Raw genomic sequence first — 111,022 nt, forward strand, 5'->3', positions numbered from 1 at the left:
AATAATAATAACAACAACAATATGGTCATTAACCATGTTGCAAGAATATATGCCACTACACCATTTAAAGTCTTAACATATTTTTGCTATTATTATATTGAAGTGGAAAGAACTGTCATACAGATTCTTCCTACACTATCCCTCAGATAAGTTTATTCAATTTGAAATGATCTATAATGACACTGGGTGGCGCTGTAATTCTTTGATGGGCTTGATTGCCATTGGCCTTGATTGCCAGATATTCCCTCTGGATGCTTTTCCTGTAACGAATCATGAAAATATATCAGAATATGACTAAACTGTTGTCTTTCTTAAACTTTGATGTGAACTTTGGTATAAAATGTCTGTACATACCCTATCTGTCAGTTCCACTAATCCGCTTTCCATACCCGCTTGTCCTATGCAGGATTGTGGGAGCCAAAGCCTATCCTGAAAGCTACGGGTGTAAGGTAGGGAACAATGCAGGATGGGTCACCAACCCATTGCAGCCACTTATCCAGCTCAAGGTCATTTTCCTGAACATATTTAGAGTACCAGGTTTCACAAAAGGTTTTTTTCCTATAAAATATCATTCTTTTCAGACTTCAGTATGCTTAAACATTCTGGATACATCTCCTGCCTATATCTCATTGCAACTGTGTCAGGATTGGTCTTGCCTTGCTGAGTCATCTTCCCATTTGGCCAGCAGCTGTCGCCGGACTGTTCTGTCTCTAGTGTGTCCCCTGCTCCCTGGGACGCCATTTGACTGAATGGGCTAAGCGGACCTCCTATTAGAGCACATCATTGGGTTTGAAGAGATTTTGCATTTTGGTTTTTCCCATGTTTTTCCATTCATTGTTTTTGTACCTGTTTCTGGTTATCTTTGTTATGCGCCTAGTTTTGCAATTATTTCACCTATTTTCCCTGTATTGACCTAGTCCCCAGTGTTTTAGATTTCCCTCAGCTGTTTTTTGTTGCCCCTAATCTCTTGTTTTATGATTGATTATTTATAGCTCGCACCTGTTCCTTGTTGAATCCCTTGTTAGATGTATTTAAGTGCCTGTCCTTACTCTATTGCCCGGTCCGTCATTATGATTGACCCTGTACTCCTGTGTCGTTCAGTCCTGTGTCGTTCAGTCCTGTGTCGTTCATATGTGTTGCTCTGTGTTTGCTCTGGTTTGCTGTATTTGCTCTTTGCTCCTTTTCTGCTCCTGGCTTCTTCTGGTTCTTGTGTTCTACTTACCTCCCTTCATTGGATCCCTACAAAACCCAGCTGCAGGTAGATCGTTGGCTGGCTGTGAGGTTAGGGATCTGTGCCAGCAAGTGGAAGGTTGCTGGTTCAAATCCTGCGAATGCTCAGTTATTATACTCCATTGGGTCCTAGAGCAAGGCCCTTAACCTGCAATTGCTTTGTCCTGGGTATGACATTAATGTACATTCAGCCCTATAAGGAATTCTTCCATCTTGGAAGTAAAAACTTGGGGGTTGGTGGCAGGATTGGCACTGGAAAAAAACTCATACTGGTCCATTTGGACTACTGTGGTGCTGAGGCATTACCTGCCACATGGCTGCACTCAGGTTCTCAGCCCTGAGGTGATTTGTCATGTGGTGGGTGTGGCAAAGCTCTGTAATCAGTGCATGCTCCCTACCTGCCATTTCGTCCTTCAGCATGCCAGCCTGTAACAGGCTGTGAATAATGCCATGCCTGTGATGATCTTTTTATGCCCTTTTGCAGATACATCTTTGACAACATTGGATAGATGCTGCATATTTGTCATTTATATTTCCTTTCATCGAGTTGCCATGAAAACGTGCCCAGGGCCTACGGAAAATAAGACGCATGGTACTTGCTCTTGTCGAGATGCAGCACCAATTTGTTCAGCTTTTAACTCCTGCCAATCAGCAACTCATTTTGTAACACTACCAGAAAAGGTATCCACAAATCTTCGGGTTCAGGCTGTTTGCACAAAGATTTTTTTTAAGCCCCTGAGCAATGCAGTTTAGGTGCTTTCAACATTCACACAGACATTTGTTTATTCCTGACATGAAAAATACTAATAGTAGTTTCTTATGGCCAAAAAAAAAGATACGTGGTTGAAATAGAAGACTTAACTAAACAAAGTATTTGAATTCCAGATTCTGACAGGAAGCATTATCTGAACATCCCTTGGTTGGTTTCTGTGTTAAGTATAGTATAGTTATACTTTGAATCTTTAGCGCAACGTGCTAGAAAACACACACTTGTCTGAAATTGTAATGAAGAGTACAGCTGAATACAATTCACTGTATTCTGCTCTCCACAATTTCCATAAATCCATCCATCCATCCATCTTCCAACTGTTTGTCCTGGACACGGCAATGGGGCTCTCCAAAATTTGAGTTTATTTAATATTTGCATAAATTCTCCTAAATTTGAGCCAATAGAAAATCATGACAATCAGTTGTACAAACATTTTACAGACAGAGCTTTCAGGAAGTGCATTATTCACCCCGAATGATTATTTCCAATTTTGCTTTGTGGTTGAGTCAAATAAAAGTATACACTTCATAGTCAAAGTAAAAATGAGTTTTACTAATTCCAAACAATTATATCCATTTTCATGCTGCCTCTCACTTAAATGTAAATGAGGTCCACCATGTACTTTGAATTAAGAATAAATATTACTGATCTTGTGAAGTTTCCCAACTGAAGCAGCAACTCACATTAGTCAAGGAATGAATATCAAAGTACACCCTATGGAGCGTAAAGCTTAATTGTTAGGAGCTGAAAACTTGGAGGACAATTAAAACTTTCCAGTAGTACAATAATATATCCCATGTCACAAAATGGGGAAAAATATAGAAGATCCCAGACAATCAAAATCAGCTTAGAGGTCACCAGAAACCCTGTCATGGATCCTGAGATCTTCTAGAACCGCCCGGGGCAGTTGTTTTCTGTGGAGAGCCAAATCCAAGCTTCACAGAGGGCATTTTTAAGAGTGTAATAGTGAAATTAAATTTGTTCCCATGAGGAAATTGTATATTTCACCTGTTCCATCTTGCTCAATGAGACACACATACAGCTGAGAGCAAGCTTGGACGTCACAACACAGGGTCAGCCAGCAATTGGCGGTTAAGACCCTTGGTCATGGACCCAGTGGTTTCGGCATCAGCCTGCCTACCATGGGGTGTAAGCCAGCAGCCTTCTGATCACAGGCACTGAACCAACCCATTACCAGTTGTGTTCCATGAACGCTACAATAGAAGATGGTCTTCTTATGGAAAGGTTCATTTTTTGCACCAGTAAAGAAACAGCGATTATATTTGTGATTATGCATGAGAATATTTTAATGATTGTGCAGGCTAGGAATTTTACTTGCTTGGGGCTGAGGTGGACGCAGGCCAGCTTTCTCCAAGGTCTGTTCTGGAGGACACTTTGTGGCATTAAAGAGAAAATGAACCATTATGTTTTGGCACGAACTTGTTTATCACTATCACCCAGGGAATACCATCCCTGTCATTAAGCATGGCGATGACAACATAATGCTATGGGTTTACTTGCCAGTAGGAGGGACTAGCGAGCTTGTTACCATCAGGTAAATATTGGCAGGTGTGAAATACGGACTAATTTGCCAGCTTTCGTGTTCCAACAGGGAAATGGCTCAAATACACGTAAATCATACATACAAAGAAATGAGTTTAAAACGGGATCTGCATTCTGGAATGGACCATCTGAAGGCTGGGCTTCTACTTTCCAGTTTGCTGTTTGACATGAAGGAGCTTTGCATAGAAGGCGGGGAGCCATCCCTAAAACCTGAACTTTACATACATAACTCGTTGCGTTAGTTAATCTGACAAATATGGGGCAGTGGTCACTTAATGGCTATGGAAGCACACCTGTAATCGAAAGACTGCTGGTTTGAATCCCTGACCAGCAAACTACCACTGAGGCACCCTAAGCAAGGTCCCGCCCCCAAGCACTGCTCCGTGGGCGCTGAATTAGCTGCCCCCTGCTATGTGACTTATGGGTTAAATGCAGAGGATACATGTCGTTGTTGTGCGCTGTGTGCCGTGTTGTGCCAACAATAACAACTAATCACTAATCACTGCTTGTTGAAAAACACTTCTGAATCCTTAATGCACTAAATTTATTGCGTAGCCAAAAACAGGGGAAAATGCCATTTATTCAAAATTTTAACTGAAAAAGTGAGTACTTTTTGCAGAGATTGTAATTTGGTGGCAAAGTCATGTGTGTCGAAACACTGTATTTGAATTGCATCAGTTTTGTTTCAGTGAGTGTTACTACAGAACTCTATTACTTAACAGTGATATTTTGGTTTCTTAAGGGGCTGAGGGTACATGTATCAATTTGGTCCAATCACCCACTCGCACCCAGAGTAATGGGCTTTGGTTAGTAAACCTGTCTTCAAACACAGTAGCCTATATTTGTAGTTTTAATCTCTAACAATTGTATATTTATCTTAGAAGTGCAAAATGGTTAGCAAGTTAACATTTCATGGATGGATTGTAAGCATAAGCACATGCTCAATGTGTAAAAATAAATAATTCGAGCACAGAAGGGCTGTTTGTCCCAGCCAGAATTCCCATTTCCTGTGGGGAACGGAAAAGTGATTGAAACTGTTTTTGAAGCATATTTCCATTCTGCTGCATACAAAATGTCTCTAGAGGGCACCATTGCTGTCAAGTGGTCCTGCGGAAACCTGGAGACAACCCAGAACTATGACAATATTTTTATAAGCCTCAAAAAATGTTGGGTGCCTATGTTATGAATCTTAACACATGAGGTCACAGTTAGCAGGTTATTATAGTTTCTGAAATAGATGATCGATCACCATATTTGAGTAAAAACAACAGACATATGCGGGCTGGATCAACTTCTCCGGGGTCCCGGGTAGGAGGCCTCCCAAGTGGGTCACTTGGTCAATTTTTGGGGTATAAAAGGAAATGAGAGAGAGCTAAAAATTATGTAAGTCAATAATCTGTTAATGAGCATGGGGGGGTTAGTGGTACAAGCTGCCAAGTGAATGTGGGGTGCCGATGGATTGATCAATCAGATAGCCAAGTTGATTTTACTGAGGTCCTAAGCTATAGCTTAAGATAGCTAATGCATGAATCCAGCTCTGGACATCTGACCACGGGAACTATACTCAGAAACTGCAAGCAAAGCTTAATGGCATCATGAAGGATAAAGCCAAATCGCCACTGTCAACAGTAAAACAAGTTTCAGAATTGACAATGGGAAAACTTTCAAGCTTGAAGCTAATGAACATCTCTATCTTTGTGGATTCAGGTCTCATTTTAAGCGTCAGAATGATGTGACCAAGTCCTGTCCTGTCACGTATGGCTGCAAGCTGAAGATGCACTCCCGTCACCTTTCTTGACACGAGAGCACAAGGTTTCCAGTGAACTACATCCCTCTCAAATGCTTATTAGGCAATCCAGATCTCCACCAGAAAAAGCTGTTATCCAACACCACAAACGCTCCACAGGCACACAATTGTCCTCTATACTCTTCAGCATGCCGCTGTTTTTCTTGGATACGCCTGTCTCAGAATGGGAGGGAGACGTCTTTGATCGAACCTCCGATTCATACGGTGACTGACTTATTTTGCATGACCTCTTGCTCGGTGGCCCCTTCTGAGCTTGGACCTGACAAAGGAACATCCAGTGCTGGTTTTAAGTTTCCTCTCTGGCACGGCATATGTACTGTGCACAAATAAAATATCGGTGAAAAAATAAAACACAGGAGACTTTAAATGAAATGAATCCGAGCAAAAGGGAGCAAAGAAAAAGATTTCTGTAATTGAATGCATCTACTTATATCACCTTAATAACTGCCTTCTTCTGTAAATGCTCCTGGATATTACAGTTCTGGAGAGGAGGGCTGTTATCCTAGCTGATTCCGGAAAACAGCTGCTGGTTTTATCATGGATTCGGGTTTTACGGAGCTTTAAAACGCGAATGGCCTTCTGGTCTGTGACTCTCGGGAGAAAAGGAGGTCAGGCAGTTTGGCGCGTTGGCAAATGCAGGCAGCTCCTAGTGAATTAAATAAACCGTCAGGAGTCAGAGATAATTAATGTTTGTTTTCACCTGAGCTGTAAAAGGTGATTAGCGATGTGCACCCGTGCGAACAGCGCTGCTTCTGCTGACATGGCTCGTTATCGCACTTGGTTACAACATACAGATCCCGTTTTAAAATCATTTCGTTCATCGCTGTCAGTCTTCTTCATCAGACCAGACTGAGGTTTTGCTTAAACCTGAATTTTTCCATCACACAGACCGTGCTACTTTATAGTTTGACATCCCTTCACATTATGTAACAAAAGGACTATATAAGCTTTACCCATTATTGTTGTTACTTAGCAGTTTCTATCCAAAGTAACCATGTCATTTTACCCATCTCCCCCAGTTATTTATTTATTTGAGCAATTCAAGTTAAGTGCCTCACTATAGGTTAGCACACCTGAAGCTAATCTGTAACGATAAAGGACAACATTTAACTTACGAATGCTGGTCTTTAAGCATTATACTGTCTGTTTGCAGTGATCCTCTCTGTGCATCCCAGATATCTTAATAATTTCCTCCCCCTTATGCCAAGGCTGCCAAAATACCACCAGTTTCCCTGCTGCGGGATGTTGGATGTGTCCAACTGGATGGGAGGAGAAGAATGAACCTCTGTCCATGACTTATAAAGCTTTATTAAAAATAAATCCAAGTTAATCTTGCCTTAGACTTCTCTAGGTCGCCTGTTCTGTGAGCTGTATGTGTTGACCTGAAATCATTGAAATTTATTTTCATGTTTCATGTTATTTTCATGTATTTTTAATTTCTTCATAATACTTTTGCAGATTGCCTTTGACCGCCTTCGTTCCACATTTTTAACCAAGCTCGAAGTGAATTTATCGATAAAGTCATGTCTGGTAAAACAGATAAGATTTTTTTAGTCTTATAAGGGGCAATGGCACTCATAGGCTTCTGTTTTGGGTCCCCAGGCACTCTGCGAACTAAATTCCTGAGGATCTTGGTGAGATTCTTCAGGCCAGCTTGGTGTTTACTGCTTACTCACATTCTTTGGGGGGGAGGAAGGGGCAAAGTTGATTTAGTTCAAGGATTTAATCTCATTTGGCAGTACCCACAGCACCAGCTGCCATTATGAGCACCGAACATCTCTACCAAGAGAGGAGCTTCTGGTGTAACATGGGAAGCCCAGCGGCCCACATTGCTATCAGTTTGAACCTCATGCTCAGACCCCCATTAAATAAGAGCGCTAGGCTAATGGTGCTTCCGGGGCTTTAAGAATCTAAGGCATGCGCCGCACGTGTATGATCTTGTGCAAGTCGGTCAGTATCTGTGTCTTTTCCTGCCTCACTGTTTTCCAATTCAAACAAATAGACCTCGACTGTCAGCTCCCAACACGTCTGTTTTGTACCTCTTACACTGTCATGCTCCCTTTCCTCCCCATGGGATGGAGCCTTGCAGCTGATGACAGTGGGTGCAAGGTCTCAAAGGAACGAGCTCCCTCAGCATGTGATGTTCCAAAGTTTGTCCAGCAGGGGGCATAGGAGGGATCTCAACTTTGTCTTCTACACCAAATCTGCTTCAGAAGCAGCAAAAGAAGGAAAATGCTAGAAATGCACTAGATGACTGTACAGTCATAAATCATAAGGACCACTAATAATTGATGTAGTTTAGCCTCATTTGGCTCTGTGGTGTTGGGTAAATATTATTGAATGTGCAGTGAGCATAAATTATATATTATGGTGTGTGGTTAAGTCTAAAGGACATTTATATTCAGATTCAGAGTACGTTTATTATCCCGGCAGATATTGTATAGTCATCAACAGTAGCAGCTAGTACTCAACACCTAACAACAGTGCAATATCAGTCTAGATTTGGTAAATCATTTAGTTCAAGAACCTAAACTAAAGTCTAGGCAGATTAATAAAGGATTACTTTTAAAAAAGATTTCAGAGACCCAAACAAATAATTCAGCTCTTTCCTATCAAGTTTTAACACTAAAATTTAGACAACGACCCAAAAATGTAGTCTTTCAGCTATATATGTCCTTAACTGATCCGCTCACCTATGGGGTAGAGAGAAATTAAAGGTCAATGAACTGTTTTACTGACAGGAATGGGTTCTGTACTGACCTGGAGTTACTCATGACTCATGAAATAGTCAAAGACTAGACATTCATGGTGTTTATTTCCCTAAATTTGAGGAATAAAAGGAAATGCAAAAGGATTGACAAGGGATGCTGAAATTTATATGATCCACTAGCATCTTGTCAGTCTAAACCGTTCCTTTAAAAATGTCTTCTATGGTCGCGGTGACAATTCGTCCCTGTAATCACCAGCACTGATCTCCCGTTCTTTATTTCCTCCCATTCTGTACAGCAGAGTGGTAAGACATGATTTAGCATGCATTAGGATTAAGGTGCATTTATTCAGCTGTTTCCATGACTTTTATTATTTCTCCAACCGAGCAGTGTGCATTTTCCAAAACACTCCCCTCAGCTAGGCCCTGACTGAGCGTGTTTATTTACAGCTGGACTTCAGAGTCACTCAGAAGGCAAAAGCAGCTTCCAATCAATGTGTCTTCGTGACAAATAGCAATGCATAAAATACTAGATTTGAACCTGTCAATACATCTCTCCTTATGATATAAATGAATGTTTTCCTGAAAGGCCCCTTTCATTACCAGTACTGAGATACTGACGACGTTACATTGGTTCAAATAAGGCTATATGTTTTGTTTGATGGTGCAAAAACATCATCCCAGCTGGGATGCAGGCCTGTGACCACTGAGGAGTACAATTCAGTACTTCAACCACATGCTATCTTTCCTGGATTTTGTTATGGACTGAAAAATAGTTCAATTTTTGCACAGAAGTCCTCTTGCTTGATTGAGAGCAATGAAAACAATGGATTCAGTTGTCACTGATAAGGAAATGAAAGGATATTTGTAGGCAAATTCTAACAATGGCTTAAGCTTAAGAAACATTAAAAACTTAAGAAACATTACTTGTCTGTATTCCAACAATTTATTTAGAATTAAACAAAAGGATATGACAAAGGGATTTCTTATGTAACTTTCTCGATTTCTTTTTATTCACTCTAGGGTCCTTGTGTGCGAGTTTCCTGCTCCAATGACAATGGCTAGTGCAGGCTTGTCTTCAAAATCTCAGAATGTCACCCTGAGAGAGAAAAGGGGATGACTGATACAGCACCTGATACAGCCAGAAGTGAACATTCAGCTCGTGGGACAAGCGCATCAAAGCTGACGGGCACTTGTGTCATTTAATCAGCTTGTGCCTTTAAATCTGTTTATTCTCCAAGACTGGTGGGAAGATTAAGAAGAGCATTCCACTAAAACGGAAGTGTTCCGAATCACTCTGCAGCCAGAGATGCATCACTGTCGATTGAATTTGATGCAAAAAACGTGAGGATTCCATCATTTCTGTTTTGGCCAGAAGATAATTCCCTTTAAAACATCCTCCTCTGCAGGTTTTCCAAAGAGAGAGAAAAGCTCAATTGGAAAAGCAGTAAATGTGCCTTTTGCTTTAGCAACAAAAGGTTCTTAATATGTTATTTTGAATTAAGAGCTCTGTTACACTTGAGCAAGTTATCTCAAGCTTTAGATAAAGTACAGGCAATACGAGAAGGTTGGTTTGAGGTTTCTTCCTCTTTCATGTTACGATGAATTGCTTTGTTTGTGAAGTTTCAAAGTGAGTTTCAAGTGGAGCTGTGAAGATGTGAATTTGCGTCATATAAAATGGAGATGGCGTGTCCTCGCTGTATAGGACATTTTTAATATTTCTATCCAGTGGGTGGATATTATAATCAAGGGCATAGGGGAATGGGGAGGGGGGAAATATGTACCCCCTAATATTTTTCATTTGGCTTCATTTATACCCCAAAAAAAGAGCCTTTTGTATTTCGATTATTAAGTTATGCCCCCCAAACATTACAGGTGGCAGGTATTCTCTAGATTTAATTGTATTTCTTAAACACATCTTGAGTAACTGGAAAAAATACATCTAATTATCACTTGATTATATTATATAACAAAAAAGATTTATGCACAAAATTCTTGACTGGCACAATTAGCAAGCTATGTGTTTGATTAAACACAGTGAGCGCATTAGGCGTGAATCCACTGGTCATTAATTAAAAACTATACTTGTTACAAGAACTGCCTGTTACCTGCCAAGATATTTCAATAGTATGCCTATCAGGACATCTGCCTTGAAACCACACTTGTGAACCAAGAGAAGGTTGTGTATTTGTCCATTCTTCTCTCATTTCCAGACTGTTTATTTACTATGTTGATTTCTAAAACATAAAGTATCTCAAGGGATTTAATACCCAAACTGCCTCAAACTATGTCTACATACTTACATGCTATTTACAATATAACCAATACAGTGATTCATATTAAAGAAGCCTGTCAGAACAACAGAAGTCAAATCCACGCAGATCTCATTGATATTATGTTAACATAATGAGTTTTAAACACACCACTCTAAGTTCACATGCTGTGATTCACATGGCTGACAAGTTAATCTCCACCCATATTAATTTATTATAGTTTTTGTTCCCATGCTTGTCAGACAGGCATCCACTGATCTGGTATTATCAGATATTATTAAACCAGATTATCTCACATCTTCCCTTGCTGTTTCCAGCCAGGTAGCATGCAGTAGTTTGAAAGGCCTCCCAACATCCAATTAAATTCCTTTGGTGGGAGCGTAACTTACAAAACTCAACAATGATAATTAAACCCAAATGGAACGTATTATTTCAGTAAGTGGCACGATGTTCTGGTGTGACTCGTCATGTTTTGATTGACCCCGTTGTTGAAATATTAGTAAATTCCCCCAGCCCGTATCTAGTTGCAAAGTATACGGCAAGCAGCTGAGATTCTGTCCACCCTGTGATGCCGGGTGGGTAGCGTCTCTGATACACCTCAACCGCTGCTGTGATTTTTCTGCCTGAGCAATGCTGTACATATTTTACTAGCCTGAACAAGAAGATATGTTTAATTTTGCCCTGCTATTTATTGGACTCTTTAATGTATCCTTCGATTTGTGAAAGATAACAGGGTCTAATCAGAGAGAACATTCTGTTCCTTGCACTACAGTGTCGGTACACTTCATTTCTGCAGTGAAATGCTATGAATCATTACCGTTGCTAGAACTGATCATTTAAATGCTGCTTCCATTGTTTATTACTTTTATTTTTAAGAAAAATACCCCCAGGGATTGGGCAGAGAATGATCACCCCCTACAGATGGATTTCCCAGCACTGAATATGGGCAACAGACTATCGACGATGGAGCAACCTGTTTTCGCAATAAAATCTGCAAGAACCTAAGAGGTCTGAGGATCAAATAAAGATGGGCTGCACAAGGAGGTGTGATGGAGGAGGAACTTCAGAGCTCCACATGCTGTACCTAGTGAGACGGAGGAGGAGTAGGGCCTGGAGTCACCCCACAGTGTTCAGAACCTTCAAGTTCCACATACTACATCTAGCAGATGATCAGAACATCGCCAGGTCGTGTGGCCTACTGCACACAAGGAGACTGAGTGGCAGCAGTTTGATGAGGATGTTGATGCTGCCCTTGAAGCTTCATCGAGGGGGGAATTGGATTAGTGACTCCATTTGATAATCAGTGTCGGCACAGAGATTTGCCATCAAACAACCAAAAGCTAATCACAACACAGCCAGGTCCAGGTCACTCAGCTCAGGAAAGTCTCGAAAGCATCTGAAGTCTCGAAAACATCAGTACAGGAAGGCAAGAGAGGAGGACAAACCAGCCTTCACAGAGCTGTGGATCATCCTAAGACTCATATCAATCTGACATGCTGTGGGGCACAGGAGAAGGGAAGGGAGAGGGCCCACAAGTGCACGCTTTAAACTCACTAAAGAGCTGTTCTGACAAAAGCAAAGCAGGACCCTTGTATGCCTGGAAGAAGACATTAACAATCATCTGAGTGAGACTTACAGCAATAGTAGGAGAAAGGAAGACCTGGCCCCCTGCAAAGAGCTAATCGTACCATCTGAACCCTTTAACATCAAGGAGCCCACCCAGGTAAAAGTCAGGAGTACAGTCAGAATAGCACAGACTAGCTCAGCTCCAGGGCCATGTGTATAAGCATTGCCCGATTCTCATGGAGAGACTGTGGAGGTCCATCAGGGTAATGCCATAGAGAGGGAAGGTAGCCAAGTATGCAGTAGGCTTCCTTCATAAGTGGCTGAGCCTACCAAGGAGCTTAAGCGGAATTGCCCTTTTTGAGCATAGCAATGAGCTGCAACTTCATCTCACTGGCCTGAAAGAGTTTACGGTCACCAGTGCCAGAGAGGTGTTACTTTTAGAGACTCAACCAACACCCAAGTCTCCTCTCTAAGCATCACAGTTGGAACTGGGAGGAAGAGGCAAACGCTGGAGGTAATCAAACTGGCAGAAGCTGAGGCACAGTTTCCTGGTAGGCTCTGTGGCAGCCAGATGAGCCCGGCAGGCAGGGACGGATTATGGACCAGGCCAGCGGGGCCGCTGCCCAGGGTCCCTTGGGGTGCAGGGGGCCCGTGGGGCCCCTAGCCCAAAACAATTTGCAACGCTTATCAACAATGTATTTTCGTTTGTCTATTTTAGAGGGCCTACATTCTTTGATCCTCTGCCTACAAGGGCCCCTGACCCTATAGGGAGGGCGTTTGGCTGCCAAGGGCCCTTGAATTGTGGTGGTTGTGGTGGTGGTGCTGGTGGTGGTGGGGGGGGGGGGGGGGGGCTCGCAAACGTTTTGCCCAGGGGCCCACACAACCCATAATCCGTCCCTTCCGGCAGGGTAGCTACAGAAGATCACGCTATGACAAAGCCCGGAAGAGAGACCTCAGGTCCAGGAAGAGATTCATGCAGAGCTGGAAGAGGAACACTGTAGTAGGACAGTGGCTATGTGCAAACAGGGAGCTCGGACTAACTGGAACCATTCAACTGCCCATCAGATCGGCTGGGTATAATTCTGGAAGTCAGAACCAGGTAGACTCAAGTTTCTGATCCAGTCAGTGTATGATGGTCATTCCAAGTTCATCCAACCTGCACTGGGGTTTAGCCAATACCCTTCCATGCCCACTGTGCTAGGCAAGAGGCTCCTTGGAGCACATCTTGAGCTGCTGCCCAAAAGCCTTGGGAGAGGGGAGGTACAGGTGGTGCCATGACCAAGTGCTGAAGACAATAGCTGACACCATCTGCACCAGAATCCAAAAGAGCAAACATCAGCTCCCAACAAGGCATAAGATTGGCTTTATTTGGGCGGGATAAAAATCTTAGGAGCTCAGGGCCTCAACTGGGCTGCTAGCCTCAGCTCATGACCGGCAGCTGAAGCATAGCCTATGAAAGCAGCTGAGGTTTTCGGAACACACCGCAAGGATGACACTCAGGCCAGATTTGATCTCAACATTTGACTGTTCTAAGGAAGTGGTCAGGTTGAAACATGCTGTGCCCTGGGATGACCAGATAGAGGAGGCCCACGGGCATAAAAAGGCTAAATATCTTGAACTGGTTGAGGAATGTAGAAGGTATGGGTGGAAAGGCCATTGTGAGTATATAGAGGTGGGCTCCAGGGGCTCTGTTAGGCAGTCTCTACACCAGGCACCTGTTGGCATTAGAGGGCTGCAGGAAAGAAAAGCCACGAAAAACAACACTGAAGCTGCAGAAAGAGCATTAGGGTGGATGTAGGGTTAACCATGGCGTAGCTACTTGGACACACAATGGGGACTGATTACCCCCAACTGGGTCACGCAGGTGAGGGTGTTTGATCCAAGACCCTAAACACCCTACGACTCTGGGTTCATCACTGACGATATGTCCAAGTCGCACCAACTAGTATTTGAAGAAACTTTGTTCAGTCCAGTCTATTATATTTGCAAAGTCTTTCCATCATGTCAACATTTGCACCTGTTTTGATAAGTGACAAAGCTAATGATTTTGACTGGCCAGGTTTCATTGGTTCTGTGATGTCAGCTGCAGAATACAGTCTTCCCAAACCCACGTATGTCACGCGACTATAATTTACTATTACTATTATTTAGTGTACTGATTCCTCCTAATATTTTATTTACTTAGCAAATGCTTTATCGAAAGCAACATAAAGTTGAGAAAGTAGGATCGGCCAGTTTCTGGAGCAATAAGGATTAAGGGCCCAACAGTGAAATCAGTCAGCCAATCACAGGAGTTGAACCAGCAACCTGTATTGAGTCATAATCCCCAGAACCACACGCTGCCTCAAAAGACTGTTGTGTAATTTTTAGTTTTTTTCTGACAATACAGGAACTGCAAGTGTTTTTTCCAGGAAACTCACTCTAGTTACACTAACCCCCGTATACATGACTAGTTATTTGCATGCCAGCTGGTTTATGGAGCACAATGAGTAGAACAGTGGGTTTAATTCCTCTATGTTGGGTAGGCTTGTTCCTCCCATGTTTGTAATTTGAAGTTAAGTTTCTTTGTAGCCCATGGGCAGAGAGCATGTAGGAGAAACACAAATTGTGTTCAAGTCTCATGATAAACTGGCATCTTGTCTAAGGCATATCCTGTCTTTTCCTAAAATCCAGGTCCATCTAACCTAGAAGCGAATGAGCAGTTAAGAAAAATATATGGCTGGGTAAGAAGCATTGCTACTCATTCAAACTATTAAAAAAAGAATTAATGACATGATTATAAATATTTCCTGCTCTATAACATTCACAATAATGTCAGTGTTGAAACCCTCAGACGATTGTGCAATGGGTAAGGCAAGTCTAGCTTTGCCTAACATCTTTTTCCTTAGAGAGGATGACTCTTGGATTTACCCAACCAATCTTGAGATGTATTTTTCATCATTTTGCTTCTTTTTTTACAGTTACACCCTCTGTCTGTTTTATATTTCTTCTTCATGCTAAAATGTTTACACACCTCATATTCACACACTTATCCCTCCAGAATGAACTTATCCAAACATATTTTCACACACAACTGCTGACTCAAACTCAACAAACACTGACTAGTAATGTTTACACATACTTACTACACCAACACGCATTTGTCCACACAGATACAATAATTTTTTCCATACATAATGTATGTATCCACTATGTTTTGAATATTTACATGGTTATCAGTTCATTCTTGTTGGTCTTGGTTTTAAACTTTTTTCACAGGAAGAGTACAGAACCTCACCACAAGGTTTAAGAGGCAAGGAAATCCAAATTAGTCACAGTTTCAGTAGTTCCAATTCACTGGAGCAGCAGCTTCTCTCACTATAGGCAAATGTTCTTGTCATAACCCTTGTTATCGAAGGAATGTAGATAATTATGGGAGTGAATATGGTCTTGTTCATAGTACTCTGCAAATACGAGGACAGAAAGGTTATTTCTAAGTAAACCGCACGGCTCATTATGAGAGGGAGGTAGTAGCGGACCTCTTCACTGCACTCATGGGCTCAAGGCTTTCTGCTCCTCCGGACCCAGGGCACTCTCACATTCAGGTAAGCATCTCTCAGGTACAGCAGGCATTTTCGCATTGTACCCAAAAGCTAGTTGAACATGTTCTGTCATGTCTGGCCACCCCGGTGGAGAGATTGTCATCGACAAAATTTACTGCCCCACAAGTTTAACTGCTTTTCGATGAGGTTTTTGAGGCTTTTAACTATAAACGGTGAGTTTATCTCAGATTCAAATTCCAGTCTACTTTAATATCACTGTACCATTTATTGAACAGATTTCACAAGCAGGGGAAACACTTTTTTCCTCTCTGGAGATTTTTTGTATTTTATCGATGCTATTCTTTTTTGCATATAAAGGTTACAATAGTCAATAGAAACATCAATGACTAAGTATGAGCCAGTTTTTCTTGTAATTTATCTGAAGGAGCTGTTCCCGGAAAAAGAGGGGAAATTGGGGAAGGAAAGTTAAACTGTCTGTTCCAGCTTTTTAGTAATACATTGAAGCCATGTTCTTTTACCAGCCACTGGCTGAATCAGGGACCCAATTGCATCTATTCACAAATTACCCAGTAATATTGTCTATTCAGGTGCCAGAGCCTTAACTCACAACATTATTGCATAACTATTCGCATGTGTGTTTTTTTTTTCCTGTTATTGTCTCTAGACATGAACTTTGTGTTCTCTGTAGTTCTAAAGCAAAACATGGGCACCTTTTATCTCTGGCACTCCTACATGAGTGGGCTAGAATTAACATCAGTTACATCACTACAGACCGCCTCAAATCAACGTAGCAGATCATTGCAAAGATTTTTGGCATGGAAAGATTCTGAATCATTGGGAATTAGTACATGCAGCACACGAACAAATTTGTGTGGGATCCAAGTATTTCCCGACACATATCTGTGATTCATTCATCCAAGGCTGTTACATAGGAGAAGCGATTTTACGTTTTTCTTATTTAGTTTAGGCAATATCCAGGTTATGTTCCCAAATCAATCTTATCGGTTGTGTGATCTCTAAAGGAAAAGCTTTAGTTACTTTTATCTCCTACCATACATTAATTTATTAAAATGATGACATATGGAAATTAATTTGAATATTCTTCGACTTTTTTGTAATGAAAGCAAGATATAATTAAAGTAATGGAATTCTGTTGGCATTCCTTCACACACCTTTCACTTCTGTCACTCTCATTGTGGCAGAAGTTCTCAACTGTAACCCTTAATTCTTTAAAAAAAGAAATAAAGGCTTTGAGAATCAAGCCACAACAAAAGGATTCCGAATGTGTTCTCTCCAAAGATCTTCAAAAATTTGCTTATTCTTCAGAATAAGGGGAGAGGTGGTCCAGGGGTGGCTGTCAAATTGAGTTCTTTTGAATGGTTGAAACATTTGCTTTAACTGTTGATTGTCTTATTTTAGGTAAAGTGGCACTGTTGATAACTGTTGGACGAAAAAGAACAAAGTGATTAAAGGGTTATTTCAAGCCTTACATACACTGCAACTATTTATTATGTGACAAAAGATGGATTTACCAATGTTTGCAATTTGAAAGAACAGCTGTTATAATATTTGCATCTATGAAGGACCGGTGGGTAATTTTAGCAAAACAAAACAATTTTTCAAACCATAGCTTTGCCAAATACATAACAGATGCTGACCAACTAGCAGACTGTTATATGCGTTATGTTTGACAGGCCCAGCAACCTGGGCTGAAAAGTGAGGTTCTAGAACGAAGTGGAAACTCGTACCGTGGTGTTCGGTTCGGCTGCTGGTTTGAATCCTCTGTTCAGCAGAAAAGTCACATCTCCATTGGGCCCTTAAGCAAGGTCCTTCACAATCCCCCCGTAAAAAAAAATGTTTCAGAGGTCCCGCTGGTCAGCTGGGCCTGTTGTCAGACCCAAAGCTTAGCTCTCACTTCCATATGTGTGTGCGTGCCTTCAGAAGGACAGCGAGATGTGATATGTGGAAAAAAGACGCATTCCAATATACTTGTAAAAATGGCAAAAACTATTTGTTCCGAATAGTTTTGAATATGACGTTAAAAGTTCTGCATGGGCACTGTCACCTGATTTGGTTATGCAGTCATACTTTTGCTGCAGGAACAGGCAGTAATGATTTTATTTTATTTAAGATCGCATGTTTGTATCTCTGCCCAGGATCCCTGTCACTCACTCCTGACTGGCAAGGTTGCAACATAAACATTGGTATTTAACAGACGCATAACTGGCTTGGAGGTGATACAATCTCAAATTCACAGAGACTCGTTGATCTTCTACGTACAGACTGTTGCATCTAAGACATGTTAGAAAAGGGAGGAAGGAGTTTGATCCAAATAAGTCTAGTGAAAATAAACAACAGACCACCTTCCTGAGCCAGGCTCGCGACTGACCCAGTGGGAGTGGAAAATTTAGAATGTGATTGTGGATATAGCACTTAAGGAGTGATCTTCTTTCATACAGGACATGCTGTATAGCTTTACAGACATTTTTGTTGGTTTATCTTTGCAAGTCTAGAGCGAAAGAGCAATCTGCTTATTTCCAATTACTTTCAATGAAGGCTTTTTTGACTGCTTATTTTCATAGCTTGATGGTATCCATAGGGATGCTTGTTCTCTGTGTGGTTACTTATATAGTCCTATAGTGACATAAACCTTTACAAGGTTTAACAATGAAGATTAAGAAATCACAACAGACAAATTGAAGTCTGTTTTAAATTAATGAAGCCAGCAAATATTTCGCTTGTACAGTTTCCTTTTGATGCCCTTTGCCTGACACCATAATCTGAAATCTGATCAATTTCTTAAATCTGGAATACTAAGAAATGGGTTAAATAGGATGCAGATTCTGCATGCTGTGTTCTGTTTTGTTGCTCTTGTTGCTGAAGTTAGAGGTGTGGATGTATGAAGGATATGGTGATTTAGATGTGATATGATTCAGCACATTACAATACCAAATTTATCTTTGTAAAATTGTGGCATGCATATATATAACCCAACACATGACACGTGCCTTAAGTTCCAAGACATATGTTGTCATTTATATAATAGATTGAGAATCACAGAAATTTCAATGAGTCTGCCGTCATTGTTTCTGGTCACGCTGTCCCTTCAGATAAAATGTGATTGTCATTGAAGCTGCATGAATGTGCATCTGTTATAACCCCCCATGAGAACTGCAGTCTAGGGGATGCAAAGACTGTTGGTTAAAATTCCAAAAATCACACCTAAATATTGGACCCTGACTGACTCTTTACAAAGTAAGTTGAAAAGCAGAAGAATCAGAACAGTCACAAACAAATATCAAGACATAAAAACAGTCAACATCATCTCACAACCATATAACAAATGGAGCTGATTAGCTGAACAGTAACAAAGTCAACAAGGCACAGATCCTAGGCTGTTATTCCACAACATTTCACACCAGTCTTGACGCCAAGATGGGGCAGGTACCTCAAACAGTGGGGTAGCTAGAGAATGCTGAAGCTGGGTGGAAAGAGATGAGAAGTAAAACAATGACATAAGCAATGACAAAGATGGACATACACCAGTGTCCATGACAGCATGAAGCTTTACCTATAAACAAAGAAGCAAATCAATAGATTGAATTCATTTGCCGGCGTATCCTCTTAACAGTACAACTGAAATTGAATAAAGATAAGACGAGATAAGATAGCCGTTTAGCCCCACGGGTAGGAAATTTGCATTTAAAACACTTTTAAAATAAATCCCAAATCAAAATAAGTAAATAAAAAGAAATCTTCAAATAAATAAACTAAGGCCTGCTTGTGCAGCTTTTTAGCATAGTTTCCCCTTTTAATAATTTCCTTTTAACAAGTGGTGAATTGAGCTCACTGTGGTGCCGGTGGACATGCTGAAGCATGTTTATTGTGCTACTTGTGTATGTTATCAGTTTTTACAATGTCTGCAGGCAGTTTGTGTCTTGTCTGTGCTGTTCTCCCCGTTTTCGTTTGTGATTACCGGAAAGCTAAAACGTTGCCACATATAAGACGATATAAGATCGGGCGGTGCGTCCATCCATCCACTTCCTGAAACCGCTTAATCGCAACTGGGGTGGCAGGGGGGACCGGAGACTATCACTGGAACAATGGGCGCAGACGAGAACCAATCCCGGGCAGTCGCCAACACCCCGCAGGACGCACACACTCAGACAGCTACAGGGCCAATTTAGACACACCAATCAACCTATCCTGCACGCTTTTGGACCGTGGGAGGAAACCGGAGCCCCCGGCAAAAACGGGCAGAGCGTGCGAGCTCCACACAGAAAGGAACTGAGGCAGAAAGCAGGACCTTCTTGCTGTAAGACAGCAGCGCTAACCACTGCGGCACGCGCCGCCCGGCCGCGCGTCCACAATTTCAAATTCGCCCGCCATCTCGTATTCGGTCAAAACCAAAAGCCGACGTATGACGTCGACGTGAATACGCAGTCACATCTGACGTCGAGCTGACGTGAAATCAAATGTAATATTACACCAGTTTTTTGTTAAAGTACAGGGGAAGTACTCATTAAATAGCAATTCATTTTCCACATCAGCCGGTTTAAATCGTCATACAGGTACATCGATTTTTAACCGATTCGCGATTCATCGTTACATGCCTAATAGATAGATAGATTTCCTGATATATTTGTATTTTACTTAGTGTGACATTGCTTGTCATAGAAAAAGGAAAGACTTGAGGTATTTTAGTAAAAGAAATAGGTATGTTAAAATCCCATTTTCTTTGAATGAATTACGATAATTGTCAGAGGTATAACAAGATATACGCTGATACAGTTACATACATATCACTTTCATGTGTACTTTCTCAGGTTATGTTTACCTTTCCCCCATCCTTTGGAGGAAATAGTTGCATTTCGATTTTCTGTCCATCTTCCAATGTTTGGGTGTCTCAGTATGCCACACAACATCACTTCCTCTCTTGCACAAGGGCCAGAATATACACACAAGCTTTTCAAAGCAAGACCTCCGGAATTCAAATCCCTGTTGTTGACCATACCTTCTGACCCTGACAGCTATCTTCCCTACATCTTCATCCAAAGTCCTGCTGCCTTGGCTATAGTAATAAACAAATTCCCTGACAATGATTAATCTATCTCAATCACTTCTCTCAAGCTACAGCTTGAGATGAGTGGTGGAATTCCTGGAGCTTTCTGTTGTTCTGATACACCCACTAGCTGTGCCCCAGCCAAACCAGAGAGACATCTGGCATCCCAGTAAAACTATGCACATTGATTGAGTATAATGTACCCTGAGTGTTTTTTGCTGTTTTCATGGTGTAAATTGGCTGTTTAATTACATGTTAATTGGTGGCATAATTAAGATAAGATAAGATAAGATAGGACTTTATTGATCCCACAGTGGGGAAATTTGCGTGTTAACGCAGCTCCAGACAGATAGCAAGAAAGACAAGAGTAAAGAATATAAAAAATATAAGAATAAGAATACAAAATAAAAATAATATAAAAAAGATAGAGCAAGATAGAGATACAGTAGTAGTAATAATGCCTATGTGCACCCATACACCGTATGAAATATGGGTGGTGGGTTGTGGAAAGTGCAAGTAGTAATAAATATTATAAAACTATTTAACTACTATATCTACAATTAACTACTGAGGTAGTGCTGGGTATTGGCATGTACATATATACACCCGTTCTATGCACCTACATCCATACATACATACATCCATACATTATATACAGATATGCCTCTACATATACGCAATTTATAATATTATAAATATAAAAAACATATAAAATACACAAGTGACAGACAGTTAACATTTAATTTGGTTCAGAAAATTCCCCAGAATGCCTTTAATTAAAGGTGATTTTGATAAACTGTGCTTCTCTTTCAGTAAGACCATATCTAATGTCTGCTCCTGGAAGTCATAGATGATGCTGGTAAGTGGAAAAATGCACTATGAAAGTATCATATTGATAATATAGCTTTGGCTTTAATTTTACCCCCCTGAGAAAACAGTATTTGAAACCTGAACCTGAGTATTTTTTTTTCACCTTGGGACAGCAGTTACATTTAAAGTGAATTACTATATAAATGTGAACAATTTTGGCAATTAAATAAGGAATTAAAACTAAAATTCTCATAAGTGAACTGATTTCTCTAAAAAGACATGTAATTTTCTTTTTGAAGACCTCAAGTTGTACGTCTAGTAAAATGGGGTTTGCGTGTTAAAGCCAGACAATGCTCCGACACTTTGTCTCGGTAATGAAACTTTAGAGGTTTTTAAAATTGTCCAAAAGTCTGGGAATATACAGAAGAATGAAGCCTGTTTGCTCCAATGTCTTGGAAACATGTTGTAAAACTGAAACGGTGAGAAGAAAAAAGTGTAAGACCGGTAATCTTTATAAATACAGAAATGCTCTGTCACTTGTCTATTCATCATGACAATGGTTATGAGGTTTAATAAAGGGGGGAAAAATGTTGCCGGGATTTACAGAAATGCAAATGAATGTACTAAAGTTACATGTGTATAAACAAAGTGTCAGTAGATACTTGGTGTGTTCCGCTAGCGTACACTAGCAGGATGGCTGCTTAAAAATCTAGGTAATTAAATACTACTATCAAAATGAAAAAAGTAGGGAACGCCAAAAAAGTATGCATTCAATGTATTTCTTGCAGCCAACCCATGTGTAGGAGCTATGATACGTTTGATGATTGTGTGCGCCATTGAATGATGGGATGGATCCATCTATAGCCTTACTTCTAGGCATATATCCATTTATTTATTTTTTTTAATAGGAAGCACCGACACTGTAAACCAGCCTAACTGCACCACATGGACAAATGCCAGGATGGGATCTTTCATTGCCTGCCATTTTTAAAAGAACGTAGCTGCGAGCCATAAGATTGCATGGGTCCCAAAATGTGAAACGTGTTTGCTCTGTCCCTGGCTTCCTAATTGCTGCTTAGAGGTTAATCAGAGGTTGCTAACCACCACTGTGTGAAATACATTTTATGACTGTTAATGATACGACTGCAGACCTCTCACACCCAAAAGTGGCGCTGAGGATAATTGGGCTGAGTTAGAATACATGTTGAAAGACAAAATACAAGCTAACAAATCTTTTTCAGTGAGCCATGGTTTAAACGTATATTGTTTGACAGTTGCAGACAGATGTCAGTTAAAATGTATTTAATGAGCACTTTTTTGAAATCCCAGATCTTAAGAGATGTATACTTCTCTTGTATAAGACTGAATAAACCTTTTATCAGCTTATTCCATTTCTGGTTTGAGGGTTTATTCATGATATATACACTGTAGTAATGTTTCATATGTTGAATCAACCTGCATGCCTATGTTCCATAGCCCAATAAAGCTCAATCTGAAACGTGAAGTTTCACAACAGTCCAGCAGTTTCACTGAATGTCAGTAAATTCCACCTGAAGATCCTTCCTGTGGTTCTCAGCTGGAGTTTTGAAATAAGCCATGACCAGGTCCACTAAGTGTCCAGGATGCAGTGCGTTCAATAAATGATGAATATTACTAACCTCAGTTCCCAGCAATTCTGCTGCTCATCATCTGATATTTAACTTTTTTTATTATTATTATTTCTGCCTTGAAGTCCTTTAGAAAATAATCTCCACATGATTTTTATTTAGCTGTTATAAGGATTGCTGAAGGAGAGATAACTTAGCAAAGATCCACAGTCTGATGGGGCAAAATGCATGGTAAGAAATGAAACATCCAATCAGCCATAGAGTCACCGCTCAGGAGCATATTTGTGTTGGCTTTGTCTATCTGCTGCCCTCTGACCCTTAGAGAAGGAATATCCTGTTTTCTGAGACTGACACTGAATCTGTACAAGGTTCATCTTTTTCTATTGCAGTGAAATTATTGTATGAGTAGAAATTTTGTAAAGCAGTAAATTCTTTTACACACTGAATGTTCATCCGTACCACTGACTCAATATTGTTTTATTAATTTAGAATGGTGTGTGAGTGTCCACTGCGATGGGTCGGCACCCCATCCTGGGCTGTTCTCTGCCTTGTGCCAGTAGTCTTCAGGATAGGCTCCAGACCCCCCCCCCCCCCCCCCTATTGAAAAGGTCATGCTCTAACTTTACAGACATCCCAATCTGTGGTAAAAACAGTGGCAACAGGCACAGCACTTTAACATTGAATAGCAACATGATTGTTTAAGCTATCATTACGAAAATAAGTGAAAAACAATTTATAATAAAAAGCATGACATTAATTCTTGTACTTACCTGTGAATACACCAAAATACTTTATTCCCACTTTCCCCTCTGCTGTTCTTGTACCCCGTCAATAAAATACTAACACCTGCAGACTTTCAGTTACCTTCATTGGCCTTCATGCTTGGAGTACTCCATAACCATGGCTGACAATGCACCAACATGACGGCATGAGGCAATTGTGCAACCCTCTTATAGACGAGAGAGAAAATGGCACTACCTATACGGTAAGAGGACTGATACAAGGAAAATATAGTGAAAATATTCCCAAAGTCACGCGGAAAAGGCATTAATCACCTAAAACGTCTTTAGGATTTTTTGAATCAATATTGAATCATCAAAACCAGGATCATGATTAATCATAAAATTTATATATTTTTTCCAGCCCATAACTGTTACTATGATTTATGTTTAGCAAATAGTAAAACGGCAAAGAACCAGGTAGCCCACAAGCATACTGAGGAACTGATCTAGTGAGTAGGCTGTGTTATTTCTGACAATTTCCTCTGCCGATATCCAGCAGGATGTCTTTGTCATGACAAAATCTCTGGTCTGATTCGAAGGGTTGGTGGAGAATAAGAACAACAGCAAGCCACTCAATCAAGTCATACTTAGGGATATTATGAAAGTCCATTATAGTCCATAATTCTGAGAAGTAAGTATAATTTTTCCCAGCTCTGTTAAGCGAGGAGGTTTTCAAATTGTATAGAGAGGAAATAGTCTTCTTTAAGTTTTCAACTGCAGAACCTCAGAAATCATTCTTCTTGGGAACTATGACGCATGATTTCTGGAAATCCTACTTTGCCCAAGATGTGCTCATTCGGTTGGCTTTAATCACGTAAGGCTATTGGTTAAAAAAATAATAATTCCAATGAAACGACTGCATCATGTTGTGTTCTGTTGCCAGTAAATAGTCTCCAGGGACATCATGGGGTGAGCATGAAGTGAATACCTGTGTAAATGTCAGAGAACAAAGAAAAACATTCACTAGTTTTGACTCATACAGGTATGAGACATCAAAACAAACGCCTTCGAATTCAAGTCAGACATCCCTACGACGTATTTTCAGGTGTTTGCTCAAACAATGTCTGTAAAGCATGAGTCCTTATAGTGCCAAAATCAGAACCACAAAGACGGGTATGGAGGGCGAAGAATGCTAAAAATGTTATAGTTTGAATTTTGCTCCATAGCTTTGCTTCTCAAGTCACTTAATAATTACACTTAAACTTCAGTGAGTAGTAATCTTACATTACATTAACTTTATTTATAATTGTGTTTAGCATTCAACTGCGCATTTGTGAAAGACTTGTTAAATTTGTAAAAGAAATAGCAATTACATAATTATATTTTGATTGTAAATATACCGTGTACAAATCATACTGCACCCCATACATAAGGCCAAACAAAATACGTTAAATGATGTCATAAATAATTGAACACAATAAATTTGTGAGACACATTTCAGGTCACGTGCATTTTAATGTTTTTTCCCCTGCGTCTCACTCCATCTCGCTGCAAAAACTGCAGCTATGCTTTAATAGAACTCCATTTATCACTCATATTGTAGCTAAACAAGTACAGTGTTGTGCAAGAGTTAGCAAGCTTGTGGGATCAAAACCCATGAAGTCTCTGTAAATTGTGATCCTTCCCTTTTTTTTTTGCATATTCTTTATTTGCATTAGATTGCACACATCCATCCATCCATCCATTTTCTGTAACCACTTATGCGATTCAGAGGCTACGGGTGCAAGGCACCCACACACACAGAAAATCATAGTTCTGTACACGATTTATATGTACATTCATCGCATTGTATTGTGTTGTTCATGTTACGCGTATATATTTATTTATTGTATTTGCATTTATGTGTAGCACCATCGGGGGCCAAAGGGGAATGGTATATCAATGCGCTGTGAACTTGTACACAGATGTGTTGACAATAAAGAACATTTGGGTCTTGAGTCTACTATTGCTTTGAAGAAAAACATAAAAGAGATGGGAAGACAACTGGTGACTGAATAGCTTACCCACATTAGGAAGTTTGTTGGTGGATAAGATGGTTAGCTGGAGGATGCTGATAAGGCACAACTTCTTCGCTAGTCTTCTGCTCAGGTTGACATAGAAGCTGGATCTGCAGGAGAAGCAGCGTCTACTACTTTATTATGAGTTCTTGAGTTGGGCTCAAACCCGTACCTTCTCCTGGACGTTCTATGGCTTGTGTTTGTCCGTGTAAACAGCTCTGTGGTGAGGCCTTTCACAGGGGAGGGCGGTTACTAAGAACCCATGCTGTGCTTTCTTTCATAAGGACTACCTGGTGGGCTGGGGGTGGGGGTGGGGGGCTTCGGTGCCTAGACTGGCTGTAAAAGCATTTAGATCCTGCTGGGCAATTCACACATTCTCCTGGCCCAATGGAGTTCTATTTTCCAACCCATACTTTTTCCGAAAGCATTTTAAGCAGCGCTTTCAGATAATATTCTGTACTCGCCAAATTCAGTTATTCAACTAAAGTTCAAAACTAAGAAGCTATAATTGAATAATTTCATTATATGCTTTCTTTCCATGCTATGTGTACTTGGATTATTCAAGCCAATAAGAATACGTAGTTGAGTAAGATTTTTAAAGAAATACATTTTCAGGAAGCTGACTTTCAAAGTTTTACAATTAGTCCTATTTTACTAGTTAGTCCACTAACTGGCCAGACAGATACGACACACCTCTGACCATCTGCTCAGCAAACGCAGGGAGGGCACATGGAAAGCTGTCTGTTTCCATGGCTCCATGACTACTCTCACTGCCATACACTGGGGAGGAAGTGGACGGGGGAGGGAGAGTAACTGGATATTCATTACTACCCCTTTTTCTATAGACTCCACTAAAATTCCACCCCTCCCCTATCTTTTACCCCTCCCCCCACATGTGCACTCAAAAATGCCATTACGGTCCCCTTGGAGTTACTAAACCTGCAGAAATTCAATTATTTCCTAATTAATACATTAAAGGATTAAGGATATTGCATTTTGATGTCTCTTAATCACCTGTAGGACGCAAAAATAAGACAGGAACAAACCAAGAAAATAAATGCAAAAACCAGCTTGATTTCTGAAAGCTTTAAGCATTAAGCACATAATACCTAAATTTGCAGTTTAAATCAAAAGCTTGGTATTACGTTTTGTTGATGGTGGCTGAACATAAAGCTCTAATTTGTATTAGAGTCGTCGGGTTTATTTTTCTATAACTTCTTGTCTGTCAGCTTGTGTCTAACTTTTATCCCAAACTAAGTAGCTTAAACAGGACAGATTCGGTGTGTCCGCGGGTGTGTTTGTGGGCCGCTCTGTTAAACCAAATCACACTCGCAGCCGCTGGATAACATGCCATGGGGAGTCACCACATCTCCAGCATGCCCCATTGGTTGTCTTTCATTTTATGTTCCCATTCTGAGGCAATTAACAAATGAATGCTTGTAAGTTGTTTTTCAGATGAAGGGGGATGCAGTGCCAAAATCAGAACTTGTGGCTACAGATGGCAAAAATTACTGCCCCTGGCAGCTGACTCCGCTTCCCTCCAGAACTTGGAATTATAACCACTAAACAATGGAGGATGTTTGCTGCCCAGCGTAATTGGAATAGGATGTAGCTAAAATATGTAGCCAAAATCCGCAGGTGCGTCCCCATAAGGTTACCAATGAAGAGTACCTGCCTCGCAGAAATTCCAATGGACTGCTAACTCAGTGTGATTTGTGATGTGGGATAGCAAATTTGTTGCTAATTGTTAAGAATTTACTGTGATTCCACCAATGGGCTGTAAATAAGTTAGCTGACCTGAATATGTAAGGCTGTGTGCCTGAGGAACGTCAATGGAATGTTTTATACAGCCAGATGGAAGGCGAAGCTCTGTTGCCTGAATACGGTTGAACACAATGCACATAATTGGTTACAAATTGCTTTGAACTGATATTCCCTCCTTGTTAGCAGAATGAATGCATGCTCTGCACTTCTGTTTGTGCCTTTTCTAAATTCACGGCATTCTTGTCACTCATAAGGCATGCTCTTAATAATGACTTTAACAATTAAGATTCTGTCAAGATTATCAATACATTTATACAAATAATATAACAACTTACATAAACATTTCACAAAATGCCTTCATATCACTGCATCGTTACACGTGTGTCTACTAAATTAACTAATGGAAAAAAACCCAAGAGTACTACTAAGAAACAAAAATGGTTGGTTTGAATATGCAGTCTATCCATTTATCGATCCATCCACCTTCCTACCACTTTTCCAGCATAGAGAGCCTCCAGTCTGCACCAAACAGCCCAGGGAACAACGCAGGGCTACACGCCGTATGGTGAGTCAGTCCACCACAGATGTAAATATTATGCAGTTTATTATTTCATTTCTGAAAACTTGTTGCTGTCATCTGGAATTATTTAAGTGCCACATACCTGAAATAATCAAATGTAAGACATTGTGTTATCTTTTACATTGTGACGAAAATGTATTGCACAGTTACATATGAAGACTGGAGATTTAAAAAAATATATATGCAAGTACAAAGTACTAGGATGCTGGGAGTACGCACGCTACGCTGCTGCGTGGCGGGAGTAGCGGCCGGAAGTCGTACTGGGCGGAATTGGCGAACAGAAAAAAAATTGATGTTACAGACAGGAAACGGGAGCCCAATGAATACAATTTGGACTTACAGTCTGAAAGTTCGTAAGTTGAAAGTTCGTAAGTAGAGGAGCGTCTGTATAATGTATTAAGTACAATGAAAGTCTTCGCTGCCTACCCTCCTTGCAGACTAAAAATAAGGCAAGTGCATAGCAGTAGAGCAAAATAAAAACAATAAATATATATTAAAAGTGAATTAAATACAATGAATAAAATAAGATGAATGATGGTATGTTCTGTTAAGAAATTAAATAGCAATATAAAGTGTCATAGTGACTCAGTGCAATTGAAATGACCATTATAGTCACTTCAACTGTGCTGAGTCACTGAGTCACTTTCTATCTCTATTCAACATACCAGCCCTAGTATGATAAGGTCTTGGTATGACAGGTCTGTATTTACAGCATGGCAGAATACTTCTGACGGTCACTGGCTCTTGCTGGTCATCCATCTTCTAAACCACAAATCCTGAGCAGTGTCACAGCATAAGCCTGGATCCTCTCCTAGGAAACACGGGTCACAAAGGCAGGGGACACCCTAGATAGGATGACAGGCCATCAAAGGACCCACACACAGCAGGCATTTTAGAGACAACCATCAATTTAACATCAGGGGGGAACCCAGAGTAAAGTCATGTGAATATAGGGAGGACAGGCAGGCAGCATGTGGCACCGTGAGTTAGGATGCAACACCTGTGATCAGAAGGTCACCAGTTCATACATCTGGATTGGCGGGGCCGCTAACCCCCGATTACTCCAGGGACTGTCTGACCCTGATTTCTCAAAAAATAAATAATGCTATTTCCGATAAAGCATCTGCAAAATTAAAAAAGAGGATGTGAACACATCACAGTGCCTGAGCCAGGATTCCAGTGGTAGGAGTTTGCGACCCATCCAAACCTTTTAATTACAACCACCCCCATTCCACTGTAATAATTAACAAATTCTCTTTTTCATGTCATTCCTCTTGAAGACTATGGCATGCTGCTTAGCCCTTAACAAAGCCTATAAATCCTCAATGACTGCAGGAAACAGTGCGGGTCAACCAATTAGGCCACATAGGCAGTTGGCCAGTGCATCTTCTGAGGGGCTGCCAACTTAGCCTGTTGATTACACTCTGTCTCTTCAATAGACAGTTTCATTTCATCTCTGCGTGGTCCTCGCGGTGATGGGGGGGGCAGTAACATTTGCCTAGGGTTTCAAATGGGCTTCAACTTGCTCCGTGTCTTTGCTCAGCGTGTCGCGCCCATGGCGGATTCACGCCTCCTTCAGCCGGGGCAAATGGATGCGATGTGGCCACAAGTCAAACCACAGCCTGGTGCAAAACCCACAAAACAAAAGCGCGTCCCCACCCCCCTCCGGGAGAAAGTGCAGGAAAACTCTCGGATAATGACTTCCGAATGCCTGCACGTGAGGAAGACAGAGAATGGCAGAGTGGTCTGCAAGCCATTCGCTGTGTGGCTTATAAAAACAGCATGTGTTACAGACGGCAGCTCTTTTTATAAAGTGCTTTTTTTTTTTAAACCTGGGGTGTAAAGTCTATTAAGGTCTACTTATAATTTGAATTTCTCAAATAAAACAGCCAAATATTTGTTTTCAAATATTTCCTTGGGGCACAATTTTTTTTTTCTTGTAGCATTTTCTGTAGACATCCCGACTATTTGACTGACAGTTTTTTGCATTTCAGCTGTCTGTTGAACATGGCTTAACTCCATATAGGCAAATAATTCCATTAGAATAGACTGCTGAGTCATATACTACTGACGTGATACAGGCATGTTTCTTTTCTTGCTTGACATGCAATTTGTTTTTCTGAATGAGTCTTAACATAATTAATAGATGTAAAGCCCTAGTTGTCTTACTTTGGATATATTGTATGAAAATAGAACAATTGTGTCCGCTGGTTCTGGAATCTGCCTGACAGCAATAAATTCGCAGAACTGGTGTTGTCGGTTGAGCTGTGGTACCATGCGAGTGGAGGAGTGAGAATTATCAAATCTGGTCACCACTTGTTACATAATCAGTAATTACCAACAGGGGCGTAGTTAGAGAATTTGGGCCCCTTAACACAATGTCACCCCTCAATTTTACCTGGTTCTTCTGCATCTATCAGACAGAACTTAAAGTAAAATAACAGTTGCGCATTTGTACCGTTTAGCATTATTGAGAACCGAAGTCAAGAAAGGCTTTTTTTTGCACGAATGTCCATATGAAATTATCCGGACAGAAATCCAACTTGTACAGTCACTGGGCTTTTGATAAATACAGCACTGAAAAATTACTGAATTCCTTCGGCAAAAGCAGTGAAGAGGTTGTATTAAATTGTACCGCAAAATGTTTCGTTTATTCTGGCTGATATACTGTCATATGCTATACCGACTACTGCAATTTATTGTGAAATTTGTTTCTTTGAAATTCCCTTAAGGTACTTTTAATAATAATTGCAACTGAGCTAGGTTTTTATTATGTTACAAATATTTCCAACTATAGACTAAGAAGAAAAAAGTACAATTATATCAATTAAAATGCATGGTACTGTAACCCAGCACTACTGAATAGCTTCATGATATTTATGAAATTAGTAACTTAACATCTAAATAAAAAAGATCTAAAATCTAAAACAGCAGTGACCCTCATAAAAATAAACTGTAGGACAGGATTGTAATATAAATTCTTTCTCGTTTAAGCAAAAGCAAGCATATGATGCTATCAAAGATCTTTTGTATTACGCTTACCCTCCAACACCTTTACTTCTGTCAGCGCTGCCGTATGCAGTATTTTTGCGTGTGATGAACTTTGCCGCCAGACAGATTTTTCTTAGGCTGGGGAGAAAGGGCAAGAAAAATGACTGGGCGCAAAACGGGGAGATCACTATCTCAGGTTTCACATGTGGGCCCCTTAAAACGGGGTGGGTACCTAGAGAGATAGGGGAGGAGGAAAGGGGATTTTGGGATATTTCTTTGTCTGCCCACTATTTAGGACCCCGACGTGTGGCGGATCACATGGCTGCGACGCGCCGAATGGGTTAATAAAGAAGCTGCCTTTTGTTTTATGGAGCAAAAAAGAGGGAAAACCGCAGCAGCGATTCATTAGGGAGACTCCGGAGCATCTCTCCCTTTCTTAAACTTTAACGTGTCCTTATTCTTAAGTAAGTAACACTCTGGGCGTGCTTTCGGGGTAAGACTTTGTTTTAATCGCGGTAGAAGAACAGTGCAGTAAATCCGACACCGGCATTATTATTTAATGTCCAGCTTACTGATTATTCTTAACTCGCTAAAACATTCAGTATAAGTAACTAAAACGGTGTAAAACTAAGACGTATTTTCTAAATAAACGTCAATAACGTGTAAACAAACGGGACGTCCGAAGTCACTTAGGTAGTTTTACAGCAAATTGTTTCAACATCAGGTATAATAATATTATCGGCAGTGTGTATTGCAAATGTGAGACGAGCGCATTTATTCCAATCAATTTACAGTTTTTTTTCCTCTTTGTGGTAATGTGCGTTTATATATTTACATATTTGGATTGTATTGTCTTGCCTGATGCCCGGTAAATCTTTTTGTCGGTGCAACTAAATTGTATACATTTATTCCGTTATTTACATTAGGCTATAATTTACAGTTAATGTGTCCTTTTTCATCTAAAGCCTATATAGCCCGGCGCTAAGGTAAAGTTATGTTAATTTTACTCCAATTGGGATTTCCTGGCTGAAACAGGGGTAGGCTGTACCGCAATTCGCAATTTTGGAACAAACTGCTTTGTTTGCGTCAACCTGAATAAATAAAATACAAAGGTGTATTACTGATTACACCCAGTGTGGTTTACAGTCTTTTAAAATTAATTGTCTGGTTTACAATAACTTGATTTCATATGGTTACCGAAATTACCCGTAACCAGTTGACAACAAAGAGTAAAGGAACTGGCGGTAAGTAGACGATGCTGGCCTGCGCTGCTCAGCACCTCTTTAATGCTCTGGTTTTAGTTAGCCTGGAATTTTAACTACTTCTGACTGAACCATACCGGATAGACTTAACTTATTCTTCCAAGATTTCCTGTTCTCTGCCAGGTGTGTTACTTGTACAACCCGGTTAGGAAAAAGTCTCCTATTGGACCGTGTGCCGATGGACATTGATAGACACCGTTTGTGATCTTGCGTATTGTCTGGGTATTTAAATGTATAATACATAATTTACATATACTCTTCCCAGTCTATGTCCCCAAGTTATTTTTCTTATTTTCACCTTTATAAGGTAATTCACAGCTGTTAGTCAGTGTAACATAGTAAATCTGTAACTGTAATTGTACTTGCCGAATTACAATTGCCTAATATGTAGCCTGTTTCATGTACGGGAATGCTTGTTTTTTTGCAACATATTACTATTAAGTGGTTGGAAGAATTAAACTCTGGAAGCTCCAGTGATATCCCAAGCTATGACTTGTTTTACTTGAACATGTGGGTTTGTCTAATGTTATGTGAGTGGTGTAACTGAATAAATATCTCGGACCACAGTGCAGGTTTTCAATGAATAGGTTTGAGTGCACAAGTCTGTAACAGTGAGGGTATTGTTTCCTGGCTTGATACCTGTAGCCAGACAAAGATGACTCTTTGCTCCCTTATACTGGGCTCTCGATAGCTGATGCCGCTACGTTACTTTGTGACCATTGTGACCAGGTGTGAGGAACTTTGACTTTACTCTTTTCAGACTTGTAAGGATGTTTTTGTTTCTTTCCTTACTAGACATTTAATAGTCCCTGGCTGCCCCCCCCCCCCTCACCAAGTCCTGCTCATATTGCCTAGGCAAGTGTAAGGCTTGCTTATCGCTGTATACTCCAATTTAACAAAGTATGTATGATGACTGATGTTCACTTTGAAGTTGGCGTCAGCTGAAATGTCATGTACTCTGCCTTAGAAATGAGAACACTGCACCTGAGTTACACAAGTATTGTTTCAAGTACTTTTTCCCCCCATTATTGTTCCAAGTAGGGATGCGTGTCTAAAAACCTGTAGTCTTAAGCACATCTTGACACCAGCCAATGGTTCATTAGCCGTAACTTTTCTCCTAGGTTTTGCAGAGTTTTCAGTGCCATTAAATCGGATGGAAGCAGCTCTTGTTCTGTTATTAGAGCACTATCATTTATCTTTTGATTTATTTAGGCTGTATTACTGTGACCCTGTCTTAAGACAGGTAGTATGAAAAGTGGGATATAACAGGATAGGGTAGGTTGTAGGGCATTTGTGGGAATGCTAAGGGAAATTTAAGTTCACCTCTACGGTCTGTCTAGCATGTGATCAGGGATATCTCCTGTAAACACACTCTGGACACACTTTGTACACAGCCGATTTAAAAATTTAAGACTGCAGCCTTAAATGTGTGTCATAAAGAGTGCTTTTTAGGGAAGTGTACATATGGCCGTTTATTTGCCTTAACGTGCGTCCATTGCAGTTCTTGCTCTTAACAAAGCTTTCAGGAATTGCGCCTCATCCCCAGAGCCACAGTATTATGGCTTAACAAGTTCTTGTTTGTTCCTCAAACTTGTGTGTGCCTACTGTGTGGTTTGAGCCCCCCAAAGAACAAGCCTTGCTTGCACTACATAACCACAGAGGCCTGTAATTATCAGTGTGGTGGCCACCACCTGGGCCCCACCTGTGAGAGGAAAGCCTCTCGTGGGTGGATGGCTTCCACAAGCCGCTCCACATATGTTTGGGTTTTTTCGGGCGGCACATCTGAATGAGGTCCTTCTGAGAGCTGCCCTGGAGTGTTGTGGGGGAGGGGTGAGGACTGCTAAACTTTAATCGCCTCCCTCCACCTGGTCCTTCTTCAATGAGCTGTGTTTCTCCTTCCTCTTTGGCTTGGTTGGATGGCTGAAACTATTACACTTCCTTATTTTGTCATTCTTTTGTCAAAATTTGTCACTCTTTGTAACTTTATCTTTACGCCTGCTTGTTATGATCTTGTTGGGTAATCCTAGGAGTAATGGGCTCTTCTGCTTCCTGTTAGCAATTTGGTGTGAGTGTCAGGCATGCTGATGCAGATCTCCTCGTCGTTTCGTCTCCGGCACCAGACGATTGACTAATTACACCGACACAAATGCACACCCTTTTACAGCTTTAGGCAGAAAGAACAGGTGGCAACATTGGGCACTAGTTTGAAAGATTATGAAGTTGTTACCAGTTTCCCCCTCTAAATGTCTCTCACTTGACCATTATTCTGTGAAAGGTGGCTACTTGCTGAGGCCTCCACTCGTACCAGGTCAACAGAGGTGGAAATTTCAGGTCCAGAGAATAAAAATCCAGACCAAGATTTTGTTTCAACTAACGATTTGAGTACTATAGTTGTGACTATACTCAACTGCTTGGTTGAAACAAAATCTTGGCCTGGGACTTGTCGGTGGGGTGGGGATTCAACAGTTTTATCGTCTTGAGACATCAAATATACCAGCACACTTTCTCTCATGGTTGTTTTTCTTAACTGTAAAATCGCGAACCTTTGTGGTTTTTATTTTATGGTGGAGGTTGCGGTTACATTTAGTTATTAACCACAAGCTGTCAGGTTAAGCCTTATTTCTAGCGAAGTGAACCTGAAGTCTTTCACACATTTACAGTTTGCTGCCGAAACCACCTGAACCGCATGCAAAGTAGTTAAATTTCAGTACTTGGTGAATATTGCCACCGTGTGGAATTTTTTTTTTTTTATTATTTTTTTAATTTATTTTTTTAAATCATCATCATCATCAAGATCATTTACCAGTGAATCGGTGTTAGTGTTAAGAGATTAGCCTTAGTCCTTGGGAATAATGGTCTTGTTGATATTGCGTGTTTCTGGCTTTGGTCATCCCACTAAGAGAAATTGCTGGCGTGCTCCTGTAGACTTCTGCTAGACTGATATGAACTGGCCAAATTTGTGGGCAAATTGTACAAGTCAGTCGAACCTTCAAAGCCTGCAACTTTCTGCTATGTAATACAAAAGCAGCACTTGTGGTGTTCAGAGCCCATGCCCATGGAGATGTCCCTCCTCCTTTTGTTTCCATTGGCAGCCCAGCAAATGAACAGTCTCATCCAGCAACCCTGTGCCGCTCATCTCTGCCCTATCTGCTCTCCCAGGCCTTCCTATTCCTGTTGCTTTCCTCTCCTTGAGAGGAGCACTAAGGGTCAATTATTTGTCTCGTGCCTTTGACTCATGTTTTGCATAGTTTCTGCTGATTGGTCAGTGATGGATTTTGCGACGGATCAGCATTTTTCCGCCCCCGCTTAAATCTCAAATAATGCTTATTGTGTGCTTGGTGTACTTATGAACCCCTCTCTCACTAAAATCTTCTCTCTGTTACAGCTGTAAGAGGGTCACAGTGAAAGAAGCACCATGAGTTGGAGCTTCCTGACTCGCTTGCTGGATGAGATCTCCAACCACTCCACCTTCGTGGGGAAGATCTGGCTGACGCTGCTCGTCGTCTTCCGCATCGTGCTCACGGTCGTGGGGGGAGAGTCCATATACTATGATGAGCAGAGCAAATTTGTCTGCAACACTGGGCAGCCCGGTTGCGATAACGTCTGCTATGACGCCTTTGCTCCGCTCTCCCACGTCAGGTTCTGGGTCTTCCAGATAATCCTGGTCACAACCCCCACCGTCATGTACCTCGGCTTTGCCCTGCACAAGATTGCCAGGATGGACGACAACGAGTACCGCGCCGGGGGGAGGAAGAAGCTGACCATTGACCATAACTCTCTCCGTGAATATGAGGAGATGGAGAATAATGGTGAGGAGGACCCCATGATTTCAGAGAACAATGCAAACAAGGAGGAGAAGAAGGATGAGAACTCGACAAAGAAGCATGATGGCAGGCGGAGGATCCAGAGGGACGGATTGATGAAGGTGTATGTGTTCCAGCTAGTGTCCCGTGTGGCCTTTGAGGTAGGGTTCCTTTTTGGCCAGTATCTCCTTTATGGCTTTGAGGTAGCACCCTCCTACGTATGCACCCGCAGTCCCTGTCCCCACACAGTAGATTGTTTTGTCTCCCGGCCCACGGAGAAGACCATCTTCCTTCTCATCATGTACGCCGTCAGCGGGCTCTGCCTCCTCCTAACTGTCCTGGAGATGCTGCACCTGGGTATCGGAGGCATCCGTGACACCTTCCGCTCCCGCTCGTCCAATCGCAACGCTCTGGCCAGTTCCCGGCCCTCGTTATGCCGCCAGTTGGCCTCAGCCCCACCGGGCTACAACACGGCCGTGAAGAAGGATCCGCAGGGCCGGCTTCCCGGCGGTCTCAAGCCCAAGTTCAGGGACAACCTGGGCGACGCTGGACGCGAGACGTTCGGGAGCGAAGTGACCCGCCTGCGCCAGCACCTGAAGATGGCTCAGCAGCACCTGGACTTGGCCTATCAGAACGACGGAAACCCATCACGCAGCAGCAGCCCGGAGTCTAACAGCACTGCGGTGGAGCAGAACAGACTGAACTTTGCCCAGGAGAAGCAAGACGCAGCCTGTGAAAGGTAAGTCATTCATCGGTGAAGAATGTGCATGCAAATAAAAAAAAAATTTGACTGTGGACCTCACTTTATATAGTGTGATCTTGAAAAGTTTTTCAAATTCTATTGAAATCCGTTTCCTTTCAGGGATCCTGGCCTGAATGTCACACAATGCATTTCCACTCGATCCTTCGATCTACAGAACTCTCACTCCATGGATCGGGAGACGTGCTAAGACGACGTCGTCGGACTGCCTACACTGAGTATTGTGTGTCTGTCAAGAGTGTGATGCAGGGATTTCTATATTTGAATGTGCCTTACAGTATTAAGGCCAGTGAATGCCGAGAGGAAATACACACAAGCTTGACAGCTATACCTCTCGCAGACAATGCTGGAGAGCATCTCATCCTGGCTGGATGCACGGTGACTATAGATCACCTGCCCATACCAGTCTTAAACCTGAGGGAATTCTGTTGCCATAATTTGTGCAGGACTCAAAGGCTGGCAACCCACATGCACCAGAATTATTAGTAGTGCAATGGGGTATCCCAGTGAAGTCTTGTTTGTGGTGTTTACAATTTTTAGTCATTCCAAAAAGGCTAACCTTTTGTTTTTGCCTTCTCCCCTCCTGGATTTTGTGATGACTGAATAAGCAACAAACTGTCATCGTTACTTTAATTGAGGGGATTGAAACTGCAAATTGCTTAGGGCTTCTTGTTCTGTGGGGGAGTGGGACACCCCGTTAATTATGCAATACCCCTTCCCGCGGAAAATTGTAGCAGGATTTTTTTTCTCTCTTGCCTAGGTTAGCACTGCAGGATATCTCCTTTTTGCCTAGTTTTAGGAATGCAGTCTACTGCACAGTATGAGTTATAAGAAGCAGGTACGTTTTTGTAACATGGATAGTAGCTTTTGTCTGTGGTGTATGTTAAAGGTTAGCTATGTTTTCTTTAATCCAAAAGTGTGCAAAAAACAAACCTGGGAAATGCTTGAATATTATAGTCACAACATTCTGTTGCATTCTGGTACACATTTTTCCCTTTCGTTAGTGAATTGTGTATGTAGATTTGGAAAGTGGATCCTTTTCTTTGACATAGATATGTGACTTAGTGGAACTGGTGTGGGTTGTAGCAGGGGAGGAAAAACTACAAACAAGAAATGCACACACTTCATGCAAATATACCGCTGATTATGCACAGTTTACATTTCAAAATGTTCTTGAATATTTCATACCTGAAAGTTGCACAGTTAAAACATTGTTTTTGGCTGTCTGTTAAATGTCCTGAAGGGAATTTTTTTTGTTTTCCTCGTATGTTGCTTTAAAAGTAGCTGCATTTTAATTTGAGGTTAAATTTGATCTATATTTGTATGCAGCGTTTCCTTGTAACCCATTTATTAAAAACTTGATTTACACTTCAGTGCTAGTAGCTAGATAATGCACAGACTTCATGACTTAATGTTCTGAGCTGTTGAATTTCATCTGTGTTTGTACTTGGTCCTGAATGCTCATTTGGTGATTCACCTAGAACTGGATGGAGGTCTTAGTACGATTGTTAGTCCATTGTCATTAGTAGTTCTCAAATTTAACAGCATTGAAATATTTCTGTATCCACTTGTATACTTATTTTTAAAACTTTGTAGGAAAAAAATAAAGATTAAACTTGAACTGGCTTCTCTGTGCTGTTTCTCCTTACTTTCTCGTGCTGCTTATAGAACCTGCAGGTTTAATTATAATTGTCGGCAGTCCCATGAAAACGAAGCCTGGAGGCACTTTGAAATTGCACAGAACATGGTGAGATTTTGTGCTTGGGTTGCCTTTCAATTACCCAACCCTGCTTAATACCCTAGTCTGCAGCTAGTATGGAAATATGAATAATCATATTTGGTGGGAGTCAGAAACACCTTATCAGAGTCATAGGTCCCCCTTACTGGTGTAGTCTGCACCTGAAAATTCAGGACTAATTGTGATTGTATCACGTATTGGTTTAAAAAGGGGCTTAGTATGTTATTTCTCAATATTGGATGATCCTGTGAAATACAGGATGAGTAGCAACTCTAAATAATTTATAAATAAGGTTAGTTGTGGCCCCTTTTATAGCAGGGACCCCGGGGCCTCAGCCAGGGAAAGTGCCTGGTGAGAGTAGTTTTATACAAAGTTTGCATATTCAATAACCATGCGAAAGATCTTTATTATGTAGAAGCAAGTTTCATAAAAAAAAGGGAATAGTTTTGTATAAAATGCTAAAGCTTGACAGTTGTTTTACTGGTGTGTTTTTTAAAACTATGACGAACTTAATTCTGAGGCAATGTAACTCAATATTGCCCTCTAGAGGAATATACAAAACATCTTATTTCGGTGAGGTATCCTTTAATGAAACGGCCCGGATTAAGGTACTTTTACACTTTATTAATGACTTCTTTCATCCACGTGTAGTGATTTTATGGAGAAAACCGGGATTTTAGGTAAAGCTATCATAGTTCAAAATTGCACAAAAGACGGCAACTGATGAGTTATTCGTACCTATGAATAGTTCTATTAATTCAAGTGACAAAATTCTTCTGTAAGTAAAATCTACTTTGCTTGAGTGCAATAAAAAAAACATTAAAAACAATTGGCTGCTACTACATTGAGATTTTGTTCAGATCAGCATTTGACCTTTCTAGCCACAATGGCGTCAAGCTATAAGCTAAATGCAAGTGCAGTCTTCGGCAATAATGTTTGGCAGCGTTTCATATTTGAAAGAGTAGCCCCCGTCGGAGGTGGTCCGGAAGCGGAGAGACTTCATGGTGCCGGGAAGGGGGGCGCAGCACTGTTTAATCCCCAGCAGGGTGGTCATGCGGTTCCAGCTGGAGCAGTTGCCATGGCAATAGTAGAAGGTGAAGACCTGGGGGTGCACGATCCAGTTCTCCCACCCCAGGTCAGCGAAGGAGATGTTGAGTTCCTCGCGGTGGCAGTCATTATAGTCCGGTCTCTCCTCTGGGGGTCTCTGGAGCAGCTCGATGGAGGACGGTGACCAAGGAATCAAGGCCCGTCGAGAGCGGTCGCTACCCCTGGAGCGGGTGTGTAGATGTAGGAAGGGGGTCTTGCTGGCATCCGCATAGCAGCCGCAAGACGGACAGCGCACCTGGATGACAAAGGGGCCTTCGGTCATGGCGGGACTGATGTGGCGCTCTACGTGGTAGGTGACCCAGCCGTCATCCCCCAGCTTTGTGGGTCCCTCGGCGACGTGGATGAGCTCCTGATTGGCAGTGAGGATGTAGAGGGGTGCTGAAGTGTTGCTCCTCAAAGCTCCATCACCAGCGTAGAACCAGAAGTGGGCAGATGTGATCACTGTCTCTTGGCTGTGACCAGAGGGCTGGAAGTAGTAGGTGAAATGACTAAAGGCTTCTTGTAGGGGAAGATCTTCGTCATGAGCGCAGGTGGAATCTGGAAAAACAGCGTGATTGATATTAATATTAAGGAAATATATAAATGGATATCTTTACGTATAACTTTGGAGAATCATTTACTTCCATAGTATTAACTATCATAAATGCTGCAGGCTGCATTCTGTATAAAACCCAATTTCCATGCTATAAAAATGACGTTATGGAATTGTGAAAAACATCCTGAATTTACTGTGGTTTTCTATAGACAATTCAAGCACCCTGTTCATAAAAATAAAACAATAGGAATTCCCCTTTTTCTGAGCAGCAAGTTTGCTATGGATTATTTCATAGCTGCACACTGAGATGATTTTCGTTGGAAAATAAATAAATAAATATGTGGCCCACTGTCACAGCAGGACGACGCAGCTACCCTGAGATCCTCATTGATTTAGATGAGTGACTGACCTGAGCTGGGGAAGAGGATGACTTGTGACGTCTCCTGATGGGACCTTCTCCGCTCAACCTGGGCTGCTCTCCCCACTCGGGATGCCCACCCGCTGGCCAGTGGCTGCTGAACCAAAGGAACAGGTGCTTGCTTCAGGCCCAGTCCCTCCAGCACTCGGCGCTTGAACCAGTCCAGAACCTCGCTCTGGGGCACGCCCTCTCCTTGGCATGCTTGAGTCCACGTCGGGCCCCAGAGTGCCAAAGACGCAAGGAACATGATGAACAAGTCTAACCATCTACCCCTCATTTTCATACCTCCCAAGGAAGGACAAAACAAAAAGGAAGGAAAGTATTAAGCATATAAGCACCTAGATCTAATTCCATTAATCCCTTAATACCTAAATTGCTCAAAAGCCCTTAATATAGTTCTATTGAATGTTCACTTTATATTTTAAAGTTCAGAATATACAAATTTACCCCACTGCACGTCCCGCTGACTGTTAGTCTCTCCAGTGTCCAGTGCTGTCTCCTCTACGATATCCCCGTCCAGTTTGGTCTTGCACTCTTTTCCATAAAAATCTAACTCTGAAATGCATGTGCCCCAGCCGGTGCTGCCCACACTGCAATTGTGACACAACTGTCTGGGTCACATGAATCCTATCTCTTCATACTGTAGCCGTGAGAGAGGAAGCAAAGATAAGTGGACCGCAGCAGTGACCTCAGCCGAGACTTTCAGCTAAATGTAACAATAAGTACCATAACCTTCTTTGTTCTCCAGACTTACAATCAGTGTTTTTTTTTCTTGCTGCTTTTCAGCTTCTAACTGCAGTCCCAAGTCTGCTAGTTGTTATGATTGTGTTTTATTGAACAGACAACTGGCAAGAGCTATTTCACTATGATAGGAAGTGTATTAGATGGCAATATCAAAACTACACCATTTCACAAAAGGTAAAATTTTTTAAATGACATTGAACACTATGTGCTGGACATTGAAGCTGATACTTAGATTACTAGATATGATAAATGAGTTAGTTAAAAACTATTTACTTTGCAGAGAGTAGTGAAAATTCTGGTCTCGTTACGGATACAATTTTCTGCAATTGCTGCGCAGACACATGGAAACAGAAAATAAATTGTTTTCAGACGTCCCAAGGTTTGTTTTCGTGCCACACAGCCTCGCAGACTTATGTTTTTTATTACAATATCTGCAGAGTCTTTCCATGTTGAACTGAATGTTTACAAAGTTTGGGTGAAGTGAGATTAAAATCGTGCTGGGGCAGCTAGCAGGTGTTTGAAAAAGCATGAGGAATTCCATTGGTTTCGCTGCTGCCAGTGGTTTTGAACGATCTGAGAGGATTTCCACGCTTCCCATACACCTTCTTTCCCAGAAGAACACCGTCCTCCTCCAAGGTGCCTAGAAAAAGCTCCGTCCATAATTTCCAAAACAACGGAGCCTGTGTTACGGGAAGCTTGACCTTGACGAGAGACGAACCTCTCCACATGAGTGTGTCTGGTGTCTGGCTGTGTGAGTGCTGGACATGTGGTGACCTGAGCGCGATCAGAGTCGCAGGAGAGTATCGCTCATTCTCTGGGTCAGGGGTGTTAGAGCAGAGCGGTCTCAACAGGGGGCCCCAGTGGGAAGAAACAGAGGTGGGTCTGTGGGGGGGCAAAAGCACATGAGACAACTACAAAAAACACAAGCATATATTGGAGATTTTATAACAGCGGATATAAGTTTTCGAACACCTTGTGCTTCCCTACAGTTTAAGCACTAAACAAAAGAAATCACTTATGTGGTTAAAAAGACGGGCTAAATCTTTAACTCAAAACAGGCATCTTTTACTGTGATTACAGCTGAACAAACTGTTACACATTCAGTTAATTCTGCACTGTTGGAGGACTGCTCACAAATGGCCCATTGGCTGTGTGGCACTATTTGGCTGTGTGGCTTTGTCCTTTCTATCCATTTCATCCCAAGTCAGCTCAATGGGATTAGGGTCAGGTGACTGTGCAGGCCAATGACGTTACTTTCTGCATTCCTCCAACAAGGAATTTACAGGATAAAGAAGTCAGATCAAAATTTCAAAAGCATAGGGTGCACAAAAACAGTGCGTACTATTAATTATTGCAAGTGTGTGTAACATTTGGTTGGTTCTGAGTAAGGTCGAGAATATCAGGGTGATGTTCCTTACGGTAACCTATGATTGTTAGACATTCCTTTTGTCTGGATCTATGTAAAATAAGGCTTAAATGAACAATGTAAATATTTTACTAAACAGAACAAAGAAAAACCCACACATTCTAAAACCATCGGTAGACGTTGCTCAGTCCACTCAGAACTACAATAACAGGAACAATATATTTAAGCTATATATTTAAGCTAACAGCTGAGTTTTATTGACCGGCTACCTGAAAGTGTAGTGCTGGTAATTACTCACTATAGCTACCCTAAGGCTTCTTCATACTCTGCATATTATTTCTCCCATGTCCATAAGCTTTCGCTAAGTCAAGAAAATTTGGAAATCCCAGCACCATAAGAATTCACAGCAGTGCCATTCTGCGTAGATAATTTAGCATGGCGAGCATAGAGAGGCTCCATCTGTGTCAGTTCCATCGATTTCCAGTCCTGCTAGGCCTGTCTGGAGAAGAGGCACTCAAGGAAAATGAATACCTTTGCACATCACTCCACTCTGAAGCGAGCTTAAAATGCTGGGAGAGACTGCTTTTTGTGCTCCATTTTAAAGCCGATTCTATGAGTACGCTCATGTCGGGAAAATTAAACTTCATTTTTAAATAGCCGGTATGTAATATGAAGCTTAAGAGCCTAGCCTTGTGGCTTAGGGGGCCCAGCAGTTAATGAAAGCTCGTCTCGGGCTGTTGCCTTGCACCTCTGGCGTAGGGGGGTTGGGTCTCCCTACGTCTTTGTGTGTGAGGCTTGCCTATTCTCCCCATTTTCTGGTTTCCTCTCATAGTCCAAAGAGATGTAGGTGCGTGGACTGGGGACTCACAGTATGTGACTGTGTGTACTGTGAAGGGCAGGCGTTCTCTCCAGAGTGTAGCCCTGCCTTCTGTCCCTCGCTGTGGTCTCCGGTAACTTGTACTGCATAAGTGGCTTAATTATGTTTATGGTCTTTGTATTTAATTTAATTTTATTATATTTTAATTTACTGGTACTGAAACTTCAAGGTACTGGCGCGCTCCAGATGTTTTAATTTCCTCGTAAAAGCTCACCACAGAAACATCTGTGCACATTGTCTTTCATCTACTCTCATATTTCCATCCATTTTCTTATCATTCTCACACCGATCAAAGGAAACACAAACGATAATTCAATGGAATTGATTTTGGTGGCAAAGATAACAATCAGAGGGACTGGCTCATAGAACATGAAGGAGCCCAGCATGCAAATCACGTTAACAAATGAGCATAAGGCTTACTTGATAGCGAGATCTGGTTCTCCAATGAGCCTTTGAATTGCTAAAACGACGATGCAGATATGCTAATATGGTTCAGAAGGGGTGGCAGAAGGCAGTGTTGTAGCCTAATTGAGACGGCTCTTCATGATTTTACTGCTGCATAGTGGTTACAGTCCCTGGGATAGAAATAAATGCTTGATAATAATAACCAGCAATGCCCTTGTTAAACCAGGAGGGGCCGCTACTAACAAGACCCACAGCTTAGTCAATGCCAGCCTGTACTACTGCTGAAGATTGTAATAAATGCAGAACATACTCTATAACTTTGGTTGATTTACTGCTTCTGTTATTTCTGGATGCTAACCTTGGTTGTTCATATTTTGATTTACTGGAAATGGACACACTTCTCCTTCTTGTAAGGAATACTCCATCAGCCCTAGTTCATAGTTAATGCTATGATGTTGTTGCCATGACAACCAGGCCCATACCATGCATTGTGAGCAGAATCTTGCCTCGGAAGGATAAAACAAAATGTAGGCATGTAGCTGAGACTGATTTTATATAAAAAGCTTTGATCCTTGCTGTAACAAATAAGATTTATCACTAAATACATCATATAATGATTCTGCATAGTAAAATATAATGAGAAAACGAGACCATGATTCATTATCTGGATGCATGAATGTATTGTAACAAATATGGGGACATAATTTTATTTATTCATGGTTAATTAATAATTTACTTATTATTTATTTGAAAAGATTTTTTGTAGTTTAATGTTATTAATTAAAGCTGAGGAAAATGATCAGGGGTGAAACAAAAATTTGTTGGAACAACAAATTTGTTTGTATGGTGCTGGTAGTTGTTTTGTGACCCATAGGGGCAGATGTTTCTTTTCTTGTCCTATTTGTCCGCGCTCACGAAACAAATCAGAATTTTAAGGTTACATTTTAAACATCTGTACAGAATAATGAAGTACACATTAAAGAAGATGTCTGCATGCCTACATTTTTTGTAAAATTTAAACTCGGCCTTTCAGTGGAGGAAGACAAATTGCATCATTCGCTTTATTTCCAGTGTTTAGTTAGCCAGAAGCTTGCTGCATTTTGAAGAAGTTCCTCTTCAGATAGCATGAAGATAGAGGAATAATGGGACATGGGGGTTTTTTTTTTAGCGTCAACTTGCTGGCAGCCTGTACTGCACATGGATTGTGCTGGAAAGAGTCTAGGGTCCTTATTGGTTTCTATCTTTGACTCATGAATCAGGACCCCCAGCTCCTCCCTACAGTCCGTACGCACGTACAGCGACACTCTGCCGCTTCTGATTGGCTACGTTTTCTGGATGGAGGGAGGGGGCTAAAGCGTCTAGGCTTCTCCAAAAAGTGTGACAGGACACAGCTGTCACTTCCAGGGCCCGGGACCTTGTCTGCTACATCCCCTGGGGGGTTGAGCTGATGAAGGGGCGGCAACACATGAGCAAAAGACCTTAAAAATAAAATAAAATAAAAAAAAAAACAAAAAAAGAAGTGGCCACCATAGTCACAGCTGAACGGCCTCCAGAGTGCAGAAGATCCAAGCCCTGGTGAAGGGACAGCCGTCCAAGGTAATACTCGAGAAACCAAAACCACTCTCTTGTCATCGCTGAAGACTTCAAAGCCTTTTGAAGTTCTGTGCTGAATGGTGAAAAGCAGATAGCAATACTTTATAAAAGGCCATACTGGAGCTACTAATGCAACTTGATCAAGGGAATCTCAATCTAAAAATATCATCTGCATGAACATGAAGATCTCTGACAGACTCTACCCGACACACTGGCTGAAGATTTTCTTGTAGTTTTGTAAGTAATCTTGGGCTATGATTTGGCATCGCTATACTTTCCAAAACAATTCTGAACAAAGCCTTGATGCTGTGTCAAGCAGGCATAACCAAAGATTATGTACATTGTAATGTTGATTATCCTGCAGAACAACATTTAAATAACCTTGATTTAGTAGCTACTATTCTAATTTTCATTAATGTCTTTATGATTTGCTGAAGACAATTGAAATCATTAGGGAAATAAAAAGCAAGGTCATTTTGCATTGTGCAGAATAATTGCTAATCGTGTTTATGGCATAAACACAAGCACCAAAAAGTGACAAAGGTAATTGTTAGCAAGAGGCAAGCAGTGCTTCCAGAAATGAGAAAGGCGGAGGTCCAAATGATGCTGAAGAAGGGGTCTGATGATGAGACTCATGGAGTTGCACCCCCAAGTCCCCAAATCCCACCCAAGCGGGCCAGAGTAAACCCGGATCAGGTAGTTCCCAGCCAGGATGACTCCCTTTACCCCAGTCCAACTCCACCTGTATTCATCCGGAAGATGCGGAACGCGGCCGTCGGGACAGGATGTGACATCCGTCTGAAGGTAGCGGTGGCGGGGGACCCGCAGCCCTCCTTGTTTTGGTACCATAATGACATCCTGCTCGACACGGATAACCAGGAGTATGGAGGCCTGTGGATTCGGGACTGTCAGCCTAGCCACGCTGGCCTCTACACCTGCATTGCTAGCAACTACTTGGGGGAAGCCAGCAGCAGTTCAGTCCTTGCTGTCCTGGACCTGGGAGAAGGTAAATATGGCAAATCAAATACTGTAGTTTTTCTGGTCAGATGATGTTAAGTCCTAAGGTATATTACCATAAAGTTGCATGACTTTTATAAGGGTGAAGTCCAGAATCTGGTCACACTCAACACTCGTCTTCTCTTGGAATTTCCCACATTGTTGTTTATCAGAACGCAGGTCAGTGCTATTCAGAAGTTAAATGCTTGCAATTTTTTACTTGATACTCTACAGCGTCACTTTAAAACTTCATGCTGGTCAGTGTGACCAAAGTCCATGAATTGTACAGTTAATTTTGCAATGCGTGGAGAAGCCACAGATTGCAAAAGACAAGTTATCGTAATTCTAGTGTCACTTCAGCCTGAATGGGGGTTAATGTAACAAATTTCATAGCAAATGTTTTTAATGAGAGTCGTAATTGATTCGTAATTCTTCTAACACACTAGGTAAGGCCAACTGTATGTAAATTTTTGAAAATGGCATTTAACAGCAGAAGAATATCCAGGATCCACTTATTCATGCCTGCTATAGAATACCATTACAGTATCGGGGAAAGGTCCTGAATTGGAACAGGGAACCTTAGAACTCTATGGTTCTGTAACACAAGGATTTGGTGATCAGTTTCTCAAATAGCAGTTATTATCAGGACTCAGGGGGTAAAACCATACCTATGGAAACAGCACTTCATCCACAAGTCTTGCCTTGGCAGGCAAGAGCTCTGTGTCAGCGGTGTCAATGACACCCCCAACTGCCTCCATCAGCCTGTCAGCAATATGGGGTGCTTTACCACGACCCCTAGGTTCCGGTGTCTCTGCTGGAGTTAACGCGCTGTGTTGTGTAGGTCATTTATTGCTGTTACAACATCAGATTTACTATCTCAGGTCTTGCAAGTATAAGACGCTAATGTTTTAATCACATTTAGGATATGCACTTTTTTTTTACATTTCCATTACAGCAAAAAATCTGAAAATGTAGAATGAAATATGATCTGTTTGCATGCTTGAAAATTTGTTTGGTATGGTAGAAAGATGGGGGAATATTTATTGTTAGTAACTTCAATATTGGATTTTTTTTAGGGTTGTTTTTAGCCGTGTCCTGAGTCAAACATCCTCCCCTCCTCTAAGTGTCACTACTCAGCCAAGTGTGTCTCTCCAAGCCCCCTCTGATCCTCCCCCCGAGTGATGGCACGTCTGCGTTTCAGCCCCCTGACCTAGCTGTTCCTGCCGCAGCTGTCCTGTCACTCAGTCCATTTGCCTTTGCCCTCCCCACCCCCCCCCCCCCCCCCCCCCCCCCCGGCCACTCTGTCCCTCCCTGGATTGGCCAGCTCCCCCCAGTTATTTATACAGAAGAATGTGCCAGGCCTCAGATTTTTGCGATGTTAATCAGCTGCCGCCTCTCCCCTTACACCGAAAGACATCATGTGTAATTATAGCCCAAACATAGAGAGTATTTTTGTTTGTACAAACGTAGTTTATGAGCGATATTTTTATGAGATTTTTATGAGAGCAGTTGTTGATTTAGATTGTTGTATTAAGTGCTCCTTTTTTCCTCTTGAAGTGTTAGACAATGAATTTACACATTTACGAAGTAGCTGCTTCTCAGAAAGAGAAGACATTTAGAGTCTGAGTAGTGGCTGAATGGGGCATTTGTTGGTTTTTTACATGTTCAGCGTCTTTTTAATGTGTGAATATAAAAATATTGATCTTTTGCCCACATTCTCTTCATCATTCTTTATTCATATTACCTTGTGCGTCTGACCTTATTATTTTTGGAATTTTTGGACTCAAATGCATGGTATTTTACAATATGTTTAGTGCCCGGTGTGGTATGCAGTCACAGTGCTGTAATCTAAGCACCATTTCAGAAGCTTAAGAGCCTCACCTTTGATCAAGGGCATATTCAAAGACTAGCAGGGGAAGAGCAGTCTGACCACTCTTGTTGGTGTCCAGGCAACCACCTCCTTCATAGCAGCCTCTTCACTGGCTGATACACAGCATCTGATCTGAAGCCCACTTGTAGCAAAAAATGGTTCATTCCCACCAGAGTGGAAGCAGCCATTTGTAACCAAAAACCAGGGGGGTGATGGAGGCGAGCGGAAACACTGCGAGAGCTGACTGTTCTCTCAAAGGTCCCCCCACACTCACATGCCTATTGGCATCACGAAGTGCCTTCAAAGCCCCACACAATCTACAAATATCCACCATCAGCTCACCATTGGGCAGCTTAATTACTGTTACAAGAAACTTTTTATGCGTGCAAGGGACACCATTTTTAATGTTGATTATTTAGTCTGCGGTGCAGCTGTCTCGTTAGCAGAGCTCTAGGCGATGTTTGGAACCAACAGGATTTTAATTATCACTGCTAATTTAAGGCCGCCGTTGGTCTCATGAAATGTGACAGTCGATATGCTCTGATTGGTCGAGACTCTCTATTGCCGACCTGATGCTTGTTGGCACTTTTGCTTTAGACCCGGATTGAATCTGTCCTCCATTTTTTTTTTTTGTGAATATATTTGTCAGGTATCATTCTGGGCAGGAGGCCTCAGTTCATTTCAGCGTTTGTAAATATGGTGCAGAGAGGGGAAAGTCATGCCAGTGACAATGACGCAAAAACCCACAGCATCAGAGGCAGCTAGCTTCATTCCATGTCCTCGGCTTTGACCGGCATAATTTCCATAGATGAATAAAGCACTTTCTCATCAGCTATGTCCGGTGCTCACTCATGCATTCCGTCAATAGCCAGGGAGCCTTGAAGAAGGCTACTGTTAATACCACCATGTTATCAAATTTGCTTAGTAAAACATTTCCTTCATCTCCAGCGAACATAGAACTAAATAATTAGTTATCCCATTTGGAAATTAGTCATTTAATACCCTTTGGCAGCACAGTATGGCTGCTGTTATTGACCACTGTTTTTATATCAGGTCTAATGGTTACTCTTTAGTTTTTCATTTTCTTAAAAGCACATTGGCATCTTATGTCTTCTGGTCCTTCCTAGCCGCCTCTGCTGGCGCTCATAACAGGCTTTGAGGAGCGTCTTGTTTAACATACGCCTTCTCCAGAGGCGTCGTTTTTAGGTACACAGGCAACAGTAGGTGGTTTGCTGAGTATCTGCACATTAATTTACATGTGTGCAAACTGAACATGGTTTTTTTGTGCTGTTTTGTTCTTGAATTGCAATCGTGATTTTTACCCGCTTTTTGTAGACATACTGGAAGCCTCCATGCCGTCATTTTATTTAACGTCATCATGTCTTCTTACTCCCCTGAGAAAGACAAACTTTATATACAAATGTTTGTAACCTCTACATAGTGAAAAAGGCATTTAAAAACTGAATAATGATGCTGTCAATATGAGAAAATTGTATACATTTAATATTTACTGCAGGTTTGCAGTTGATTTAATTGATTGTAATTATATGCTGTTCTTATTAGTTTATGCCTTTTGATTTTTCAAGGGGTTATGATAATGCTTAAAATATGAGTTGGCAAGCCATTTTCATTATTTTTTTATCTGCAGAACGGTATCCCAACCATTTCACATTAATCCATCATCCACTGCTTCCCCCACACCAAACAAAGTTTTAGTAAGAAACTCAGCAGAGTAAGCAAGAGCTTCTGAAAAGTCAGTCAAGGTTATGTGTATACAGTAGGTGCAACAGCAGAGCAACGCACATCTATTTAACAATATCCAACAACTGAAAGGCCACCTTCAACAAATGCTAGTATGTCAGACTGTGCAATAATACCTTTGCGTTACAATTTTTTAGAGCAAAGAAGCCACTCGGAACATGTGGAATTCTTCTAATTCAGAAATGTGCTATGGTAGTATTGTAACTAGGCTTTGGCTAACTAGCACCCCATCATGCATCACAGTATAACGTAAAATGGCCCGATTCAGAAGATGTCTGTTGTTCCTGCTTAAGTTTGTCCATTATGCAGATGCCAATTATCTAAGCATCTCAGCCAGGGAAATTAATTACATTGACCTAAGTAAGCAATATAAATCGACCAGAGGGGACGATCAACTAACATTAAGCATATAAAAGGCTTCATCCTTTAATTGAAGTTGCCACGATTACTTGGATTGAATGTAAGGCCACTTTTTTATAGAAATAGCATATTTTGCATTCCTATTAATCATAACATTCTACTTATGCTGTTTCCATCTTTATAGAATTATTCATCTGCATTTTTGCTCGACATGAAACCGCTGGGCAGGAATGCTCAGTTCCGTGTAATCTTGAGGCACTTCTCGAAGGCGGGACGAGGGGGTGTTTTATAATGCGCTCACAGAAATAATCCATTTGAGTCACCAGCTCTCAAGGCGCAAGAGTAGGAGAAGAGGACCTTGGGGGCTAGCTAGGTTTGAACATAAGTTGAAGACAAACTCTTAGAAAAATAGAAAATTGGGCCTAGAGACAGAAGTAAACCTGTTTCATCATTCTTACTTGTTTGGATTACATCATGGGATGGGTAAACAGTGGCTCTGAAGGTATTAATATGGGGTTCAGGGGTGAGTTTCCCGAAGCCTTTCTTATTAATGCTACATTGTTCGTAAGATAGATCTTACAAATGACGTACAGTTAAGGAGGCTTTGAGAAACTCACCCCAGGCCTCTAGCGCTGTTTGCTTAATTCTTGCCTTGTGTGTGTCTGGGAAAGGCTTCAGCTTCTTGGTGGCTGCTGTATGCGTTAGATTTCCCATAAGTGGTTCTACAGGAAGTGGATAGATCGAATAACACTGTACATGATTAATATATTTATTCAATAAAAAACTTAAAGCTAGTCAGAAGGGCATTAATAGCCATTCAAAAACACATTGGCAGTCGTTGGAGTGAAAATAATCCAAATTTTAATTTTAATTTGTTCCTGTGAACTCTGCCTATGAAGCGCTCAATCTATTACGCCGAAGGCGACTGAGACTCTGACCAACATGACTTTGTTGTAATGACTCCAGAGAATCCAGAAAATGAAAAACTGAACTGACTGAAAAACGAGAAAGTCTATCATTGCTAAGGTTAGTCATGCGGGAAATATTTGTTTTTGCTGCACTGCTGCAGTATAAATGACAGCTGGTACAGCGCTACTGCTGTTCATTTCGTCATGTCGACATTTTTTGAGGCTTTTTTGAGTTTTCCATTAAGCTATTTAACCAACACATCAAGCAAACATTTGGGCCCATTAGCCTAACTGTACAGACTATCCATAACGTGAAGTCAGGATTATCGTAAAAAGCTGTATCTGGAACACACTCAGGTTTAGCTACCAGCAGGGTACAGCTTAGCTAGCGGTCCTACACAATCTATAATGCATCTCGGCATACGCACCCTGGGTTCTCAAGGGCTGCAATGCTTTCTGCTATTTACTCCACCTCAACCTTTGATCACAGTTTTGAACCAGTTCCTTGAATGCACACTCTGCTTTTTATTTCATTAGTTAGTTGTCGTAATTGGCCAGGTAGCCGTAACACCTGTCATTTCATTGCTTAGGTGATGTAACTGATTGTACATTTTATTATATATTAATATTCTATTATATATTGTATATTTTATATCTCCCTTCACATTTTATTTCTGTGCTTGGTTGAAGTTAATACTTGGATAATCCCTTCAGCTGTTATTGTTATTTTTGAAACAGTTACTTTCGATGGTCCCTTTCCATGTTTTGTCAGCGCTCCTCTGAAGCAATCGCTTGGACATTCCCTTCGCCTGTTATTTCAGGTATTACTGGACCCCTAATGAAAATGAATTCTTTAAAACGGGCAGGAGGCTGTTCCCTTAAGGACTGGCACAGAGCGCCTTGGCCAAAATGCAAGTCGAAAATGTCAGGAGGCACACAGTTTGCTGACAGAAGCAGCCCAGCTCACACTTGTTTGCCTGTAAGTGCACATCCCAAAAGAGGCTTCTGAGACCAGTATTTTATGGTTTTACATTCATGCCATAACACCGCAAGGCAGGTCCATTATATGAAAATGCCTATAATGATCTAAAGCCTTTCATCTGCATTTTTATGCAGTGATTAAGAAAGAATATTCTTTGTTGTTTGCTTGATTATAATTGCAGTCCATCCAGCACTACTAAATGCTAATTATGACTGCGCTTAAGAAAAATCAGTTATATAAACTAATCAATTAGATTTATAATGGCTTTATTGCAAGATGGAAAAAAGTATTATTTAATGTGTGTGTGTGTGTGTATATATATATATATATATATATATATATATATATATATATATTAATAATTTCATGTTAAATATATGAAATTATTTCATATTAAACCCTCTTTTTACAAGTTTTAAATATTTATTTCTAATTCAAAATACTTTTAGAAATTATTCAATTAGTCATGGTTTACACATGATGATTTTTTTGTAATGACCTGTCCCAGTCAGGTGTGAAGCAGGTTTTCCAGATGGATCGTTACAGAACCCATACCACATACAGTGCAAAGGTCGAAGATGATGACTCTGCCTTCGCAGGGTGGATCAGCCAGGCTGTGGGAATGGAGGGGGTGGGGGGGGGGGGGCTCGATTAGATCTACCACCAACCAGTTTAATTACAGGCCACCGCACTTTCTGTGGAGATTCTGTGGAGGTTCTGTGGGAGTCCAGATCTGAGCGGCAGGCTCGTAGAGATTGAGTAGACCTTTGGCCTGGAGTACGGGCCGTGTTGTGTTATTCAGGCGTGAGGAAATCCATGCAGCAAGCTGGAATCACAAGACCCTGAACCTCCTGAACACAGGAAAGGTGTGTGTACACATGGCCCCTCGACAAATTCAGCCAAGGCTTCACTAAATTGTCTCTGCCTCATCAGACATTGGAGCAAATTGCCTTCGACTTTGGAATAGACCAGGACGCCATATCAGCATTACGACTGACACCATGCTGACAACTGGAGTAGGAGAAACGATTGCTGGTACTTTTGTGATTATGTATAAAGAGGCCATCAAGAGAGATGCAAAAGTACTGCATGGAATATGGCTGTATAAATTATTAAAATCTTTGGGATTTAGTGCAATATCCGTCCAATCAATGATCTTATAGAACGGATTTCTAGCTGATGCTGTTCTAATCTGTGGTACAATCAAAAACAACCGTCAAACTCATTTACTTGTTCCTTTGCTTTAAATTCATGTACTGATGAAAGATTATTGTATTATTTTATATTTGGTAATGCTTTACATTAGCTGCCCTTTCATAATACATTCATTATGTATTCATATAACATTCAGTTCACTTTCATAATGCATTCATATAACATTCAGTTCACCTTCATAATGCATTCATATAACATTCAGTTCACCTTCATAATGCATTCATATAACATTCAGTTCATCTTTATGCATTTATAATGCAGTGCACCTTCAGTACAGCTTCAAAATGTATTCATAGGACAATCAGTGCACCTTCATAATAAATTCGTAATGCATTCATAGAACATGTAAGTATACCTTAACATTCTAACATACCTTAATAGCCTTACTATGTATTAGTAGCAAACATTATATGATTATACGATTATAATGTTTATTATCATATAATGTTTGTCATTAATGTATTCTATGAATTCTGTGTTCTATGAATGAATTATGAAAGTGCGCTGAATGTTCTACAAATGCATTATAAAGGCATTACGAAGGTGCAGTTAATGTGAAGCGTTAACTAATATTTTAATGGGCAATTTGAAACTGGTCATAGCTACTTTCATTGTTATTCAGAACAAAATTATGTCGCTTTGACTCACCGTCAGCCTAGTAGGGTATATTAATACTAAAAATCTTTAACTTAAAAATATACATTTAAATAGGAAATAAATAGATAGAAATAGATAGTCTAGACAATGACATGGACGCCAAATAATATCAGCATGAGGTAATCTGTGAGCGATCTTAATATTAAGCTACGGAGACAGGTCTGCTACTGGGCCTCATTGTCAAAACGGCAGAGGTGCCTCTATGAAAGGGACTTGGAGGGGCACACCTCTGCCTGAGAGCCCAATGTCACTGCTGGGTCGTGAAAGGGCTCTCTCTCTCTTGCCGGGGATTTCCCCCACGGCGTACCAGCTGCAGTTGTTGCTGCTCTTCAGTGTGAGTAAACTGGACATTCCTCACAGTACCATGTCACTCAGCGCTCTCCATACAAGCTCCGTGTCCGGTCATGTGCCTCTCCTAATTTTAGTGTACCGGCACCATGTTGACCTGTACTAAGAGTATTCAGCCACCAGGCAGGATGTCGGAATGAACTACAATGCCTTCCCTGCTGCCACCATTTCCATCCGCCAGTCATGTAGGAAAAAGAGACACATTCCGAAAAGGTTTGCCTCTATTAATCCCTGTGATGAAGGCAATCCACTCTTTAATGAGCCCTTAGAAGAACTGCCTTGAAATATCCCCAGGGATTAAACAATGGAACACATTATGCTGCATAGATCATAGTTGACAGTTTCTAAGTGTTCTTGATGGCAACAAGGTTGTGGTGCCATCTTAGAGAACTGAATGCCAGTATTAAGTGTCGTTTATGTGCCCACGTAAAAACTGACCGCACTCTGGACTAGAAAATGGTAGATGCAGGATTTGAGGCCTATAGGAGTATAATGTGCTTTCAGGAATACGAATGGATCCTGTCAACACTTAAAGCGCATGTTGGATACCTTCAAAAAATGTGTTTCAGCATTGCCCATTTAATTCTATTTCTGTTAGTCAGAGATACAGGTTTTTTCTGCAGGCACTTAATATGTCATGGACCTTAGGAATTTACCTTCAAAATGGAGGATAACCTACTATGAAAAGGATCATACTGTATGCTGTTGTATTCCTTGAAGTCTGGGGAACATGCTGAAATGTATGTGATTTAATATGGCATCACAGCAATAACAAAACGAAATGTTATTGTTTATTACTGTCAAAAGTATCATATGCAGTGAGGCTCATCCGCACGGAGCCCATTTCCTTTGTTTGGGGCCCAAAAGACCCGTAGAAAGTCACATGGAAGTTTAATTAATTGCTGCTGCTGCTAAACTTATATTTGCTCATGCCTGGTCCACACATTCCTGCACTTCTGTGATTGCAACTAATTATGAATACTGGATCAATTAATTTTTCAAGATTTATAATTACATCTTTCTATATATAAAAAAATGTACGTTGCCGTTTCGTTCACTAAATCTCCTTGCCCCTCGCCGGAATCCTGCCTCCTCTCTGTGGTACCTGCCCACTCCTTGGAACACTCAGTGCCTCCCGGGTGACCAGACCTCCTGACGTCATTCTGCTATGAAATTTTCAGCAGGCTTGTATGAGCAGAGATCCTGCAATTGAAAAGCATTCTCCTGACCAAACAGGGCCGGGGGTAATAACTGCCGTGTCTTTGTTCTCTCCTCAGACTGGCCATGTTTATATTCTTTCATTTTCATCCTTCGATTTCTGCTGCAGTTGAACTGAAAAGAAAATGCAACACTTTACATTACGTTTATTTTTTGACATCAGTCTTTAAAAGTGGGAAATGGTCTTCACAATTACTGTGATTAAATGTTCAACTTTGTTCCAAAATGTGATCCAGATGTATGAAAACAGATACTTTGTTGTTGCAGTTTGTAGGACTTCATTTTTTCACTGAACAAACTACTCTTAAAAAAACTATACATAAAAATAATTAATTGTGAAGTATGTATTTAAAGAGGAGAATCGTTGTGTCAGTTATGATTATCCTCAAAAATTCAGACATTCCAGGGAAAAGAAGGACCTTTAGATAAGACTTTTATCGGTCTTTTTTTTTTTGCACGTCCAGGTGAGTCCTGTTCAGAGGCAGCTAATCTGTCCTGTAGATGCTGTGAAAGTCAAAGGCAGCCAGTGTCAGAGGAGGGGAGGAGCTTTTGTGAGGGACACGTCTTTTGTGACGCATATGGTGGAGGGGGTGGGGTGGTGGTGGGGGGGGGGGGGGTCACACATCTGCGTCAGACCCAGACAGTACCAGTGACGCTGGGGAATTTACAGCTCATGGAACTGACAGATTCCACATCTGACAGAAAGGGACCACAGATATGGGGGCAGGGGGCTTATAGAGCAATAGAAGCGGAAAATGGTAAAACGAGAGCGGAGGATGGAGAAGAGGAGGTGCAGCTGGTCTTTCTCTGTAGCCAGCACCATCACAGTGTGGGGTCTCAGTTTTACGTGGGGCCTGGATTTCCCAGAGGATTCCAGTGTAACGAAGCCTTACTGCAGCCTGGGCCCCTGCCTGCCCCCCGTCTGCAACTGCAAACCCCGTCGTACTTCTAACCTGCTCTTTGGTTCGGTAGTCAGCATTTTCCTGCTATTACTGTTGTTTTAAAAATGGAATCAGCAGTTTAATAATATGCTGAATACATGTTTTTGCTTGACTGTCCGACACCTCAGAGCCTGTCCCTTTTCTTTAAAATGAAAACAAAACAGGAGGTCGACACCGGGACAAATTGTGTGGTGTTCAAACTGCAACTGCTTCCATTCACTTGGAGGTTTGCAAATTCATTAAAAAAAATAAACAGCTGATTATAAACAGTAGATTATGCATAATGTTTACAGTCTTGATTTTTCACAACATCAGAAACTTCTGACGCACGAGCAGAGAGGCAGGGAATGATGTGAGGGCCCTTATTCCCAGCATTACCTCACCTTCACTGTGGTCTTCTTCCCTTAGAGAGCCCTTTTCCTGCTGGTAATTTGATTGGTGCCCTTTCTTTGCATTGGATCCAGTGCTCTTGTTCCTGTAAGGAACACTGATTGATGACTCACATAATGCATGTTATGGGCTGGAAAAAAGGACCAGCAGGATTAGATGTCGGATGCAACTGCTGTTATTTATTGGTTTTATTTTTTAAATTTACCGATATTATCCTGTCGGTTAGTAAATTAAAAAAATTGCCGATCATTTTAGATTCACATTTAACCCTTTTTGCTCTGAGAAAACAGGGTTTTCAGATGCAAACAGTTGCCAAATATTTATTTTTTTTCTGCAGTCTCAGGGCTAACCAAGCTTTTCTGCCATGGCTTTTTGGCTGAGTTATTTAAACGTTTTTTTGAATATGATGTACTCTAGTACATTTTTTAGCACACATCTTGCAGAAGCCTGTGACGGACTGACACCCTGTCTTGAAATATTCTGTGCCTTGCGCCCGTAGCTCCTGGGATAGGCTCCGAACTCCGTGATCCTGCATAGGAAATGGATTGATGGATGAATTTTAGAGAAGGATGTATGTATATGCCTTACTGGTACTTGTGATAAATTTAAATGACAAGACAAAACAAAAGACTAAAAGACATTCACAGGCATTGAGTTTGACTTGGCTTAAAAGGCAACATATTAAAGTGATTTTCCTGTTCTGTTTTCCTGTGTCATGTTGAGGTGCGAGGTCTTAGAGATGAATTTCCAGTGACTGTCCCTGACAGCGATGCCTCTCAGTTCACTCTATGCCTGCAGCAGATACCGGGCGAATATGATCTGTTCTCAGAAGTGCTCTCCATTGCATCAGCAACTATCTGCAGGCCTTCCATGATGATGTTCCTCTGCCTGAATATGAATGCCCTCCCCCACGCTGCACGCACACACACACACACACACACACACACACACACACACACACACACACAGGCTACTAGTTATATCTTTGTGGGGACTCCATTCATTTCTATGGGGAAAACTCTAATCACATGACGACCTTAACTCCTACCCAGACCTAACCTTAACTATATAGTAACCAAACTAAATATGAGACTTCTGGCATTTGTACTTTTTTGATTGGAAAAACATTTGTCCCCTACAAAGTAATATAGACCTAATTCCCCCCTCCCCCCCCCACACACACACAAAGAACGGGTCAAATGCCAGGACCCCTGATTATGTTACCTTGAACCCAACTCAATGGAGTCATTTGGAGTTATGACTCTTTGCTTAAAGAGGAGTGCTTGTTGTTGTAGATTTCAGTGGATGCCACCCCCCGCCCCCCCGGGAGAGAAGGTCTAAGTTCCCTGTTCATCTTGTGCTGGTGCACTTAATGACCACGGCGGAAGCAAGAGAAGAAGAAATTACCAGCAGGGGGTGTCAATAATGGTCTGGAAAAAATCTATGTCAAGTGATGCATGGATTTTTTATTTATATTTTGATCTATGCCACGTATCGTTAAAAAAATCTATTCTATTGAAACAAAAAATAGTTTCTCAAGCCAGACCTGTCTCACTTGTCAAGATAACGATGTGGCTCTTGTAGAATGTTGATGCTCCTTGTCGTCTGTCGCTAACAAATTTGTACTTTGGCTTGACAAGGGGTACGGAGGGAATCTGGGTGAGCTGTATTTTTAATATCATTGCTATATGCAACAAAACACATTATTCATAGCTGATTTTACTGGAGGGATATAGATTGAATGCCTTGTAGAAAAGTACAATCGCTTGCCCTGCCGGAGCCCTTGCAACACTGAAGCTGCGCATTTATGCGGTACGCAGTTTGCGGGGCTTGGAGCGTGAGCGGCTGTGCGGCTATAAACCAGTGGCCGGAGCGGTGGCGTAATGGAGGTGAGACGGTAATTACGGCATCCGTCTGGCGCTTGGCCGCTGTAGCTGCGCCCGCACCTGGACACGTCGGCCACCGTGTCACAGAACCGCGAAAGCCGGCAGGGAACCACTGCCGCCGTCTTTCGGGCTCCCAGTAAACCTTAGCGCTGTAGCCTGAGCAATTGCAATTTCCCTCTTCAGGTATTCACGTCACGCCTGGATTTTCTCATGTGCAGCCTATTTTAATAGATAACTAAACATTAGGCACATGGTGACACTTAATATTGAAATGATTTTAGATGTTCTGGCATCCAAATCTTTCATATACATATTTTTAGAATATCAATCTCTTTAAATTTAATATTTGACGGGGGGTGCCTGAAACGTTGGGTGTTTAATAGTTCATATCACAAACCCAGGTAGTTTTGGGGTTAATTACGAACAATTTTAACGATTAATGATAAGTGCACTGGGTGTTAGGCTGTAGTCCCACGGCTGCAAGGCTTGTAAACGAGAGAGACATCTTCACAGAAGCGGAAGGTGACTACCCCCTTCACAATTCCTGTTATTCTGAACAAAAAACTATCTGTACAGTGCAAGGCATGGAGCCACAAGAGACTCAACATTGCAAAAAGAGTCTTTTCAGTTTTTAAAACGGCACTGCTGGACGCCACTGTTTCAAAATGCAGTGACGCGACCAGTTTGGAGATGAAGATGTGCTTGGTAGCGCATGAAGACGGAAAGCGTGCCAGTAATTAGGGGGAATTGTGTGCCTGGCAGGTGATGAAAACGAATGAGGTCTGCTAGGCTGGTCCAGCTTATGAGCTGCACTTTGTTTCGCATTAGGAGGAGGAGATGTGCCACATTCCGAAAAGACAAATAGTAAACGGTAAATATCACGGATAATGAGTCATATTTCAGCATGGAAGGTCACGTGACCAGAAAGCTACCAGGAGGCTGCAATTCTGGTCTATAGAGGCGAAGGAGTGAAATCCACGAATTAATCTTCAGATAATTTATTTTAGAACAGTGGCTGATACAAATTTATTTATTAATTTATTTATTAATTTATTTATTTATTTTATTATAGCAAACATTTCCACCAAATCGAACTGATTTTATGTGTTTGCATCGTGTACAAAAACCAAATTAAATCTGAACAGGGGAAAAATGAGAGATGAATAATGCAAAAGAACTGAACGGGGTAGCAATGAAAGAGGGTGGAGTCACGGATTACTGGCAGCGGATAGCGGGGGAAGCGAGGCTTGTGTTTATCCAGGCATGCGGATAGTGGCCACTTATCACCTCGGCAGCATCGACCCAGGTCTCCTCCGATGTCAGACGGATTGATCCTCCGCATATGATGAACAGTGTGAGGGGTCTGCGTGAGGGGCTCTCCTCTGGTTTCTGAGTGAGAGACATTGCCGCTTGGGTGGAGGAGAGGAGAATCGGGAGGGGGTGCTAAGAGTAACAATTAGGAAATTGTAAAATAATAATAATAATAGTAAAAAAAAGAAGAAATCCGACCTCTCAAGCACTGATCGCGGGGAGGGTGGGGGTCGACTCGTCCCCCACATGCCTCCTGAAGAAACAGGACTGCGTGAGCTGTGTTGTCTGCAGCCGGATGTCGCTGTGTTGGTATTGAGGCTTTGTTTTGCTGGGCTGATTCCTGGATCTTGTAGCTCCGAGGAATCAGGTTTAGGGAGGGGTTTCGGGTGGGTGTGTGGGTGGGTGAGGGGGGGCTGGGAGGTATGGGCAGGTTGGAGACGGTGTCAACTGCTTAGAGCTTATTTTCTGTCTTTGGCGTATGCAAGAAAGGATGGGAATTTCATTGTTGCAGACTGACGCACACTGCGATACCAATGCGAACAAACTGCATGCATATTAATGTTATGTTTTGTTACATATCATCAAACTGGAGGAATATTTGCTCAAATCGGTCTGCGCTGTTCGAAATTATAGTTTTCTACCTTGCGAGACAGGGGGAGGTTTAGTTTTGAGAGACTGCAGGCAACTCTTGTATTGTCGTCTTGTGGAGTGAGATTGTTATTATGGTCCTGTGAGAGAGACCCAGTGACCAACTGGTCTAACAGGCATCCGTGAAAAGATCACCTGCCTATCTTCAGCGTAAAACACAGAAGCAGGACCAGTCCCGACCATGAAGAAGATCTGGTCAAAGAAGAGATTCCAGGTTAGTTGCCTTTTCTTCTTTATAACTTTTGTGTTGTGTCCCGACTATCACCGAGGCGGCATCATTTAAATCACGAGTGTTACTTAACAATCAACATTTTGCTCAATAGTAAAATGTTTTGCGCTGGATACGTGCTGTTATATGTCGCCCTGTTGCTTCTTTTGTACATATTGCCTTGGAATGCCCCACCCTGGTAAATATGATATATATTTATTGTTTTATATTAAAATATTTAAATTGTATTGACATATTTTACTGCAGTACTGTGTAGTATGCCCAAATCATGACCTGTAAAAGAATCATAAATACTGTAGCACCGTATATTGCATCCCATAATTTTCCTCGCGAAATCCCATGGCACCGAGACAGTCCATTAAAATATCAAGGTCAGAGGGGCAGTTGCATGCACCTGGGGGTGGCTACAGTCCCCAAAAACGGGCAGTAAATAAAGTGGACAGGGCTGCATTGTAAGCAGAGAGGTCATCTAAAGAATCTGTTTACGCACATCAGGCTAGGCATTCCTGTTCACCAGCCAGGCTTGGGAGAATATCAGCGTTTATTTAATTATGATTGCAATGTAAGGCAAATCAGTAGCTTGTTATTGGCAGCTATTTCAAGCATTATAATGGTATATAATGCATATGATATTTCATTTGAGGCTGGTTTAGTGTTTTTGTCAGGTCATTATTTTTTATCTCCTATGATATGTTTTCAAAGGCTAATATAAAATAAGGCAGCCTATTGACATCTGAGTCAATAATCTTATTTTTGACAGATTAGGGTAACATATACAACACAAAGCATCGGTGCCGTTAAAAGCAAAGTTCAAAAACAGAACCGTTTAAATAATATTTGCTGAAATCTAATGTGATAACTCCAGATGGATGTGCTTGCTGTTCAGTTATTATGAAATCCCTAAGTACACTCTCCATTGTCTGTTTGCAGTACCAATGCTCATTTCTCTTGTTGTTTTGTAGAAAGATCTAGAAACTAATAAATGCATTTCTATGTAGACAATGTTATGCAGTTATTTGTAAGTGAAATGGGAGTTAATGCCTGGAAAATGAGCACTGGGTGGTTAAATCCCTATGTAGATATGATCAGTGCAATTTGAAGATAGATATGATCAAAACAAAAGTTATACCCTTTGTGCTGATCAACCATATATTAAAGCAGTTTAAATGGTCATTTGTGGTGTATGTGAATTTGTCTTTTCCACTTGGCTGACAGTATCTGAGAGGTGTTTAATTTCTCCAATCAGAGACAAAAAAGAGGGACTGTGTGAAAGACAGAGTAGGATGTGATAGGGACTGAATAGAGTGATAATTTAATCTGCTTCTGCTGGAGAAGACTTACCGGTAAGGAGGGAATAAAGACAGAATCACAGCATCACAATAAAATAATACAATTAGAGAAATCAAGACGGACAACAGAAAAGAGTCAAGGATATATTTTTCAGGGGAATAGCACTTCGTTAGATATACCTTTTCATTAATGCAAACAGCTTGGTTGCCCCCCCCCCCCCCCTCCCAACCATGGAGAATCACGTGACTGCAAGTGAGTATACAAAGCATGCAGGGGGGGGGTTATAATTTTCATGTTATGAAGAAAGGCAGGAAGTACAAAGTAGGCAATTTTGAATGTATTGTATGTTTGTATGATTGCTGGTGTAGACGTGAGCATTCCAGAATTTCAGGACCAGCTAGTGATCAGCACTGCACTACCTGCACTTTACAGAGAACAGTGCAATAAACCAGCGACATGTAGTCAGTCACAGTTCTGTGGGTGAAAACCTTGTTAATAGATGAGGGCAGAGGAGAACGGGCAGACTCGTTAACGCTAACAGGAAGGCCACAAGTGCGAAAATAGCAGCTCAATACAACAATGGCGCAGACAGGAACCCTTGATTGCAAAGCTCATCGAACCTTGAAACAATTCTGGAGGCAAAAGGAGGTCCCACAGTTCTAGGTAGAAGAATTTAATTTGCAAGACTCTAATATATGCTGACTTTGTCAAAGTAATTAGGCGGCAATTAAGCCATTACTACACATGATGTCCACAGTGCAATGAGTCTTCTTTTTCCCCCTGTTTTAATTGAAATAATTGATTTAGTGTTGATTCAGTAATACACAACTTTGAATGTATTTTATCATCTTTATATAAACATCTGCAGACTTACATGGGAGTAGTTTACTGCACACTCACTGGGTGTGATGAAATGTCTTATGATTTTCAATCTGAAAGATCTCGGTGCCTCAGTAGTATGGTTAAATTAGTTCCAGATTAGCAATAAATGGTGAGGACTCAGGTGATACGAGCACTCGGATGATAAGCTTTATGAGAAAACTGGCAAGGGTAATGGGCGTTTGTTCATGAAATGGGGGCAGTGCTTCCAGGCTAACCTTACCCTGTCACCTCCAATTCCCTATATACAGAGGACAGACACAGTATGTGCTGCTCTCCATGGTGCTTAGTAATAATATCAGAAAGTAATGCGTAACAGATGAGAGCCCAAAGAGTTCTGTGATTAAGAAAATCACATTACAGAAAGAATGGCATTGTAAGGTTTTTCTAATGACCATCCAGCTAAGGAACCGTATTGGGCCGTTGTAAGAAAATGAGAATTTGTCAGTCATCATGGGCCAGATTTAATCGAACGTGCATTTCGCTTCACCAAGTGTCAAAGGAAGGTTTTTAAAATGATGCAGGAGGAAAAAATGGCAAAAAAAATGTGTTTGTCAGAGTTGAGGACAAACACCACAGCTGTTAAATTAGGATTCGAGCCCTGTGTGGTACTGTACGTCATGAATTATTCTGCTATTCCTGTGTTTTTTTTTTTTTTGCATAACATTACTCATCCTGTAAATAGGTTTTCAGCCCCCACCTCCGTTAACTGCTCCACAACCCTAGTTTTCTCAGCACAGATGGCCGTTTTCTGATCCTCCCTCGATTTCTGTCTCGGTCGGGGAAGGGGGGGGGGGCAGTCTTGGTGGGGCACTGTTTGAAGCAGTCAAGATTTGGCAGGTCACTCGGAATATGCATCTTTCTGTAAAATGTAACTGGCTGTCTCCAGATAACCGATTGAGGCATGTGCTGTTTCAAAATATCCTGGGAAACACGAGCCTCCGGCACATTCTCCAAGCCCACGTGGGTACCCTGATGCTGTTGTCAAGTCAAGTGCTTACCTACATACATTGTGTCAATCACAGCATTACGCACAGTGTAACATTGCCACGCACTGTGCAATATATACCAAAGTGAAAGTTTTAAACAAAATAAGATGGGATTATAAAATGCAATACGCTTTCCAAAGGTCCAATATTAATGTTATCATCTCTCTTTGTAAAACATTGTGTAATGCCTTACGCAATAAATAACATAATCCAATTTCTTACAAAGGAACCAGGTCACAAGATGCATTGCTCTAGGTGGGGGGTGTTATTTATTTGTGTGGGCTACATTTTGGATTAATATTGTCAGCGAGATCTAAAATCTATCATTCCCAGTTTGCATGGCAGCTGGCCAGATTTTCAGATACCTCACATAAAAATTAAATGGCCCCCGTGTTAGCATTTGGGGGTGCCTTTAAGGGGTGGTGGTTCGAATCCCACCTCTGTTAGTTTTTTGCCTTTTAATTGGTATCTCCAAATAATGTGTGCATGCCCTCCAGAACCCTGCTTTCTGGAAAAGGCTGCAGGACACCCTGTGACGCTGTGCAGAGTAAGTGGTTAGAAGATAGATGGATGGATAAAGAGTTACATTTCCATCACAAGACCATTAGTGTGACGTTTCTTGAATACATGGAGAGGGCTGCACGCTTAAGTTGTCTTTCCTCCGTTGGCAGTAGGAGAATCTCATGAAGTGTAATTAAAGCAGCGTATCTGTGTATGTAGGGAGTTTGTCCGCTGTAAGTGTTACTAATTAGGGAGTCTGGTACCTTCATCTTTTCTCCGGTTGTCCTGGTATTAGCCATGCTGTTTGAAGGGATGGTAGCACACATAGTTATACATTATTACCTTCCTAGCAACTAATTAGTTAACCTCTTTACAGCAACACATAATGCTACAAGCAGTGAACCCAGCCGAAGATACCTTACTGCTGTTTTCTGTCCTGATGTTTCTACATCTGTGAAACATTTCAGTTAAACTCAAGAAGTTTTTGGATTCAAGGAGAGCCATGGCTATACTGATCGAAAAGTATCAAATTACTGTTAAAAGGAAAAGGTCACTTGTGGCATGCTGTGGTCTTCGTCTGAATGATGGCCAGCATCTATTGTGTACATTACGGCACAACTGTTAAGGCAGAATAGCTGTATGAAAATGGTAATTATGTTTACCGAGATATTCAAATGAACTGAATGCGCAGTTAAGATTTTTCAAGATGGCTGTGTGTTGCTGTCTGATATGGGCAACATTCATTAGTCAAATGGGATTTAAGGGTTTCTATACAGCTACCACTGTATAATGGCAGTCAGCAAGGTCAAGCTGTGGAGTTTTTGCATACTTGGTCAACAAATTATGTACTTTTATTGTGTATTTATTTGGTCATTTCCCTCTGATACCGGGTTATTATCCTTAATAGTTTAATAGTGTCTTTATTTAGTAAATAATATTTGTGTTATTTTGAAAAAGCAGCTCATAACATTTGTGGCACACAAGTAGGGTGAAAAAAACGCTTGGACAGCTTAAAACACAGGGAACTTAGTGCACCCCGTGTCCTGTCGCACTTAGTGCACCTCATATCCTCTTGCACCAGAAAGGTTGTCATCTTTAAAAGGCTATTAATTACATAACAGCAGATTCAGCAAAATCCTGGCAAAACCATTAAATCAACAGAGCTGTGATTGGTCGTTCAGCCTCTGCCACCTTGTCTGATTCCTTGCCCCTCCCCCCAAGCCTTTCATGTGCTTCTTCAAGGCTTTTCTGGCACCCATAGATTTGACAGATGCTGGTCATCGGTAATTGTGTTAGGGAGCATTTTTCAGGCAGTGATGAAAAATCTGCATCACGGTTGCTTTTTTGTAGTGCTGCAGTAGCAAACTAGCCTGCCTCTGTTGCAGATTTAGCTTGTTTTATTAAAAAAAGGAGTAATGGAAAAACTGGGTCTTTATTCTTTACTTCTCTAGCCCAGAAAAATATTTTCCAAGAAAATAAACTTAATATTTTAATAGTGTTTTTTTGTGATCTTTTATTGGATCAGCAGATGTAACTAGGGCTTGGTTTCTGCTGGTATCAGTAAGATTCTGCCGTTTTGCAAATGCACTGTTAACGGAGAACCGAGCACTTTGACAGAAACCACTGGGTGAGATTCAAGATCCAAATGCTTTATTGTTGTCGCGTCATACACAACAAGATTATGCTAGTGATCTGCAAAGCTGCTACAGTCAAAAATATGAAGCAAACAATGTATGCAAAAGGTAAATAATACAAAAAGAAGAATATGTAATATAAGCAAGATTTTGGAGGAGTAAAAAGAGAAAAAGGAAGAGCATCTACTGATTACAGTGCTTTGCTACACCCTACACACCACTTCAGGGACGAGGGTCTGAGTGCAGCTATGCAGCAGCTGATAATTCAGCACCACACTAGTCCAAATGGACAAGTGTGAGGTTTTTTCCAACGGCTGGAGTGCCAATCCGCCACCAACCCCCAAGTTTGTCCGCTGTAAGTTGGAGGACCTCCTTATAGGGCTGGATGTAGATTAACATCATACCCAGGATGAAGCAATTGCAGGTTAAGGGCTTTGCTGAATTAGTAGAATTACTCTGGGCATTCATGGGATTTGAACCAGCAACCTCCCGATTCGTGGCACAGATCCCTAGCCTCAGAGCCAGCACTCCATGCTGAAGGGGAAAAGGCAGGAAGGTGAGCAGTGCATGCAGTACTGGACTAAGCGCACGTCGTGTGTTAGGCAAGCATCACCGCTGGTGCCCCTCAACTGCGATAAAGCGACCTCAGCATGCAAAGTCGGCGCTCCATCTAAAGATGGCAGCCTAGGTGACGGTCTATGTCGCCTCATAGCTTTACCGGACCTGAGTGGATCCTCGGCTTGTCATAGGGTGCTCTTGCTTTCAGCATTGTTGCGGGGGGGGCTTTAATATTTCTTTATGCCCCTTTCACTCAGAACCGGAAGCTTCCCTGTTGAATATTTCTCACTCTGACCAGGGAGGATAATATTTCTTTCACGGGCTTGAATATTTATTGCATTGTGTGCAGCAGGTGATAATATCAGAAATGCACTTTGTCAATATTCAGTACACCTCTGCAGACCCTCAGCAGGCCGGGTGAATCTGTATTTTTGTTAGTTTTTTTTGTCATTGCTGGTGATTGACAGGGGGTATATGAAGCCGCCAAAAAGATGGTTGGCAGTTTACTATTTACACGTTAATCATTTAGACACCCCGTTCCAGTAAGTGGGGCAAATAGTCTCATTTAATAGCTACCTAAGATAATCCATCCATCCATCCATTTTCCAAAATGCTTATCCTACTGGGTCGCGGGGGGTCCAGAGCCTATCCCGGAAGCAATGGGCACGAGGCAGGGAACAACCCAGGATGGGGGGCCAGCCCATTGCAGGGCACACTCACACACCATTCACTCACACATGCATACCTACGGGCAATTTAGCAACTCCAATTAGCCTCAGCATGTTTTTGAACTGTGGGGGGAAACCGGAGTACCCGGAGGAAACCCCACAACGACATGGGGAGAACATGCAGACTCCACACACATGTGACCCAGGCAGAGACTCGAACCTGGGTCCCAGAGGTGCGAGGCGACAGTGCTAACCACTGCACCACCATGCCGCCCCCTACCTAAGATAATCTCCAATTTAAACTAAAATGACTTGCTGTGTGCTTACCATGCTGAAATAGAGACTACAGGGCCATAACAAAAACTAGAAAGATGTGTATCTACATATAAATACATAAGTGTGTAGAATTCAGTTCAAGTTATGCAATTACAGTGTTTGGACAACTTTTTTCATTAACTTTTTCGATGAAGCGTAGCACTTAATATTTACTTTATCAACGTTTACTTGCTCAAGTGTAAAACGGTATGTTTCATCTGAATCATTGATGCATAATAGCAATTTCAGCACAGAAAATGACTCTATTCTGTAGTATTTCTTCAAACTTTATTAGGTCTGGTACTAACCTGCCTTTTTTCCTTTCTTATTTCAGAAAACTGGACACTCAAGCCGAACATTTGGGAGGTTTACCCATGGTGTGTTTGGGTTTATGGACAATAACTTTTTGAGGCAGGAACAGTATTAAAAACGGTATTTTGTAATACAGATTAAATTAAGAGTAGGAAATAGTATCAAGTAATTTAACCGAAAGTTCTGAGTAACATCTTTAGTTTAATGATGCCTTGATACAGGTCGTTCCATCTCATGACATGTGTCACCAGCAACTTGAGAACGTCTGGAAACTACCAGGTCTGGGATTTGTGGGTACATAATGAAATCTTACAAATACAAACCGTGTACGTAATACCTGACAGCTGATTAAGGGTTTTCTTTGTTTCACGCATCATAAGTGATTCCTGGAGGCCCAGAAGCAGAGCTTATGAGAGCAGCTCTACAATGCTAGTATCGTAGAAGGAAAAAAAATATAACTGATAAATCAGATTTGATTGGTGCATCTGTTGTCTACAGATACCTTGAATTGTCACAGATGGGTGGGCAGCTGGGGGGGTACCAGACCAAGCAATATACAAAATACACAGAAAACATACATTTGGAAAATAGAATGGGTTTTTGCAGCTGATACACTAGTTTGTTTGTTTTTTGTTTACCCAACTATATGTACTTTCCAGTGACAATTGAAGTTTTGGCAACATTTTACTTAAAGCAGTCATCATAAAACATATTATAGATACCTTATATAGATGAGAGTTTCATAGAGCATTCATAATGCATATTTAACATGGTTATAATGTGTTGTGCCTTTTTATGAACAGTTATAGCCATACATATAATACTTTATGAATGTATTATAATGCATTATGAAGGTATATAAATTGCATTCTACATGAGTGCTTTAAGTAAAGCACTATAAAAAATGCTACCATTTTGCATAGTTATGCCCTTTCAGAGATGCCATTTCTGAGCTCCCCTAATCAAGCAAGTTCTTTGTCTCAGGAAATCATTAAATCACTCAGTACTGTAGAAAGTGATATGGTTCAGTACACAACATAATTTAAGAGGCAAACATAAAACTGTATGGAAAGTAGCCCTTATATATATTTATTGCAAAAATAAAAACCTTGACCTTCATACAGCGTAAGGAATATGTTCCATTAAGAAATGTCTGTCATGGAGTGAGCTTTGTGTTTGCTTCATTTTTGTATGAGAATAAATATTTTTATTCTTTTAAATATAAACAGTGTTTTGCTTTATTTACTATTTTGAATAATTTATTTTCCTCTTGTTCAGTGTTGATATTCCTGCCACGTCTCATTTAAAAATGTAACATAAAGAATATTCATATTATTATTAATCAGAAAGTGATTTACGGAATTAATTAATGCACTATCTGTTGCTTAAATTACATGCCAAAATGAAATGAAATTATGAAAATGAAATGCATTTATGATTTGAATTTATAATGGTTTCGTTATATGGAAATGCATAGGATGATGAATATATTTATTTTATTCACTATTTTATATTTCGTTGTTTTCCATTTCAGTTTTTGCCTCTGATGGTAATAATTGACGTGAGAATAAGAGCCTATTTTCATTTATGGATTTGGCAGCATTTCATGATTTTCATTTCTATATTATGAAGATTATTTATTTTAGTAATTAATGCAATAGTTTAAAGTTTTTCATTTAAAATATTTAATATTAGTATCTTACTATTTAATTGAATGGTTTATTTTACATTTTGAAATGATAATTAATGACAATTTAAAGTAATTTACCATCAATAAAACATTTTAAAATTCTTATTTTAAAATGGGTTTTAAGAGGATGTCTTGTGGATAGTTGGGGAAAATTTTGCATTTACAGAAAAACAAAACAATATAAAATGAAAGTAATACGCATAAAGCTTTGAAAAGAATTTTTAAAAGTGCTTCATATTTTACATTTTGCATATATCTTCATTATCGTTAACATATGTCATATTACACATGTCCAGATCATGAATCCAGTGTTCATTTTCACTTTGGTTGCATTCCTGGTGAATCCCATTCAAGCCAATTCTTTCACCATTATTGGAATTTTCCAGTGTAGCAGACAATCTTTAAAATAAGTTATGGTCTTTGCTTGCCATGAAAAAAAAATCTGGTTGCAATTTGCATCAAACTCTAGTCAAATGAATTGGAGACGTGGATTGTAATTGAAAGACACTTTGCTGTAATAATAGACAGCTTGCGTCTAATAAACGATTATTGGAGCACAACAGAAAGCAGGTGCCATGCCGACAGGTAGTGATTAGCGGTGATCACCAGGGAATGCAACTGACCGGGAGAGAGGCGTGGTTGGTTTCTCTACTAACTGTGCTCTTCTGTCTGCTTCTCTTTGCTGCCACTATGGAAGCGAAGTTTTCCGCTCCTGCAGGAAACAAAGTTATGGTAATAACCAATGCTTGTTGTCCTCTTTTGTTCTTCAGCAGCTCGTTTGCAGCTCGAACTGTCCTTTAATGCAATGCCATCTGTCAGCTTTATGTCATAGATCAGTGACAGTCTGCACCTGCACCCTTGGCCCTCTCTTACTACCTCACGTTTCACAAGTATTGATCACGATTTAGTACAACCAGACTCCTTTTCATCTATCCAGACTCAGAGACCACAGAAGATGAGGCAGCAGAACCACAGATACCTATGGAAACCAAGGATGGTCAGGGTCCTCAGGAACAGGTTGCACACAGAGTGCCTGCAGGTAATTATCCAGTCTTCCTAAAATTTTGAAATAGATATTTTTTTTTTGTTATAGCAGGTGATGGGTGGCTATAGTGTTCCGTCACGCTGTTGTCCATTTTCATTTTAAAATATGTCCTTTTTGACATAACTGAGGTATGTGGTTGACCAGCATCGATGTTGCAAATTGCCGCCTCCATTTCAGCCGGTGTTTTTCCGTGTAAAACCTCAGACGGTATAAATAGCTCCACAGCCCGGTTTCCAGAACAAGACAAAATATAGTGTGGAAATCTGATGGGACGAGAGATGGCAAAGACAGACATGGAGGTTTATTCAGGTCTTGTTACCAGGGGCGTCCTACATGAACTCTAATAAGACATATGGAACTCTGTTCTAATATTATTTCTCTATGATGTATTTTTTTATCTCTCTTGAACCATGACATAACAGCACTGTACACAAATTCTTGGTTGTCGTTCAGTTCACAAGGTGCACAGTAGATTCAGTAGATTTTATAGTAAAAATCCCTTGGTGTATTGTGACCAGGGCGTTCTGTAGCCATCTTGACATTGAGCCATCTTGTTATGTGTTATAGCAAATGTTTATTTACATTTATATTATATGTAGATACTGTTGGGTAGGTTCAACAGTTTGTTTTGCAGTGTTTGTTATCCAGTATTTCATACAGTATATGCATATATACATTATCAAAGTGAATGTTGGTCTCCATGTGGAGGATTAATGTAGAATACCCATTGTATGTGTGGGCAGATATGAGAGTCTGCTCTCAAATAAAGAAATCGCAAATCATGGTCTATACAGAATGTGTGGATGGTGGAATCAGAAATGCCTTATAAACAGAACATTAGATTAGTGTCAGGGTATTTGTGCTAATGTATTCATTCATTATTTTCTATGCTTGAGGATATACATCTTGTTTATAGCTCCCACAAAAACCTGCCCTTTGTGAAAACTCTGTGCATTAATGCAGCAAGATGATTTGAGTCTTGAATGATACATTTCTTCAGCAATGCCCAGTACCCACGGGGCAATGAAATGTCTGTGGAGTCTTGTTTTAATAATGACCACCCAAGAAAAGGGAAGACTTAGTCCAAAGTCTTTTCAAACGGTTAATTGTGCAAAAAATAATTATAAAATGTATTAAATGATTTCATTTGAATTACTGTGTTTTAGAAATCTAGCATATTTGAAATTGAAACAAATTTTAATAAGGTATGCATTGAAAATCAGTGGTTATGCAACAATCAAATGTTTTCTTTGAAGGTCAAATGTATTCTTAAGCTTCATCAATGTTACATTGAAATGGATTTTCTTTATGCACGATACATCCCAGGAAAATACTGATTCCTAAAATGTTCTCTTTTTTGTACTTTTGTAGCACTGTTCAAGTCTCCAGTTTTTTTTTTTGTATGGTTACATATATTCTAAAGTATAGTTCTAGTCTTACATACCCATAATGACATTATTGTTACAATGTTATAAATGAACTCTGTTCAATTATAGGAATGGAAACATGAATGGTTAATATTGTGATTTTCATTCCTTGGAATGAATCTGTACAGCAAAAATAATAGCTACTAGAAATAAACACATAGTTATTCTTGGATTCGTATTAAAAACCCTCCCCATTAGTGTCAAAAGGGGAAAGGTCTATTTTTGAGTGACATTGGCTAAAAATAAACTTTAAAGACAAATGTGAAATTTTGACAGGCTAGCAACTAATCACTTACAGTAAATCCTCCGGGGAAGATTTAGCATTTTCCCTTATACCTGCTTTGGTGACAGTTTGTATCTCTATAAACAGCAAATGTATTCACTGTAGATTCCTTCACACGTCAACATTCTTTTTTTCTTTTATTGCCACCTCCAGGCGATGGTGACAGGATGACAGACATCGCTCCAGATACAAGTGGCCGTAGGGGTTCCCAGACAGACAGCTGGATGGCCAGCCAGAACACAGTGGTAGAGAAGGAGGTGTATGCCTTGGGTTCAAGAGCCCCGGGGCTACAGGATGTCTCCAAGCCTGCCAGGCAAGCTAACAGCAGGGAGCCAGCGGGAACCCTCATCAGGCACCTTGGGGTCGAGCCTCTGATTCGAGCGTCTCGCGCCAACTTGTCCCGGCCAGTGTGGGGGTCTGAGGAAAGTGTGTCTTTAGCGAGCGATTACTACGGTAGCACGTTCAGCCTCTACCGAGGAAGGACTTTCTCTATAGCCCTGTAAAGCAAACACACAAAACAAGCAAACAAACCAACAAAACAAGCAAAAGGCCACAACACCAAAAACCGAATAAAAACAGAGACAGCCACAACTTCACACAAGCTAATAGTAGCTCTGCAGTAGACCCTGGTTATAACATGCTGCTGTCGGTAAAATATAGAGCTTAGCACCCAGATTTAAAAACAAAAAAAGCAAGATCAAAGACGTCACGTGAAATGAAGAAACGGTTGAGGGCAACATGGTATCACTATATGAATGGCAGAAGATACAGAAGGAGGATTGACACAGTTGCCGGAATGATCTGAATCTCTTTCTTACTGTCCACTACATTCAGTTTCATTCTGATCCCAGGTGATACTCCCGTGCCAATAAAATTAGCTGCACTGAATATTCTGCTAAGATAAAGCCGGATCACTAACTAAAGGCAGCCCTTCAGCCCTTTAGCTTTGCATGTGTCGTGTGATAAATCAACATGAGCAGTCATATAGCTTATTGACAATGTATTATTGTCACAGCATTCATATTTGTATGCATCTGTAGTGTTTTATACCAGGGAGCTCCTCATAATGTATTAATATTTGTCAAACTTGATTTGCACGTTTGGGTATTTTGGTTGAAGTTAGGTTGTTATTACTATTCTGTATCTTCTGACTCATTCATCCCTGAAGTGTCCTTTTTGCCGCCTATGTCACAGCCAGGGTCTACTGTAAACATTAACACTATAGTCTATTCACTCCTCCCAACATTTCTCCTTTCTTTCTCAATTCATAAGTGTTCATTTTTATCAATAACTAATTATTCCATAATTTAGTTGCATATTTCTTTCCATGTAATGAAATCTTCAGTTATTTTATTTATTTGTCCATTTATTTATAGCTCAGGGTCGCACTACAAAATTCTCAAAATATTTTCAATTCAAGTAGCAAGACAAGATATCGGTATAATGATCCTGCCTCTTTCGTCTTTCGTATTTCGTTCTTGTGATTTTTTCGTACCTCTTGTGGGATTTCCTTTCCATTTGATGTTTACTACTGTCTCGTGACAGCCACTAGCATTTCGTATCGTACTCAGTTTTCCACTAAATGTAAGATGATCTTATTTACAATATAGGCTTATCCAGATCGAAAAAATGACATCCATCATCCAGTTTATCTCATATCTAATACCACATTTACCACATAGTCTGATCTTTTGTGTGTTAAATAGAGGCATGGCAACCAGGACATATAGAAATTTCTACTAGTATATTATTAAGAGGTCACATCTATTTTGGGAGGATCGATTTCCGAATAGTATATGGCAGCATTAAAAATGATCCTTTATAAATGTCAGAATACAAACATAACAGACCAGTACCAAACCTGAATTATTCTTTTCTGCCCTTAGTATTAAAATCTATTTCACATAATTTTTTCTGATCATTCAATTGCATTCATTTGTTGACTTTGTGTGTGTGTCATGGTATGTCATTCATAATGTAGTTAACATTGTTCTTAAATCGTTCTTCCAGTAAAAAGATTTAAATGTGAGATTCATAAAGAGGACAGAATGCTACTTCATCTACATTATTTGTTGAAAAAACAGGTGCTTGTTTAAATGAAAACTTAATTAGGAATTAATATGAAGTATTTTAAAAATATTAAACATACATAGTCATAAATATTCTCTAATTTTTCTTATGCGCCCATTTATAATTTTGTGAAGATACAAAGAAAACCTTTCTGTGGCTAACAAAATTCAATAAATTCAAATAAATTCATCACATTGTCATTTAAAAAGCACATTAAACAAAATTAATTTAGAGTAATGTACTTTGGTAGAGCCAACTTTATAAACTGAAACATTTTCTGAACAAATTATACATACATGAAAATATTAATAATAATGACAGATTCCAATATACATAAATAATCTCTTTTTTTACTTATAATCTTGTCCTTCATGTAAATTTTTACAGTTTCAGTTCATACTTTCCTTTGACCCCCTTTCTTCTCCATTTGCAATTATTTGAGTTCTGATCCACATATCAATAGATGCAAATGTAAAAGAAAACCAAATTTAATTATTGGCACATTCCGCAACATTTGCTGTGATCTATGGGGTATATTTGCCGTATTGGCAGATTGTCTTTCTGTTACAGCATTAAACACCAAATTTGCATCTTATTGTGTGTGGAGCATCACTGACCGCATTGGTTTTTCCCATCTGTTGCTGTGTTCGCCTGTCCTTTACCAGGTGATGTTTTCAGCATGAATGTAAGGCTCTGCTTGCATGAACTTATGTCAAGAAAGGCATTGTGAAGGGTGGCTCTGATCAAGAACAGTTTTCACTTGCTGGAAAGTCCTAGGAAGACATTTACAATTATCCAGTTAACGAAAGAAACATACATTTACTGCAAAGGCTGTTAGATAAAAAGCACACGTTAAGATTCTCATATTATTTTGCTTGGTTAAATTTAAACCGCACACACTAGTGTTTACTGTTCAGCTACATACGCATTGATTAATCCATTTCTTCGAAAATTTATTAAGACAATACGTTCTATTGAACAAAATGCTGTACTAGTATGTTTCTCATTATCTTTAGTATTTACTTCGGAGAAACAATTGGCACCGAAAATTTCATGATTTAGCATTTGAATGGCAAATATTCTATGCACAGTTCAAATAGTTCTAATGGAACTACAGTTTTATAATTGGTTACGTTTAAGTGATTGTTTTTGGATGAGCATATGGACAATGGTTTATATCATGCACAAGTACTGTTATAAAATACCTTCCAAGATTCAGTATAGGGGAAACACATATGATTTATTATTTCTTTCTGGGAAATCAGGCATTCAGCTATTGCACTCCTGCCTGATTGTATTGTTATGGACGTTTTAACCACTGATTTTGCATAAACTTGATATATGACAGATTTGTAGTTACAGGCATCTGCTGACTAGGAAGGAAAGCAAAGAAACAATATAGAGTAGGATTGTGCAGAATGCAGAGTCAGTTGATTGCAGCTGAGTCAGTACTGCATTAGCAGCAGAACTGCCTTTTTATCGTGCTTCACTGGATGATAGCCAGGCCTTCGCCAACAGTTCATTCAGTTCACACTCTTTACTGCATCTGTCTTGACATGGATTACTGTGTGCATGTAGCAAGATTCATTCTGCACCTTTCTTATCTTATATCTTAATCCTGTCAATAATTGCTGATATCTGTTGTTATAGTCCAGTTATGTTGGAAGGAATAGGCTGGTAGACACCATAGAACATTCTACAGTCAATAATATACATGTATCCATTCAAAAATATCAGTGTCCTGATATATGCAATATACCAAGACACTGATATTTACTCACAAACAGCTGGTAGTTTGTCAATATAGAGGTACTATATTAGTAATTCTTTGCCATCTATCTTATATTTTTACACATATATTGTTGTAGACTACAGCATTTGATAAGAGATCCACATGTAACAACTTTATTTAGATTTGTATTTCAAACTTTTTTATTTTATAATGTTATAAATCTTTCATAATGCAGATACCTCCACTTTAAATTCAGTTTATTTTTTCTTCCCTGTCCATTTCCTTTATCCTATGTTCATTATAGTAATCCTTGCATTCAGTGTTTGAACTTTCGACACCATACATATAATAATTCTTAAGCCTCAATGTACACATACTCAGAAAGATAAGCACTTGCACTGCAAGACATTCCTCTTTCCAAAAACCAAGGGCAAAACTGGCTTCCTGTCCACTTCCAAACAGCTGGGCTCATCCCTCTCCCAGACTTTTACCCTAACAGAACATTTCCCTCAATCACCTTCTTTCAGGGGCCAGTCAGAAGACGTTTTGAGGGAAGCTTCCCCTCAAGTTCTCCCACTCCCCTCTCCTAAAATTAGTCACCGTACCTCCACTTCCCCATTACCCAACCGTTCTGGGTCAGCCCCTGCCACACCCCTCACCCCCCGCAAGAAAGTGATTGTCCCAAGTGAATACCAAGACACGGTTCCAGGAGAATTTGAGGAGAAGATCAAGCAGCCAAAATCCTCAGCCATGTCTCAGAGTAGCAACCTTGACTCCCGCCCTCAGACCCCTGTCAGCGAATATTCCCGGAAGGATCTGACACCACGGCCTTCACCAAAACTTACTCGAGCTAGCTCAAAAATCATTGAGAAGGTACGAATATTTGAGGAAAGGAGGAGGAGTATTGACCAACCCGAGGGGTCTATCTCTGGACGTTCATGGGCAGGGTTCCATAGAACCCCTTCCATTGACTCTGATGATGGTGGTAGTCGATTAGGTATCTCAAGAGAGAGTTCCAGGGAGGACCTGAGAGAAGCACTGAAAGCTGATGCTGCTCAGAGGAGATCCAACTTTAGGCAGAGGGCTACTTCTCTGGAGGACAGGCCTCGCTACTCACAAAAGGTTCAGGACATTGAGAACAAGTTCACAGAGGAGCTCCAGCGTATTAAGAAATTGGTAGGGAAGCCCCATATGAAAAAGTCTTTCTCTACAGAACAACTGTCTTCTAAGAGTAGGCAACCTCTGAGAAAATTAGAGCCAATTCCCCTCCAAGTCATCCAGAAACTGCAAGATAGGGAACGCATCCAGCAGCAACAAGAACGGAAGGAAAGAGAGCAAAGAGAGCAATCTCCTGAAAAAGTCTCACAATCACCAAGTAAACCTCAAGGTCAGCATTTACAAAATTCACAATCAGAGCCATTAGATGCTCAATGGTCAGACACCATAAAAAAAACCATTACTAGTGTTACTGTGAGCAGACTTGAGCAGGAACCTGTTATTCTAGAAGCTATACCACTGGTTGAGTTACCTGGGCAAAGTTTAGCTGAACGAACACAAAGGAGCAGCCCAAAAAGGGAGAAACTTCAGAACTATTTACCTAGTGAAACAAGAAGTGTAACTGAAGAGAAACCACCGTCTCCTGCTCTACCAAAAGAGGAATCTCCTCCAAGGAGAGTTGAATTGCCCATACGCAAAGTAGATCGTAGGCCTGTTAGCCCACTTGTGCAGAATGAGTACAAGCATGGCAGTGAATCTTCTCGCATTGAAGAACCCCCAGCCCCATTATTATTAAAGGAAGAGTCTAAGCCACGAAGGGTTGAACTGTCAGTGCGTAGGATAGAACAGAGACCCGCCAGTCCACTTGTACAGAGAGTGCTTCCTTGTGTCCAAGAACGCCCATCCCAAGTCCCATCAATGCTTGCTGCACGCCCAAGCTCTCCTTCACCTGTTTCCAGTCCATCATCAGAAGATGAGAAGATGGACCTGGAACTACCCATTGTAACTGCTTCCCCCAAGCTTGCAATTCCAGCAATAATTGTCGAAGAAGAACCCATGGAAGATGCCCCTAAATCAAGTGACAGAAAAAAGAGATCCAGCACTGCAAAAGACACGAAGAGTAGGAGAGGGAAAATGCAACGTGCTCGACCCCTTTCACCTGAGGAAGGTGAGGATCACGTTTTTCTTATGCCTGCCTCAATAAACCAAACTCATCCCCTTGTGAATGATCTGTGGTTGTGTTCATGCAACCAAACTCTTTTTAACCAGTCTTGTTGCGATTCTAACTGCACTACTAACCCATCTATGCTTGGCTGCCTGGGCAGACTCTTCAGACGACTCGTACGTGTCTGCAGGAGAAGACCCCCAGGAGATTCCCATGTTCGAGTACCCCCTTCAGGACACTGTGGCGTCCGCTGGAGAAGAGGTGCAGCTGAACTGCATTGTCGTTGGCACTCCTATTCCACAAGGTAATAAATCCTTCCCTTTTCTGTTTTTATTTATCTATTTATCACGGGGGGGGAATTCAAAGACACATTATACATTACCATGTTTTCAGACAAATCCCAGCATACTCCTATTTAGAGAGCATAATATGACACGCAGAACATGTTTGTATTGTAAGTGACCTGCAAAATTCACAAGGCAGACTGGTAGGTGAGACCTATCAGCTGTAAGTTATTTATGTATTTCCTTCGTTAGTCACCTGGAAAAGAGAAAACGAAGAGATAACGAGCACACCAACTCATGTGGTGAAAGTGGAGGGAGAGAGACACTCGCTGCTGATCAGACGAGCGAAGAGGGGTGATGCTGGAACATACCACGTGACAGCTGTCAATGCTGTCGGAAAGGCTTCCTGCAACGCCACCTTGTTCATCAAACCAGGTGAGTAGGTTGGAGAATTTGTCATCTATATCTGCAAGCAGCGAGTGAAGACCGGGGACCCTCTAGTGCCACGTCGGTCCGGTAAATGTGCTAAGTCCTTCATTTTACGGAGATTTATCTAAATAATCAGGGGATTCACGACCCTTTTCAGACCCCCTCAGAGTTAAGCTCTTTATCCTGAGAAATAACCTTTAAACCCTTGATATTCGTTAGGTATTCAGGACAACACTGTGTGAAAGACGCTTTGGACCACTGAGGCTGGGGAAAATGTTCTAGCTTCAAAACACAACAATAACAGTAATAATAAAGAAGGAGAGAACAGCCTAGCTTGGCACTAAAAATGATAAATATTACTAAGTGGTAAATATGATGAATATGGTATACACTGTTTATTTAAAAAAAAATCCTTAAAAATATCTGTGAGCTATTGAACATATTGAAAAACGAGGAGGCAGAAAAACATGTCAAAGGAAATTAAAATGTCCTTTGAAATTCCAAGCGATCTGTTTTAAGACACAGATAATGACTAATTAACAATAATATTTCTATTTCATGGTGTTGAATGGACCAGAGCATCTGTTTACAGAGCAAGTGCCAGACAATGCATAGCTATATTCCTTCTGCACACTCTAGATTTAATAATTGCACCTTAGTCTGCTTAGCATTGCTAAATACGTAATATCTGACTAGGAAGACAAAGGCACATAAACATACAGTACATCTTCGACGCATGCAGTTTTTCAGCTTTGCCTGTGGGCCCCATGCTGCGAACCCCCTACTCACTCCACACTTCTCCCTGCTTCTTACTCACTGCAAGATGCTTTAATACTGCATCCAGCTAAGGTTCTTCTCTGAGGGTTTCCATGGCAACCCGAAAGCAAAATCTATCGCATGAATTGTGAAAAGCACCCTGGTTTTAAAATGAAAAAAAAAAAAAAAAAGATCTCATAAGCTGTCTTTGTGTTTTGTGCAGCTTTTGAAGGAATTGGAAATAATTTAATCTATATTTTCACTGCTGATGGAGTCTTCTCCTTGTCACTGGTACGAAAGAGCACAGGGTCTGGCCTCTTGTTTTGAAATTCGGAGCTAATCTTATAGGCCCTGGCAATGTTTTCTTTAATTTTAATTGAATCACCTGCCCTAACAGATCAGATTAGCTCCCATAATAGAGTGGAGTCTGAATGAAAATGTACTAAACCCCTAAAAAAAAAAAGAAATAGCCTAATTCCTGTGGAATTAAATGTTTAGTGTGGTAATGTGAACAAACACGTGACAGACAGCAGAACTTGATTTCTCACAATATTTTCCGGCACAATAGAAAGCACCATTCCTTCAGCTCAGTCTCAGGGAAGCGATACAATATGAGAACCAGCCATCCAATATCTGCTTATAGTCAGAAGATCTGATTAGGATTAAATAACCAGGATAAGTTTCAGACTTATTCTCATTTCCGTAACATGTCAACAAATGCTGGTTAGAACTGCCATAAACATTCGAATCTTTGGTATGTATTAGAAATCGGAGACATGATTGGTGCTTGTATCCGGTGTTTTGATGAGGTCTCTTTCGCAGTGATGGAATCACTTTGGCAGTCATGATCATGAACAACTGCCGAAATAAAAGTGCAGTATACCAAGAAAAGGCATGTCTGGTGTATTGAGTCCCCTGGGTAAAAAGCAAGCCATAAAACAAGCTGCTGCGATTGTAGAATTGCACACACTGAATGACCATGCAACAATGGGTCACTAATCATTGTATTCCCAAAATATGTACATCTGGCCACTTCTACATTCAGCCTCATTCCCCACATGTCTGTTCGCCGGCAGAACTGATGCATGAGCGGCGGGGAGGTCTCAATGTGCCCATGGACATCAGCAGCCCAATCACGTCCGACGAGGAGTACCTGAGCCCCCTGGAGGAAGGAATGGACTTCGGAGGGCCGTATTGCCAAGTCGAGCCCCGGAAGATCGTTGACGTCCGGTTTAGGGAGCCCCCTGTTTTCCAGGTTCCATACCAGCCCTCCTCCTATAATTATAGTCACAGAACCTATATTTTTAATACCATAAAAATTTGTAACCAGAATTAATAATTACAGTGGTATAGCGCTTCAGTTCCGATTCCATAATTTGTTTTCAACAGGTAGCCCTCACCAACCAAGTGGTGACAGAAGGACAAGAGGTCACCATGTCTGTGCGGATACATGGACAGCCCAAGCCCATGATTTATTGGTAAACTTGGCAGGAGTCCTATATACCTCTATATCCAAGATTCAAGGCTTTATACTAGTTTCAAGATTTTATTTGTCATGTGTACAGTTACACTGGTGCAAGTGAGATGTAACTTTGGCTTGCTGTTGAGAATTAACAAAAAAAAATTGACAAAGAGTGATTAAAATAAATCATTTAAGCAGGCATAGGAAGCTAAAAACAAAGGCTAAATAGAAGATAAATAAAAGACTATGTATCAAGGCTATTCAAACACAGTATGTAAATGGCTGTATGTACAGTGTACATGGTAGGCAGTGGGGGAATTGCAGTGTATACAGTGTGCATGGTAGGCAGTGGGGGAATGGCAGTATATACAGTGTGCATGGTAGGCAGTGGGGGAATGGCAGTATATACAATGTGCATGGTAGGCAGTGGGGGAATGGCAGTATATACAATGTGCATGGTAGGCAGTGGGGGAATGGCAGTATATACAATGTGCATGGTAGGCAGTGGGGGAATGGCAGTATATACAATGTGCATGGTAGGCAGTGGGGGAATGGCAGTATATACAGTGTGCATGGTAGGCAGTGGGGGAATGGCAGTATATACAGTGTGCATGGTAGGCAGTGGGGGAATGGCAGTATGTACAGTGTGCATGGTAGGCAGTGGGGGAATGGCAGTATATACAGTGTGCATGGTAGGCAGTGGGGGAATGGCAGTATATACAGTGTACATGGTAGGCAGTGGGGGAATGGCAGTATATACAATGTGCATGGTAGGCAGTGGGGGAATGGCAGTATATACAGTGTGCATGGTAGGCAGTGGGGGAATGGCAGTATATACAGTGTACATGGTAGGCAGTGGGGGAATGGCAGTATATACAGTGTGCATGGTAGGCAGTGGGGGAATGGCAGTATATACAGTGTGCATGGTAGGCAGTGGGGGAATGGCAGTATATACAGATATGAAAAATGTAAACAACGATACCTATGTCCATGTACTTAGGCATAAAAACTATGATTCTCTAACAAATTAGGTCTGTCTCAGTACTATTGTTGAGGAAGAACTTATCTTAAATGTGCCTAAATAAAGACTTTCCCTGGCTTCAGGCTGAGGGACCGGGTGACAATAAAAACCGGCGCACGACACATAGTGCGTGAAACAGACAGTGGGACCTTTGAGATGAAGATCATTTCAGCACAGAAGTCTGATGCTGGTGTTTACACCTGTAAAATCATCAACGAATATGGCACTAAGCAGTGTGACTGCAAACTGGAGGTTAAAGGTAAGAACTGAAACATCTTAATGCTCATTCTGGCTGGACCAGCTAATATAATGTAATATAATGGAGATCATTAATCAGTGTGCAGTTAATATAATCAAGATCACAGACAAATACAAAGTATCGGGGCTCCTGAATAGTTTACGTCAGCCATCTTTGTTGCAGGGAGCACACAGCGATAAAACTCCCTGATTGGATTAACGCATGTCATCATAAATAAGACATAGAGCCAGGAAGTATAATAAGGTGTCAGAACAAAGACTATTTGTGAGATGACTGCCAGGAGGACTGAACATGCTTGGCTTGTCGGCTTTGACAGACCTGACACTTGTATGTGCATTATGGGCGGTATTATTGAACCCGTTAATCAACTGCACTGCTAATTCACTCGCCCCCCTCCCCCCCCAAAAAAAAAAAGAACGTAAAAGGGCTCATATTTTTTTAAAATAATGGAAGAAATCTTTTCACATCTTTCTCTGATGCTCCTGACACTTTCAGAGTTTTTGATCCTCTGTTGACTGAGTCCTCACTAGCAGGCCCCCATACAACTTTCTGGTGCTTGATAACATGAAGTTAATGTAAATTGAAATGAAGAATCTTAGGAAGGGCCAGTCGTATCACTCTGTGGATTATCTTGAACAAGTCTATCAAGGGAAATCCTTTTGAACTCCAGTGCTGTCTGGAATTCTTTTCAATGTTGCCTGACTTTGCTTCTGGCAAGATAAAGGATGGATTTCTTCTGTTTTAGATTTATTTCAGTTTTAATGGGGATGTAATTTAGAGATGCATAAAAGCACTTAAGGGTTATATTGACCGCTGGGAGATTTGAATGCATGAGTAATGCTGCCGTACTATATGGCTTGGAGAACCTTTCTGAAACTTTGGGGACGCATACCGCAGGTTTAGATTTCCGTTGTGGAATTTATAATCACCTAAATTGTCCTTTCAAAACAGTTGTGTCCCCTATTATTCCATTTAGTGCCCCCAATGGAGCCGGTTCTAGCAATTACCCGGAATGTGAGTGATGTGACGGTGAGTGCGGGAGAGACTGCGCTCTTCGAATGTCACATGACTGGGCCGCAGGACGTGGACGTGGACTGGCTTGCAGATGGCAAACTGATCCAGCCGGCACTGCTCAACTGCAAGATGCATTTTGATGGCAGAAAGTGCAGGCTGCTGCTCAACTCGGTGCACGAGGATGACAGCGGCACCTATACGTGCAAGCTGAGTACAGCCAAAGGTTAGTCCATATCCTAGAAATAACTCACTAAAACATGCATTGGCAAATGCATCCAATAGCATAATGAAAAAGCAAAGCTGATGATTATGGAGTAATGAAATATCTTCCAATGCAGAAATCCAATAGCGATACAGAGCATGTCACACTTTTTTATTATAAGCCAAGTAGGGTTGGCACTTGCTCAGTATTTGCCTCTGACATTTCTAAGAGAAGTCTAATGCTAGGAAGCTGATTATAGGTAAGGGACACAAATTCCCCGGACCAAATAAAAGCTGGCATTTCCCATTGCGGTGAAAGGGACACGGTACTGTAGAAGGTGCAGTTCTGCAGATAAGGTCCTGACTCATTGTTGTCATTCAAGGTTTTGTCACCCTAGACTTTTTCTGGATCTTCTAACCATCCAGTGCAGGGTTTTAGAAGGGTTGGGGGGGAGGGGGGCTGGAGTCTATTCCCAGTAGAATTCGTGTGCATGGCCAGAGAACATCCTGGACAGGATGACAGTCCATCACATGGCGCACACACACCGTGAAAATTCAGAGAATCACCTAACTGCTTGTCTTTGGGAGGAAACTGGAGCTTACATAGGAAACCCTGCAACATGTAGAGAACATGGAAAAGAATGGATAAAGATGTGTGGTTTAGTGTCCATGATCAGAAGGCTGCCCTCACCTGTATATGTGTTGTGTGTGTGTGTGTGTGTGTGTGTGGATAGCAAAACCGTTTTCCCACTGGGATGAATAAAGCTTCATCATTCTGTTCAAAGCATCAGTTCTGAAGGTGTGAGGCTTTTGTATTTCCCACCGAACCAATGTACCACACCTTTCCTGGACCATGGATTTACTAATGGCATCAAAGCAGAGACATAGTTTAGCTTCCACCCTCACATACAAGCAAAATGTCTGCTGAGGTGGAGATGTGGAACAAATTGGCTGCTGTAGCAACTGTTTTGCACATATGGTGCTGGATGCTGATGGTGCCGCACAGCACTGCAGATTCGTCATGCTTTAAAATAGCACGATTGTATGAAGCTCATCATCAGTAACTTACGAGCTGTGCTGCCTCCATCATCATCAGTGGGAAGTGATCTGAGACATTATCCTTGTACGTACCATATAGCATCAGAGGCAGGCCCTCATGTGTGTAGAACTATGGATTAATAGCTTGTCCCAGTTCTTTCACATTTATTTCCTGCTTTTGTGCCTTTTTAGAGGAACTGACCTCCACAGCCAAACTTAAAGTAATGCCCTCCATCGAGCCACTTTTCACTCGAAAACTGGACGTCCTGGAGGTAATCGAGGGCCGTAGTGCTCGCTTCGACTGCAAAGTCAGTGGGACGCCCCCCCCTCAAGTCAGCTGGAGTCATTTTGGTAAGCTTTTTTTTTATACTCTTTTGTTATTTCTAACACAGTGGTTTTCAAACTTTTTGGACCAAGTGCCACTTAGCTGCAGACCGACGCAGCAAAGTACCACAAGGGTGAAAAAAATCACAGTGACCTGAGTCACAGTAACAAATTACCATGGTCTTCTTTGGACAGCAGTTGAATTTTTCCTTCGAGAAAACGATAATATGAAGTTGTTTCCTCCTGTCATCCATGTTATTGTTGGGAACCCATAATGTCTGTGTGTCAAACTAAATTGTCTTCTTCAGCTATTTGATCCATGGTTCATATACTGAGATGACATTATGATGTCATTGATGACATTGCAAAAAACAGTGATAAATAGGATATGAATATAAAAGACATTTAATAATGTCTTAATAATAAATTTAATAATAAATCATAATGACCTCCTGTGACATACTGACACATGGGCATAGACCAAAAATGCAATTAAAAATACAGTTTAATACAGTGTTAATCAGAGACAATCAGTCCTATGGGGGACAGAGGCAGCTGCCAAGGACAACAACGTTTGAGGGGCCATTGGCTTGCCAGCCAGTTTCACTTTGCCTCGGACGGGGGGTGCCAGCGGTGATGCTTGCCTAGGGCTCCGAATTGGCTAGGGCCTGTACTGGTGTTAAAGCAGCGTTTGTGATATGGTGGCTGCCCAGCTGAAATCTTTCCCATTTCCACAGACCGTGCACTGGAGAACAACGAGAACATACGCATCCTGAAGGAAGGTGGACGGCACATGCTGGTGATCACACACGTCAGCAGCGAAGACGAGGGCTTCTACACGGTCGTCGCCCGTAACCAGCATGGCACAGCGGAGTGCTCCGCCGATCTATACGTCCAGGAGCCCCGGACTGCCATCTCCTCACAAATGTAAGCAAGCCATCATCTGCCATCTTTTGGCCTTCAATTAATCTCTTCATTTTCTTCCCCGTTTTGTTCCATTGTTTATTCCTGTCTGCATATTTGCAGCAACATATCGAGACGCCAGCTTTGATTATTTTTTTCTTTTTGTTTCGTGCTGCGAGTTTGTTTGGACACCGACGTAATTAAATTGTCACTTTTTATCAAACAAACATGAGCAAATAAGATTCAACAAAGACAAGATTAACTAAAAAAAAAAATCACCCTTTATTTACTCTGACGAGTCTCCCTGTTTTTTTTTCCCCCGTTTGCCTCACAGGGCGAAGCTGGAAAAAATGCCTTCTATTCCTGAGGAACCAGAGGTGGCAGAGAGCGAGGTGGAGCAATTCACTATGCCGGATTTTATTAAGCCGCTGTATGACCTGGACGTGGTGGAGGGCAAGGAGGCCGTGCTGAAGTGTCGAGTGGCTGGCCTGCCATATCCGAGCATCACCTGGTTCCACAACGGCCACAAGATCAACAGCACAGACGACAGGAAGATGGTGCAGCGTACGTCCTGCATGGGACTTTCCTCGTCTGTATTTTTGGAGCAGCTTATTGCATTACCACCTTGTCTCGCAAACACGTGTCTTCACAGGCAACCTTCCCTGACACTGCTATAAATGTTATAGGGCCAGGCTGTCAGTGCGGAATTGCAACTACGCCTCACTTCTTGCACTTTCGAAATGTGATCGGTGCGCTAGGACGACAGAGAATGATGGGTGGAAACGTCTCCATGAGATTGATCTGTGCTTCTCTGCTTTCCCTCTCATGCAGACCGGGACATTCACAGCCTGGTGATCCGCTCCGTCTGCCATGCCCACGCCGGGGTCTACAAGAGCGTCATCTCCAATAAAGTGGGCAAGGCTGCCTGCTATGCTCACCTGTATGTGACAGGTAAGAAGTCAGTCTCAGGGTCTGTCGTTCATCAGCACAGACCAAAATACAAACATAAAAGCACAGTTCAAACACCGAAATTAGAAAAAAAAAACCAATGTCACAATATGTGTACTATTCTTTAAAGCCCAATTAAAATCCAGCAAAAAGCGAAAACAAAACAACAGTCAGCATACAAATACGACGTCCATTACTCGAGGTTCTAAAGTCCTGAATTGTGTGCAGGGGGTTAACAGACGTAGACATCAGCTTCATATTGTGTGTTGCAGAAATTCCTATTAAGTGTCAAAGATGTTAAGATCTTGTGACTGGGGAGCTCATGGAAGGTGTCTGACTTAATCTTGGCTTTCATTAAACCAGTTTGTTTAGGTGTTTATATGGGTGCGATTTCATCTATTAATATGGGAAAATCATGAGGGGACATTCGGTTTTGTCAAGACTGGGTCATGGTGCTGATTCAGTTCTTTGACAAGGTTTGAGACTCTAGTGGTGTATAGCAGCATATCCATCCCTGGCAATGAGCTTCATCAGCTTCAGCTCATACAGTGATTCCATATTTGGAATAAGCCGTCATGGTTTTGAGATTTGTCAGTTTTTGTAACTAAAGCACCTGCAATCCAGGCCTTTCAGAGTCTTTAGGATTTCAGTTAATTGCCTCAGGTAGCTCATGCAAAGTGCTGATCGTCAGAAGTCTTTCACAGCTGACACATTCAGCTAATTAGCATTCAACCTAATATGACTCATCATTGTAGCTGCATCTGTTATTATGCTATACCCTTTGTATATAAGTGTTTTATATAAAAAAATTGCACATGCTTACAGTTGTCAGTGATCTTAAAAAAATATATTCCTACTTTTGGTAGATATTCTTCCCGACCCACCAGAGGGCCCTCCGGTGATAGAGGCAATTACCGGAAAGACCATTTCCCTGAGCTGGACAAAACCCAAAAGGCTTGATCCTTCTTTAGGTATGATATATCATATAGATTTAAACTCAGGTGACTTATATTATGCTTTATATTTCTAATGCTTCCTGGTGTTCTTTTCTCGTGCAGCAGGCTTTGGCAGGTATTGTATGCAAGTTCGCTACTTAAAAAAAAAAATAAAATGACGTCATTCCATTTCGGAAATACAGTATGGGGTAATATATCAAGGATATAATGACGTCTCCTTAATTGCTTTTCAGATGTGGTTTTATGTGCTTCTCCAGTTGACCTTAAACGAGTTAGGATTTATGGCAATATTGACATTACACTACAAACCCTATACATTTTAAGTGGTTGGAAATTGCTAACTTTGCCGGCTTTTGCTAAATTAGCTTTACTGTTTAGGCGAAACCATTTAGGGGGTCAGTTTCTGGAAATGTAGTTTCTGTTGGTACGTTAAGGAATTCTGTTTGCAGATGCCAGCTCTTTGATGTATGCCGTCCAGCAGCAAGCGCTGGGTTCAATCCAATGGACAATCATCGTGTCCAGTTTGAAGCAAACTTCCTACACAGTAGCCTCATTATCCAAGGGAGTTCGCTACTTCTTTAGGGTCTTGTCAATGACCAACAAGGTCTTCAGCAAACCATCTCCACCTACAGAACCAGTGCAGCTTGTGGACCGAGGTACAGAGGAATAGATTTTGAAGTTCAGCACATTCAGGAAAAAAAGAACTGGGAAAGAAATTACACAAATTGTCATCTATCTGCTCACAGGTCCATATCTCCAAGAGGCTCCAGTCATTACCGACAAGCCAGATATCGTGTATGTGGTTGAAAACCAATCGTTAAGTATCACTATTACCTTGAACTATGTCCAAGCCACAGTGACATGGAAAAGGCAAGTCCAACAGTCTGCCAAGTTTTATCATCTAAATTGCTTAAGGCCTTGGCAAGCTCATACAAATTACTGGAACTAATCAACTGCCTTCATCTTTTCTTCAGGGGAAATACATTCATAGTGAACAAACCTGGCATTTTTGAGACGAGTATGCCAGATGACAATCAACATGCACTGCGGATCATCAGGGTGAAAAGCAGTGATGTTGGCCAGATTATCTGCACAGCCAGCAACAAATTTGGCAGCGACTCCTGCATCCTGACACTTGAAATGGCAGGTGAATGTAAATTTATGCTGGAATGGAAATTTACATTGCTGATTTTGTTCCTCCATTAAAGCATGTGCTGAGTTATTTTACGTATTTATGCTGTGATTTCCCTAAAGCACCACCTACTTTTGAGACTATCATGGAAGATATGGACGTTTGTGTGGGAGAGACCCCACGATTTGCAGTGGTCGTTGAAGGGAAGCCTGTCCCGGACATTATGTGGTACAAGGTACATTTCAGTGTCTATGATATGTGAACACGAATTTTATTAGTGACTGAGAGGGTCATGAGAGTCAGTTTATTATATGCAATATAATTTCCTGACAATAACTTCATTATTAAGGTTGAGACAGCTGGAATTCTTTGAAAAAATGATGTTTGGCAACTGTGACTTTCAAATATGAAAGACAAACACACCTGCCTATGTGTTTAATGAATAAAAGAACAGTCCTATGAATTCTTTATCCAGGCATTAGAATTGTGATGGTGAGGGCAGAAAACCGTCCTCCAGGCCAAATTCAGGGGAATGCAGGGTATGGCGGAAGCAGGCTGAGCTCTCTTCCCTTCCTCATACTGACATTCCTCCTCTGCTGGCTTCAGCAGGCTCAGCCCTACAAGGCTGCTCCTCAAGTACACAAACTACCAGTTCAGGGATAGTGTGATGTTCTGCAGCACTGATGCCCCCCACCAGCTCCCCTCCCCCCACTCACTCTATAGCTATCTGCTCCATCAGGCCGTTCACTGCAGCTTGTCAAGGTCTGGAGACTCTGGGCTCCTTCCAAGAGAGAAAAACATAAAAATCCTGCTGATGTTGAACTCATTTTATCCCCCCATTTATCCTTGACTAAGATGATAAGTCTTATATTGTACTGTATCTCCACTGGCAGATTAGCTTTAAACTCTACCTAGCTGTTGTTTGCCGTTTTTGCTCCAAGAATCATTTTCTGCCAGCTACATTGAGTGGGTGTTCTGTTACAAGCGTGCAGATGCAAACAGTTTGGGTATTAGGTAATGCCTGGCGTTCTGCCTTCGGGCTGGATCTTCTGATTTGCCGGTTTTTGTTCTCGCGCACACCAGTGCTTATGTAATTCCTATAAACACTCCATATCTAAAGTACTAGGCTGAAATACAACCATAAAAAGAAATACACAGTTCTTGCTTTCTTGTAGTAAAAAAAACGAATTCTTGGTTGAAACAGAAACAATTATGCACATTTCATTGCTTTGTTTGTTAATTCCAGAATGACACCTTGCTATCAGAAAGCAGCCACTTCACCTTTGTCTACGATGACAATGAGTGCTCCCTCGTTATACTCAACACTCAAGAAGAGGATTCGGGAGTTTACACCTGCACCGCTAGGAATCTTGCTGGGAGTGTTACCTGCAAGGCTGAGCTTACTGTGCGCACAGGTAAAAATGATATGTCTACAAAGGTACCCACAGTGGCATACAATTCTCATCACAGGAGAAGAGTATGTGATCAACACAAACAGAAAAGCAGAAATCATTTATTACAGTTGTTTGCAAACGTTTGGGTATCCCTGGCCAAGTTGCACATTTGGTTGATTTCCTAAGAAAAACAATGTTAACACAAAATCTGCATGGAAAAAAGTAGTTCAGTCATTTTTAATGTACAGCCACCTTTTATTTGTTGAACAGTGTGAATAAAGCCGACATTAACTGTGGCAGGTGCAAAAGTTCTGGCCACCTTCCAGTTAGTGCCTTTGGTGAAATTCATAGCCTTTAAGTGCTTCCTGTTCTTGCTTTAGGAACTTTTTCCTTGTCCCGTACAGAATACTTCAAGTTCAGAAATATTCTTAGGTCATCTAGCATTTGCTGCACATTTGAGGTTTTCAGGTCTGGGGACATTAAGTAGTTCGTGGTTGATTTTTTCAATATGTTTGGCATTACTTTCTTGTTGGAATGTCCAGCCTCTTTTCAGCTTCCTCACAGACTGTGGGACATTAGACTCCAGAATTTATTGATCCTGTGCAGAATCCATTCTTCCTTCTAGCCGTGCAATAATTCCTGTGCAACTGGCTGCCAAACAACCCTATAGCACAATACATCCACCCCCATGCTTAACAGTTGGCAAGGTGTTCTTTTCTTGTAATGCTTCTCCAAACATACCTTCGCTGATTGTAGGCAAATAATTCAGTTTTAACTTCCTCACACCACAGCATTTGGTGCCAAAAAGCCTTGGGGTTTTGCATACATCAGACTCTGTCTTTTGTGATAAGATCACAAGTTTCTTTCTGATGATTCTTTCATGTTTATGCAACCAATGCTGCACAAGGGATGCTTTTGTATCCCTATGTTGGTTAAACCTTCCAGCAGGTCCTATCTAGTGATGTGGTGGGTTTGTTTCATCTTCCTGATCCATCACCAAGCAGCTCTCTCAGAGATATTTCTTGGTCTGTCAGTTCTTACCTTGACTTCAACAGTAACCCTTTACTTCCAACTCTTATAATATTGCGGGCAGGGGAAATGGCAACCAGGCATTTACATATCTTTTCATATCCTCCTACTTTGTAGCAGTCAATTATTTTTTATTTTCTGATCTTCAGAAAGCTGCTTGGAGCAGCTCATATCTACTAAGCACAAGCTCAACATTCTGAGTCGTTCGATGACTCAGAGAATTTATCACGGTCTGGAATTGTAATCAACTCACTTAGATTAAAGCCGAACCAGTCGATGAAGATGTGAGACCTTGTTAAAAAAAAAAAACTAACAGTGGTGGGTCAGTTGGAAAGTCGCAAGATGAAAATGGCTTTTTTTTGCTCTACTAAATAAATGGAAACTGTTCATCAAAATTAGCTTAAATGTGCCTTGTTTAAGGTTTATATTTTTCTATGCAGGTGGTGTGCTCACGTTTTCATTAGGAAATCAAGAAAATGTGCAATTTGTCCAGGGGTGCCCAAACTTTAGTGCACATCTGTATTTTTTATATATATATTACGGACAGGGGGCGGCATGGTGGTGCAGTGGTTAGCACTGTTGCCTCACACCTCTGGGATCCGGGTTCGAGTCTCCGTCTGGGTCACATGTGTGTGAAGTTTGCATGCTCTTCCAGGTGCTCCAGTTTCCTCCATGGTACAAAGAGGCTAACTGAAGTTACTAAATTGCCCGTAGGAGTGCATGTGTGAGTGCCTGGTGTGTGAGTGTGCCCACTGATGGGCACCATCCTGGGTTGTTCCCTGCCTCGTGCCCATTGCTTCCAGGATAGGCTCTGGACCCCCCGTGACCCAGTAGGATAAGCAGTTTGGAAAATGAATGGATGGATGGATATTTTATGGCCATCAGAACTTCTTAGAAGTTGGGTGGGTTGCAGTAAAGCAAATTTCATATGTAAGCACTATTAGAAGCATTTATTTTGGTTTTGTTTTTCTGTTATGTACTCACCATAGCTTATTCTGAGTATGTATTACCATAGTTATTCTATGTATGTTAGCCGATTAGGAATAATTCAAAAATTATTGTGAAATGGGATGTTAAGCAGCCTGTATTTACTGATTGCTATTGGCAATAGGTTTTTGTAGGCCTTGTCAGGATGATAAGATACTTTTACCCTTTTCGTGTTCCAAACTGTTGTCTTGCAGAAAAATATTTAAATCACAGAACAACAGACGATTGTTAGATTTATTTTTAATAAAGAAGCTATTTTCTGAAACTTACACTGTAATTAATTGCAATGTAGGACTGCTAGAAATTACTAAAGCGGCAGAAATGGAATATTTTTAATAAAGCAGAAATTGAAAGAGAGAAAGTGTATTAGAGTACGGATACCAATATAATACCGAGATAATAATTATATTATTATATTCCAGTGTCAGTGATGCCTCGGTATATGATAAGTATTCATTTTCTTGTCATGCTTCTTTGGTAACTGACACATTAGTGGAAATATGTATCTCAACAGAGCCATTGTTATGTGGCTGATACAAAGAGTGCAATTAAATCTCACTGTTATAATTATTCAAAGGAAGAGGAAGATTATTAAACATGAATGAGGGAGTCTGTGGTTTTAAAATCCATACAAGGCGCAGACACGGTAATGCTCAGTGGTTCTCGGTGGTCGGCCAATCAGCTGCTTCCTAGCTTAATGAATCTGTGGCCCTGCAGCTAAACAGGAAAAAGAGGAGCTGATGGAGGATGAAGAAACGATTCTGAGGAAGATGCGCAGACTGACCGATTACTATGACGTACATAAGGAGATCGGCCGGTGAGTCATTACTGAATATGGGCGTTTTTTTATTTTAAATGGGACTGACTAATCAGTTTTTAATTTATTTTTTTTTTAAATGTGACCGACTAATCATTGCGGAAACTCGATCCCACCTTAAATGAAAACAACTGCAGCTATTGTGCGTAGGACATTTACTGACAATATAGAGCAGTTCTGAATGATCACTGAAGAGACCAAATGCGAAAGGTTTACGGCAATATCATGAACCCTTTCTACATTTAGAATTTGCACAAAATTACCAGATAGTACAGCGAAACCAATCATATCAAAGCCATTTATGTTACGTTCATTATCAGATGCTGTTATCCAAAGGGACACGCAGCTGTGAAAGCGGAGTCAGCCAAACGCAGGAGCAATTACCAGTCTAATGGTGGAATTATTTTGTTGACCACAGCATTTGATCTGGCAAGTTTCCAGGCACAGAACCAGCATCTTACCCTGCTAAACTGCACTCCACGCCCATTTAAACATACCATTTACAAGCTGTGTGAATACGGTCAGCGTGACACTTCACATTCTAGAGGTAAACACAGTGTATAGAAACAAATAAGCACATCCTCCTGCAGTCCAGCCCGGGGACTTATTATCTTCACTCAGTATGCGGCGATGTTCCTGCCCTACACAGATTAGGCCCATGTCACACCACCTACCTCCACTTACACTGTCGTCTGCTGGGTTGTTGGGTTCAACTGTTACTCATCTATGACGCCCAATGCAGTATTGAGTCACCACAGTGTGTGACAATGAGTATGTTCGTCCTGATGATGGGCCATTAAATAGCAAATCCGTGCGATATGTTCCTTATCGGTTTTCTTTTTTTTACAGTGTGAAACAATAGGCTTTTTTGAGATGACTTCCACTTATGATGTAATGTAACAGTAGTACATTTAAGTTGCTTGAAATCTGTGGTTCACAAAGGTCTGTAATATTTTGCACAACATGAACTTGTTTTACTCCTTACATTTAAGCAGTTTTGTCAGAGATTAGTTGGAAGGTGGAAAAGAGACATACATTATTCTGGGTTAGGCCAAATAGCGTAAGGAGACTGAACTTCATTTTGGTAGCAGTACCTTATGTGTCTGTACTGCAGGGGTGCTTTCTCCTATGTGAAGCGAGTAACAAAGAAAGGAAGCAAGGTGGAGTACGCAGCCAAATTCATCTCTGCACGCGCGAAGAGAAAGGTCTCGGCTTTGAGGGAAATGAAAATCCTTTCTCAGTTGGACCACGAGAGAATTGTTTACTTCCATGATGCCTTTGAGAAGAAGAATGTCGTCATAATCATCACTGATCTGTATCCTTGTAAGTCTCACATCCTTCTGGTCTCACATTGTGAGTGTTGAAGCGGCAGTACTCTGTACATCATTGGAGATCCAGCATCTGCAGCGTGTTGAATGCCCTTCAGCAGCCTCTACTTTGATTAACCGCTCTCAAGGATGTGCTTTTGAAATGTCTCTGGAGGTAATGACTATCTGAAAGACTATTTCTAAGATTTTCTGGAAGCTCTATGGCTCCATAGTCGGAGGTATTCTCTCCTTGACTTGAGAATGAAGATGTCATGAGGAGTTTCTGGAACGACTGGCAAAGAAGTCCACGGTGACACAGTCTGAGGCAAGTAACCTGTTTTGACTCTTCATGGGAAGCACTGACTGAGTCAGTGCACATTTAGAAATCACCCTGGAATAAGATGCATCTCAACATGATCTCTTTACAGATCCATTCAACTGTGAGGCAGATGCTGGAGGGAGTTAGCTACCTGCACCAGAACAACATTCTACATCTTGATATCAAGGTAGACAATGTGTCTACGACGTGTGTCATTCGTTCTTCAAGCACAGAACTAGCTTTATTAATGATGCGTGCTGCGGTTCCTTACAGCCTGAGAACATACTAATGGCAGACCACAGTGGTGACCGAATCCGGCTCTGTGACTTTGGGAATGCCATGGAACTAACACCAGATGAGCCGAGATACTGCAAATACGGCACACCCGAATTCGTTGCCCCGGAAATTGTTAATCAGACTCCTGTCTCCAAGGCAACGGATATATGGTAAGTTTCCCGGTTTCTTGGATGCAAAGTGAAAATGTGGTTGCTATGGATAAAATGTGAAAATATATATTGATATATTAACTCTTACTTTCTCTTTACAGGCCAATTGGAGTCATAACTTATCTGTGGTATGTTTATACAATGTGTTTGCAATTTGGTTGTAATGCTGTCCGTATAATTACTGAAATATAGTAATGATAGCTGTTCAGGATAAAAGTCTGCAGTCATATACATACATGGAAATGTCAGAGAAAAGCTTTTTACAGCAACTCACACTGGCCAAACGTACTGGCAGAAAAGCTACATGGTCAGCCTGCAAAGAGGTGATTAAAGCTTGGGATTGTTCTCTAGCCTCACCGGAGTGTCGCCATTTGCCGGAGAGAACGACCGCAGCACCGTGCTAAACATCAGAAGCTACAATGTAGCTTTTGAAGAGAGCATGTTTGCAGACCTGTGCCGGGAGGCCAAGGGTTTCGTCATCAAGCTGCTGGTGGTGGACAGATTGTGAGTTGAAAATGCAAAAATGCAATTTTTTCATATTATCTGCTTTTTATATACTTACAAAATTTTTACACTTACTAACCTTAATAAATAGAGACCCTGTAGGCATCAATGCTGCCGTACAAAAGCAAGACACTGTAACTGTATTATTTTAATCATAATTGAGTTATGACTGAAACCTGGTCTGTTATCCATTGTTTTATTTCTTGACAAAATACTATATTTTATATACACATATATCCATCCATCCATTTTCCAAACTGCTTATCCTACTGGGTCACAGGGGGTCTGGAGCCTATCCTGGAAGCAATGGGCATGAGGCAGGGAACAACCTAGGATGGGGGGCCAGCCCATCGCAGGGCACACTCACACACCATTCACTCACACATGCACACCTACGGGCAATTTAGCAAGTCCAATTAGCCTCAGCATGTTTTTGGACTGTGGGGGGAAACCGGAGTACCCGGAGGAAACCCCACGACGACATGGGGAGAACATGCAAACTCCACACACGTGACCCAGGCGGAGACTCGAACCCGGGTCCCAGAGGTGTGTAATCACATATAAACACCTCTATATACACGTATACAGTAAAAAAAAAAAAAAACATCCATTCAAAAACTATTTCAGATGTACCAGTCCTTCAAAGTTGAGCCAAGGGTTGCCTTATGCATTATCATGCAGAACGTCATGTAGAAACTAAACCAAAAATATTTTTGTCTTTTATTTTGGTTTATATGCAGTTATACATGCCATGTGACCATGTCTTTGTGTATTTTTTAGGAGGCCTGATGTGAATGAGTGCCTTCGCCATCCGTGGTTTAAGGTAGGTCTTAAATAATAAAAAATACAACACAACCAAAGATAAATTATTGCACCAATTCATGAAATCTGTCATATTGTAGTTCTATATTCTTCTTATTTCTGTCCTGGCAATATGTCCAGCTTATTGGCAGATTTGTGTTATTGATCTCTATATATTCTCCTTTCACTTAGACCTTGGCACAGGAGAAGAGTATAAGCACAGAAGCTATTAAGCAGTTTTTGTCTCGAAGAAAGTGGCAGGTAAGACCCACCTCATTAAAATATCTGTGCTTGTATCATAGTATAAAAATTGAATTGCAACTAAATTTGTGTATTTCCTGAAGAAAACGTGAGTGTGATTGCTATGCAGCAGCTAGCAGGCGCTTTAGGTTGTTGAATTTGTATATATTTAAGCGTTTTCATGAGTTTCATGATCTTTGATCTCGCTGCTTTACAGAGGTCCCTTATCAGCTATAAATCCAAAATGGCGATGAGGTCTATTCCAGAGCTACTGGACGATTCCTCCAGCCACACTTCCATCGCTGTTCCTAGACACCTCCGAGAGGGCTCGCCACCTCTCACCTCCTCCTCGGACTCAGACGAGGATATTGACGAACTTCCTTTCATCCCAATGCCTCTTACCATGGACTTCTCTGGATCCAGAATGTCTCTGAATGATATTCTAGGTGACGATGATGTGGCTAGCGGGTCTAACGGTACCACCGAAGGGGAAGGTCTAACTGGCCAAGGGACAGTACCTATGGAGACCGGACCAGCAGACAAAGCAAAAGAGGGTGGAGAAACCTCCATCCTCAGGGGACGACTGCGAAAAAGGGCAACACAGGAAGAAGATAAGGGATCTTCTGATGAGGAGCCAGCAGTGACAACCAAGCGGTCAGAACAGTCGAAAAGGCCTCTGCGCCGCGGTTCGAGCATGGAGTCGGAAAAGACTGAAGGTAGTTCAAGTGGTAGAAAAGGGTGCCTTCGCAGAGGAGGTTCTGCCGACAGCGCACTGCTGCTGCACATCAAACACGGGGATGGAGAGTCTGAGGGAGCCACAGAGGATGGTAAGAAGAAACTCAAAAAGGCTGTTTCTATGGAGTTACCACGGAGGAGCTCTAGTCCAGGTGCTGGCAAGCTAAGCAAGGAGGACTATGCTTTGAAACTTGAACTGATGAGGCAGAGGCTTCTTAGAGGTGTTGCAGTGGACAATAAAATGAGTGGCTTACGAGGCCCCCTGCTGGAGACACTGGGTGCGGGTGAAGAAAAACGTACAATTCCTATAGAACGTTACGTACGCCCACATCGCTTAGGTGGCGCCCCAATGATCCGGGCTGCTTCTAGCGACACGGCAAGAGAGGACAGCCCAAAAATCAAAGTCCTCCGCAAGAGTGCCTCCTTCAGCCAAGGAGATACTGAACCCATCCCTCTGCACCGGCGTTCTGGAGCCCCCTTAGAAATACCCATGGCCCAGATAGAGGAACGTCGGCTACAAGAGGCTGCATCCATGTCCGCTCTCACAGAGCAGGTTAAAATGGATTCCCATCCTGTTACTCCAATGGAGGTTTCAAGTGAGCCACCCGCAACAGAACAAATGGAAACAATTCAGGAGAGTGATGCCGGGGAGCAGATCGAGACTGTTGAAGAAAAGAATGAGCCAGAAAAGGAAGTATTTGAAAATGGGTCAAAAGAGAGTAATTTAGAGGACCACACGAGTGCACCAGGCCGTCCAGAGAAGGAAGTGAGTGTGTCTAAGGAGGAAAGACGTAATTCTGAAATGGGATCCCAGAATGACCTTGTTTCTGAAGTAACTCCTAGCAGTGTGATTGAAGAAAGCATTACCGAAGAAGAGAAGAATGAAGAATATGTCGATGAACTTAGGACCCAGAAAATAGCCCCTGACATCGTCACCAGTGCCATCACAGTAAAGCCTCTGACAGTGCCAGCGAAACCATCTCCAAATGTCATTCCGACGTATGTAACACCCCCTCCACTTACTCGAGTCACACTGCCAGATGGGAGAACGTCTGCCTATGCCAGCACCATTCAAACAATCATGGTTCCATCTTTACAGCCAGCAAGTGTCACGACAACTACGCCAGTGCCTATAACTACAGCCACCTACACTCCCACTCCTCCCTCACCTACGCCAGAACCTGCCCCAACATCTCAGCATCCTGCAGTTTTCTCTAGAGTAGCTTCTACTGACAATGTAAGCAGAGAACCAAGTCCACCCAGTATTCCAGTGCATCCTTCTTCTCTTACCAGTGATATCAAGGACATTGCCTCAGAGGAGGTCTTTGAGTCCAGATTCAAAAAACGTGATTCATCTCTGACACGCGGCTTTAAGCTCCTGAACTGGGCAAAATCTGAGGAGAAGTCTGCTACGATGCCTCCTGAATCTGGTGAAGACATCTATCGTCCCGGTGCTGTAGGCACTCCCATACAGGTTGTTAAACCCGAAGCATCCAGGATGATGATGGAGAAATCCAAGTCTGTCCAGGACCTCAGAGAAGCTTCGAAAGACCGTGGGTTTATGAAGAGACTCTCGATGCGTCTGAAGAGAACCCCACCTACCGAGAGAAAGGAGGAAAAGTCAAGAGAGGAAGCACCTGCTACTGAGCCCAGTGCCCCAAGGCGACGGCTTTCTTGGGCTCTCAGCCGCAGCAAATCCCAGGAAAAGGTGGCTGCTGATGTGGAGATGGTCAGGATGGATGGTGCACCTGAGGCTCCAAAGGAAGAGGTGGTGATGGAGCCCAAAAAAGCAAGCGAGTCCCCAATCCTGAATATGCGTCGGAAGATCGAATCCACAGTGGCCGGGATCTCCATGAGGATCCGCAGTCAGTCTGAAGAAAGGAAAGGACAAGAGGAGAGGAAGGAGGAGAAGAAAGCTGAGGAGAAGTCTGAGAGCAAGCGGACACCTTTGCTCTCTCTGCTCCGCCGGTCCAGCTCTGAGGGAATTAGCCTGAAGAAGCTTGGCCTCACGCAGAACCCTCTGGCATCACAGTCAGTTTCAACTGCGTCCACTGAGTCTCTGGAGTCCACAAGCAGCATACAGTCAGAATCCGCTATCAAAAGTAAACATTTAAATTATTTTTTGTGGACTTCCCTCAAATACACACTTAAATTAATATGCTTAAATATGAGGTAATAATTCATTAAAATGTAATTAGGATGCTTCTTTCACAGTACTCGAGTGTCCCGGTCTCTGTCATTTCTCTTGCTTCTGTCAGCCTTTCCTAACCGTGTCCTGTCTTCGCCAGACCCAGAGAGTGACCGTAGGTTAAGATGGGACCGGTGGGGCCTGACCAGGGGCCGCAAAGACAAGACTGTATCCCAGCCAGACATACCCTCTGCAATAGCCAGAGATGGCAGCTCCTTCCGTGGTCGACAGTACACCAGACTGGCATCTGGTACTCAACTTCATCGTCTCTGTTGTTACACACATACAATGACAATAATACCATTTTAGAAACCGAAATGCATATTATCTTCTAAATACTCAGCAAAAATGGATTATTTTCCTGATCCCTATGCAACATTCATTATTATCACAGTCAACTTTGTGGAAGAATCCCTCACATGACACTCCTCTAGAAGAGCACTACTTATCTACATTTTAACTTATTCTGACACCTTCTGACACCTTCTCCCCACACGCAGATTTCCCCCCAGTGTTTCACATTAAACTCAAAGACCATGTTCTTCTGGAGGGGGACCCCGTCACCCTCAGCTGCCTTCCTGCAGGCAGTCCTCATCCACGTATCACCTGGATGAAAGGTAGGTTCTCATATCTCCTCATTTCACTGCAAAACACAAAGCAGAGCTGGAGCGCATGGCTGGTTCAAATCCCAGGGTCGGCTGAGTGATTTCACCCATAAGGCCCAGGTGCCCTAGGGCTGTCTGGTCCTGCTTTTTCAAAAAATATACAAAAGGAATACATTAAAATAAAACCTAGGTTTAGGGTTCAACATTTACTCAAAAAGAATTACAAACAACAAAAACAAAAGGCAAACAACAAAACAAAACGTTTTATGTGATTATATGACTATTATTCATTGGGTGTACAAGTGTACAAACAACATTAAAGAGAAAAATTAAAGGACAAAGTAACCTTCCAAAACAGCATTCATTTCATGATTAAAACGTGTATTTCAGATTTGAAGTATTGCTTTTTTACAGTCACTGGCAGTGAATGGAATGAAATTATATTAAAAAAAAATAAAAAACATATAATATGAAAGTTATATGGTGTGCATTGTCCCCCATAGTGTAACACTTAAAGCACACTTAACTGGACATGTCTGTATCATTAGATGATTAGATTTAGGCTTTTCAATGAGCTCGTCATTTTTTACTAATAACTTTACTGGACACAAATTACCCTCCACAATAAATTACTTTAAATTATGTACATTTTATGTAGATTAATATAAAAAAATCTATGTTAAACACATTATGTACTGCTTGGATATATCATGGACGTAGTTCAATAAATTTGCTTGTTACATCAAAAATTATGCATGACCAGCTGGGTAATTGTTTAAAACCCTTCAGCGTCTTCTCAATATAGTTTTTTAGACCAGAGTTCTGAAACACTTGCGCTTGTATCTTCAGACAAGAAGCCACTTGAGATCGATGCCAGGATGAACATGATCTCGTGTCCGGATGGGAGGCAACTGCTGATGATCATGAAGACGAGCGGGAAAGATGCTGGCCTCTACGAGTGTGTGGCTTCCAATCCCCTAGCCTCAGTCACCAGCTCCTGCATCCTGACCCTTGCCCGTGAGTCTGTGCATAGACATGTAGAGCATGTGCTCCCCGTGGAGGGTTAGGTCTTGAGAATGGACGAGGCACTTGCTGTCTGCGATCCCCGGCACTGCCAGCCAGTCGCTGATATAAGTGCTCCCTCAAAAGAGGTAGACAAAGCAAAGCTGTCCTTGACATTATAAACTTCAATTGTGTTTCTAAGCATTTGAGTGAAGTCTTTTCTGTTCTTCATAGTAATGTCAGCTATGATCTCATATTTTTCGAAGACATTGGTTTTCTTCAATACTGATCTTTTCATGTGGCATGAAAGTGTATATTACAGTGTTTGTAATATATTATGTAGTGTTACTCCGCCTGGTGCTTGGGGACCCCCAGGTTGTCCATGTCTTTGCAGGAATGTGGATTGTGTGGCAGGGATCTGGGAGGAAGCAAAAACCTGTGGCCTGTACTACAAAGCGGGGTTACTGGCTTATCGGGGTAACTTGTCGGATTTAAGGTAGTCTGGGCAAAATGTAAGTGAACGAATATGAAGTCCATTTAAACTGTGATACCTTCAATCCAACAAGTTACCCCGATAAGCCAGTAACCCCGCTTCGTAGTACAGGCCACTGGACCATTTGGGGGTCCCCAAGGACTGGGTTGGGAAACATTGTTCTAATGAATGTGTCCATGTGCAGGACTTCCCGAAGCCCCTGGAACCCCAGAGGTTCCACAAAAGTACAAGAACACGGTCCTGGTTTTATGGAAACCTTCGTCAACACCAGCCCCGTGCACCTACTCCCTTGAAAGGAAGAGAGAGGGTGAGTGCTCACTAGCTGCGGGCCAGATTTCAGGGGGCGGTGTGCGGCTCAGCGGGTTAGGGTGCCGTGCCATTAAAACTGAAGGTTATTAGTTTGAATCCTAGGACTGGCAGAGTGGACTCACTGTTGGGGTCAGAAAAGGCCCCCATTCTGTCTGACGCTGCCTTCTCAATTGATTGTCACTTTGGATTAAAGCTTCAACTAGTGTAATGCAAATGGATTGTAACTCATCTCTTTGCTTTTATTTGCCTGTTACCTTTTCACAAGAAGTGAATGTTCTGCATTTCCTCCCCATAATGTCAGATATTACATATTACATGATAAGACAAGTATCGAAACAAAAAAACTATTTTATATACTTCTAACAGTGGCATTCAGTGACTTCATGTATGAACCTGCTCAACTATGTCTGGAGTAAATTAGAGTTGCTTTAATAAGCAGATTAAAAATGAGTCAGACTATTCATTGCAATTTGCCAGTCTGGTCCTGCACTGTGGTCGCGCCAGCTACCCCACCCACATACCGCGTCCTTATGTTTAGATGTCTGTTTTCGCCTCTATTTCGATTCCTTCAGTTATCATTAAAATGTGTGCAATGACCCTGTGCATTGCCATCTGATTTCACCATCTGGTCATGCCTGAAATAATAAAAAAAAATAATAATAATCATGATACCCGACGGATATAAATTAAAGAAATAACAATTATGGACAATTCAGATTATGACTTTTGCAGTTTTGTATATCCTGGATATATTTAATACTGCAGTTCCAGTTTATTTGAAAAAAAAGTGCAGTATTGCTTTGGAACATAATCAACCCCCTACTGCCACCTAATGGATATATTGTGAATTACAATCCATTGCAAGACGTTACAACCCAGTCTAGTTTCAGAATCATCCATCCATTTTCTGTAACTGCTTGTCCTATTCAGAAGACTTATTATCCTGAATTAACTGAAGGAATAGTTGACATTTGATTGAACATCATAGCATGTAAAAATGTGGCTTGTTGGGGGTTCCACGTAGGAATATCAAGCATGAACGACCAAATATGCTGTTTTTATCAGCACAGTATGTGTTTACTCGATGAACCTAAAGACATACATTTTCTCCCTAGGTGACGAAAACTGGCTCTTCGTAGCTACAGGTCTGGCTGATTGTTACTGCAGTGTTACAGACCTGCCAACAGGGGGCACCTATAGGTTCAGGGTGGCCTGCGTCAACAAAGCTGGCCAAGGGCCCTACAGTAACTGCTCAGAGCCAGTGTGTCTTGATTCTGCAGGTACAAATCAGGGATGGGGATGGGGTAATGATGTGTAGAGTGGTCAAGTGTGCTTGCTCTCTTTGTTTTGCTTCATAAAGTTTCATGTCTTCACTCAAAAATGTTCACACGACAGACTTAGCTCCAAGGGCACAAAGACCATACCATTTTCATTTCACAGCCCCTGCTGCTGAGATGAAGACTGTCCCCTCCACTTCGGTCGTGACTTCCTCAGTGACTGTGCCTCCCATCAAGCCTGGTTCCACTGTCTTGCCAAGTAAACCTGCCACTGTAGCTACTGTCAAGCCATCATCTCCACCCCAGGCCACTCCACCTGTCCGTGTCCCATCTCCATCCACAGCTGCAGCTGCTTCCACCTCCACACATGCTTTACCTGCTCATTCTCCTAATAAATCCCTGTCTGTGGTCACCCCTCTACCCCCTCCCACCCATACTGTCCCTTCTCATCGTGTTACTGAAGAGATCCAGACTCCCCATTCAGTGACATCCACTCCACCAAAAGCCAAGACCACTCTTAACATCAGTGTCACATCTTCCCCTGCAATGCCTCCCAAGCTTGCACCTCCTACAGTCTTACCCAAACCAAAAAGCCCTCCCAATATTGTTCCTCCAGCGTCTCAGACTCCTCCCATCTCCCCACCTCCGCTGGTGTCCCCTCCCCCCACTATTGGAAAACCCATTTTCTCCGTCCCCCTGTACGTCCCAGTCACCACAGCTGAAGTCAGCCCTCCCACACCCACTCAGTCCCTCTCAACCCCTGTGGTGCTGGTGACCAGCCTGAGTCCTGTTGGCGAGGGCATGAACACGCCCTCTAGAATGACCCCAAGTGGACTTACGGCACCGTCGGGGCGCTTGACCCCTTCTGGGCGCAGGACCCCTTCGGGCAAGGCCGGTGAATCGACCTTACGTCAAGGAGTCCCACAGAAACCGTACACGTTCATGGATGAGAAAGCCAGGTAAGAAACGAAGCGTTGAATTACATTACACATGCACGTATCGCCATTACTGAGCTTGTCGTAGACGTCAACATCTGCTAACACAGTGGGTGTCTGTTGAAAAGGGGCCGTTTTGGTGTGATCAGAGAGTGTAAGGAGAATGCCACAGGAAAGCTCTTCATGGCCAAGATTGTACCATATGAGCCGGAAAGCAAACAGGACGTGCTAAAGGAGTATGACATCCTCAAGGCACTGCATCACGAGAAGATCATGACTCTGCATGAGGCTTACGTCACGCCTCGCTACTTGGTGCTCATCTCTGAATACTGCGCAGGCAAGGAGATGCTCTACAGTCTCGTTGACAGGTCTGTGCATTGATGTGTTTGTATTAAATCAGATTACAGTCTTTTATCAATCTATTCCTAGGCTACATCAGTCTTCAAATACGCCTAATAATTATTTCTTCACTGCCTACTGAAATCAATGCTTATTATTTCTTTGTTTTCCAGTAAATTTATTTAAAACATTTTGCCTGTGCGACAATGGGACGCAGCAGATCATCACAGAGCTCAGAGTCTGCTTATCTTCCCCAGGTTTCGATACTCCGAGGATGATGTTGTCAATTATGTTGCGCAGATCTTACTTGGCCTCGATTATCTGCACGGCCGCCGTATCCTGCACTTGGATATTAAGCCTGACAACGTCATGGTCACCTACAACAACATCATTAAAATAATAGACTTTGGTAGTGCACAAAACTTCAACCCGTTGTTCCTCAAGCCGTACAGCCTGGGTCAGGGAATTCTGGAGTTTATGTGTGAGTAGCACTTTCACACCAATAATATGCTTGCCATTTTTATTGCAAAAGGTGTGTCAGCAATAAGCAATCCATTTGTTAAACAAATGCTGCTTGGTGGCAACATTGATCCATACAAAATAGGCTCCTAAGGGCCCCACAATTCTGAAAAGCACACAGTGAATGCATTGTACCATGACTTAATTTCATGCAAACGAACAATGTGATCACAGCTGTACCTCGGTTACAATTAATCAAGTCAAAGTCAAAAGCTGCTCAGTGGGGGAGGGGGGGGGGCGTTCTGTATGCTGTATGTTCACATACCAACTACCCTCCCAAAATACTCTTATCCTCTTGCTCTAAAAGCTCCTGAAATGGTGAAAGGGGACGTAGTGGGCCCCCCAGCAGACATCTGGAGTGTAGGTGTCCTGACGTACATTATGTGAGTATCATCCTCTCATTAATATTTAATTAAAATTTCAGCCAATCAAAATGAATAATAACAGAAAGTCTTGAAGGGTCTTTAAAAATATATTCAAGAGATCTAGCTCTTTATTCTGGAATTTAAATCACATTAATGCACACAGTTTAAGAGAGGAGTCCACCTCATTTGATGAAAATCTAAGTGCGATATTTTAATTTGTGCCTAGGCTGAGTGGGAGACTGCCGTTCCAAGAGGCCAACCCAGCAGATACTGAAGCCAAGATACAGGCAGCAAAATTTGACCTCTCCAAGCTCTACCAAAACGTATCCCAGAGTGCCTCATTGTTCCTTAAGAAGATCCTGTGTAGTTATCCATGGTGAATCCTGCTTCATTAATATTGTGTACAACAGTCAGCTTCATCCTATCTCTTTTAAAAACAATATGTGAAGACAATATTTGTTGCAGTGTGATAACAGTTTATTTCTGTGTTGTATTCCAGGGCACGTCCAACTATTAAGGACTGCTTCAACAATTCCTGGCTACAGGATGCCTACCTGATGAGGCTGCGCCGACAGACACTAACCTTCACCACAACGCGACTTAAGGAGTTTCTGGTAGAACAGCAGCGGAGAAGGTCAGAGGTGGCCATCAAGCACAAGGTCCTTCTGCGCTCCTACCAGAGCACTCCTGGCACCCCCACAACACCCAGCATGCCCCCAACGCCGGTCACCCAGTGAGTGGAGTCTGGAAACTAAGCATGGGGAGTGGCTGAAGAAGAGCATTCCAGGGTTGAGAGAGAGGTGGCACATTCCATCTCTTTGGGGTTGGGGACGAGAGTCCAACCACCCACAAGGGCAAGGCTACAGTGGGACAACTGTACAGCTGCAGAAATCTAGCACTGGCCTGGAGCCAAGAATCAGCTGCTCTGATTTCACCAGAGAGACAAGGCAACATCAGAGTGGACTTCAATTAAAAATCCCGTGGACTGTCTCACAGAGCATGCTTGGGGGTTTGTTCTCAGCCCAGGAGCTATTACCATAGTTCCAGTGCTCCCCTTGAACTTAACAGTTTTTTAAAGCTTCTTCATTAGTCTCTGGCAGTAAGTTATGTCTGTTTGGCCGGGGACTACAGATCCATTGGGTTTAAGTAGACAAACTGTATTTTCTACTGAAGCTCAATTGTCTAAGACTCAGAGATCTAGTTTTAATATCAAAAAAAAGAAGTCATGTAAAAGTGTAATTTTGTGGTATTTCCCAAGAACAAGCTTGGAACTTGAGAAATTGTGGAGAAATGTGGTGTATATCTTTTACTTCTAGCTTTTGTGAACCCAAGAAACCCCTTTTATTACTGATAGTTATTTTTGCAGAATAATTATCAGAATAAACCGGAAGTCGTGACGGTCGGTGCGCAACTCAATCAGGTGATGCAGAGCATGAGAAATCCATGAGATTGGATCGTTTTTTTTTTTTTTTTTTGACTTTTAATATGAGAATATTGACAAAAAAGGATAAGTGAATGTTAAAAAACCAGGTCTCTTTACATTTATCTGCAAATATGTGGCTAAGGGAATAATCGTACAATGTCATGTTACAATGCATGACATTATGAGAACACTTGGCGTTTCCAGTGCACCACGATGCAAATGCCATCAGTCCATAAAGTACTTTACGAATGTCTGGTTAGGTTTGCAAGCCCTGCACAAGGACAGACGGGACAGTTCCTGAGGGGAATCCCACTTTGGCACTGTGGAGCATCACTGCTGATGTGCAGTTACAGCTTTGCTATGTAGATCGCAGGACTGACATTTGAACTGTAGCCAACTCACATTTGGAAGTCCTACCTTTGTGGCAGAATCCTCCTGAAATTCGTGTTAAGAATTATTTAAGTCTGCATTTGCTTCTATCTTGTAGAGCTTAATAAAGAGCATCTTGAACAATGTCTGTTTGTCAAAATCCCATCATGACAGCACCCTGAATGCAATGAGCAGAACTTGATTTTAAAGATAAATGATGATATTTAAAATCATGCAATGAAATCTTGCAAAAATGTTCCAAGGAAATGATATTCTGGCAAGATGTTAATGAAAACTACTCAGCAAAGAGGGAAAATACGATATATTCTATACAGGTGGTCATTTAAGAGCAATGGCAGCTATAATGTACATATGAATATATCGTATATGATACTTTTGTAATTTGTGGTGAGAAAATTGTGTATTTGTTTGGTAGCCCCAATAAAGAAATGGATGTAACTCATTGTGGAGGTCCTAAGTACAGGGCAGAATTGTCATTTTGCTTGTCTCTAAGCCTTTTCCACCAGATATGCTCAGTAGATATAATATTGTGTAATTTGGGTATATTTTCGAGCTGCAGGCATTGAAGCATTCACAAGTTTTATTCAGAATACAAGTTAGAATTCACTTTGGAAAGTGTCATGCTTTTACGCTACACAATACTTTAGCCCATGTCTTTCCATAGCCACTCTACAATTAGTGTCTGGAGAAAGTATTTTTAAAATTCAGCATTTGACAGATAACATGTTTGTAACAAACCAACAGGTATGGGTTTGTGTTTTTTTGCAAATGGTCTAATATAGCATGTATTGTAAGACTGGCATTGTTCAGATGAAGCAAAACACTAGTTTTTTTCCTAGCAAATTCTAGTTAAAGGATGATAAATCAATGTCACGTGTTGTAGAAACTACTTGAAGTTTTTATTTATTTCAGTTCTACGAACCATGGTTAACAACACAAAAACATGACAGGTTTCTACATCTTTACCTGCTTTACAAAAAAACAGTCATAATTAGAAGCAGCAACATATCAAATTAAATTACATTTTAGATTATTGGAGCAATCATTTCAATTGTTGAGGAAAACAATATGATACAAGTGAAAGGCAATGTGTGAATGTTAAAAAACATTTGTGTGTAACTGGAAATTAGTGATGGCACCTCATCTGTCAATAAAATGGTACAAGTTTCCAGAGATATTTCTGTTCAAGCATGAAACAGTTCGGTACTTTTTTGTGGAATAAAGTGACACATAGATACCACACCGACCGGGCACATGCTAGCCAGTATGCAAAATTAAATTACATTCAGTCTGCAGGAAATTCCATGGCATTCAATACAAATATTTTTTATCAAGGCATTTCAGAATTTACGTGTATTACAAAAGTCAACTCCCTACATCAAGGATAAGGAAGCTGTTCCGTGAAGGACTGCAGTGGGTGCGGGTTTTTGCGATGACCTCTCCATCAGACAATAATAAAAGAGTGGTCCTCAACTCCAGCCCTGGAGACCCACAGGGCTGGATTGACAGGTCATCACAAAAACCTGCACTCATACTGACCCTCCATGTAATAGGTCCCCCATCCTTGCTCTACATATATAGAATATTTTTTTTCAATGAGGACATTTATTCTAAAGAATGAATGTCTGCTGCTGAAGTCTGAACTGTGCAAGATGAGCATTAGACAGCCACAGTCAATAGTAAAGCAGAATAACTGGTTCCTCGACACACTCCCAAATCATTCTGTGCACTGTGTGCTCATACTGGTTCACAGGCAACCTCAGCTGCACTGTCCTGTGTTTGGTGTCGCTAAAAGGCACTTCTCAATGCCAAGGAAGGCCAAAAGGGAGGAGGCACTTTTCACAACGCAACGTGTCAGGAGAAGCCCTTTTTATTGCAAAAAACAGATATCTGCCTCACAAGTGTCAGACTTGGTCATTTTAGATCTTCCGTCCGAATGTCATCGTCCACTCTGGGATTGCCGGAGACAAATCTGTTTGAAACAGTATGAAAGCTGTTTATTTTCTTGTGGTTTGCATTGCAATTTATTAATCTGATTCAATGACTCTGGAATGTTTTACAATTTTGTGAAATTACTGATTTAATTCTGGTGGGGCTCAAAAGCATGACAACTGAGAAAACAAACGGTTCTAATAAATAACATTGTGGTTCAAGCTGCAGTCAGTACATTGTGGCCATGGATGGGGGGGGCACGTGTGTTTCACTCCTGTATGGAGAGGTTTTTGAACATGAATAAACTTTCCCCAAATTATATTCTTAGCAGGAGCAAAAGAAAATCACCAATAACACGCAGGGAAGAAATCTAACCCACAGCAAAGATCTGTGATTCTCAAATCTCGAAAATATGCTAAATTAATGTCACCAGCAAACTAAATCTCAAAATAAAACTCTTGCCACAATTAGCCATGTCTGCAAAATTGGCAGCCTTCCATCACTGATCCATAAAGATTACAAATTGATTTCATTCTGAAGATTAAAAATTGTTATTAAAAAGGATGAATAGGCGCATCTGCTCATCGTTGCCCTGAAAGGTTTCCAATAAAAACTTCGATGTCTTCAGTTTTCACCAGTCTTTCAATGAGTACTCTGCATTTATTTGTATGATGCTTTTAATTCATATATGGTAGTTTTCCTTTTTTGTAATATTACATATGGCAACTTAGAAGTTGTAATATTAGATATTGCAAATTACAAAAATGTAAATAAATAAATAAATAATCAAATCATTGTACAATGTTCACTTCTAACCCTGCGCAAGACACAGCATGAACTTTGCTTCGATAGTTTGCAGCAAGGAAACCTCGACGGACGAAAACGGCAAAGACCTTTCCTATGCGATTTACGTCAATTATGTTGCAATGGAGGATTGAACGTCGAATAATAGCCATTCCTATGTGTGCCCATTTATGCCTCCTTACTAAATTAATTGCTTATTTTCT

The 111,022-nt window shown here is 41.4% G+C and overlaps 3 protein-coding genes and 1 long non-coding RNA gene across 12 annotated transcripts; 3 read left to right on the top strand and 1 right to left on the bottom strand.

The window, feature by feature from the left end:
• Positions 1–19,946: 19,946 nt before the first annotated feature.
• LOC125709995 (uncharacterized) lies at positions 19,947–22,802 on the top strand. Its single transcript, XR_007382898.1, has 3 exons — positions 19,947–20,028; positions 21,333–21,378; positions 22,238–22,802. It is a non-coding gene; the product is annotated as an uncharacterized LOC125709995 (long non-coding RNA).
• An 8,477-nt stretch (positions 22,803–31,279) lies between these two features.
• On the top strand, positions 31,280–38,500 carry gjc4b (gap junction protein gamma 4b). Of its 2 annotated transcripts, none has more exons than XM_048979092.1 (3): positions 31,280–31,514; positions 35,698–36,854; positions 36,978–38,500. In XM_048979092.1, exons 2-3 carry the CDS (start codon positions 35,728–35,730, stop codon positions 37,063–37,065), a joined length of 1,215 nt encoding a protein of 404 aa, XP_048835049.1. In that variant the 5' UTR covers positions 31,280–31,514; positions 35,698–35,727; the 3' UTR covers positions 37,066–38,500. The 2 variants fall into 2 exon arrangements, with proteins under 2 accessions (XP_048835049.1, XP_048835050.1); XM_048979093.1 differs by lacking the exon at positions 31,280–31,514 and adding an exon at positions 31,541–32,435.
• Positions 38,501–39,216: 716 nt separating this feature from the next.
• On the bottom strand, positions 39,217–41,294 carry inha (inhibin subunit alpha). Of its 2 annotated transcripts, XM_048978808.1 has the most exons (3): positions 41,121–41,294; positions 40,665–40,958; positions 39,217–40,257 (listed from the first exon to the last, which is right to left on the bottom strand). In XM_048978808.1, the coding sequence occupies exons 2-3, from the start codon at positions 40,954–40,956 to the stop codon at positions 39,518–39,520; spliced, it is 1,032 nt and encodes a 343-aa protein (XP_048834765.1). In that variant the 5' UTR covers positions 40,957–40,958; positions 41,121–41,294; the 3' UTR covers positions 39,217–39,517. The 2 variants fall into 2 exon arrangements, with proteins under 2 accessions (XP_048834765.1, XP_048834766.1); XM_048978809.1 differs by having other exon boundaries at positions 40,665–41,294.
• A 4,160-nt stretch (positions 41,295–45,454) lies between these two features.
• On the top strand, positions 45,455–108,525 carry LOC125710148 (striated muscle preferentially expressed protein kinase-like). 7 transcript variants are annotated; one of them, XM_048979503.1, is made up of 43 exons: positions 45,455–46,664; positions 68,547–68,589; positions 70,912–70,946; positions 71,152–71,253; positions 73,123–73,282; positions 77,299–78,935; positions 79,093–79,236; positions 79,469–79,651; positions 81,478–81,656; positions 81,791–81,879; positions 82,968–83,143; positions 84,120–84,380; positions 85,589–85,747; positions 86,458–86,647; positions 86,958–87,187; positions 87,455–87,574; positions 88,438–88,542; positions 88,977–89,183; positions 89,274–89,397; positions 89,502–89,674; positions 89,782–89,894; positions 90,906–91,074; positions 93,787–93,886; positions 95,001–95,201; positions 95,461–95,518; positions 95,622–95,699; positions 95,786–95,958; positions 96,060–96,086; positions 96,310–96,462; positions 97,243–97,285; positions 97,456–97,524; positions 97,721–100,340; positions 100,527–100,676; positions 100,927–101,043; positions 101,881–102,048; positions 102,711–102,833; positions 103,951–104,115; positions 104,276–105,071; positions 105,176–105,415; positions 105,644–105,867; positions 106,213–106,288; positions 106,497–106,646; positions 106,770–108,525. In XM_048979503.1, the coding sequence occupies exons 1-43, from the start codon at positions 46,238–46,240 to the stop codon at positions 107,005–107,007; spliced, it is 10,995 nt and encodes a 3,664-aa protein (XP_048835460.1). In that variant the 5' UTR covers positions 45,455–46,237; the 3' UTR covers positions 107,008–108,525. The 7 variants fall into 7 exon arrangements, with proteins under 7 accessions (XP_048835460.1, XP_048835461.1, XP_048835467.1 ...); XM_048979505.1 differs by lacking the exon at positions 45,455–46,664 and adding an exon at positions 60,932–61,363 and having other exon boundaries at positions 70,917–70,946; XM_048979509.1 differs by lacking the exon at positions 45,455–46,664 and adding an exon at positions 61,276–61,363.
• Positions 108,526–111,022: the final 2,497 nt, after the last annotated feature.

The sequence above is a fragment of the Brienomyrus brachyistius genome, chromosome 16 (assembly GCF_023856365.1).
Source record: "Brienomyrus brachyistius isolate T26 chromosome 16, BBRACH_0.4, whole genome shotgun sequence".
NCBI classification, from domain to species: domain Eukaryota; kingdom Metazoa; phylum Chordata; class Actinopteri; order Osteoglossiformes; family Mormyridae; genus Brienomyrus; species Brienomyrus brachyistius.

Bases quoted from the DNA above. Each gene is read 5' to 3' on its own strand.
- gjc4b (XM_048979092.1), top strand. From the start codon at position 35,728: ATGAGTTGGAGCTTCCTGACTCGCTTGCTGGATGAGATCTCCAACCAC. The intron at 36,855-36,977 runs GTAAGTCATTCA...GTTTCCTTTCAG, and splicing joins CAAGACGCAGCCTGTGAAAG to GGATCCTGGCCTGAATGTCA.
- inha (XM_048978808.1), bottom strand. From the start codon at position 40,956: ATGAAAATGAGGGGTAGATGGTTAGACTTGTTCATCATGTTCCTTGCG. The intron at 40,258-40,664 runs GTCAGTCACTCA...CTGTTTTTCCAG, and splicing joins CATCCTCTTCCCCAGCTCAG to ATTCCACCTGCGCTCATGAC.
- LOC125710148 (XM_048979503.1), top strand. From the start codon at position 46,238: ATGAGAAAGGCGGAGGTCCAAATGATGCTGAAGAAGGGGTCTGATGAT. The intron at 83,144-84,119 runs GTAAGAACTGAA...TATTCCATTTAG, and splicing joins CTGCAAACTGGAGGTTAAAG to TGCCCCCAATGGAGCCGGTT. The intron at 87,575-88,437 runs GTAAGAAGTCAG...TACTTTTGGTAG, and splicing joins TGCTCACCTGTATGTGACAG to ATATTCTTCCCGACCCACCA.